The 107,805-nt window shown below is 34.4% G+C and overlaps 3 protein-coding genes across 3 annotated transcripts; 1 reads left to right on the plus strand and 2 right to left on the minus strand.

The window, feature by feature from the left end:
* The first annotated feature begins 28,476 nt into the window (after positions 1-28,476).
* LOC124371105 (aspartic proteinase A3-like) lies at positions 28,477-60,437 on the plus strand. The gene is made up of 9 exons (XM_046829417.1): positions 28,477-28,540; positions 29,893-30,022; positions 32,097-32,223; positions 34,341-34,459; positions 36,924-37,120; positions 48,470-48,610; positions 50,036-50,177; positions 59,256-59,348; positions 59,655-60,437. Exons 3-9 carry the CDS (start codon positions 32,097-32,099, stop codon positions 59,805-59,807), a joined length of 972 nt encoding a protein of 323 aa, XP_046685373.1. The 5' UTR covers positions 28,477-28,540; positions 29,893-30,022; the 3' UTR covers positions 59,808-60,437.
* Positions 60,438-68,522: 8,085 nt separating this feature from the next.
* LOC124371102 lies at positions 68,523-69,857 on the minus strand. Its single transcript, XM_046829415.1, has one exon. It carries the CDS (start codon positions 69,855-69,857, stop codon positions 68,523-68,525), a length of 1,335 nt encoding a protein of 444 aa, XP_046685371.1.
* Positions 69,858-75,531: 5,674 nt separating this feature from the next.
* On the minus strand, positions 75,532-104,430 carry LOC124371104 (cell division cycle and apoptosis regulator protein 1-like). The gene is made up of 14 exons (XM_046829416.1): positions 104,119-104,430; positions 103,330-103,540; positions 102,952-103,023; positions 96,378-96,584; positions 92,597-92,773; positions 91,608-91,736; positions 91,187-91,335; positions 90,515-90,521; positions 89,967-90,155; positions 86,652-86,787; positions 85,760-85,861; positions 85,319-85,438; positions 81,776-81,891; positions 75,532-76,475 (listed from the first exon to the last, which is right to left on the minus strand). The coding sequence occupies exons 1-14, from the start codon at positions 104,406-104,408 to the stop codon at positions 75,702-75,704; spliced, it is 2,679 nt and encodes an 892-aa protein (XP_046685372.1). The 5' UTR covers positions 104,409-104,430; the 3' UTR covers positions 75,532-75,701.
* Positions 104,431-107,805: the final 3,375 nt, after the last annotated feature.

A 107,805-nucleotide genomic window follows, 5' to 3' on the forward strand; every position in this document is an offset into this window, starting at 1 on the left:
GAAATTGTATTCTAATCAATTACTACATGTTAGAGACTCATAAAGCTAAAAATAAGTGGATGGAAGGATGTGTTACTAAAAAATTAGTCCAACAATGTCTTAGGTCTGTTGCAATCTGGTGTTGTGTATAAGCGACACATTGATCAGCTGATAGCTGTTGACAATCCCCCTATCCTTGCAGCAGACAAGGACGTTGCAGCATGGTGGCCATACCAAGGCCACACTAGAATCCCAGCCCAGGCCGCGCTGCTCATGTTGTGACGTCACAGTAAGGGGCGGGCGAGCAGCGCTCGTCTCGTAAGAATAGCATTGGCCGCCAGGACTCACCGTGAAACTTATCAATATTTCAGCATAACCGGTGAAGTTAGTTATCCTATCTCAGGAGTATCCCTTTAGCACAAATACTTCATCATAGTACATAAATATTTAATTCATTTGGAATTATTAGGTAAATGAAATAAGCAATAACAAAAGTTATTCTTATTATAAAAAGTTACTATTTATTGGCTTAACTTATTAACCTTTCTTTTTTTACATTTGCCACGCTCCTTTTTTACAATTTTTTACCTTGTTTGTTTGCTATAGTTATTTAAAAGAATATTAGTAAAGATATTTATGCACTTTTTAACATAAATCAAAGAACTAACAGAACAAGTTTTACATGGAAAAAATGTATGAGTCGCTAAGGTGATCTAACATTAAATTGCTTAAAACTTTTCTCTGTTGTTTTAACATTAGACACATTTTTTCATACCTGTCCGCTTACAACAAGTTTAAAGAGTTTTAAGACAATCAGTTTAAAATATTTTACAACTAAAACTAGATGGGTACTTCAAACTTCCCCTGTCAATGACCTGTAGATAAGAACTGTACACATTGTTGCTAGAGACTAGCTCTTTGTATTCTACAAAAGCATTTTTCAAATTGTTTACAAGTATTCGATTTTAGCATTTTGAAACATATGTACCCACCTATGCAGGGCTGTATTTCTAAATAGGCTAAGTAGGCTGCAGCCTAGAGCGGCAAAATTAAGGGGCGGCAGATTTGAAAAAAAATTAAAATATTAAAATGAAATATTTGTGAAATACAATATTATTTTCCTTATACGAGTTTAAGTTTGTGTTATATAAATAGAGCTTTTAGGAAACACATACACTTTAATTTCCTATTTCGTTGTATGTATTACTACAATAATATGTACGAACGCCTTGTTCCTTCGCGCAACGAGCGGCGATCTGCCGATTTACATTGGCAACACCCCCTGGCAGCCGGCAGCCCTGGGTGGCTGGCGCGACCAGCTCTCCGCTCCCCTGCCCCTCCCCACCTCTCCAACACTGGCGCTCAGCTGATAGTCACCTGACGCTGTCACGGACCGACAGACGCACCCTCTGACTCACGACTCACACATCCACAGATTACACTACACTACAGTCTACAGTGACTATACTGCGCTGTCAGTTGGTGGTTGATGTTAGTGTTGTGCACACGGCGACTTATATAAGTCGTTGACGTCGTTGTATTCAGCTAGTTCAATGTTAAAGTCAACAATCAATTGTAAGTATGATTGAATCTGAATGAGACTTAGATGTAAGAGTGGAGTGAATGGAAAATTTTAGCTAACAAGTAACCATTGCAATAACATGTGGGTCGTTGTCAAATCAACTGTCCTTTCGAGGTCCCAATATATACAATTTTTAATAACTTTAATTTTAAGGGGGCGATTCACCATTGCGGTTTTAGCAACCTTTGGCCGGTCGGCTCCCATAAGCGCAATGTTAATTTCACGCTTGCAGGCTTGTCGAATTCAAATGATCATATTCCAACAGTGCTCACAAAATGTGCTCATAAAAAGTAATATATTTTTTTACGGAAATCTATTGACAACTAATCAATCTAGGGTTCTCGATTTTTTAATTTCCTCTCAAAAAATCTGTTTAGCCTTCAACGGGCGGTTAAAAATCACTAATTTTTTGGACTTTTTGCCAAGTCCCCTACACTATATTATTTAATATTTTCAACATTTAAAAAACGGCAATCCTAGATCACCATTTGAGGAATACACCAATACTGTACTCTAAAATTTAGGATAACTTAATTCTGTGAGCAGTGATCATTTGAATTCCACGCCCTGTTTTCATGGTCAGCGGCGTGTTAGAGCACCCCCTTAATAAAATATACTCAATTGTCGTATGTGTTATCAATGAACCAATTAAAATTTAGGATAATTACTTTACTTGCTTATTACCGCTGCTCTTGTACTTATTACTCCTTATAAACCTCATGAGTGTTACTCTCTACATCATGGAATGTTAAGTAGGTACCCTAAATCATGAGTGTTACTTGGTAGTTTTAAGGGAAAATTGTTTAAACTACAGATATTTTGGCATATTTAACATATGTTTTAGATAAGTAAGAACAGAAGTACTCTAAAACTCATTATTAAGACAAAATAAAATTTTTTGGCGAGTGAAACTCAAAGAAATTGAAAAAATCTCATAAAAATTCATGTAAGTAATACAATGTATTTGCTTGCGTTCTCACAGAAAAAAGTCCAACATTTTTCCAGATCCCCTTTTGGCTGGTATATGTGTGCCCTCCAGACCTTCTTCCTTCTTCCCATATAAAAAGAGCTTTCAAATCTCGTTTTCTCCAGGACCCCTAGGATGGCAGTTACGCAGATTACGCTCCCAAATAACTGACTATTCGGTTCTAACGTAGAGTTTTATATTTTAGGCTACTACTCTAGGGAAGTTATAGCATGACCGGTGGGATGCGCGTGAGGAGTGGAGGAGTTGAGCGCGTGGGGGCACAATCTAAAGTAGGGGAGTGAATACGGTGCTACTAACCCTACTGAGAGTTTTCGGCTCCCGGCTCATAGTGGTGGCGGGAGCCGAATATTGTAATGTTTGCCAACATTTCTAGACCCTTATGTTCTTACCACGGTGGTCTTTTATGATGAGCAATTTAGTATAGGAGACCTTGAGAATATTTGAACATTTCTAGTCTCTTTTGAAGTTACGGCGACGGACTTTTATGATGGGGAATTCAATACAGGAAATGTTGGAAATATTGGGACCGGATGTACGTGATCTTAACAATGACTATGTTCTGCCGAAATTCACCCTGCTGCTGCTGTTGTTCATAGCTCACCCTTCTTAATAAGTTCGCAGTAGAGATACCTGGTGGTAAGAAAGGGTTCTCATAAATTGGGAAAGGGTAGGAATGTATATTATTCTTGATCTCCAACGACGACAACAGTTCAGAATTGTAATTGTTACGCTTTGTTAGCCATTAAAATTCAATTTTATCATATACTAACCGTGTAAGCTTCAGGATTTACGATAGTAGATACAATTATACACTACAAAATTTTCACCTGACATAGCCTAGCTGCTAAAATAAAAATTAATATAAAACTGGTTAAACTAATTTGTCAATATACACAGTAGAATAAGGAAAAACTCAGTTTTATCTACCAACTTGTATCAAGTTAATTTAATGATGAATACTTAAAATAACAATAACGCCAAAGATCCACACGCAATAGTTAACATAACAAAACCCCGTTGTCGATGAAAATTATTTATTGTTCTTCGAACTACACCCAAATCAAAATTGTCCAGATTACTTTTAGTATGTTTGCGTTTTCTTACTTTGTTAGGCGTACTAAAAGAATTGCCAATTGGACTTATTTTTTTCCTCCTTCAAAATTCGTACTTCCAGAAATTCCAGTTGCCTCTACGACACGCTGTTGAACTTTCTTCAAATTTACAAGTGTGTTGGTTTCTGCTTCCCGTTTCATAAAATGGGAAGCACTTCTCTTGCTTGGCCGTGTATAACCTTTCTACCTCCAATTTTACTTTTTACATTATGATCCATCTCAAACTCTTTACTTAAAACGTAATGAGCACAACGCAATTAATTCACAAATTGTATTACAACTCGTGAATTGGCACAAGCGAATGTTTTTAGGGCGGCACGTATAGAAGACTGGAGACCGAAGTTCACAAGGCTGAATACGGCAACAGACTGAGCAGCTCCACCCCCCACCACTTTAGTTCCGTCTTTGCCTACGGCGCATCTCGAAGTCACCGGTCATGCTATAAATTCTCTACTATACTAGCTTCTCTACAACTACAATGAGTGATGGACGGAAGAGGCTTAGCGGTGCGGAGTACAAGAAACGGGCGAAGAAGAAACTTGAAGAACAAGAACGTGTATTGAAACAAAACCAAAAGGCTAGATTTGTTCTTTAAGACGCCAGGAGAACAAGAGATTGCACCAGTACTTGAAGGACCTGCACTTGACGATTCCGTTGACGAGACGGCCGGCCAGCTGGACGACAATGTTTCAGCTGGGCCAAGCTGCTCAAATCCACCAGCTAATCTAGCAAGTTTAAACGAAGACATCATCATACCTCACGAGATCGCCACTGAAAGCCTTTCGTTGGAGCTGCTGTCACCCTGCTGTTCCAGCGAAGATCCAGCTTTCTGGGTTTTGAATGATGCAACTCGAGATTCAATCGCAAAAAATGGGTTCAAACAAAATATCGACCTGGATTTCTCAAACAGCATCAGAGAATACAAGGATCAAAAACGATATTTATCCAAATCTCTGTTTCAACGAACATTGAAAAATGGAGAGGTTCAGGACAGAAAGTGGATGGTATTCTCAAAAAGCAAGGGTTCTGTTTATTGTGGCCCTTGTTTGGCATTCAATTTCAAAGAGAAATCCCAGTTTGATTGTAAAGACGGATTCAAAGACTGGAAAAATGGTGAAAGTCGGGCCAGTCATCACGAAAACTCACCAATTCACAAGTCGGCAATCATTACTCTAAAATCACGAGAAATTGCTCTGAAACGTGTTGGCAGTATGTTAACTGAGCAGCTAGACAAAGAAACCAATTATTGGAAAAAGGTTTTGGCCAGGGTTATAGCGGCCGTTAAGGCCTTGACATCAAGAGGCCTTGCATTAAGAGGCGATGATGAAATCTTTGGATCAAACAGAAATGGAAATTTTCTTATGGCTTTAGAGCTTATCTCCGAATTCGACCCTTTTTTAGCTACTCACATTGAAAAATATGGTAATTGTGGAAGTGGTCATACAAACTATCTCTCTTCCCAAACGTGTGAAGAAGTCATTGAATTAATGGCTCAAAATGTAAGACAAGAAATTTGTGAAGAATTGAAACAGTCAAAATATTTTTCTCTCATAGTTGATTCAACCCCAGACATGTCTCATGTAGACCAATTGGTTCTTGCAGTCAGGTATGTTTTAAATGACGGTGTACCCTGTGAACGATTTCTTACCTTCATCCCGTCAGTTGGACATACCGCAGAGGGTATGTTTAAAAGTGTGATGAGAGAACTAGGAAATCTGGAAATAAACATTGATGACTGCCGAGGCCAATCGTACGATAATGCCTCAAATATGTCGGGGACTTACAATGGTCTTCAGGCAAAGATAAAGAGCAAAAGTCCTTTAGCTCTATTCATCCCGTGTGCGGCTCATTCTTTAAATCTGGTCGGATCATCTGCTGCTGAATCTTGTGAAGAAGCGTGCAGATTCTTCATGTTGCTTCAAGAACTTTATGTGTTTTTATGTGTTTTTTACATCTTCTACAAAACGATGGGAGTGCCTGATAGGTTGTAATGGAAGATTCTTATCAGAATAATAAGACTATAAAAAGGGTGTGTCCTACACGATGGTCGGCTAGGGATGATGCATGTCAGAGCTTGCGAGAGTCTTGGGACGAAGTGTACAAGGCTTTGACAACAATTTCAAAGGACCCAACAGAAAATGCTACAACCAGATGTGAGGCTCAAGGAATCGCTCGGAATCTAGAACGTTTTGAGACTGCATTTATGGTATGCTTCTGGAGCACTGCCCTCCATAGAATTCACAAAGTCAGTAAAACTATACAAAGTGGAACCGTTGACGTTTTGTTAGTCAGGGATTTGTATGGTTCTCTAGAGGAATATTTTGTGTCAGAAAGAAACAACTTTTCTTATTTCGAGGAATTGGGTATGAAGATAACCAAAACTGAAACATACGATTCATACGAAAAAGACACAAGCAGACAAACCAAGCGAAAAGTCTGGCCAGACGAAACCCGGAGTGAAGAAGTCAACCTGACTGGCAGAGATGACTTGAGAATTAACACATTTCTTCCAATTCTAGACTCCTTTATTTGTGAATTTAAGAGAAGAAAAGTGGCCTATAGTGACTTTGTAGATAAATTCTACTTCCTGACTCAATTGTGTGACAGCAAAACAGACATCAACATCACAGAAGAGGAACTAAGAAACAAGGCAACGAAACTTCATCAAATTTATCAAAATGACTTAGATTCCGATTTTATTGAAGAGTGCATTCACTTCCAAAAACACTGTGCGGTGGGAATGGACAATCCCTCAGATAAAACGTTGGAAGGAATTTCTACCTTTTTGAGAAAGAACTCGTTGCATGATGTTTACCCTAACTTGGACATAGCAGTACGAATTAGTTTGTGCATACCTGCAACTAATTGCGCGGGAGAACGTAGCTTTTCCTGCCTTCGAAGAGTTAAAAACTACTTACGGACAAGCATTTCTGAAAACAGGCTCAATTCACTTTCCCTCCTATGTATAGAAGCAAATTTAACAAAGAAGCTCTCTTATGAAGATTTAATTAAAGATTTCTCAATTAAAAAGGCTCGTAAGAAAGCTCTGTAAAATGTAAATAGCCTACTGTATATACAATAAATTAGTTCTGTTAATCACACAATGAACTTGTATTAGAATGTACAAACGTTATTTTTAAATATTTCAACTCATGCTTATAATAAACCAGTTATTCAAATAATTTTGTCAACTTTAATTTCACCTTGCAAAACCATTTGATTGATTTAAATTAAACAATTTTCTAAGATTTGAAAATATTTAACAACATTCCAAGTAAGTGTAAGTCTGCAAAAAATACACATTTTCTAAAATGTGTGTTATTTGGGCTGCAGTTCCATATAGTTCCACCGACACAATCGAATACGAACATATCGATTGTTGATCAAGCTAAAACATCGTGCCGCGGCGTTAGGTTAGGTTATTTCACGTTATTTTGTGTTTCTCGGTCGGTAAATAACGTGAAATAACCTAACCTAACCACCGCGTCGCGATATTTCCCCGTTATTTGACTAAACATTAAAAAAATTTATAATACATTAAAACTGTTACGAAATGCTTTAAAAACGCCATCCAAATTACTATTTTGTTCTTGAAAAATGCAAATTTTCCCGGGGGGGGGCCGGACCGCCGGACCCACTTTTGGCGGGGGGGGGGTGTGCTCCCCTTTTTGGGGCGACAAATTATCTTAAGCCTATAGGCGGCAAACTGGTAAATCCGGCCCTGCACCTATGTAAACTAAGGCTACTAAGTCATTCTCTGAGATGGCAACATCATTTAATGCTTTAATTACATCTTCAAAATCAATATCATTAAAATCAAAGCTATCACTTTCTTCAACAAGGTCTGATACAACCTTTATTAGGCTGACAGCTTTCAGTTTTTTTTCTGCCTCAAGAACTTGTACAACAAAAATATTGTAGCATCCTCCACACATTTGTCTGTACTGCCCAAACCTCGCTTCTAAGTTATATGTTTGAAATTTACCTATTAGTACATACAATACTTAAAACTATTTAATAAGTACTTAATTACGACTATTATAGTCTTTACACTGTGAACCAAGGCAGTTTGAGTGTCCAAAGTGAGTTTGCCATTTCGTTTCCTTCTATTACCTGTTTCCTCCCCTTGAACTGGCAAGCTGTCCCATGCTTCTAACCACTCAACAAACTTCATTAAATATAACACGCTTTCACCCGTCAACTTTTGCACTGGATTACAAAACTTATCATTAAACCTCACACCTTAGAAGGGGTTCTTTACGTTAACAATCTTCCACCACGTAAGAATTATATCTAAAAACATTGTTGTGCCAAAAAATGCATTACTGTTATTTTGAGTAGCATGGTGCTTTAGAGCAGCTATGTTCTTAACATCAAACAGTTTCACACATAAATCTACGTTTTGTCTCTCAATATTAGTTGGAAATAAAACTTTTTTTTAATGATGGAGCTGTTGTAACAACATTATTTTCTTCTAATTTTTGAATAATTTTTAGATGTGAAACACTTGCAAAATGAGTATTTTTACTATCATAAAAGTCAGGGAAGATAAATGATTGATTACTGTCTGATTGGTTCAGCCAGTTGTTTCTTATACATTTAAAAAGGTGAACAGTGTCAAACATAACAAAAATTTCCTGTTGTTTGTTACAAGGATTGAAAAAACTACTCTTAAGTGTTCCACCACAAAGCTTTGTAAACATAGCTCTGTTAACACCATTGTTGTCGAAAATAATTGTTAACACTATATACCCAACATCAGTTAACATTTTCAATACTTGTAAAATTAGACTATACAAATAATCACTGGTTAAATCTCTACAGGGAAATAACCCTACAACATCTTTATTGCGTGAAAGTAGTGAGCTTATCATAAATGACTGAATGGTTGTTGCTAATCCAATAGAGTTTTGGTTTTGATTATGAGCTAGTCCTTCCAATTTACCACCTGTACAGCTCATTTCTGGTTTTACATAAATTTCATCATTAAGTAAGCTACATACATTTTCATTTTCTTTCATACAGGATAACTTTTTTTTAGATATCTAATATGAGTAGTATCTATTCCAGAGCTACCAGTTCCTAAGTTTGAGGTAAAAGATTGCAAGTATCGTGGATGGGGCATAGTCAAAACTTTGGCATCTCTAATCTTTTTGTATGCAGCTGGAAAACAAAAGAATAACGTTGCAAACCAAATTAAGGAAGACGTACAATATGAAATTTTAACTGAAGCTGCTAATTTAATTTGTTCTTTAAAGAAAGTTAACTTTTCTTGTTTCTTCTAACATCCCATCCAACAAACTGCTTATACATTCTACTTTGTCTGATTTTGGTATGTCTATTACTTCAGAGGATAGCTTTTTAATTATATTTCTTAGCTTGGACCAACTGTCAATTTGTAAGTTCTGTGAAAACGTTCGCAAATAACTGCTATTCTTGATCAAGTTATTATTTTTAACTAAATAAAAGGACAAGTCGTCTTTAATGTTTAAGGACAATGTAACTGTAGGGTAAATATTGTCTTTAATGGAAACTAAAAATAAAAATAGTTGGTTGTTGTCCTGTTGATAATATATAAGTTACACATCTTACTGTAATTATTTGTGAGACAGCTGAATGAGTCAATTAATTGTGTCCCGCCGTTCTTCCTCTTGGGTTTGTTTTTGGTGTCGCTCTTCTGCTTCCCTTCTTCTTTCTTCTGGATCCTTCCTCTCAGCCGACAGATACTTTCCAATGTAGTTTGGCAAGTTTTCAAAAATCGTTGGAACCGCATCGTTCCTTAACTTTAGCCGACCCCGCTTAACTGTTAAAATGGTGCCGTCAGGTCGAGTTACAGTGTCTACCTTTATTATATATCGCTCGTCAAAATGTTTAATGCACACGCGGGAGTTGGACGTAACCTCATAACTATCTCTGTGAATCGCTCTTAGCCACGTACGGAATGTCTCAGGATCTTTCGGAAATGACAATTCCGACAATTCAACAAATGGCTTAACATAATTGGTTTTTACACTCTGGAACTCAACATTTACTCGGCATATTTAAACCAGGCTCCGACAAAATCCCCAACACACACACACAGTATCCCCAACAGATGTGTCCTGTAGTCAACAAACGTTCACAATAGACTGGTGTCAATGACAAGTGAAAGTAAGTAAAAGTATGAGGGTGCGAAACGCCGAGATGGTTGAGCCGGAGCCCGCCCCTTACCGTGACGTCACGCAGCCAGCGGCAGGGCAGCAGCGAGGCCTGGGATTCTAGTGTGGCCTTGGCCATACCCACTATGAGCCACAACTGAGGGATGCCAACATCACAAGGTCTAGGTCAGGTAACGGAACAGCCCCCTACCCCTCTGACATACGTCACAACAATCCACGCCTTGAACCCTCACCCCTCCAAAGTCACTCATTGTCTCCAACTGTCACAGTCACAGCTGTCTCTACACCGGTCAGGCGCTATCCTGAGACTATTCTGAGACGCTATCCTCATAGGGCTAGGAAACCAGTTGAACAATTAGATTTGTAATGTTGTTTTGTTTATTGTTTTATTTAAATTTGACTCGCATTATTTATTTCATGGCTTAAAATTTAACACATGGCGGTGCTAGGTACGGGAGTCACTGGCCGACTAACGTGGTTTCGGGTGGAACAGAAAAAAGGGACGTTCGAGCATAAATCTACGTAAGTGCATGATGGGAAACCACCAATCGGATTACACAGAGCAATATACATTACAACACTGATTGTACCAATACAAGATATGAATACAAGTACATTGCATAGCCCAAATTAAAAACATGACCATCGTTAAAGGCTGCTTAATTTTTTAAATATTTGAGAGAATATTTTACGGACTCTGCTACCTAACTAGAATTACTCAACCCATTTTTCATTAAAAACAATTCATGATATTCCTCAACCAGTTTAAAGTTAGTTGATTGATGTATTTTCTCATACGCTTTAAAATAAACCAAATTAAGTGTAACAGTTTAAGTTTTCAAACAGTTCTAACATACATTCTACACTTTCACACTTCCACTGAAAATGTTACCTACTTAAAAACTTTTGCACTAAAGTTAGAAATACAGACATATATTTAACAATTTGTTAACAGTGATTGTGACTGATTTTATTTATAACACAATTTTGAACGGAGTATATAATATCCAAGTTAAATTTATAAGCAATACAACAAATCTACGCAAAATAGGTTTTAATTCTCTCTGTGTGTGTGTGTGTGTGTGTGTGTGTGTGTGTGTGTGTGTGTGTGTGTGTGTGTGTGTGTGTGTGTGTGTGTGTGTGTTTTCAAGTTCAAGTTCAAATCATCTTTATTCAGGAATAACATGCAATACATTTTTCTATTGTTCCCATGCAACTCATAGGTTGCGTGTGGGATTGAAGTAATTATTATACATGTACTATATTAACTATTAATTTATACAATGTCCTTAAGACAGTAATTACGTGATTTATAACAGCTATAGCAAGATATACAAATAATTATTATATGATATAAAATATATAACATGGTAACAGCAATTATAAACTTCATAATCGATAACAAATAACAATAAGGTTTAACAACAAATATATATGTATCAATAGTGCAACAAATAACAACAACAACAATATACTTCCTCAAGTAGCCTACACAAAAATAAATATTATATACTCCATAAATATATCTATAATAAATAACAGTATAACAAATAACAAGGCCAAAGTGAACAACTCGAACAATGCAACAACTTTGACTAGAAACATGCAAAGAAAATAAGTCACATAAGTTTAAAAACAAAAAACAAATTTGCCCTCAAAAAACCCACATTCATATAATTAAATGTTGTTTACTACAAAAGATATTACTTTCATCTTCACCTTAGGCTTAGCTTCAAATATTATGCTGTTTCCATAATACTGCACTATTGAATTAAACATTGTAGGTCCCTGATAACATGGTTGTTTTCTACAAACCTCCTTTACAAAAAATGGTGTTTCAAGAAACATGTATTGTGTTCTGCGAGTAACTCTATTAATTTCTCTAAACTTATATTGTTGTAAAAATTTATAAACATGCATTACAGCGCTATAAACATAATAATAACTGTTCAAATTTCAAAATATTATGTTCAGAAAACAAATAACTCATGCTCTCCATCCGCCTTAACCCATAAACCGTGCGCAGTGCAAGTCTCTAACACATTATAATATTCCTGATTATGGTTGGGTAGGTTCAGCGATCACATAAGACCAATAGATGGAGCACTCCTATTCCTACAACATTACTGGTGTTGAAGCCAGCGGCGGCCATCTTGAGAGCATCTAGAAACGCCAAACGCCGTCCAGAGAAGCTTAAAAATTGCAGTGCGCGCGCATAAATAAATCGCCACCTAGCCCACTTAGGACTAAACCAAAATGTTCAAATTTGGTGTACGTATATCTCATAAAACACCGATTCCAATGGCGCAACTCAAATGACCAGTTTTGATCTCTATATAATTTTAATGAGCAAAAAAACTTTAAAAGTTCTATACACATTTGAAATTGTAACATGAAAAAGTCGGTCTGTGAGGAATTTTTTTATTTTTAGGACAGGCAAGTTTTGTAAGCGGGAAAGTTTAAGATAAAGAGTTGCATTATTTTTTTCATTCGAAACTTTTTTTCTAAGACCAGTCGTTTTCCTGATATTATCGGCAGAATATAGGCGAAAACCCTAACCGCATCGCCCGACCTAAAACAGCTCGCCTACACTCCAGGCCGCTCTCGGCTCTTAAATTAAAACTCAACATATCGTTAATTTAAAATTCATTTAAATGTAATTAATTATTTTTAATATGTTAAACATTTTTAAACCCCATTTATAAGACATTCGCTTATCATTTTATTTAAATAGAAACTGTCATTTAGTGCAATTAAATATTAACTAAACTTGAGGCAATATAAGGTACAATAAAGTAAACCACTAGACATAGACTTATTATGTTTATTAATAATGTATTTAATATAATGGAAATTACAATATGAAAATTAGAAACATAAATATCCAAAGCTTACAATAAAACGTACCTCTCTACTGTCCTAAATATGTTTTTAATAAATGACTGCGTATTCTGCTTTTGTGCAATGAGGCACTGACATTTTTGCAGTGGTGATGTAGTCGCACTTTGAAGTATTGTTTACAAATAGCTTTTTTAACTAATATAAGGTGATTTACCCCAGGATCTTGTTCAAAACAATGCCCTCCTGGGAACAGATTTACACCGATACACTTTCGTAACACTGAATTTACCATTCTGTCCATATAGTTTTTTCACAGTTGTCACGTCGCCTTTATTAATACGCAACTTTACTTCTGTTTCACATAACAAAGAAAGTTTCACAACACCTTCAGAAGGTTGTAAAAGTCCTCCTCGGTTTTTACAACTTATCAAACTGTTGCGGTATTGCGTTTCCTCATTTAGTCCGGTAAAATAAGGATGCAATAAATAAGGATTCTCAATACTATTATCATTGTTATTATTATTATTATTATTATTATTCAATTTTTATTATTATTTAATATACCATATTTATAGATATTAATTATAAATTATATATTCTCTAAATAATACTTATTTTATTTTTACCAAACATACAATATTAAAAGAAATACTTTTCGTCCATATTACTATATTACTATGAATATTATATCTCGAAATATAGATCTCTTGTTCGACGTTTGCTGTTTCTGCGAAGCTGTAGCAGATGTTCCATTGTTATATATGACCGGTTTTTTTACTTTCTACACACCGTAACGAATGAGTTTGGAATTTCTATGTATAAGTACAGTAGTGGTGGTGAGATAGTTTACTTGATGATGGGAATGGTAGGGTATTTCTCTGTGTTAGTATTTCTATACCGATAAAAATTTATTCTATCCGTTAGTTGAAAACGACATCTTAGCATTAACAGACGTACGATTTTGAGTGTATCTTTTAATTAAAATGGCTGATTGTTGTTTTATTTGTAATACATTAATATCAGAAAGTGCTTCTGTGAGTGTTGTGCGTGGCTTACAAACATTAAAAACTGCAAGTATTGACAGAAATAACGGTCATATAAATTATTTAAATACTTTGACTTCTGTGAAGGTGCATGTTGATTGTCGAAAAGTGTATATAAGTAAAAATTCAATTGCTGCATCGAAGCGACGTGCAGAATACGATGAAACTCCAACTGCAAAAAGTCCACCTCGTAAAAAACGAGAAGAGGTATTTGATTTTAAAACATCTTGCTTGTTTTGTGGTCAAGTAGCTGATGAAGTCGCAGAAAAAAAAGAAAAGTATAAACAAATATCTATAAATATGGTATATTAAATAATAAATAATAATAATAATTGAATAGTAATAATAACAATAATAATATTATTAAGTAATAATAATAATATTAAGTGAATAATTAACAATATAACTCATTTATTTATTGTATTCTACTGGCTGACCTCGCATTATCGTATATACAGGTAAGCGGTTCCCTACTCTTTGCGCTGTATCTCAAAAAGGGTTGAACGTACATAAAATTACTTCAGTCAAAAGTTGAAGAGAATGTTCCGTTCTACAATTTCTCTAACAACATTCAAAGTCATTTAGCGTAAGGGAAACGAGATATTTGCAAAAAACCGATTTTCGTCAAGTTTGACCTTAAATATCTTAAGTCGCGTACACGTGATTATATGAGACTTTTGAGGTAAGTTTTATACCATCAAAATAAAGTCGTATGCAAATTTTTAGCTTATTATCTTTTATTCCGAGGTTGCATCCTTATTTTGCCTTATTTTACTGAGTTAATTAGCCTGTAACAGCTGTAGGCACTCGCTACAGGCTATTTTATTTCTTAACGTTCTTACTATAAAACCAGAAAGGTACTCCACAATATGCGTCGTTACATTTGAAGTGTTTCCTACAATATCATAGAAATAGTCGAGATCTTCATCTTCCTTCTCATGTTCTAAAACCTGCCAGACAGCAGCGAACGCAGTCTGAGCGCTCGCCACTAGGGTGAATCATCCCAAGGTCGCCGCCATTGTTGTAGCATCGCGCGCCAGAGTCGGCTTCAACGGGCAACCCGGGGTCCACCCAAACGGTCCAAGGAACAAGCGATCCAATTTTTCTATTGGAAAACACTAAGTACAAATCAGAGGGCAGAATGGCGGTGGGGGCGTGGTTTACGCAACCTCAAAAGGGGGTTCACCCAAACGGTCCAAGAAACAACCGATCCAGCTCCGCCCATAACAAAAATATACCGATCCAGCTCCGCCCATTACAAAAAATATAGCCATTTAAGAACAGAGTTATGAATTTTTAACTAACCAATAGAAATTGAGCCAAGATAAGGCAGCGGTTCAATGTTTCACCTGTAACTGAGTATCAGGCGCGCAGAGATGGATAGAGGTTCAGGTAGCAGAACCTTGGCGATCACCGATTCCATCACAAACTGGCGATCGATTGAGGCGGGCAGTTTGAATGAGCCGCACTGTTTTTAACAAATATATATGTTAAATAAACCTGCACCGATATATTTATTTCTGAACATAACATTTCTAATTTCTACAGTCATTAACTGAATAAGTTGGTGCTTCTAACTGGGTGGATTTTTAACAATTACATATTTATTGTAATTTATTTTAGTGAATTAAAACTTATAATGTAACTTATATTGAACACCGTTAAAAACATAAAAAAGGAGTAAGCTAGGAACTTTTTTATTATTGGGCCAGGAAAACACTTCCTGCGGAAGAATGTTTTGGATTAAAGTACAATTGTAATCTGTATTTTAAACGTTTTTGATAGGAAGTCGTTTTGCACCGTTTATAAGCGATTACAAATAAGTATTCAAGCTATCATTATAGTTTGAATACTGGTTATACCCACTTATTAAAACAAACTTATTTCACAATCGTGTATCCAAACTACTTACTGCCAATGGCGCTGTGTAGCGGGTACAACGGTTATCGCAAGATAACTGGATCAAGCAACGTCGAGCGTGGCTGCTGCTTGGATGGGTGACCGCTGAGAGATCCAGTCCTTACAAGCAGCCCGCCTGCCCGACCATTGGTGGTGGTTCGGAAGTCACCTTTAAGCCGTTGGTCCCCAGTTTAAGTGTTAGAGAGGGCTTCACCTGGTAGAATACTTACTTACTTACTTCCAATTATGGATATCGTTGCTATATCATTAATTTAGAATTTTAAAACAATATACTCCTAAATATCCCAAGAGATGTCTCTTACAATTTCTGAATAAGATATTTTTATTGTCAATATTTTCTTGTTAATTGGTTAAAGTAGAGAGCGCTTAAAATTAAAAACACAAAACTGATCTTCTTTAGAAAAGCAGTCTATACTAAAGCTGCATAGAATTGGGCTGGTAATAGATAAAAGCAGTTTTTGAACTGCAAAAATATGATGTAATATGTGATCAAGAAATACAACAAACTTATGTGTATAGAGATAACTAAAATGCGGCTGCAATTTCATTGTCTTATCTAATACATCCGTCGTGAGTACGGTGGGCTCTCATCGCCCTCTTCCTAAGCAGCTGTGAGGGTAGCATCATCCAATTCTCTTGCCAACCTCTGTGCGCCTGATACTCTTTGCTTGTATTACTTTGGAGGTTGCGTAAACCACTGGGTAAACCACGCCCCCACCGCCATTCTGCCCTCTGATTTGTACTTAGTGTTTTCCAATAGAAAAATTGGATCGCTTGTCCCTTGGACCGTTTGTGCGCCCCCGGGCAACCCCACTGCTCCATCTATTGGTCTTATGTGATCGCTGGGTAGGTTCCTCCATAATGAATTAAACCATACCTCAGGGTACTCTCAAACCACGCCAAGTAGAGAGTTCTTAAATGATCACCACCAACAAAATTTTTCATGTGATACAGCCCGTAGTTAATCTTATTAAGTTTTTTTGACAGATAATTAGCGTGCTGATCCCATTTTAAATATTGGTTAACATGAAGCCCTAGATACTTAACAGATGCGACTATTTCAATATTTTCACATGTACAAGAGTACAAACATTGGTGTTTATGGCAAACCAAATCAAAGGTGTTTTTCAGAGTTTCCTTGGAAATATCACAGTCAAAGAACATTATGCACTTAGATTTTGATGAGTTAATGAGTAACTTATTTTGAATTAGCCAAGCAGAGATTTGTTCCAAATCTCTATGAATTTTGTATTTTAATGAGTCTCTGTTGTAAGCTGAGCACACCAAAGCTGTGCCGTCAGCATAAGCAAAGATTGATGAATTAAAATTCAGACTTAACATATCATTTATGTATACTAAAAACGTTATAGGCCCTAAAACCCCCCCTTGTGGTGTGCCGTAGCGCAAATACATTGCATCACTCAAAACCTTGTTCACCCTGACAACCTGTCTTCTATGATAGCAAAAGGATCCAAACCACTTTAGTGCGTTACCTCCTATACCATACAATCTTAATTTATTTATTAATATATTAATATCCAAAGCATCAAATGCCTTCTGCATATCCAAGTAAATTGCAAGTGTGTACTTATTTTTATTTATAGAGTTAGTAATGCAACTTATATGTTTATCTATGGCTATATCTGTACCTTTCTCCTTCAGAAAGCCAAACTGATTTCTGGAGAACAAGGACCTCTCAAAAAAGTAATCTAGTAAATTGGTTTTTATTACTAGTTCAAATACCTTAGCTATTGTGTTTATTACAGAGATCGGACGGTATGATGAAACACTAGAGACAACACCTGTCTTATAAATTGGTACTACAATAGCCACCTTAAAACTATCAGGAAAAATTCCTAAACTTAAAGATTCTTTAAAAATATGTAACAACAAAGGGGCAAAAATATCCATATTTTCCTTAAATGTTCTGCTACTTATACCATCAACCCCACTACTAACTTTATTTTTTAGTGATTTAATGGCATGTACCACTTCATCAAGGCTACAATCAAGGCCTTCAAGGTGCACATCACATTCTGAAATATTATCATTAAATAAATCACAACCAAAAGCTTCAGATCGCAGACTCGGAATAATACTTGTAAAATATGAGTTAAACTCATTAGCTACAATTTTTTCGTTACCATTAACATTCAACACCACATCTCCCACTTGGATATTATTTAAAGACTTTTTGTTCCACTTTACAACATTTTTTATTACATCCCAGTACTTTTTTGAGTCACCATTACAGTTGTTAATCAATTTTGAAAAGTAAGTAAGCTTGGCTCTTCTTATGTGCCTTGCTACATGTCTTGAATACCTTTTATATGAATCTCTTTTCTCTAAATTGCCCCTGTCTTTTTAAAAAATGTCAAATAATCGGTTCTTTTCATGTACTAAGTTAATAACGTAATCTGTAATCCATTCTTTTCTTTTCCTATTTATTTTGTTCAGAGTGCTCGATGCATTGACACAATCGCAATAGACTTTATAAAAGTTCGAGACAGTCAAATTTACATCATTATTACCAAAAATTGAACTCCAGTCAGCCAAATGCAATTGTCTTTTGAGCATTTTCTTATCCAAAACAGAACAAAATATTATTTTTGATCTTTGCTTGTCAACTCCCAACAACCTTAAATCTAAAGCGTAATGATCTGTTATATTCAGCTCCAAAACACAACTGTCAAATTCAATTTCTTTGAGTTTCTCACAAGTATATGATCTATACAGGATATACAGTTATTAAATATTCTAGTAGGTTTGCTTATTAAACTTTCAAAGCCATAAGACGAGATTAAGTTTAAATAATCCCTCCCAGAGCCTCTATCCTTCAATAAGCAAATATTAATATCACCTATTATAATAGTAGGATTACAAGATTTACTTAAAATAACCTCAAAATCATTTTTAAACTGATTAAAATTGAATTTACATTGCCTATATATTGCAAAAAGTGAAAACTGAACAAGATGATTATCAACAGAGAGATTAAAGGTAACGTTAACGAGCTCCGATGTAGCGAACAGATAACAGCTGTGTGTGTGGCGAAGGTCAACATCCACGTACACCACCACGCCGCCCGCCTGGTTGTCCGGCCTGGGTTGGAATATCATGTCGTATCCTGGCAGCTGATAACGATGTTCTTCGCCGCTCTTTATCCAAACCTCCGTTAACGATATAATGTTATATTAAAAAGGCAAACTGTTCAAGTAGACTATTAGTTCGTCAAAGTGTTTCCTTAATTTCTAATATTTAAATTAAATATTTTGAAATTATTCGCTGAAACAGGATAAACCATTTTATTTTACGATCACAGCACTTTCGCATTATTTAACACCCCCCAAATTGTCCCCAGACTGATGAGAGATACCGGTAATAAGCTTTTTCACATCATCCAGTGTGGTAATACGAATCTTGGGACAATTTTCAGCCTTTCGGACAAACACCTTGCCCGCTTCAGTCCAAACATATTTGTAACCCTGATCCCTAAGTTGCTTAGCTTGATAAAGTAGGTTTTTACGAAAAGGGGTCAGATGTTCATTTACATAGACGTTAGTACTAGCTCCAACGCCTTTAACGACATCAGCCGATTTAAGTTTAGCTTTTTTGCACTTTGATAAGAAGGAATCACGGATTTGCCGATTTGAAAATTGCAACTCAATTGGTTTTTGACTATCCCTCCTTCTAGTAGGAATTCTATGTACAGCTTGTACATCAGTTGCAAAGTTTATATTAACACCAGCTACACTAGCCACAGCTTCCACTATTTCCTTCATTTGCTCATTTGGCATTTCAGGGACCCCATCAATCTGGATATTTTTATTTCTATTATACTGCTCTAATTGTTCAATCCGATTGTGGTAGGCAAAGACGCTCTCCTTCAGCTGTTTATTTTCACACTGAAGTTTTTTCCTGTGATTCCTCAAGGGTTTTAATCTTTCCAGAAAATTCAGAAATCTTAATTTCATAATCATCAATTTTGTTAGAACAAAATTCAACTGAAGCTTTTAGATCTGCCAATTGGTTGTTTAATGTTTTTTCATACGAAACAAACTGCTCTTTGATGGTTCTCTCCATTTTACTAAGAAACTCCTCATGTAATTTATCCAAATATTTTTTTGTAACAGTGTCCTTAGTACCCTTACCCCTGCCGCTGCATGACCGGCATCGCCACGACTCTCGACGATCCCTTCCCATGCGGTTCCAAGTACTCTCCAATATGTCAGCACATTGAAAGTGATACCTAGAATCACACTCGGAACATACAGCGAACTCATTACCATCTGGCAACAAGTCACCACACAAAGCGCAATCACTCATAGTTGATAACGGAGCACAACGATAAGACGTCCGCACTGTACGACTGCACGATTACGATGACTGCACGATGTGTGTGTGTGTGTGTGTGTGTGTGTGTGTGTGTGTGTGTGTGTGTGTGTGTGTGTGTGTGGGCGCGCGCGTGTAATCACATAAAAATACATAACATGTGATAATATAAAAAGACTTCAATATTCTGTTATAAACCATGTTTTATCAAATGGTCCTAGTGGTTACCTAATACTCGCAGCACAGAGGAGGCCGATCAGCTGGACTGCTACAATGGTCGCTGTCCGGTACATGGTTTAGACTGTGATGGATCATCTATCTTACTGCGGTTATATATACAGCAGCTATCACATCACCTCGAGTGTGGGCATTACGCTCTTCAGTCACCGGTTATCAGTCTGATTATGAAAATGTACTTTGTAAACGTATCGAAGTAGGATTATTCCTGCTGCAAGGAATCCCATGTACCTTATAACGATGACACCCCATTTCTGGTTAAGATAACTTTTACGAACAATTTACTAGTTACTAGAAAAACTAATAGTTTTAACAATATATTCAACAACGTTTTTTATCATAGGTAATATATAACTTTACATTTCTGTAATACCTTTCCAATAAAACAAAGCACCTGAAAAACTATACAAAAATGAGAACTTAACTTCTAAATTAAAATTATCAACAACACCACGCGAAAGTTCTAATAATTAAACTACAGTACACACTCATTCATAAGCATTCATTAATGATATTATTATTCCCACAGTGTAATCGGTATTTAATTCAAACAATAATGTAACTTCAAAGCAAAACGGTTTCGTATTAGTCGGCCAGTTAATCAGTTTTTATTGTTCTTTAGAAGTAATGGTATTGTTCGAATGAATATTTGGCTTCATTTTTTTCTTATAACATTTTGAAGTTTCTTATTAACGTGGTATTATCGTGTATACTCCCTGCTTGCTACTAGGAATAAAACCAAATAACAATGGTTCTATTATTAACAAGGTTAATAATAAAGGGAGCACTAGGAGCCAAACTTACAGTCTCTTAGAATTAGAGGAGGTACGCAATTTCCTGTTCAAAAACAACTACATTACAATATTATTTTTTAATGGTATTCTTCTATACACTCCTGATATAAGTGATAAAGAATCTCTGAAAGATATTCCGATCTCCTGATCCATTTAGATCTAAGTTTCAAGAGCGGTTTTTGGTACCATTAAGTCAGATAGTGAAACAGTGTTTATAAGTGCCCGTGAAATAACTCAAATTATCTAAAACATTCCATGACTTTTAATTGAATAGCTCCAACTATTTCAGTAACAGTTGACCAGTTTGGAGTCATTACCATTTCAGTTAACGCACTCGTATTACATATTTTATCAGAGCTCATTATTAATAGCTTCAGATAATAAGCGAAATTGCCCAAGGCTCTTATTTTAGCCTTTACGCATGTATAAGCATTTATGGTTCAAATTATTTCTATTTTTGACGCTAAGGTTGAGCTTGTTTTGTTGCCCCGATTAACATAATTTGTTAAAAAGTGTATATTATTAACCATTGGAATTTCAATGCATTATTTGTAGCAATGTATGATTTATGGAAACTTTAGAGACTAGTGGAGCAGATTACAGTGGTCAGAGAGAAAGTCCTTCCGTAGTACGCCTATAGGGCACAAGATTAAAATATGTATCAGATTTCATTGTTTTTGCTAGGCATTCATGAATCAGAGAGTCACGAGATCTCCTTTTATATATACATAGATATAGACAATACTGATGCCTCCCAGTTTGTGGGAAACTCTAATTTGAGAATTTAAATATTGTAACTTCAGACAGGTAGGCCCTAGGTTCTAGAACCAAACTCTGAGCCTCTGGGAGCTTCCAGAATGTGGATTCTCCAGACCTGTAGTTGTTTACAGTATCTAGAATATATCGGCCTACGAGAACTCTCACAACCCGGAGTTTCCTGATCCTGGTAGAACCACGCATCAGAATATTTCGCAAACACGTTGTTCTTTAGAATCTTTTAGTATCCAGGAGCAGATTTATAGGGACTTTCGGCCTCTTAGCTCCGCCTATTCTGGGCGATGTTCAATACTAAAATATTTGGAGAAACTGTTATCTCGAAGTTCTCGACTTCTAATACCTCCAAGAGTAAGAGGCTCTAGTATGTCAGACCGGTTGGCTACCTTTTAGCTATTTTATTCAACCGCTAGAAGCTACATAAATTAAAAAATAATTGATTAAAATTGATATTGATAACTGGTAAGTGAAATTTATTAAATTCCATTAGTAATGCTTACGTATTTTGCGCTGGATAACATGTTTTGAACTTGCGCTCTACGCTTTTTCTTGTTTAAAAACCTCTTCAGATAACGTTTACGTTACTACTGGTTCATAGCTACGTATCTGTAAGAGAAATATAGTAGTTGTAAAAATACAAATTAAAATCCTTGACCTATGAGCTCCAACCTCTTGACCTTAAGGAATCTGGTTAATTAAGCGGAACTGGCATTTAATTCAAAGAAATCTTACTAGTTTTAGTTCAAATTTATAGACAGCTAAATTTCCGAGAGTTATGTTTGTACAATAAATATTGTTTTGTCTGGATCTCTTTTTCCTTGGCTCCAAAGGAATTAGAGATATATTCTCGACTACATTTGTTCCATAGAATCTTCTTGCCGATTTTGGTTTAAATCTATCCACCCATAGACATGCAAAATATTTTAAATAAATTATATTGTCCTTGAAACACCGTTATCTCGGCTGAAAGTAAAACATTGTTGATCTGACACTGGAACAAGACATATTTAATAGTGGTACATAAAATAGCTTGTACATTTCTCGTTTCGAAATGAAAGATGAGCAGTAGCAGCACTTTAACTGACATGTTTATCTGACATTATTATTTTACATGCTTTTATTTGATAAGATTTAATATGAAATAGCATTCTAAATAAATAGTAAACACTTATCAAAACTCAAAATTCATCTAAACTTAGGTTTCCTTTTTGCAAGTTCCCTTTTGAGTGGTTTCTCTTGTGTAAAAGTGTGCCCAATAAATGACTGAATGTAAGCATATAATTTACAAGTTCTGCAATTTAGAAGCTATCGATTGAGTTCAAGAAAGTTCGACGAAAACCAATGTTTGTCCGAACGAAGCTCGTTTCTCTGAGAACACTCTGTCAATCCACGCTATCAATAAGGACGTATTACCTCTCAAACTGTCAAGTGATTCTTTATAATTTAAACCACTGCTATCAAATTAAGTGCCAAGATTTAGTCTTGCATTACATTACAATTCGTGGGTTTTTTAGTAGTTTACATACATTTCTTCTGCTTACTGTTATTTATTAAAATTGATCATTGCTAGATATACATTGTGAGTCTTTTTAATGTTAGCAATGAAAATTTACATAACTTTCTTCAGCAGAGTCTTTACTTATTACTTTACTTATTATTTTTTTCCTACCAGATATCACACTTATTTTAGCCACAACGTTATTAACATAAGAAATAGCATCATTGCAATTCCAGTATTATTTTTATTATTATCATATCACTATTCACAAAGTTATATCGCAATATTTAATCAAAAAATTGGAGCCGCAATATTTATTGAAACAATTGTAAACACGACATGCACACTATTTATTGGAATTTTTAGATCGAGATGAAAACATCAAATTAGAAAATTATATTATAAAAATTATACATACACATAAACTTTGATAGAAAATAATTACCAACGTCATTTTTGCTAGTCCTTCTACAGTTTTCACACGATATAGTCCCTATGTTTAGTATTCTACAGTACAGTTGTCAACATTTACATTCATTCGGTATGTTAATACGATTTATTCGAGTCATTATGGCAATAAGAAGATATTTAGCATATTTTTATCACTTCCTTCAGAGTAGCATTTATTTAATTTTTTCTACCAACATATCACATACACATAACGCAGCCATGGCAGGAACGGTTGATTCAATTAGAACGCTGAATTCGGTTCCAGTTCATTTTAGGTTTATCATAGCGTCTGGTATCAGACGCTGTCTCAGACTTGACTACTGGAATCTGGAGTCATGTTTGTATGAAGAGATCGTAAGTAACATACTACTTCTCATACACAAGGAAATTAGGACAAAAAGCCATATTTCTTTTAATGTTTTCTGCACTTTTATTGTTTTGTAAAATAGTTTATCATTGTGGTATGAGAACTGTAATTAATTATATTAACAAAAGATTGCTCACTGTGAAATCTTATAACATTCTTTCATGCCTTTGTTTGATGAGAGCTACTGCTATATTGGTTAAGTTTTTCAATATATACGTTTGCCTGAAAAATTTATTGCACTAAATACTGTTACCTTACAGTATCATTCAGTTGTACAATTAAATGTGCTACTATTTATTCCACTTATAGTACAATCACTGATTGAGTAGTGCACTCATTCTTCTCGAGAATTATACCATGACGAGATAAGGTATTTTTTGTGATCATAAGTACTTTTGTCGTAAGAAAACAATGTTTTAATATTAGCTATTCCATGTTGTGTTATGGATTGAGTTATGGTTACACCACCGTAAGGTTTACAGATTTTCTTTGAATATTTTCTCTTTGTTTAAATATTTCAAATCCTCGAATTCCACTCACGTTTAGCTACTCCTAGATAAAATGAATCAATAGTGCATGTAAAATCTCACAATTCGTTATTAATTTTACAATAAAAATCACACGATGCTATGGAAAATAACGTACTACTATAAATATTATACATTAATTTTATAACAGAAAACCACTGTAGGTACCCAAATTTCGAATTTCATCAGTATCTTCCCAGCTTTTTATTAGGTGACGATGCTATTATCATATTTAAAAATCTCTTAAGGTATGCTTTATATTACTTAGCAAATTTGTTTAGGAATGATAAAGTGTGCAATCCAAAAAAATGTTCCAGTTGCGTAACCAAATCTGTTACCTCCTCAATCATCGTTGACTTCTTGAACATAGGGACTATATCGTGTGAAAACTGTAGAAGGACTAGCAAAAATGACGTTGGTAATTATTTTCTATCAAAGTTTATGTGTATGTATAATTTTTATAATATAATTTTCTAATTTGATGTTTTCATCTCGATCTAAAAATTCCAATAAATAGTGTGCATGTCGTGTTTACAATTGTTTCAATAAATATTGCGGCTCCAATTTTTTGATTAAATATTGCGATATAACTTTGTGAATAGTGATATGATAATAATAAAAATAATACTGGAATTGCAATGATGCTATTTCTTATGTTAATAACGTTGTGGCTAAAATAAGTGTGATATCTGGTAGGAAAAAAATAATAAGTAAAGTAATAAGTAAAGACTCTGCTGAAGAAAGTTATGTAAATTTTCATTGCTAACATTAAAAAGACTCACAATGTATATCTAGCAATGATCAATTTTAATAAATAACAGTAAGCAGAAGAAATGTATGTAAACTACTAAAAAACCCACGAATTGTAATGTAATGCAAGACTAAATCTTGGCACTTAATTTGATAGCAGTGGTTTAAATTATAAAGAATCACTTGACAGTTTGAGAGGTAATACGTCCTTATTGATAGCGTGGATTGACAGAGTGTTCTCAGAGAAACGAGCTTCGTTCGGACAAACATTGGTTTTCGTCGAACTTTCTTGAACTCAATCGATAGCTTCTAAATTGCAGAACTTGTAAATTATATGCTTACATTCAGTCATTTATTGGGCACACTTTTACACAAGAGAAACCACTCAAAAGGGAACTTGCAAAAAGGAAACCTAAGTTTAGATGAATTTTGAGTTTTGATAAGTGTTTACTATTTATTTAGAATGCTATTTCATATTAAATCTTATCAAATAAAAGCATGTAAAATAATAATGTCAGATAAACATGTCAGTTAAAGTGCTGCTACTGCTCATCTTTCATTTCGAAACGAGAAATGTACAAGCTATTTTATATACCACTATTAAATATGTCTTGTTCCAGTGTCAGATCAACAATGTTTTACTTTCAGCCGAGATAACGGTGTTTCAAGGACAATATAATTTATTTAAAATATTTTGCATGTCTATGGGTGGATAGATTTAAACCAAAATCGGCAAGAAGATTCTATGGAACAAATGTAGTCGAGAATATATCTCTAATTCCTTTGGAGCCAAGGAAAAAGAGATCCAGACAAAACAATATTTATTGTACAAACATAACTCTCGGAAATTTAGCTGTCTATAAATTTGAACTAAAACTAGTAAGATTTCTTTGAATTAAATGCCAGTTCCGCTTAATTAACCAGATTCCTTAAGGTCAAGAGGTTGGAGCTCATAGGTCAAGGATTTTAATTTGTATTTTTACAACTACTATATTTCTCTTACAGATACGTAGCTATGAACCAGTAGTAACGTAAACGTTATCTGAAGAGGTTTTTAAACAAGAAAAAGCGTAGAGCGCAAGTTCAAAACATGTTATCCAGCGCAAAATACGTAAGCATTACTAATGGAATTTAATAAATTTCACTTACCAGTTATCAATATCAATTTTAATCAATTATTTTTTAATTTATGTAGCTTCTAGCGGTTGAATAAAATAGCTAAAAGGTAGCCAACCGGTCTGACATACTAGAGCCTCTTACACTTGGAGGTATTAGAAGTCGAGAACTTCGAGATAACAGTTTCTCCAAATATTTTAGTATTGAACATCGCCCAGAATAGGCGGAGCTAAGAGGCCGAAAGTCCCTATAAATCTGCTCCTGGATACTAAAAGATTCTAAAGAACAACGTGTTTGCGAAATATTCTGATGCGTGGTTCTACCAGGATCAGGAAACTCCGGGTTGTGAGAGTTCTCGTAGGCCGATATATTCTAGATACTGTAAACAACTACAGGTCTGGAGAATCCACATTCTGGAAGCTCCCAGAGGCTCAGAGTTTGGTTCTAGAACCTAGGGCCTACCTGTCTGAAGTTACAATATTTAAATTCTCAAATTAGAGTTTCCCACAAACTGGGAGGCATCAGTATTGTCTATATCTATGTATATATAAAAGGAGATCTCGTGACTCTCTGATTCATGAATGCCTAGCAAAAACAATGAAATCTGATACATATTTTAATCTTGTGCCCTATAGGCGTACTACGGAAGGACTTTCTCTCTGACCACTGTAATCTGCTCCACTAGTCTCTAAAGTTTCCATAAATCATACATTGCTACAAATAATGCATTGAAATTCCAATGGTTAATAATATACACTTTTTAACAAATTATGTTAATCGGGGCAACAAAACAAGCTCAACCTTAGCGTCAAAAATAGAAATAATTTGAACCATAAATGCTTATACATGCGTAAAGGCTAAAATAAGAGCCTTGGGCAATTTCGCTTATTATCTGAAGCTATTAATAATGAGCTCTGATAAAATATGTAATACGAGTGCGTTAACTGAAATGGTAATGACTCCAAACTGGTCAACTGTTACTGAAATAGTTGGAGCTATTCAATTAAAAGTCATGGAATGTTTTAGATAATTTGAGTTATTTCACGGGCACTTATAAACACTGTTTCACTATCTGACTTAATGGTACCAAAAACCGCTCTTGAAACTTAGATCTAAATGGATCAGGAGATCGGAATATCTTTCAGAGATTCTTTATCACTTATATCAGGAGTGTATAGAAGAATACCATTAAAAAATAATATTGTAATGTAGTTGTTTTTGAACAGGAAATTGCGTACCTCCTCTAATTCTAAGAGACTGTAAGTTTGGCTCCTAGTGCTCCCTTTATTATTAACCTTGTTAATAATAGAACCATTGTTATTTGGTTTTATTCCTAGTAGCAAGCAGGGAGTATACACGATAATACCACGTTAATAAGAAACTTCAAAATGTTATAAGAAAAAAATGAAGCCAAATATTCATTCGAACAATACCATTACTTCTAAAGAACAATAAAAACTGATTAACTGGCCGACTAATACGAAACCGTTTTGCTTTGAAGTTACATTATTGTTTGAATTAAATACCGATTACACTGTGGGAATAATAATATCATTAATGAATGCTTATGAATGAGTGTGTACTGTAGTTTAATTATTAGAACTTTCGTGTGGTGTTGTTGATAATTTTAATTTAGAAGTTAAGTTCTCATTTTTGTATAGTTTTTCAGGTGCTTTGTTTTATTGGAAAGGTATTACAGAAATGTAAAGTTATATATTACCTATGATAAAAAACGTTGTTGAATATATTGTTAAAACTATTAGTTTTTCTAGTAACTAGTAAATTGTTCGTAAAAGTTATCTTAACCAGAAATGGGGTGTCATCGTTATAAGGTACATGGGATTCCTTGCAGCAGGAATAATCCTACTTCGATACGTTTACAAAGTACATTTTCATAATCAGACTGATAACCGGTGACTGAAGAGCGTAATGCCCACACTCGAGGTGATGTGATAGCTGCTGTATATATAACCGCAGTAAGATAGATGATCCATCACAGTCTAAACCATGTACCGGACAGCGACCATTGTAGCAGTCCAGCTGGTCGGCCTCCTCTGTGCTGCGAGTATTAGGTAACCACTAGGACCATTTGATAAAACATGGTTTATAACAGAATATTGAAGTCTTTTTATATTATCACATGTTATGTATTTTTATGTGATTACACGCGCGCGCCCACACACACACACACACACACACACACACACACACACACACACACACACACACACACACACATCGTGCAGTCATCGTAATCGTGCAGTCGTACAGTGCGGACGTCTTATCGTTGTGCTCCGTTATCAACTATGAGTGATTGCGCTTTGTGTGGTGACTTGTTGCCAGATGGTAATGAGTTCGCTGTATGTTCCGAGTGTGATTCTAGGTATCACTTTCAATGTGCTGACATATTGGAGAGTACTTGGAACCGCATGGGAAGGGATCGTCGAGAGTCGTGGCGATGCCGGTCATGCAGCGGCAGGGGTAAGGGTACTAAGGACACTGTTACAAAAAAATATTTAATTTGGATAAATTACATGAGGAGTTTCTTAGTAAAATGGAGAGAACCATCAAAGAGCAGTTTGTTTCGTATGAAAAAACATTAAACAACCAATTGGCAGATCTAAAAGCTTCAGTTGAATTTTGTTCTAACAAAATTGATGATTATGAAATTAAGATTTCTGAATTTTCTGGAAAGATTAAAACCCTTGAGGAATCACAGGAAAAACTTCAGTGTGAAAATAAACAGCTGAAGGAGAGCGTCTTTGCCTACCACAATCGGATTGAACAATTAGAGCAGTATAATAGAAATAAAAATATCCAGATTGATGGGGTCCCTGAAATGCCAAATGAGCAAATGAAGGAAATAGTGGAAGCTGTGGCTAGTGTAGCTGGTGTTAATATAAACTTTGCAACTGATGTACAAGCTGTACATAGAATTCCTACTAGAAGGAGGGATCCATCGCGCTGTACACTGACTACGAAACGAGCGGTCACGCACGTCAGAGAAGACTGTAAGGGAGCCAGATACAAAATGCATAGAGATCAACAAAAACCAAAATTTTAAACTGTCTCTTTTCGTTACCGTGTAAAATCTGTTTACTCTCGTTACTAATTAATTGAGTTAATTTAAAAGCAAACAAATACACTGATGTTTTATACACGTTATTTCATAGCGGTTTTCTAATTTTTCAAACTGTATTTAACTCGATCGGTAAAGTATTGATTTATACACAAACCCTCCAAAAAATAAAAGAATATTCAAATTTGATTCATATACTTTTTAAATTCCAACTAAGCACTGAACGAAAAGCCAATGCATGCACCATATTTAAGTATCATTAAATGCCTGTTATACCTGTGTTTTATGTATATATATGTATGTATGTATATATTCTCTGTCATAAATTTAATGTTTCAATTTCAGGAATCTGGACCAAGACGAGATTTTTAAAATTAACCTGGAAAAACACCCAGTCAGATTAAACCATTTGAAAACTCACGCCAGTGCCCTTAAGAAAAACAGAGGAGATGTAAAACTGAAAGATATCCAAGATGTAAGTACAATACATTAGATTACCACACTTCCAAGAACAATTACACCACTCTAAACTGAGTGAAAACATGGACTGAAAAGTTGTAATCGACCTTTCTGCAGTACAAAATTCAAACAGTACCTATCTTCCAATGCAATCAACAAATTTATTACACACAAAACACCACACCAGAAACATTAATTATTTCACTAATTATAAAAGAAGATCCAAATACAATTCCTGGTAAACACTAAAATATTAGTTCGGAATTCCAACTACCATAAACGAAAGTTGTATCATTCTTGATTGTTGAAAAATATAATCAAAGCACTAGAAATAATTAATATAATCTAAAAAAGATTACTTCCAAGAATTTTTTTGTAAAATAGTTTATATATCGTATAAGTTAATAAATAATTGTAAATGCATAATTTCTATATAATAATAAATACTAGTTAATTTCTGTGTATAATGCACGGACACATTAGTATTCAAATTAAGATTCTTAGAAAAAGCTTTTAGGTCAGGTTTAATACTAAATTTTAATATATTTTCTATTTATGCTGGGCTATTATATCTGTATATTTTAAATGGTGTATAAATCTTTACTGAGAAGATCTAGTACCTATTTTCCACCCAAAAATATATGTTATGTAATCCTATTAACTTATTTTAGTTAGTTTCTAATTTAGTGTATTTTCTGTAGTATAAATATAAAACTGTACTTATTGTATTTAACAATATGATACAGTTTTGATACTATAACTATTCATAAAAAATTTTCAGTATTAGGGTTGATTTTGCCTTGTATTATTTAAGCTTGTTTTGTTTTTTCTTTAATTATTTTTTCCATACACAGTGTAGGAGAAAGTATTTTAATGGTCATAACTATAATTAATTTTAGTTTCCATTGATAATATTTGAATGCACAATCATTGATTATAACGTAATTAAATACAGATATTTGTAAAATTTGGCATGTGGGCGTATTTGGTGGCTATAAACCACTATATGTATTTTTAGTTGAATACGTATTGCTTTTCATTTTTTGCTTAGTCGGAAACCGAAATACTGTATATTGTTTATGTATGTGTCTCTAACGACCTTGGAGTAGATATACTGAAGAATAGATACATCTGAGTTGATTTCCTTCAATTCACTGATTTTGAATGTCAGATTGGTTGTGACATAAAATGTGGTTCTGGTCTTTAGTGCTCATAACCATTGTTACCTTACCATTACAGAACTCACTTTGCTTGGATCAAACCCGACCTCTTACTTGTTCATCAATATTTACTGATATTTAATTATGCTATTGTCACTTATGAAAATGTAATGAATGTTATTATAATTATTAAGAGTAATTTTCAGATTAAAAACCCTAGACAATTTCGTATTTCTAATAACAAACAATTGCATGTTTTTTCATTCCAGTACTCCTACAATATCCTATGTTACTTCTATTTGTGGAAAAAATTATACCTTTCCCTATTGTCTATGAAGGAATTTTTGTACAAAGCTTTATCAACAGAGTTTTCACTACGTAAAAATCAGATCTTACTTTAAGTTATAATAAAAATTAAAGACATAGTGTTTAAATTATATTTGTAGTAACTTCAACTCTTCAATACTCTTTCATTTAAGTACAAAAGTGTGTTTTTTTATATTTTGGTATTATTGACTTCCCTTAATCATGGTAATATAACTTTAAAAAGTGATTATGGTTAATTAGAGCGTGTTTCTTCTAGACTTAATGCCTGATAACGACCCCATTTATATTTCCTACGTTACTTAAATAATTTTTTTATGTATAGCAAATTCTAAATAGATTGTTTTTTTATATAAATTATATTTCAGCATTTTTAATTTAAGGGCGCATTACGTGTTAAATTTAGCACGATAATCATAAATGAGTTTTTAGTAAATACAAAACGTAGTAAAATAGAAAGATGGTTTTTATCTCTTTATGATTAATCCTTGGACAGTTCATATAATTATTACTGTTACAGCATTCAAACAAAATCTCACCCCTCATTAAACCAAAGCTGTATTTTGTTCAACTTCTAATTGTTTTATAAACTGCGATATTTTCAAGATGTTTTACGTTGGGCCGATGACAGTTGGCACTCCACCACAGAGACTAACGGTACTTTATGACACTGGTTCTTCTGACCTCTGGGTGCCCTCCAGTCAGATGTGCAAGACCGAAGAGAAGTATTGTCGTAAGTAAACTTTCAGTAATTCGAATTTTCGCGAGCAAGGGCTGGATTCTCCAGTTTTCCATGAATAATCTATTTATCTTTTTTATATCTAAATAAGAAGATTTAGAAGAACATTCTTTTCCAAGAATGCGGAAAGGCATAGGAGTATTGAAAATAATTTTACTGGTATTTGGCATTTCCGAGTAATGCAAATGTCCCATATAATCCCCCACAATAGAACCAATTTGACATCTTGAAAAGCAACACAGGAATTCTATTATATCCATAACAACTCCTTCCATCTGACTTCTACGCGTTAGAAAGGTAAACGAAAGCCGCACAAAATCTTTATCTCTAGTGGTACCTTTCCTCTTCGTGAAGTTCACATGTGTACCTCATCAATTCTGGTGATTTCTCTAAGCAACCGATACACTAAGTCGAATATTTCATTTTTTTTTTCAATAATCGAAATCCATGCTTTGTTATATATAGTGCATGAGAGTAGACTATGACGACGATGGAGACAATGGGGTGGTTTTAAGACAGAGGTTCAATGGCTGTTAGCCTCCTATATTTATAGTTTCCTTGAGGAGATTTTAACTCAAAAGACTTCCACTTACTAAGTTTTAATGACAAATATAGTACATATCAATAGTTTCAGCAACCCTTATCAGTATCGAATTGTTTAATGATGAATGATATTATTGCACACAGCATGTGAATTATGTGGCAACCATAAATTAAATAAATATCAATTCCCGACGCATGTCAACTGGTGTGTTTGTGTGTGTGTGTGTGTGTGTGTGTGTGTGGTGTGTGTGTGTGTGTGTGTGTGTGTGTGTGTGTGTGTGTGTGTGTGTGTGTGTGTGTGTGTGTGTGTGTGTGTGTGTGTGTGTGTGTGTGTGTGTGTGTGTGTGTGTGTGTGTGTGTGTTGACTGATGTTTGCTAGCTAATATTTGTGATAAACGTGTGTTTTGAGCGAGGAACTTATGTTTTAGGTAAAGAAAACATTTATGTTGTAAACCTAAATATGTTTAAAAGATATCAGGATTTGTTCAACACTTAACTTTTTTTCAATATTCTACAATAAATGAGAATCACAGTTATTGCGAGGTTTAATTGAATGTCAAATTAATTTCTTCCTCAATTATTTGTGTTGTTGTGTTGTGGCTTAAGAGAATTTTTATTCTAAGAATACACTTTGTTGCCTTCTTGTGCTAAGCTATAGATTCTTCAACCACACATTTCAATATCAAAAGTAAACCATTTACGTTTCAATAAATAACAAACAGTTCAGCTACGAGTATTATTCCTCAGTTATAATACAACAGTTTATATGTATTATATTATATTATATTAGATACCAAGAAACATTTATCTGTCCGAAATAAGATATATTAAAATTTATATTAATGTAAGCATATATTATGAATACGATTTTTGTCCATGTAGCTCATAAAGCCGCTGCAGTGTGGAATGTTCCATGAGGAGTATTACGGAAATGTAAATAACATGCATATTATTTTACAGGTATTTATTATTGGAGTAGTGATTATATAACCATATAACATTGTACAAAGTTTGCACATTTTATCTGCTATGGTTACAAAAAATGTTAAAGTGTTTCAGACATTTTACTCATACTGTATACAATAGTTATAATGCGTTACTCTATAATCGATACCGCAACATTTCACTCTGGTACGTGAGATTGGAATTCCCGTTGTACTAACCAGTTAGATATTTCGAGTAGATTTTCTCAATATGAACTCAATTTCTCTGTTGAATTGTTTTTAAATTTAATAAACGATCCTAAATACGTCACACTTACTCAAATAACAATACAGCATTAACATTTCATGAATGGTGTCTTATTCCAGTCTAATGTGTCAGGTTTTAAATTTGGATTGCGATAGTTTTAAGAAATAAAATCCGATATCATATTAAAATATGTTACTTTACAAATTAAGTTAGTGTTTTTAATCTACCAGTAATTTTTTAAATATTTACAAATCGTATTGCTACTAGAGTTTTTCTTGGATGAGTACTGGAAATTTCAAATTTTCAGTTATTTTCCTAAACGGCGAGTTTTCTTTGGTAATATCTTTTCTTTACTGAACTTTACTATTTATTTCTAGACCACCACAAAACGTACAATGACATGAAGAGCAAGACGTACAAAAAGGATGGCAAGCCTTTTCATATTCTGCATGGCCCTGGTTCTGTCTCCGGCTTTGTGTCAGACGACGACATTAGGGTGAGTTTAGCATCTTACAACTCTTTCAGCCACAACTATTTATCTCTTGATCATTTTGTAATGAATGTATTTGTTTATTTTTTCACTATTTGCATATTTTTAAATGAAAGCCAAAAAGAATAGTTATTATGTATGTCTTTAAGTGCAAGAGCAAGTGATTACAGGCCGCTTCACACTGCAGTCCATCCGTCCACTGGACAGGTGAATTGGATGTTAGGTAAAGATCGTTCGCCTGTGTACCTGGAACATCGGACACCGGCGGCGGCCGTCCAACCCCTGGAAGAAATTTACGTCCAGCGTATGAATATTTCGGAGTCGCTCGCCTAGCGATTTTTACAGGAGTCCGCGTAGACGTTACCAGCTGCGTATGCGCATGCGCATTCAACAGACGCCGTCCCGCTAGAGATATTCCAAAAGACACCTAATGGATTTTGCAGGTGCTGGACTGCCGGAACACCGGGACTAGGTGCGCCCCCTAGCGTTGAATTTTTTGGTACCCTCCTGTTTTGAAACTGACAAATTTTACAGTCATAATACCAACATGAGCAGTTAACTTGATTTCAATGCTGTCTCATTTACCAGCATAATTAAATCCGTCTTGAGTAAACAAAATAATAATGTAAATTAATATAATTCAATCTGGATCATTCTAAGACGAGGTTTATCGTCGATATTGCCGAGCGGCCGGGTTGTGTGTTGCGACCTAAGCACCTCCTGAACATCGATATAAACAATAGGAGTTGTTCGCACTTGTGCTAAAGGGATGCCTCGACACGGCCCGCTCCTCGCGTTTTGCCCGCTCACTCAACGGCCGCGCGACCTACCTGGTGTACTGTTACACACTGTTCACTCTTTTCTATTCATGCTACCTACAAATTGGTTTGTTGTACATCCATCATGGGTTGCTTGCATGATTTGAGGTTAAATAAAGTATTATACAAATAATGAGAATCAAGTGAAGTTCATTGGTTATGTCAGTTTTGGAAATTACTCAAAGTTTGATTAGTGTGAAAATGTCTATAAATCAATTAAATGTGTATTACAAAATTGTTTGAATCAGGCATTCGTGTACATAATGTTACTTTTGATGGTATCTCTAATCTCTACAAACACCGGGTAGTTAAAAATCTTCCCCATAACTATTTTTTATTTGAAAGTAAGCAGTGTAAATAAAAATGTTTGTACCATTATCGATACTTGTCTTATGCTTAAATTGGCTCGCGTATACTATAACCAGTAGATGGTATTGATGATTTTAAATACATGTGGTGACATAGATTTAAATCATCAATACCGGTGGTGACCGATGCCAGAAGTGTCAATTCGGAAAGGCGGAAATTTGCCGTTTACCACATTAGCTAGATATCCAGCAACCATTACCTGTAAAATTAAAAGGCTATAATCCAATTGTATCATCAAATTACCTTCAATAATGTATAGCCTAATACATATACTTTCACTCATCTAATGTATTAAAATGGTTTATTTTGACCTTCCTGCACTCCAGCTTACCAATTTCACCAAGAGGTCGACTACGACCATACAATTTCCCTGGAGTGATTTATGCCTATGTGCAATCGATAGTTACACTAGTACAGCGATTGTTAGGTAATACCAATCCAGAGAACAATTAGTGTGAGATTATTTTTAAGCAGGATAATAATTCTGTGCAATCCTGTCTTTGACTTAACCCACCTACTTTGCCATTTGTGATATTTAGCCGTTGTCCCACTGTGTCTGCAAAACAAGGATGGGTACAGTTCTGGAAGTGTTATAAACTGTTTCTTTATAGAGATTTGATTAAACCAAAATCCACGCGATAAGTTTTAGTTTCAGAAACATATTTCCTGACGATACGTTTATTAAATTTTGTTAGTATTTTGATCTCTGATAATATTTTGTGACATTATTTTTCTTGGAAAATAACGCTTTTTGTAATATTGTTATTTTATTTTTGTAAGAAATTAAATAAATAACACATTATGAATGAAAATTGTTATTCCAGATGTGACATTTGCATTTAAACAGTTTGCTGCAATTCATGCAGAAAAAAGCTATGCGACTTACACTTAATTTTTCGAAAGTACTGAGACAAGTATCTATTTAAAAACATTTCAATTGAATTTATATGTTTTTTTTTATAAGAGCTAAGCAAAACACCCGATACAAAGAAGTGCAGATGAGGTCGAACAGAACGTAACTTCTTCATGGCATTGCTTTATGAGAATACTTGCAATTTTGCTACCCTTTTACCTTTGGACTCAATAGGGTTCCTACTTTCACAAGGAGTTACTTTGTACCAAGTTTCAAGCCTCTAGAACACTTCTATGAAGACTTATTGCATATATGGACAGACTGGCATCGACACGATTTTAAGAAGGATCTGTCAAGCCGTAATTAATTTATGAATTTAATTTAATAAATATGAAATGTCAACATCCAATAAAGCTCAACACTAATGCAGGTTGGAAGACTCAAGGTGACTCAGCAAGTCTTTGGAGAGGCCACTAGCATCGATAACTACACTTCATCCCTGAAGTTCGATGGCATCCTCGGAATGGCTTACCCTGCTCTCTCTAGCATCGGAACTGATCCTCCATTCGTCAACATGATCAAGCAAAATGTAGTCAGCAATCCAGTCTTTGCTTTCTACCTTAACAAGTGAGAAAATCTAAAATTTTAAAATTGCCAAAAAATATGCATTTCTTGGAAAGACATAACTCTTCTATTGTGCATGCAATGGCTTTTTTGATAGGTTTTTTCATAATCGCATCTCTTTTCTTAACCTTCCCTAAAAACCGGAAAAAATCTGTTAAACATCCCTAAAGTAAAATAAAATTTTCAAGGTTTTTAAAGAACTTTGCTTTTGGTATAAAGTAATGTACTGTACTTAAAAACATGTAATTGTATATTATTATCTTTTCTCTCTCAGCTGTAGTTTGCATTTCAAAACTCCTGTTGAAGTACTACAATGTGAGTATGGTTTCTTGTCAATCCCCCGTAAAAAGTAATCCGTGAGTCGGAAGGTGGACCTGAGGCCGTGACCGTCGGACACTGAGGAGGTCGTAAATAAATGGCCACGACAGTTTTACGACGAGTATTAGTAGGCAGGCAGGCAGCGGGTAGGCCGGGACTCTTGTCCCTTCTGAGGTAGCGTCTCTGCAACAAGTAGAATGGCTACTGGTCATTTGTACGTCCAGCCCCAAGTGGGGCTATTGTTGCGTTGGGTCGTGAGGAAAATTGTTAAATGTGTGGTTTTAATTTCGGTCGGTTAAAAGTAGTCTAGTTGGTTGGGAAGTGAAGTGGAGAGTCGTTGGTTTTTGTTGTTGTCCGTTCATTCTTCTAGGGTGGGTCATCTATTATAACCTTTAGTTGTGGATTTTCCACGGATGGACGGCGTCCCTGGTTACCCACTCACGGATGTGACCCCACTTTGATTCAGCTTCTGCTGCATACATGGCTCTCGCCTGGCCTGTGATGAAATCATGCAGGCTGGGTAGTCCTGCAGACCGTAGGACGACCGTGTTCCTGACGAACCATGGTGTGATCGTCAGTTGGCGGAGCGTCCTGTTCTCTAGTGCCTTCCTGGTCGTCTTGGAGGTGTGTGGATACCAGGCTGGAGCCGCGTATGAGTCCTTTAACTCCCTTCTCAAAATGACTTTATTCAGCTATAGCTTGAGGGAACTGTTGTAATGATTTTTCTGATTGCCTTTAAATTTCCCATCACTTATTGCTTGTTACAGTGTATTAACATCTTCACGGAGACTATGTATTACTCGATCTTCAGTAATTCTAACCTACAGCGCACATTATGACGTTAAGTACAGTCAATGTATTAAGATACACAGTTCAAACAATACTAACTAAGACTACAGCAGCACTGGTGCTAAGGTTTTTTATTATCAAATATTTTCATTAAATCATTAAATCATTTTCAGCCTATTCTAAGATACCTGACTAATTCAATTTTTTTTCACGCTGCTACTTGGGTGCAAATTATTCGCATTCTCTTTCATTGTTTTGTAGAAACTGATGACCCAGTGAGACTATTTTCCTCTCTCAACTTTCTCTAAGTTATGAGCGACTGACATGAGAGACGAATATAATTAAAAATTAATACCGATATGTAAAGGTATCAAGTATGAGGTGTGAGAATCTGTTGCATATAATATGTGTGTCTGTGTTTAGTAAGGGAGGAACGGTAAACAAAATCGTTTCTTCATTTCAGCTACCTGTATCTAACACGTATTTTCTCAGTAGTGATTTCTTTTTAACTAACATCTTTACAGGAAAATGATTACTATAAATTTCTTTCCGTGTGAAACTTGTTTTAATATTATTCAAATCTCAAATATATTGAATTATAAACCGACAGAACAGAGGATATAATGCCTGAACCATTCATGAGCAAATCAGTCACTCATATCATCTTTAATTTTTAATAACAGCTAATGACTATCCTTGTCTTTGTCAAAGATTTGTCTAATGTCCAAGAACAAACCTTCTGGTTTGGAAGTTTTTGGATTGTTGATATTTAATTGGCTTTATTCTACACATTTTGGCAGGACTATCGGTTAATTTCGTTGCTAAATTCAAATTGAGTTGAAGCTGTAACAGTGTAACATCTAAAACTTACATATTTTGCAGCTTTTTTATAACTGAAAGCAATGATATTGGTCTGTAGTTTTTACGAATGCACTTTGCTCCTTTTCAAGAACAATTACATCTTAAATATTTTAAACAAAGGCAAAACTCTCACTCACTCACTCACCACTATTCCCAATATCTCTATCAAATTTGGCACATGTATGCATAGTGACTTAAATAGAAATATTAAAACATTTTATAAAGATCAACCATAAGGGTTTAAATGGAATTGCACCCCTAGAAGAACTGTATTTTGTCTTTCAACATATTGTTCAAGAAAGATGACATTTCACACACGCGTTCCTCTTCACACAAACAGAAAAACAAACATTTTCATGAAGATCGAATACTTACAGTGGTTGCAACGACTTGAAAAACTATATTTTTGTATTTTAACTTTCCGCTCTCCTATAAAGGATAAATTTAAAACACATATTTATTATGTTCTTAAACAAACTACCGGCACCGGAAATAATTTAAACCGGAATTAGATTACAACGCTGGAAGTAATCGCTCTTTGACAATAGTGGACATTTCAGCTAACTTATCGATGTAATATGATACAAACACCAACTTTCTTCATCAGGTAAACAAGGCAAACACTGATATAGCGCCGTAAATTATACCTCAGACCGAAAATCGATTTATTTGAGTGTAAGTGTACGATTTTAGACCGAAGAATATTTCTGGGATTTATATACTTTCTTGATTGGGTTAATAAAACAAAAGCTACTACTGCCTCTTTAATACCATAGACCGAAAGTAGATTTCTATGAATGGGAGTGCACAAAGAAGGCTTTTCAGAACTATGTACGTATAATTTTCCTAATTAGGGCAACAATGCAGTCTTCTAAGAAACTACAATATGTTTGACCGTAAGTAAATTAATTAAATAATTTGAAGTAGATGCTTTTATTATTATTATAAATTACTACCAGTTATCCGCGGCTTCGCATGCAAATTCGTAGGCTTTGCACATGTATTGCACTGCTGGGTTGATTTAATTATATTTCTGACGCCAATGTTGAATTTGCTTTGTTGTCTCAACCAATACAATCTGTCAAAAACTGTATGTTTATGGTCATTGTTATTTACTGTGGTTTTCGTATTATTTTGTTCCACAGAGTACAATAAAGCCTTTCTCGTGCTCAGTCTGACCTTAAGACAAAACACACATAGCAATATATAAAATATTATACTGTAACAAAGTATAAACAATAATAACATAAACTTTAACTTTCTTTAAGAAAAATACAGGGCCTCCAAAGAAGATCTTGTAATGAGGTCCCATCCTTGAGTTTAAAATAAATATTGTATTATTTTACTTTCTCGATTAAAAGGAAAAAAAAATCTTTTTTTGAGAGTGGGATGAAATTGAATTGTCCCTCTCATGATGAAGCAACACCTTTCACCACAAACTGTAAAATATTTTTGTGTGTGCTTTGGATATGATTATTTACAATAAAATAATATATTAACTGAAAAGTGACTTTACACTTGTAGTAGTGTAACCAAATTTTTCAAAACCTGCTCTTTGTTTCTTCTTGCTACTTGGGAAATAATATTCCTATAATCGAAAAATAATATGTATTGGAATAATAGGAACAGGCCTTTGCAGTCACACTTTACTAGGTCCACTGTTCTTTGCTCCATATGAGAAGTGTTATTGTGTAGCAGCGACTGACATAGATTAACTGTTTTTGTTATTGACGTACAATACAAGATAGATGAAAGTTTTCTGAAGTAAACGATATGTTGTTGCAGCAATAGGCCACATGTGAATACTTAATTTGTGTATTTACACGCATAATTTCTAGCTTATTGTAACCAAGCTTAGCATTAGTGTTTTAATATGCCCTGTTTATATTCATTCAGTTCTGAGTTTCAGTATAATTTTATTACGGTACATATTTATTGTGAGGATAAAATTAACTAAACCAGATATCAAGAACAACTCTGTCCAATAATTCAACAAAAGTTGGTAGGTGCTAATATTTGTTTATTGATCTCTTCATTATTTAATTGTTATTGGTTTTTATTTTCAATCTAACATAGCACTAAATTTTTTAGTTAATTTCCAGTATATTTGTAAAATAACGCTGTCCAAATTTAATAGAAGAGCGAAATTAAGAACTATATATGGGAGAAGATTAAGGTTTGAAAAAGTACAAAACCTTACTACTTTTAGGCTAGACAAGAAAGTATGAAAAGGTCGATAAGGCAGATTGTATACAGGCCGTCCACGTTACAAAACCATCACATATGTTTTTAAAACTATTCGATATCCTCCAGTGCTTACTCAATTTATATAAATCATCTGAATATACATTTAACGTAACTTGGGTAATAATACTTATTATTATTGATGACCGCCACAAAAGTAAGTTCTCGGTGGAGTGCGTGCGGGCATAGCTGGAGTTATATACCGCACGAGCACACGTGTCCACAGGGTTCAGTTGAGTTTGCCTATCGGAGCAACCGACAGAGTGCTCGTCACTCGCCGCTCTGAGGAAGTTCCCCGGACCGCCGACAGAGAGTGTCGTGGTGTAAGACCGCAGCCTGGCCCGGCGCGCCCGCTTGGTGGGACTCGGGACCTGGGTGCGGGTCCAGTGTATTGGTCATAGCAAAGTAATGGCAAATTAACAGAACGGGGGCTACTACAACTGAACCTTCATTTTTTGTTTGTTTTTTTTTAATAAAATTTTAGTATTTAAGAAAATTCAGTTTTATTACGATTATATATTTTTAACCAGAAAGCGTAGCAAAAACATTTATTAATCAGTAACAGCAATAAGCCAGATATAAATAGTAACGGTGTTAATGATGAATTATTTTCTAATATATTCGTGTGGTCTGGTATCCTTCCGGATCCATCATTGACTTTATTTTCTTATAACCAAATCTTTGAATAATTTGTTATATGACAACAACAACGTGTATTTAATGTAATACGCCTAATATACATTATAGCAGGACATACAGGTTTGTACCGTTATTAATTAACTCAACGCATGAGTGAATTCAGAAATATGTATGTGGAAAAAAGTAAATATATGATGTACCGTACTATAGAGATAAATGTTAATGGATGGAATGTAACTGTTTAAACTGTTATTATTGACTTAGGTTATTGAAGAAGCTGTACTGAAACATTTTGAGGTTTATTTGAAAAGGATGATTGTTATTACTATTATTATTCCGTTACGGATTATACGTATCTAACTGTTTTCTCTTTGTGAGTAGTAGGTACAAACTGATACAGCGGTGTAATAGTTTATTAATGTATAAATTCAACTAATATGTTACCGACGAGATGCCAATCTACGAAAAGTTAATCCATTATCTTTAAATACCACACTTGTATCAGTGTTCATTTGTTATCTTATCAATTTACAATTGGCTCGAGATGACAATACCTAATTTACTAGAAAATGTAGGCTAAAAAAAACACAGGAAGAATAACTTTTTGCCTTGGATTGTTTTATGTATAAATATTAATAATTACTATAAATAATTATATTGATAGATGTGTAAAGATTCTTGGCAGTTTTGGTTTCGCCGATACTTTGGTAACGGAAACTACTTCAATTGTATGAATCACATTTTGTTAAGCGGCCAAGGTCTAGCTGGGTAAGCAGAACATTTTGGCTGTCATAGATTCGTCAATAATTTAGGGACCATCGAACTGTCTTTCTGATCGTCTGTATTGGTGAAAACAAGTTTATTTGATGTACGTAGATGTAATAATGACGTAAACATGTGGAACGTAGTTTAAAGTTTGAATTTGCTGCGGACAAAGATTCAACGAGAATTATATGGATTTATGTAAATAGTGTGTCTAATATGTTTATTAATATAATGAATAATGCAGTTGCCCTTTTAAAAATTGAAAAAAGTCATTAAAAGTAATTAGAATTGAATATGTATGTATTGGAACACGATTTATTATTAAATAACAGGTACCAGTGGCGTAGCAGGGGGTCCGGACCCCCTTCCGAAATTTTAAGACATATTAAAAAAATAAAGCATGGAGCAGGAGAAAAAAGGAGAGTTATCATTACTCTTGTCTACAAACATTAAATTGATTGATTTAATTGATTGAAGTGACCGTTGTTAAAAATATTATTGTCCTTTCGATAAATCATAAATTATCAAACGATACTTTTGGACTCGGCCTTTCGGATAGTGTAGTGTAATCACGGTATTTGTATGGGCGCGGTCACGTGACGTCGCAAAGTCACCTGAACCGTAACACGACGAACAGTTTAAATTAGCGACCACTTCGTTCAAATTCGTCTTGGGGACGTAAAATGACTGCTTAGAATTAAGTTACGACGTTGATTTTAGATGTCATTAAACTGTAAACGTGTACATAATTATCGAAAAAAATATAAAAAATCACTTTCGGTCGGAAAATACACTTTAAAAACTCTACTGATTAGAACTTCAACTAATTTGGACTTCAGTGATTGAGGTAAACGTGGTGTTTTCGATTTTTGTTATCATTAAACTGTACACTGTACCTATATAATTATCGAGAAAAAAATCACTTTTGGTCGGTAAATACGGAAGTGATTCAAGTTTTGACGATTTTGGATTTCACTGGTTGAGTGGTTGAGGTGAAAGTGGTACTTAGAATTATGTTAGGACGGTGATTTTAGGTATTAATTCAACCCCGACTAATACCTATATAATTATAGAAGAAAAATTGAAAAAATCGCTTCCGGTCGGATATTACAACGGAAACCGATTACTGATAAAAGCTTATACTGATAAAAGTTCCGGCTACTTTGGATTTCACTGACTGAGGTATTATTTTATTTATCTTAGTATATTCCGATCGGAAGTGATTATTTTTGTTTTTTTTTTTCGATAATTATATATTTATTAGTCGGTATATATTTATTGAATTAATACCTAAAATCAATGTCCTAACATAATTATAAGTACTAATTTTACCTCATCCACTCAACCAGTGAAATCCAAAATCGTCAAAACTTGAACCGGTAGATAGCTTTTCTTCGCTATTTACCGACCGGAAGTGATTTTTTTCTCGATAATTATATATTAGTCGAGTACAGTTTAATGATAATAAAAATAGGCCGTCCTAACTCAATCAAAAATATCACGTTTACCTCAATAGCCGTAGTCCAAAGTAGTTGAAGTTCTAATCATTAGAGTTTTTCAGGTGTATTTTATTTCTGACATAAAATGATTTTTTTTTCCAATAATTATATACTCGGCTACAGTGTAATGATAGTTTACAAAAAATCGTCATTATAACTCATTCATAAATACCTCAATCAGTGAAATCCAAAGTAGATGAACTTCTAATTAGTAGAGTTTTTGCAGTGCATTTTCCGACCGTTAGTTTCATCTGTACCCGGGCAACGCTCGAAAATTGCCCTCCTTTTATAAATGGTTTTCGGCCGTCAGTAGCCCAATGTCCCTGAAGGGGTATTTTATTTTCTCCACAGAATATACAGTAGTTGTGTCAATTATACGCTTGAGTGAAGCTCTGTTTTGTTCTTTTTCTTTCTTATCTAGAGAATCCAACATCACGTTGGTGCCTTCTACTAGAGTTGCTGTGAGAGTTTAATTTGCCTATTACATCTTTCCACTTTCTATAAGGCGTAGTTACTAAAGCTCCATATTTTTGGTATTTACCTTTTACCAGCGAATTCATTGGCAAATAACACACAAAACGTCCCCCGGATCCCCCGGTTTCGGACCCCCCCCCCGAACGAAAATTCTGGCTACGCTACTGACAAGTACCTATTATAGCCATGCCCTGTTTCAATAGCTTAATAAATACTCCTAAAAATCAGCAATGGTCACTGAAAGGTATTTTCGAGGAGTATTAGCATTTGCGTTGTTGTTCCGATCAAGGAAATAAATACATGTTTAGGTCTGAAAAGTCTTCTTTGTTAAAAAATCGTATACATACATTCAAAAAATGTGTTTATATATATATACACACACACACATATATATATATATACACACACACACACACACACACACACACACACACACACACACACACACACATATATACGCGCGCGCGCGCGCGCGCGCGCGTGTGTGTGTGTGTGTGTGTGTGTGTGTGTGTGTGTGTGTGTGTGTGTGCGTGCGTGCGTGTGTGTGTATAAACACATTTTTTTAATGTATGTATACGATTTTTTAACAAAGAAGACTTTTCAGACCTAAACATGTATTTATTTCCTTGATCGGAACAACAACGCAAATACTACTACTCCTCGAAAATACCTTTCAGTGACCATTGCTGATTTTTAGGAGTATTTATTAAGCTATTGAAACAGGGCATGGCTATAATAGGTACCTGTTATTTAATAATAAATCGTGTTCCAATACATACATATTCAATTCTAATTACTTTTAATGACTTTTTTCAATTTTTAAAAAGGCAACTGCATTATTCATTATATTAATAAACATATTAGACACACTATTTACATAAATCCATATAATTCTCGTTGAATCTTTGTCCCCAGCAGATTCAAACTTTAAACTACGTTCCACATGTTACGTCATTATTACATCTACTTACATCAAATAAACTTGTTTTCACCAATACAGACGATCAGAAAGACAGTTCGATGGTCCCTAAATTATTGACGAGTCTATGACAGCCAAAATGTTCTGCTTACCCAGCTAGACCTTGGCCGCTTAACAAAATGTGATTCATACAATTGAAGTAGTTTCCGTTACCAAAGTATCGGCGAAACCAAAACTGCCAAGAATCTTTACATATCTATCAATATAATTATTTATAGTAATTATCAATATTTATACATAAAACAATCCAAGGCAAAAAGTTATTCTTCCTGTGTTTTTTTAGCCTACATTTTCTAGTAAATTAGGTAATGTCATCTCGAGCCAATTGTAAATTGATAAGATAACAAATGAAAACTGATACAAGTGTGGTATTTAAAGATAATGGATTAACTTTTCGTAGATTGGCATCTCGTCGGTAACATATTAGTTGAATTTATACATTAATAAACTATTACACCGCTGTATCAGTTTGTACCTACTACTCACAAAGAGAAAACAGTTAGATACGTATGATTCGTAACGGAATAATAATAGTAATAACAATCATCCTTTTCAAATAAACCTCAAAATGTTTCAGTACAGCTTCTTCAATAACCTAAGTCAATAATAACAGTTTAAACAGTTAAATTCCATCCATTAACATTTATCTCTATAGTACGGTACATCATATATTTACTTTTTTCCACATACATATTTCTGAATTCACTCATGCGTTGAGTTAATTAATAACTGTACAAACCTGTATGTCCTGCTATAATGTATATTAGGCGTATTACATTAAATACACGTTGTTTTTGTCATATAACAAATTATTGAAAGATTTGGTTATAAGAAAATAAAGTCAATGATGGATCCGGAAGTATACCAGAACCACACGAATATATTAGAAAATAATTCATCATTAACACCGTTACTATTTATATCTGGCTTATTGCTGTTACTGATTAATAAATGTTTTTGCTACGCTTTCTGGTTAAAAATATATAATCGTAATAAAACTGAATTTTCTTAAATACTACAATTTTATTTTAAAACAAAAAAAAACAAAAAATGAAGGTTCAGTTGTAGTAGCCCCCGTTCTGTTAATTTGCCATTACTTTGCTATGACCAATACACTGGACCCGCACCCAGGTCCCGAGTCCCACCAAGCGGGCGCGCCGGGCCAGGCTGCGGTCTTACACCACGACACTCTCTGTCGGCGGTCCGGGGAACTTCCTCAGAGCGGCGAGTGACGAGCACTCTGTCGGTTGCTCCGATAGGCAAACTCAACTGAACCCTGTGGACACGTGTGCTCGTGCAGTATATAACTCCAGCTATGCCCGCACGCACTCCACCGAGAACTTACTTTCGTGGCGGTCATCAATAATAATAAGTATTATTACCCAAGTTACGTTAAATGTATATTCAGATGATTTATATAAATTGAGTAAGCACTGGAGGATATCGAATCGTTTTAAAAACATATGTGATGGTTTTGTAACGTGGACGGCCTGTATACAATCTGCCTTATCGACCTTTTCATACTTTCTTGTCTAGCCTAAAAGTAGTAAGGTTTTGTACTTTTTCAAACCTTAATCTTCTCCCATATATAGTTCTTAATTTCGCTCTTCTATTAAATTTGGACAGCGTTATTTTACAAACATACTGGAAATTAACTAAAAAATGTAGTGCTATGTTAGAAAGAAAATAAAAATCAATAACAATTAAATAATGAAGAGATCAATAAACAAATATTAGCACCTACCAACTTTTGCTGAATTATTGGACAGAGTTGTTCTTGATATCTGGTTTAGTTAATTTTATCCTCACAATAAATATGTAATAAAATTATACTGAAACTCAGAACTGAATGAATATTAAAACCTGCAGCGCATATTAAAACACTAATGCTAAGTTTGGTTACAATAAGCTAGAAATTATGTGTGTAAATACACAAATTACGTATTCACATGTGGCCTATTGCTGCAACAACATATTGTTTACTTCAGAAAACTTTCATCTATCTTGTATTGTACGTCAATAACAAAAAACCGTTAATCTATGTCAGTCGCTGCTACACTATAACACTTCTCATATGGAGCAAAGAACAGTGGACCTAGTAAAGTGTGACTGCAAAGGCCTGTTCCTATTATTCCAATACATATTATTTTTCAATTATAGGAATATTATTTCCCAAGTAGCAAGAAGAAACAAAGAGCAGGTTTTGAAAAATTTGGTTACACTACTACAAGTGTAAAGTCACTTTTCAGTTAATATATATGTTATTGTAAATAATCATATCCAAAGCACACACAAAAATATTTTACAGTTTGTGGTGAAAGGTGTTGCTTCATCATGAGAGGGACAATTCAATTTCATCCCACTCTCAAAAAAAAGATTTTTTTTCTTTTAATCGAGAAACTAAAATAATACAATATTTAATTTAAATTCAAGGATGGGACCTCATTACAAGATCTTCTTTGGAGGCCCTGTATTTTTCTTAAAGAAAGTTAAAGTTTATGTTATTAGTATAAATGTTATTATTGTTTATATTTTGTTACAGTATATATGTTATATTTTAAATATTGCTATGTGTGTTTTGTCTTAAGGTCAGACTGAGCACGAGAAAGGCTTTATTGTACTCTGTTTTGTTTTCAACATCTTTGTTTTTGTACTTTGTTCAAATTTGAAAAGAATATTTTCAAGGGGATTATTCTTTGGTTTGACTGTCAAACAAGAAAAAAATCAAATGTGTTACTTTCTTTAAGAAATCAATTTCTTTCTTTCTTTCTCTTTATTGCACAGGGAGATACAGGACCAGTTAGAACTCAGCAAGAAAACAGGTGCAGAGTTGGTTCTGGGAGGTGTAGATTCTAAGCACTACCAGGGTCAGTTTACCTTTGCTCCCGTCAATTCTCAGGTGTACTGGCAATTTCAACTCGATGGGTAAGATTTTATCAGAATCCATTTTAATGTGATTTATTTGTAGTTTTGTTTAATTTTGAAGCACTTTTGCCTATCACTCACATGTTAATGGACTGTTTGGTGTAGTAATACTTGCAACAGTCAACAGTGGCATTCCCACAATAAAAACCCCCGATGTTTCAAATTGACGTTGTCAACTCTAGGTTTTGTTCATAGCTTTATTTACAATCTATTCAATACAATTGAACAACAAGTAAATGTGAGGGTTAATTAGAAAAACATGGGTAAGCAGCGGTTCACAGCTAACAACACTGCTTAGCAAACACTCAAATAAATCTTAGTAGTAGATCAAGAACACTGTGTCTATTTAGTCTGTAAACACTGCCACTATCATCAAGTAAGTTGGCAAGATGGATTAGGATGGTTATTCAACTTTTATTTGTAATTTGGTGTTTAAATTTGTCATTTTCTCCTTGACAAATAAAATACTTAAGTCTTGATGGATTATGTTATTCACATACCAAGGAGCTTTGTGCATGTTTTGTAGGATTTTTATCTATATTGGATTATATCTATATTGTCATTTGAGTCAAACCCCCATAGTGAGAGTCATAAGTCCAAACAAGTTTCAAAATGGCTTTGTAAAGGGAATTTTATTTTCCAAAGACAGAGCGTTTACCAGTTTCAATATTTATTATTTAACTGAAGTCTTTTGAGCTATATGTTGGAATGCCATTCCAACCTTCTATCAATCTGCATTCCCAGGTATGGAATAAGATAGTGTAATTTGGGGCTTTCAATAGTGTAATCAACTCAAAAGTGGATGTGAAAGGTTCTCCAGAACTTTCTCAATATCTTTGCAAACATTAACTGAGTGTTTGTTACCCGGATAAAAGAATCAAACAAAGTCCTACAGTGAATGTTTAGTTCTTAATTCATTTTTGTGCAACTTTCTTTTTGTACCTCTTAAGAACTTCTGTACCCAAAAAACTTGCCTAATGGGAAGCACTTATATCACAACTACAACCATATATGTAAATATTACATATCATAGTTATAGTGCCATATCTGACAACATCAATAAGAATGTTTTTATGACAATTGATTGTATTTTTGCTATACATTGCAATTAACAGGAGGCAAATACATGTCATCGTTATACATAATCACTGCTTAATTATACAAACATATATCATTATTTCCATTTTGCTGATCATTAAAGATACTAATTTATTACAAATATAAAAAATAATGACAATAATAGCTCAGCATTATAATTAATTATCTATAAAACTTTGGTACAGTATTTGCTGAAAATGTTATTTAATGTATAGGAGTCTGTTCATTTTCAATATTTATTAATTTCTAAAACTTTTTTATAAAACTGTTTAAACCCATATGATGATAAGCAATATTTAACACACATATTTTATATATTTCCTCCAGCGTTGTTCTGCAGCAGCAACAAATCAGCCAGTCGTACCCTGCCATCGTAGACTCAGGAACCAGCCTCATCTGGGGGCCTTCTTCTGTCATAGACCTCATCAATGAAGCTCTCGATGGGCATGAAGAACACGGTATATATATTGTAAGTATTTTTAACAGATAATGTACATAATTATTTAAGGCCAAAATACAAGCCTCATTATGATGTTAGAGCTGCATACTAACCGTATAAAGCAATAAAAAAAATAAATATTATGGTTTAAAATGTTAAAGTAACTATTTCTAAAAAGAAACAATATTTCATAAACTCCTCTGAAAAATTAAGGATGTTTTAACTCGAACTTCAGAAATGCATAAAAACACTTTTACACACCTCATATTTAAAAAATTATCCAGAAAACGGCTCTCGAATTGAACCGTATTATCCGTGTTATTTGAACCTAAATATCAGTTTTTGATAGCTAATTCCTTAGTTTAAAGCTCCTTGTCGGATTGTCGACTCTTTTCCTTGCATATTTCTTAGCATATGCAGCAGCATTTTTGTTGTTGGTAACAACGTTTAAAAAAGGTTTTCAATCCATTCAATGTTTAATTTTTAGTGCATGGTGAAAAATATATAAGAAATAACAATAAAAAACATATATAATAATACATTTCTTGTCTTTTATTCTAGAAACCAAAGTATAAATTTTGAGTTTAAATGAATGTACAAAATTATGGTTTTACTACTATTAACCAAAAAATATTTTGGTTAGTAAAAAAGCCTACCTTAAGCTTACAGCTAGCCATTCTCTGCTTGTATTTGATTTACCGTAATTCGTGACTTCCCTCTTTATATAATTCTCTATAAATGTCATAACCTCTTTGAATTTTTCTTTACTTAGTCTAAAATACTGTTTGAATCCCTCTTCGTCCCCCTAAAAGTCTGCTATCAAATCATAGAATTCAACAAACACTTTTCTTTTTCTATTAATGGGGTGCACCCAATGTTTTTGTGTACCAACTGAATTTATTCAGTAGGACTGTATTTTCATCATCACTGCTGGAACTGTTACACTTCTCACAAAATCACTGTTACACCAAGGTAATTTTTAAATATGACAAAACATATTATTCCATAACAAAGTCTTGAAAATCCATGAACAATTCTTATTTGTGAAAGCATAAGTAAAATATACCTATTTCCTCACTCCACTATAGTTACAATTCTATTTACTAATTTTGTCAAAATCAGTGTGATGTTCAAATTCAGGCATTTTTGTAGTAGAATATCACAACTCTAAAACTGAAGCTTTTTAACTATCTGATAAGTGATATTAATAGTTGAAAAATAATCAAATTTCTGGTTAAATTCCTTTTTTAATTTTTAGAAAGCTACACTAATGTTCTATAAACACTTAGTATGCAATAATTAAGCACTTAAAAGTATGATTACATTTCTGAGTAAAGTGTGTGCTTTTCTAAATGTTTAAGCTAAAATTAATTTTCTATCCATATTCTAATATGTAGAATGTTACCATGTTATTGTACTCTAACTGTACAATATAACAAACAAAATGAAATATAAAATATATTGAAAATCGAAAAAGTTATGTTATTCAGTAAACTCTTCTCTTCAATTTGTTGAATAAATTAAATTTTTTCTTTAAAATGACACCTTTTCATGCTTCCACAAAATTTGGTTCATGTCTCGTGAGGTATCAGTGCCAAAATAAGTGTTTCAGGAAACTTCTTAGCAAATAAACTATTATGTTCTCACAATTCTAATATTGGCTCCAAAAATTTCTGAACTACTATACAAGTGGGCCGTGGTTTTAAAACATATGGTTAGTTGTGTATTTTTTCTATTTGGAAAATCTAAATTGTGAACTTTCAGCATCACTTTTCTTGAGGGATTATCGACTGAGTTTAGCATGTCAATCACGATTTTTATAAACACTTGTTGTGGTGAAAACATTGTATAAGTACATTCCTGATTTTACCCAGAAAAAGTTTAAGTACAAAATCATTCCTGTAAATCAACCAAATTTGTTTTGGTCTTTAGATTTATATATTGGTTTTTTTAATGTTGAAGTGAAGACTCCTTATAAGACTAATCAGCTTGTTGAACTTGAACCTAGAATCAAGAAGTTTATTAGCCATTGGTCACAACAATATGAAATAGGCATCGTCAAAATATACAGCACTGATATTTACAACAACAAAATTAGTTATTACAATATTGTACTATAATTATACTAATTTTATGACCAAGTAACAGGTTTAATATAATCTATGAAGAGTGTGCACATGGTTTGTTAATTACGTTATAGCTAATACAGTATAGAAAATCAGAAATCTACAAATCAAACTAATCAAAAAATGATATTTATGTCAGAATCTAAAAATTCTTTTAAAGAGTAGAATGGATTGCATATGAGCCAGTTACTTATCTTTAGTTTAAAAATATTGAAAGGAGTCATTGTAGCAGATGCAGGCAGCTTATTATAAAAAGTTATGCAATTGAATTTAAAAGAGTTGCCGGTTTTGACTAGCCTGTGCTGAGGGAGATCTAATTTGTTTTTACCCCTGGTATTGTGTTGATGAAAATCTTGTCTGGTATTGAAATCTGTAATTTGTAATTTTGTATAGACTAGTATATGAAAAATGTAAAGGTTAATAACTGTCATGAATTTGAGATTGATAAAAAGTGGTTTGCAATGTTCTAGAGAGCTGCTTCCACTGATGGTTCTAACTACTTTTTTTTGAATGAGAAGAATATCATTCACAGCATTGGAGTGACCCCACAAAACAATGCCATAGGAAATGTGTGATTGAAAAAAGGCAAAATATGCCACTCTCAAATATTCACAGCTAACAAAATCCCTCAGTTTCCACATTAGATACAAGACTCTAGATATTTTTCTACATACATGGTCAATGTGTGATTTCCAATTAAGCTTGCTGTCAAGATGAAAACCCAACAATTTTACAGATTGATCTTCATAATTTTCAGATAAGCTGAGAAGCAGATTTTGCGTTTTCTCCTGATTACATATCAGTCTATTAGAAGTGAACCAATTTAAAGCCAAGCTGTGAGATGCATCCATGTTTTCTTTCAGAGTATTCAACTGCTTATTAGATGAAAAAAGAGTGGTGTCATCAGCATAAATAACAATGTTAGACAACACATTAGAGGGCAGATCATTTATAAAAATGATGAATAAGAATGGTCCTAAAACTGAACCCTGTGGTACACCTGTGGCCACAGAAAGAGTGGTAGACTGCTGAGCTTGAACAGAAACATATTGTACTCTATTCGATAGATATGACTGCAATATATTAATGGAATTTTCTGATATACCATAGATCTTAAGTTTGTCGAGGAGGATGCCATGATTCACGCAATCGAACGCCTTACTTAAATCAATGAGTGTTAAAGCAACTGACTCCTTTTGTTCAAAAGCATGAAGTGCTTTAACGACTATTTCTGTAACGGCAGAAGTTGTAGATTTATTGGTACGAAAGCCATGTTGGTTATTACTGATTATATTATTGGACTCAAAATGTTGATTAAGTTGATGATACATTATAGATTCAAAAACTTTTGATAAGATGGGGACTATAGAAATTGGGCGATAGCTTTGGGGCAGAGATCTGTCCCCTTTTTTGTAGACTGGCAATACCTTGGAAATTTTTAGAAGATCAGGAAAATATCCATGTAATAAGCATTGATTGAAGATGAAAGCTAATGGTGAACTGATGTGTTTTATTGTGTTCTTGACAATATAATTAGATATACCATAAAAGTCGGAAGTTTTAGAGTTTGACAATTTAGCAGCTACCTTAGTTACATCAGTTGGGGTGATTAATGACCAAGTAAATTGAGGTACACAGTTAGTTAAAGTGTTAGCCAGTAGGTTGGTTGCCAATATGTCAGTGTTATCAATGTTAGTTTGAATGTCTGCCACCGACTGTATGAAATACTGGTTAGTTAGGTGTGGATCAAGTGTTGTTGGTGTCACACCTGTGTTGTTTTGTGTTTCTGAGGAAATTACCTCCCAGGCAGCCTTACATTTATTACTAGCTCCCTCTATATGATTTTCAAAACAAGCCCTTTTTGCTAGGTTGAGCTTTTTTCTATACTCTTTTTTGAAGAATTTATAAAGGTTATATGCAGCTTCCATATGCTGAGACCCAGTTTTTCTAAGATTCTTAAAAACATCAAAATAACCTAGCATTATTTCTCTACCTCTTTTTAAATCTTCATTGTACCACAAAAGTTTCTTTGTCTGCTTGCTTTTAACACCAATTTTAACTAATGGAGATGATAGATACCAAATATTGTTATATGTTTTTAGAAAACTGTTAAATAAAGTTTCAATGTCAATCTCTTTTCTTTTATAGGTATCAATTATTTTCCACCTTTCACTCTCCAAACTTTCTGCAAACAATTTAATTTGTGTCTCATTTTGCTTACGCATACATTTTTTTGAGGATGTGACTGTCTCATTTGGTCTACATGATCTATCAAGTTTTAGATTTAATAGAAGAGGATTATGATCGGAAATGCAGTCATTCAAAACTTTTAATTCATAACAATCCCTTGAAAAATTTACGAGGATGTTATCGAGACACGAATCATTTCTTGTAGGAGCCTTATTTATAGCTACCAAGTTAAGAGAGCGTAAGATGTTTACAAAGGTGGTTGTCACTGTGTCAGTGGTTTTATGGAATGGTATGTTGAAGTCACCTCCAATGACTAACTTAGAGGTATGTTGCAAAACCTTTTTAATAGCTTGTTCAAAGTTATCAAAAAATAAGTCCATATTACCACAAGGTGATCTATACAGAGAAACTATTGCTACTTCTAAATTGGCCAATTTTATTCCTGAAATTTCTAAATTTTGCTCTAGATTAAATTTGCTTAGGTCTAGTTCACTATATTCAAGCGAATCTCTTATAAAAATACCAGCACCCCCATTTTTTGAGGCTTTGCGACACACCATACTTGCAGCTTTGTAGCCCTGAGGTGTAAATAAAGATATCTGCTCTTCTAGTAACCAGTGCTCACAAATGCTTATAATATCTATATGCTTAAGTTTAGACAAGTGTTCTAATTCTAATAATTTATTACGGAGACATTGGATATTAATTTGTAAAATGTTAAGACCGATGTGCAAGTTTGATTCAATGAGTGAACTAGATTCATTGTTAAAGGTTGTTAAATTTTGATACAGACAAGGGGTTTTTCCATTATTTTCAACTAAGGTTTTTTTACATTTTGTACTTTTTTTCTTAAAAAATAACTATTTCTACCTTGGGGTTCTACTGTAATATTTCTTTTACATTCATCCACTAATTGTTGAGACACCACTCTTTTGTCTGTTTTGGGCGTTTCAAAACCCTGAAAAGGTGAAGAAATAGAAAAAGAGCTATGCTTCACTAGAGTTGGAGACTGTAGACAAGTCCCATTGTCTCCCGACAGGTGAGGGCTGGTGGAGTGTCCAGGTGGTGGTGTCTGTAGGGACTCAGTCACTGTAGGGTCAGTAGTCAGCTTCACTGGTGATGTCTGTTGAAATACTGCTGAGATGGACTGCTCCTCCAGAGTTGACTCCAAGCTTATCCTTGGGCTGACCTCTATCACAGATGGGCTGGTGGTTTGCTCTTGAGTAGGTATTTTTCCGCAGAGGTCAGGATCAGACTTTGATGTCGCTGAAGTTCTACCAATAGCCTGGACTATCTTCCTGCCAAGCAATTTTTTTCCCATCTTGTTCAGATGCATTCCATGGCGAGTAAAATGCTGTCCTCTCAGTTCAGTCCCATCAATAACATTGAAGCTCTCCATTTCCTCCAGTTTACCGTTTAAAATTGCAATTTCTTTGTTAATGAAATGTTTTTTCTCCAGGTCGTGTCTTTGAAACAATGGTACAAAAATAAAGTTGGTATGGTTATTTTGCTGACAAAACCGATGTATTTGACCTGGAATTACTTGTGCAGCTCGACGGTTTCTGTAGGTAACACGGCTCATATCATTAGCCCCTCCGATTATTACAACCACGTCCTGGTCTGTGAGGTCTGTACACATTGCGTTAGTGTTCTGCAGTATGTGGGTTATTGGGGCTCCAGGACAGGCATTGACAAAAACCTCAGAATCTGGTACTAGTGGTTGCACTGCGTCATACAGATTTTTACCATGACTGTCAGCAAAAATTTGGATTTTTTTGGGTATAAAACTGTTTTTAATTGTTTCTTGTTTTGTGTATGTTTTAGATTTAATAATAGGCCTTTTCTGCTTTAATTTACTTTCATTCTTGTAGTCACTGTTTAGTGTGTTGATTTCAGTCTGGTTTTGCAAAGGTTCATCTGTTATCAGCCCTGATAAAATGTCATACTTGTTTGAAAGTGTGATAGAAGTATTTGGGAGGGTTGGCCACTCATTCAAAGACTTTGTATTAATATGTTTACCTTTTCTGATTACTTCACAGAATGTTTTCCCTGATTCGTCCAGATGATTTTCTTTATGGGTATTAGAGAGGGTTTTTAAGTCCTCTTCAAGTAGTTTGGTTACTTCAATTAGATTCCTATGATCTAGCATTAATTCTGAATAAAGGTGTTCAAGATTTTGGCATTTCATTTCTTTTAATTTATTTTTTAATTTATTTTCTTCTAATATATTTTCAAGTTTCTTCTTTTCTTGTATAAGTTGTTCTTCTGCATTTGCTCTTTGTTTAGATATCCGTTCTATTTCGTTCTTCCAAATTTTCTCTTTAGAGTCCAGCCTTAATATGTCAACTTCTTCCTGTAATTTCCAAATTTTTTCATCTTTTCTATTTCATTTTTTCCAAAATTCTTTTCTCCTAGGCCATAGGAGACCTTACGAGAGGACTCTGTATCCCAGCAGATATGAGTTAAGCCGTTTACTTCACAAACTACCATTATATAATCACAATATATGTTTCTACTACTCCTAAAAATTACCAAAAATATTTTACTATGCTTTGTTTTACAATTTACATAAATGTGTAAATATTATTGAAGAGCCTCTTGGACATATTTTAAAAATATAAATTACACGTTTTTATTCAGATCTTCGGAACAACTCTTCTTGACAGTCCCAGGAAACAGTTATAAGTTCTGCAGAATTACCTTCACTAATGCATAGTTTTTTAATACACTTTTGATCCTTTATAAGGGCAATGCCCTCAGGCCACTCAAAAGGAAGAGAGAGAAAGTAGCATCTGGACATAATTGTCTCAATTACCCTAGAAATAACTTGATTGAAGGTCTATTAATCTCAAAGTTGGTACAAAAAACCCTAGACTCTCTTTATGGAGGATGTAGTAAAGCAGCTACTAAATGTTTCTCTAGTGATGTCATACACCCAATCACAAGATGCAATAATCCCACTGAACTCTGAATACTGCCTTTTTGTCATTAGTTGAGTGACTGTACAAGTAATCCTTCCATTTATTATGAGAAGCTCGTGAGGTGAAAGATGTGATTACATTATTACGAAGGGAGTGCTTAATCCTTCATGTCCTCTCCAATCTGGGAACACTTTTTCTTCTTCATTGGTTGGCTACCAAGAGGTGATTCCACTATTTCAGAGCTTGATAATATTAACCAAAAGCAATAAATACATATTTTTAATAAATAATTTATAGACAATAGACAAATATTTATTGTAAAATACAATTTCTGGTATCAAAATGTAATAAAAACTGGTACATAGTCAATGATTAAAAACTACATAACTAATCTTATTTTAAAACATTACTTTCATACTTATAAAAAATCACTTTTGATACATTGATCTATAAAACATAAATAAAAACATTGATTAAATCCAAGGCTAAACCCATTGTACATATTTTTACTATTTGTTTTCATCATAAACTATCTTCAAAGAATTAATTTACACTATATGTTTTTTGACAAAGTGCTTCTTTTATTTATTTTATTTTTTTTGTAAATGTAGATAAGGGAAGTTTTTTATATGCCTGTGGAATATTATTATATAATTTCAAACCTAGATAAAAAGGACTAGTTTCAAATTGTTTAGTTTATGTGCCGAATATTGAAACAAATTACAATTTCATGTGTGATATATATGATTAAATTTGTTATTTTTCAAATTGATCAGGATTATTAAGTACTAATTTAAGTATTTCAAAAATGTATATACATGCCAAAGTAAGGATGTTAAATTTTTTAAATAACGGTTTACATGTTGTTCTTGAGTTGCAATGACCTATTGTTCTAATAATTGACTTTTTACTAATAGAGTTTTTGCACATCTGAGCAATTACCCCACAAAGTAATACCATAACTCAACATCGAGTATACATGGGCATAATATACAGCTAAACCAACTTCCAAAGATGTTATTCAAACTAGTATACTCAAAGCATACCTGGTTGAATTAAGTTTCTTATTTAACATATTGATATAGTTGGAAAAATTTAATTTAGTGTCTAAATGTATGCCTAAAAATTTTACTACGTGTGTATTATTATTAAACCCTTTACAAAAATGATCATTTCTGAATTTAAAGCGTAATGTATTAGTCCTGTCTCGATTTAACAACAGACCGTGAGTAAGGAAAATTTTGTGAAGTTTGTTAATGACATCTTTGGTGTCAAGTTCTAAGTCACTTAACAATAATTAACACACTTATATGAATAATTAACAAAAAAACTAATATGTGTTTTATTCATATGCTCTACTCATGTAAATATTGAATGTAGCTCCAGTTCACATTCCTCTTAGTACAGCGCCTATAATCTGACGCTGTCACAGACCTGACTCCTGGAATCTTAAGTTATGATCATCTGAAGAGATCCAAAAAAAAAGAGTCACAAAGAAGCTTTTTATGGTTTTGACATCAGAGACCCTGGACTGGAGCTACACTCAACATTTAAATTGAATCAAACCGTCCCATCATAGCTACTTTATATGTTCCATCCATTTTTCATATTTATACAAAAACTATATAAATACAGTCTTTTAGAAACAAAAAAGTAGAAAATAACAAATGTATTAGTTTAGCAACAATGTTTTACCAAATTTCTGTCCTCCTAATAAAATTTTCCAAATCTGAAAAAAAAGGAGTTTCTAGCCTCAGAAAAATGTTCAGGTTACTTCAATATTAAAATACTATGAAGATAAACTTTTATTGTTAACCATACTGTATGTGACAAAGATAATTCTACAATTAATTATTACATGCTGGTTTCAGGTTGACTGTTCAAAAATCAAATCATTTCCTGATATATATTTCTCAATCAGCAACACAAAATTTGTTCTTCATCCAAAGGACTATGTTGTGAAGGTATAATATATACATATAATGTTAAACAATTTAAATGTATGTGACAATTAATAATTTTGTAAATAATGTGTATGCTTCATGTCACAGTAAATGATTTATCTATTCGTTCTCATTTTAAGAATAAAAGCTCTTAATTGTTTTGAAGTAAGTTGCAAATTATGAAAGTCATAAAAAGTAAGAGAGATAAGAATTCAAATATTTTATTAGCAAGGCATTTACTTTACTGTACAATTAATTAAAAAATAATGTAATATTTAGCTTTATCTAGAGGATCTTGATTTAAATGAAAATAATAAACCATTTCAGATTAGAAATGAAGAAGACAGTATCATCTGCATCAGTGGTTTCATTGGAAAGAATGGTCTGCCTTTCTTCTTCCTTGGAGATGTGTTTATGCGCAAATACTACACTCAGTTCGATATGGGTCAAAACAGAGTTGGATTTGCCATTGCTAAGTAAACAACAGTTTGTTTAAATAAACTATCATAGGCATTTATGTACAAGATTTTAATGTTTTGTTTTCATGATATTCAAACCCAAATATTAAGTGATGGCTGTTGTGAAACAACTAAATTTTACCCCACAAGACCAATGTTAAACCTCAAATACTTCTAATTATTAGTAGTAGAGTCCATGAGACATGTCCATTTTAAAGGTGTCATTAATGTCCAAACACTTTTTAGATTTATTTTAAATTGTATTTTTTTAAATATTTAAATGATAAAGTACATAAAAGTTTTAGATATTTTTCTGGATGCACATTCATAGCTTTAAAATTAGTAACATTTCTTCACCCGATGACCATTTTTAAATTATTCTTATGGAGTTAAAATCAAAATGGCCTCTAGTATTGTCAACTCTTGTAATAATACAAGTAACAAAATACTATACTCAACCTTGAAATATTTATATGATTTTATTTCTTATATGAAATAGTTTTTATTTTCCAGCAGATAGTGGTGGACTTTCATTATCACACTGTATACTATACCATGTAATTGTTAATATATCTTTTAATGTTCTTTTTCTTCTATATATGACTACAAATAATTTTGTTCAAAATAATAAAAATAATACTGCTGTATTGTACATTAATGTTCTCCTTTTCCAAACTAATTAAGACATTTAATTAAAGCAACAGTCCTTTTAGCTACCATCATGTACCTATTAGATTTGGAATTTGAATATTATTATATAATCTATATATTCCAAAATGTTTGTGCAACCTATATAAACGAATATACAATAGCAGAACACAAGTGGAATTGTTCTAAGGAGATTGCTGTTTCACCTGCTAAAGTAAATTATTAATATGGATCTCTATATTTTGGCAGGGCTTAGAATAGTATTGCAAGATTGGTCATAAACTCAGTGCCATGATTAAATCCTGGAGGTGATTACTGAAGATATCAGCTTAGCTATTCCAAGGTCCACACTTTTTTATGATGACAAGACGAAACATAACATGGAATCACAAATCAGAAGATTCTCACTGATTTCAATAATCTACGCCTAATGCCTCATCAGTAATAACCAAATTATTCCATAGGACATTAAAAAGCTAAAATGATTCAGACAAATATTAAACACATTCCTGAATAATTTTTAATAATATTACACAAAAATATCTGTTGGCTATGAAAAAAAGTTAGGACATAAATGCATGGTCCTTCAGAACGTGGTCTAAAAAGACAAAAGTTTAAGGTTTAAAGTAGTTTACTATAGGCAAGGCAGAATGGCGTATATGTAAACTATGAACTAGTGCCTAACTTTAAAACAAATTACATATTCCACCTCAGTCGAGAGCTTTCTTGTAATAGAGAACTTGCTGGATAATATTGTAAATATTTTTGGAATATATAGATCACCAAGTTAAAATGTATGATCAAGTATAAACAAATCATCACATTTTCTGGAGCACACAACAAACAACTGGTATTGATTGGCAACGTCAACATCTAGACATTATAAAGACTTTATCGTACTATCACTAGTATAAACAAATTCAACATTTTCCAATATATAATTTTTATTTTGTGCAAGGCCTTTCTGAATCAAAGATTCCATCATCAGGCACTTCACAAATTATCAAATGTTTACATTTTTAAATAATAATTAATTTTATAATAACATATGGTTAACAATTTGGATGTATGGTTAGCCAGTATAAAATATTTAATCAGAATTACATTTTTAATTTCTTTATAAATTGAGATGAGAGTAAAACTGAATTTTGAATAGTACGATAAACCTTTTTTCCAATGCTCCAAGATTCTACATTATAAAGACTGTAACAGATAGCATCATCAGAGAAGATGATTTTTTTTTTTTTATTATTATTTATAAGGGCATAAAACACGGAGGTTATCAATGCCCGTAGGGTTAACGGACACCTACACTTTAAAATATGGTGTCACGTTATCAGTACAAAGAATAGACAGCGGATCGCTGTGTCAAAGAAGATTATCACATTAAGACAATAAGAAAAACAACAGCAGTGAACAGAGGACTAAAACTAAATAACAAAAATAGCCGAGAGGCTGTAAAGGGGCCCAATAGTTAAAATATGTCAGATAAATAATAACGATAATAAATATAACAACAATATAATGCTAAAACCAGGTAAGTTAGTGAAGGTAAGGTTGTAAAGGGACCCACCCTCACTAATAACAAATAATAAATAGAAGGACAAAGTTTATATAACTTAACAGGTACTCGCTCAGATCAAATCTTTGAGATAAGACTCGTTCTTCTTAAGAATTCAAAAAGCTTTACAATGACTGACTCATCATCCCCCAACAGATCGAATAGACTTGCTGGGAGCTGACAAGATCGTCTTAGCGTTGCATAATTACGGCATTCGACCAAAATATGCTCAACACTCAAAGCCACTCCACAACGCGCACACTCCGGGGGATCCCCGCGACTCATGAGGTACCCGTGAGTCAGCAGCGCGTGACCGATTCGCAACCGACACAGCACTACTTCCTCTCTGCGGTTCTCGCGGATGGCTGTCCCCCAGGGAGCTACTGTGTGTTTTATGGCTCTCAGCTTGTTGCACACCGTCCGAGACCAAGAATCACCCCAAACTCGTCTTAACTTCTCCTTCACCATTGGCTTTAGGTCTGACCCTGTCACCATAGCAGTAAAAGGAGGAAGCTCATGAGCACTCCCAGCAGCCCTGTCGGCAAGCTCATTTCCGGGAATTCCCGCGTGACCGGGCACCCACACCAGAACAACCTGTATATTTGGACTTGAAGTCTGTGAATGGCACATCGGATGTCGCGCACAAGGACATGTTTTGGATACATGTCCTTGATTGCTTGCAGACTACTAAGCGAGTCGGAGCAGATGACCAGCCTTCTGGTCCTGGGGCAGACGATGTTCAATGCTTTCAAAATAGCGGTCAGTTCTGCCGTGTAGACTGACGCTACAGAGGGCAGACAGAATCTATACTCACGACTCGCCGTTATGAACGCACATCCGGTGCCATTCTCAGACCTAGATCCATCAGTGTAAATTATGTCGCAAGGTGCCCGAGCACTCAGGAGTTCCCGGAAAGCCTGCGTGAACACTAAATTAGAAGTGTTTTCTTTCTTGTACTTGTGAAGTGACAGGACAACTTCGGGACTTAATACTAACCAGGGAGGGATATCACTCTGGTAGCATTGGCTTACTTGGTACTCCTCGATACCAAGGTCCGAGAGAAGCGCTTTAGCCCTTAGTCCAAATGGAGCTAAGATGTTAAGGCGATTAGCATAGACTTCGATCAAGTAATTTTCAAATACGTGTTCATATGCCGGATTTTCGGGCTTGGCTTTAAGGGAGTGAAAATAATTTATGGCAAGTTGCTTGCGTCTCATAACCAGCATTGGTTCACTAGCCTCCGCTAATAAGCTAGGTGTAGGGCTTGAACGAAAAGCTCCAGTAGCCAACCTGATCGCAGAGTGGTGAATCGAGTCAAGCATTCCTAACGCGTTTGGCCGGGCAGAAGAATAAACCTGAGAACCATAGTCAAGGCACGAACGCACAAAAGCTTTGTAGAAACGTAGCACACATGTCCTGTCCGCGCCCCACTTGGTCCCAGTAAGAACTCGAAGCATATTTAGCCTTTGTAGACATTTTGCCTTAAGGGGGGTCTGTTCGCCTATCTCCGTAATGTTAATTATATGTAATTTTTATAGAGTTGTGTTGAACCTACACTGAAATGTTTTATTTTATTTTATTAATCATGTAATACTCTAGTCACTGACACAAGGATTTTTGTTTATTTTGTATTTTAATTTTTCTACAAATTTTTTAAAAACGTGTTAAATTTCAAGTTTTTAATTCAAAAATTTAATTTTTATAAGCCCAAAAATTAAAATTTTACAAAATCCTTGTGTTAGTGACTAGTAAATACTAAAACAAACACACAGTGAAAATTTCATAAAGATATCTTTAACAGGTCCTGAGAAAACTTACATCAAAGTTAGAAAATACAAATTTTGGGAAAACGCGATTGAAAAAATCGTTGTACTAACCTACAGTGAACTTGGTAACATCAGTAGCTGCCAGTGCTGTAGGCTGGTTTGTCTGCTTCATCCTGCTCAAATTGGTCCTCTAACTTTCTTTTCTTCAATGCCTTAGCCTTCCTGATTTTCTTCTCAAGCTCATTTGCAGCTAATTCGGCTTTCTTGAGTCGCTTATTCTCAAGGCTTTTCATTGCAGCAACCAAATTTTTACCAGAAGAAAGTTTAAGCTCATCCATTATTTGTACTCTACTTATCAGGCCATTATTAAATGTGCTTATAGCTAAATAAGTCCCATATTTTAGCACTGGTAGGCTAACAAAAACCCTTTTTGGTATTACAGACCAAATCACATTGTTCAATGATTCGTTTGGGTTTTGTGTTTTGCCCTTCACACATTTTTGCAAAAGCTCAGGATCAGCCAAATCCCTAAATATTGGCTTGATAGCAAGCATAACAGCTTTTGGCAAATGAAAGTGTTTGTTATGATCATACTCAGTATTATCAAGTAAGCTCTGGTTGAACTTACACCACGTTCCGTCTCCTTTTGGGCAAAGCTCGTGTTGGGGTTGTTCGTTAGTCGATAAGACGTGGAAAAATTCAGCCCAAACTGCTTGCTTCATTTCCCTTACACTTGATGTGTTCCGACGTATAGCCAGTCCATAATAACTTTGCAGTTGATGAACAGCAGCAGTAGTAAGTCGACCTTTTCCGGACATAGATTTGTTATCTTCAAGGAGGGTTTTACCCGACGTACTTTTTATTTTGAGTAAACGTGTTCCCATTCTCTTTTGCACGTGGCCTATGCATTCAAGTTTGTTTATTTTTATTTCTTCTCCATAAATTTGAGCTTCATTCACTGATGCATAGGCCTTTGAGTCTCCATCTCCCAAGTAGTTGAGGTAGCGAACATTATATTCCGGCTCTGACCTCCGAAAAACCTCTAAAGCGCCAGCGACCTCCATTCCTCCGCTGCTACCCTGATAGTTTGCTTTACAGCTGACTACATGAACATTTTCACACTTATTTGGGTATTTACAAAACTTTGAAAGGATAGATACATCTAGTACTTTCCCTGTATCTACTGATGTTAGAGAAAGAATGCCATTTTGAGAGACATGGCCTCTCTTTTGCCATGAACCGTCTAGTGCAACGCATAAGTTATGTCGGTCCCCATCATTACTGCTCACTGCTTCTTCTACGGCGTTTCTCATACTTTTTTTTACACATATTTTCTGCTACTGTGCCTAAAACTTGTTCATGTTTTCTATAATGAACTGGAGGAGGAGGAAGATTTAGAGTGCCACACAAGATTTGGGCTGCTGTGTGGCCTTTGCCAATGCTGCGCATACCGTGCACAAGACGTAGGTTCAAGTCGTAAAGAGTTACAGATTTTCCATTGATATTTTCAGTGATTTTATTACAATTGTCAATAGACCTTTTTTTGTCTGTACAGTTTGGACAATACACTGAGAATTTTACTGCAAGTCCTTCAACAGACCGCCTTTCAAAAATCAATTTGTGCTTGCAACGACTGCATCCTGCGATTTCATTTATGGCTTCGGCAAGCGAATTCAAATCAAATATGTCATATGCTAAAACCTCATTCTTCTGATTATAGTATTCAAAATTACCTTGAACTTTCATTTTTCTAACAGAAGAACTAGGGGTGGTAGGATTATCAGAAGTGTCAGTGCTGGTGGTAGGCCTGGGCAAAGTTTCAGTATTGAGGTTATACATAGCCTCAGAAGATCTATCAAGGCTATATTTAGTCTTTCCAACATGCTTTCTCTTGGAATAACACTTGAAACGATTCCCGATTTTCTGTTTATTTCCCATGTTAACTTGAAACAACAACTAATATTCACAAAACTCGAATAAGTAAACTGTCACTTTGTAAACAACACAAATTGAGAAACACTCTCACTGACATCACATAAACAAAGATCACATGACAAATAGTACACCTGACAGAGACAAAAATATACATCAAAAGCAGGGTAGCCAACATAACATAACAATAAGGAAACAAGAATAGTAGTAGTATGTATGAATATGATTAAAGCGGTGGGCCACCAGCGGGGCTGCCTCTTTCACCATAAATTGGTTGCAATGCTTTCGAAAAACTTTCTTTTCAATAACTTCTAATAAAGATAGAAAGAAAATAAGCACATCCTTGAAAAGGTGAGGTTCTGAAGAATATAAAACTAAAAAAACCAAAAAACTCAAAAAAATGAAATTTTTGGTACGGACCCCCCTTAAGGGATTTTAAGTGAGGGATCCATGTAAGTCGGGAATCAAATGTAAGACCCAAGAATCTCACAGTCCGACTTGATGTTATTCGGGATCTGTTCAAGGTAAGTGACGGTTCTAAATAGTTTCTTAGTCTGGAGAATGTTATACATTGGGTTTTGGAAGTAGAGAACGAAAATCCCGTCCGCCTACTCCATTCCTCTAGTCGCTTTATGGTTAGCTGCAGGGAACGCTCCGCCGTAACAAGTCTTCTTGCAGAGACGTAAACGGCGAAGTCGTCCACAAACAAAGAACAGCGTACAGGATGGCGGACACAAGCCGTTATGCCGTTTATGGCGACGGCGAATAACGTGCAGCTCAAAACGCTTCCCTGTGGTACCCCGTTCTCCAGATTGGTTGTGCTGGATAGGTTTGTCCCTAGTCTAACCTGAAATGTACGGTCAGACATGAACCCCTGAATGAAAGCCAGCATATTACCACTCACTCCCCATGCCTGGAAAGTGTTAATGATGCCTCTCCGCCACGCTGTGTCATATGCCTTTTTCAGGTCAAAAAATACAACGACTACTTGCTTTCCCTCAAGGAATGCGTCACGTATGGTTGTCTCAAGGGAAACCATGAGGTCCAACGTCGATCGTCCTTGGCGAAAGCCGCATTGCTCTCTCGAAAGGAGATTGTTCTTTTCGAGGAACCAGATTAGCCTACGGTTTACCATCCGCTCCAACACCTTAGAAAGGTAGCTGGTAAGCGAGATGGGCCGGTAACTAGACGGAGATAGTTTGTCCTGTCCCGGTTTGTATAAGGGGATAACGTGGGATTTACGCCATGCTAGTGGGAAAGTTTGTTCCTCAAACACTCTATTGTAGAGCGCTAAGAGGGCCCCCTTACCCTCTGAGGGTAAATGTCTAAGCATGGCATAGTGCACGTCATCCGGACCAGGAGCAGAGTTGGAAGTACATGACAGTGCGGAGTCCAACTCCTGCATAGAAAAACTTATATTTAAGGAACATGGATTTGGATTGTTGAGTAGTATGTCTATTTGTTCAGAATATTGCTTATATATCAAAAACTCAGGACAGTAAGACGAACTTTTTGAAACCTCCGATATAGAGGAGGCCAACAGGTCGGCAACATCCCGGGGATCAGTCACAACGTCTCCGCCCGACTTGAGTCCCAAAATTGGCAAAGGTTGGGATTTGCCGCACACCGACCTTAACCTTCTCCATACTTCGGCCTTTGGAGTTGTTCGAGATATTGTGGTCACGAAATTTTGCCATGAGGTTCTTCGGGAATTTCTGAAGACTCGTCGCGTTTTTGCCCTATGGAACCGGTAGGTTTCAAGATTTTCTTGGGTTGGGCGTTTGTTGAATCTTCGCAGGGCGCGTCTTCGCTCTCGCAATGCTCTCGAACACTCCTCTGTCCACCAAGGAACATTTTTTCGTCTTGGTTCGGGTGATGTCTTCGGAATGCTATCCTGAGCTGCTGTTATTATAGAGTTTGTAAAAAGTTCTACTACAGTATTTATGTCCAATGGAGTATTTATATCAAGTAATGTAAATTGTTTTTGGAATTTATCCCAGTCACCTTTATCGATGATCCATTTTGGTCTTCTAGTGATATTCAACGAAGAATCAGGTATTTTGATCTGAATTGGGAAGTGATCACTCACGAATGTGTCGGAGAGGACCTCCCAGTCGAATCTATGAGCAAGTTCTGGACTGCATATAGATAAATCTATAGCAGACCGACCTCCCGTCCTTGGACACAGGTAAGTTGGGGATCCGTCATTAAGGACGAAGATGTTTTGATCTCCGAGGACTCTTGCGACCAAGTTTCCTCTTGGTGTGGAATGGTCTGACCCCCAAATGTTGTGGTGGGCATTGAAGTCGCCTAGGAGAAGAAAAGGCTTCGGTAACTGGCCGATCAGTGCCTCGAGATCACCTTGACAGAGGGTGACTGGGATTGGTGGAAAGTAGACAGTACATATATACAGTTTAAACGGAACTTGGATTGACACACAAACACATTGGAGATTGGATTGGAGGGGCACCTCAGAGGCACCTAGGGATTCATCCACGAATAGAGCAACACCACCACAGGCATGCCCGTCGTGAGGGAAATCTTCACGAAAGATGTCAAATCCCCTCAAGGGGGTTTGGCATCCCGGGTGGAGTTTAGTCTCTTGGATGCTAATTACATGAGGTGTTTTGGTTTGTAAAAGATGTTTTACATCTTCCAAATGTCCGCGATAACCATTAATATTCCATTGGATAATTTTAAATTCGTTCATGTTTTATTTAACTGTATGTAATTTTCTGTCTGTTTTTATTTTTATTAAGTTTAAATGTACCTTGAGTTGTTTGAAATTCCGATCGAAGCAGAAGGTCATCTCCCATTTCATCCTCATCAACTATGGAAAGTTGAGAAGAGCTGGGAGTGGGGGTGAAACAGTGCTTCCCTTTGTTCTCGCCTGAGCTTTCGATCGGATTTGGGTTTTAAGTCTCTCTTGGAGAGACTTCCTTTCCTCCACCGTTTTGGAATGGTTAGATGGTCGTTCTTTACCTTTAGCGGGTGCCACGGACACAGAAACTGGCCTGGGAATGGCTCCTGTTTGTTTCGGGGGTCCCTGTGCTACGGGGACAGAAGTAGTATGACTACTCGCTTGTGTTTGCGGCAAGGCCTTGGCATTTAACTGCTGCACCAAGGCAGCGACCTGTTTAGTGAGTTCTCGCACCATGCCCTCCAGAGCGGAGCAGGAGGAGCACTGTGCGGGCTGGGCTGGAGGAGCAGAAGCGGCCTGAGAGTAGGAGATGTCTTTTCTTGGAGTTTGTCCAAGTCGTCTCCTATACTCCCTACGGGCGTCGCCAAAAGACAGTTTTTCTAGTGTAACTAACTTCAATATCTCTTTCTCCTCCAAATAAATCTTGCAACTGCGAGAGCTTGAAGAATGCTTGCCCTTACAGTTCACACAGTGCTCTTCTCCGCTTGTGCAATCTTTGTCATTGTGGCCACTTTGACCACATCTGCTACATGTCTCTAAGCCGCTGCATGTTTTGCTCGAATGTCCGAAACGCTGGCATCTGAAACATCTTTGGGGATTTCTGAAGTAAGGTTTAACTTGAAGAGAAAGGTATCCTGCTCTAATCGTGGCTGGTGGGTGAGGGAGGGCGAAGGTCAAAATGTGACCTGGTGTGGGTGTTGGTACACCATTCTCGACCCTCGTTATTCTCACCACATCAGTGACGAGAGAATCCTTTAACTCTTCCTTCAGTTCCGCTTCTGAGCAACACAGCATCTCGCGACTGAAAACTATTCCCTTACTGCAATTTAGAGATTCATGAGGCTGTACAGTGATTTCTACCTGATCGTAAAAAGTCTTCATGGAGAGGAACTTCTGAGCTTGTAGAGCGTTTACCGCCTCAACCAGGATAGTTCCGTTACGAAGTTTCCTGACCGATGACGGCGAACCGCCTGCTCCGACTAATGCCTTGTTGATCACAAAGGGACTCACTTTGGACAGATTGTCGCTCTCGTATTTGTGTTTAAACACAAGGAAAAGTGGCGTAGGAAGATACTGTTTGTTTGAGTTACTTGTATTACTTAGTCTTATCTGTTTACTTATTTCTTCCCCATCTTCGGATTCTGAAGAGTGGGGACGTTTTTTATCTAAATCATTACTCGATTCTCTTGTTACTACTCGTTGTGTGTTTTGCCCGTAAGGTAAGGGTTCATTGCCCACATCCATAATTTGTAGTTTACCAGCGCATCGTGAGTAAAGGTGCAGGCCGAGACACCGGGAACGGGTATACCCTAGGGTACCTGTCAGCCGTAGCTTGGCAGGCAGCCCCACCCCAGTTCCCCGGGGCCCGGTGTTATCTCGTTTAACCGAGCCGGGAATTCACGCACGGCTCGGGCTCGCACGTGGCAACAGAAATCTCCGACATATCTGTCCATTACTCACTTCCTGACCAGGGACCGAAGTGGCTGGCACCAGGGTTCATGTATATTGTTATGCCTCGGCAGAGCTAGCTCACATCAGCCTTCCGCTACCACACAGCCCCGAACACGGGCATGCTCGAGGATCTGTGTAGCAGTTCCGGCACTCCCAGCAAACAACAACACGACCCAGTCGGGGCAGGATTAGGAGTTTTCGGTTAGATAGGGTGAGGTGCCAGGTTCGGACAATAGTCTGGCACCAGCTCAGGGGTACGAAAGGTCGCCAACCTTAAAGCAGGCGGGCAGGGCGCTCCCCTACGGAGAAAAATGGAAAAAGAAGGTAGAACATGGATAGGAAAGAAGTAAGAAAAAACGAGGGCTGCACAAATAAGGAAGAAATGCAGACCATAGAATAGACCCTGGTGCGAAGAGAAGGGACACAGGGTAGGCAGTTTAAGGGATTGGGTAGGAATTGGGGGAATGGTTTGGTGGGGGTGGGCAGTTTAACGTCATACCCAGGATGCAGAAAAGATGAACAGTTTCTCACATGCAGTTCTGTTAATGCAGATGCATTAGCAGTTTCAGTCAAAGTGTGACCTTCATTACCAGCTGAAAATGTTTCATAATGTCGTCAAAGTGATTAATAGAACCCAAAACATAATGGGATATAATAAAACACACAATAAGCCCACTTAAAACCAACCACAAGAACATTTTGGTGGTTAATAAACTTAAACTTTAGTGTTTTGTTGGTCGCTCCATCGTCGAAATCCTGTAGGTTTTTTAATTACTTTTGACATCATGATGACTGAGTAACCTTGTACAACACTGTGATCAAAACCGGTGATACACTGGCATTTAGAGTTTAAGACAGATTGCTGAGTAAACCGTTTTTACTTTATGAACCAGCTCAGGAGGCTCAATCCATTATATATAAATATTTCTAACCATATCAAGTCTGTCGACACCACCCATATCTAAGTGAAGGGAAACTATAACATTTATATAAATTAGAAAGTTACGTTATAATTAAATAACAAACTCAATAGTATTAAATAAGATTTTAAAATGGCTTGTTACAAAATAATTTATAAAAAATATTTTGTAGTGACAATAATTTTATGATTGTTTCAATTAGGTAAACTAAATTTTCAGATATTTCACACGGTCTCCAAAAAATAATGCCAGGATTTTGAACTGCCATTACAACTGCTAAAGATAATTTTAATAGTTATTAAAGATTTAAATGTTAAATTGTAGAGTAAAGAACAAATTTTGTTTTCATACCTAAATACGTATTGATGTAAGCTCCATTTGTTGCTCATGTTTGCGCAAATGTTCCTACACAATGTTAGGCTGTTGTGAATCCCATATCTGACAATTGAGATTAACAACAGCACTTGTGTGAAATAAAAGCTTTGTCTGAGAACAGCTCTCTTTCATAAAATTGTAATTGTCATCAATCTTATTGAGCATAAAACTGGTGAAGTCTGTACACTTAGGGCGATAGATGGGTTTAATCTGGTCTTAACTGAATTTTGTAGACATAAAGACTCAAATGTTTTACGAATAACATCGTGGATTTAGGGATGTTTAACTGAAGACTTTGTTAGACAATAGATGTTTTCGGGCTTCTGATGCAAGATTGTCAGGTTTCTTTGATTTTCTCACCACTTTTTTTTGACCGGCCAGTTGAATGTCCCTTCATCACACTTCCTATGCCATTAAACCAGCGACAAATACTTTATCATTTGGCGAATTTTAACCTCGAATGTAACTGGAAACCAACGCTATTGCCAAGCTCATTGTCAAGGAAAAAATAGTTGAGGACTTTGGTGCATCAGAATACATAGTTTAAAGTTAACTAGGCAGCTAGTAAATGATCAAGGTACCTTACCACATTTTCAAAAAGACTCCACAAAACATATTTAAATACTGTCGGGACATCACTGGAACAATATATATATATATATATATATATATATTTTGTTACAACAAACAATATATACCAAATGTTTTGTTACTTCCAAAGGCTCGAGCTTGGATCAGACTTCAATCTATTTACAAATGTGTCATCTTTCACAAATAATGACTTTGTTGCCTGTATACAGGGTGCATTATGAAAGTAATGAACATGGTTTTATTGTGACTTGACTGTTTATCATATTGCGCTCGGACTGGTCGTATAATGTGGTGGTCCAAATGCGCCCAATCTCAGTTTGTTCCAAGCAGTAAGAGTGGGAAAAGAGGATAAGACACAATAATTGGAGTAGAGCCTCAGGATTAAGACTATCCAAATTGTTTATCTCTCCTTGCGCTAAAGGGTGGACAGCTCTCTTAGACCAGAATAAGGAGGATATAAGACTAATATTAGGAATGTTGACAGGACATGGCCCACTAAGGAAGCATCTTATGAAGGTAGGCCTCAGCCAGACTAACGAGTGTAGACTCTGTGGAGAGGAGGAGGAGTCAGCAGAGCACATTTGGTTAGAATGTCCTGCCATCGTAGAAACTCGGAAAAGATACCTAGGAGCATATCTCCTCAGCCCCAAGGATATCAGAGAACAGGAGCCCACAAATCTGATTAGTTTTTGCAAAAGCCTCGGACTTTGAAGGCACAAAATTAAAGTAAGGGAGGCGCAAAGGTCCTTTTAGGACTAAGCGCGGGGACAAACTGTTCTTTTCCCTCAGGAAGGAAAAAAAAGGCAGTAAGAGTGGTAGGATGTGTCTTTGTATGAAGTTTGTTTTTTTATTTTGTCACGCCACGATAAAGCACTTGCTGTAACTGCGGTACGCGGTCATGTTTTATGTGCGGTTTGAGAAGAATGCAACAGAAACTTATCAAATGCTTCAAAAGACCTTTGAGGAGGAATGTATTTTAAGATCTCAATACGGAATCATACAAAATCTTCTCCCAAACCCAAAAAAGGCGTGCATGAGCAAATCTTGCATCAAAACCATGCTGATTGTCTTCTTTTACGACCGAGAAATCATCAATTTTGAGTTTGTACCATAACGACAAACTGGCAATGCAGCCTTTTACTTGGAGGTGCTCAAGATATTGAAACGCTAGGTCATGCATGTCCGTCTTGAAATTAAAAACGTCTTTAAGCTCCAACACAATAATGCAGCCACATGGCCTTCATCATTATCCACTACCTGGCCCAGAACAAGACCCTTGTGTGCCCCAGCCTCTTTACAGTCCTGACTTGGGTCCATATGAATTTTTTTGTTCCCCAGATTGCAGAGAGAGATTAAGGAAACGCACTGGGAGTCAGTGGAGAACATCCAAGGTCATGTTACAAGGTTCCTGAGAGGCATTCCAGTTGAGGAGTTCCAAGGTGCTTTCCAGACATGGCAGAACTGTCTAAATATATTTTTCTTAAAAGATGAGCATACTTTCATAATGCGCCCTGTATACAATGAGAAGTGGTGGCTTCAAAAAGTTGAAGTGATGATAACAATGATGTTTTGGTAAATTTCTTTCATCCTTCTGAACCAAAAGTTGCCTTTCATCTGTCAAAAAAAGATATTGCTTGGATACTTGCAAAGAAAATAATATTGGAAATTGGAATTCACAACAGTATCTAAATTCTTTGTTTTTTGAAGGAAACAGGATTTTTCAAAAAATTTGTCATCCTTCAGTGAAACAAACAAAAAATCAGTAACACAAGTTTCGAGATCTGCAATCTGATCTCTTCTTCAGGTAAATTACTGGCAAGTGTCTGGAAGAACACACAACGTAGCTGATAAAGCTGTACAATGAAATATCATGTTAGTTCAAATCCTTTAAAAAATTTAAATAACAACTGGTAAGTAGTTACAAGTAAAGTTTGACATAAAACTATTAAGAAAAACATTAATGTGAGTATACTTTACGCCAATGCAGTATATAAAACAAAAGGGTAAGTTACGTTAAAAGCATTTTACCTGCTGTACTATTATTACTGTCCATTCTTGTAATAAAGTGTATTGTTAATTTAGTAATTTAAACATCATTTAACTTTGTCAGTTAAGATCATTTTAAGGTAGTGTTTTTACTGAAACTCACAGCTCTATAACTTAATAAGTGTAAAATGAGTCTGTCATAATTTTTTCTGAGACATTTTTATTAGTATAAAGAAAATTTTATAAAATGTTCACATGTTTCCACTCAGTCCCTTTTCAGATACTGACCCATGAAAATTGACAAAAACGTGTTTTTGGCCAATTTTGAAAGGTTGTAGCATAAAAATGAGTTTATTCTCAAGACTAAAACTTTATGCTGCTGGTAGTATTATGACTACTTAACACAGAAATAAAATGTTATTAGTGAGTCACTTTTCCTTCTGTAGTTATTAGAGAAAGAGTTTGACTGATTTTCTTGCATTAGTCATTTCCTGCTGAATACACTAGTTTTTAAATTATTCTGATCTCTTTATAAATGGCAGCAATACATTTTCTGCAAACCCCATTTTTTATTAAATCTGCCATATTAAAATGTTAAAGTAGCTGCCTAATAAAAATATGGCTTTTACGTTTTTTTCCAATTGGAGTTTTGTTAACATCTACTCATAGAGAATCCTTGATTAAGGAATCAGGAAAATTTAAAATATAGAGCAATACTGACTGGGTAATGAAATGGATTGACCCCTGTATGATAGAAGCTTTGTTGACAAATGAATTTACCAATAAATCAATTCCAATAAATATTTATTAAACACATTTTGTTATTCAATAGTAATTAATGTTGAAGGTGGAGCTTGTATTGGCTACTGTTAACTTAATTACATTTAAAACACATAAACCAATACTTAAAACTTGTATTTTTGTAAGACCTTTCGATAGCAAGGCTATCCGTCAGACACATCACAAAAGTATAAAAACACTTTTGTGATGTGTCTGACGGATAGCCTTGCTATCGAAAGGCCTCACAAAAATAAAAGTTTTAAGTATTGGTTTATGTGTTTTGAATGTAATTTAATGACCGACTATAACATTCTATAACCTGTCCATATATGCAAAGAGACTACCTGACGATAAGACTAGATATTAGAATCAAATATAATTAAAATATTTGAATACTTTTATGCTTACTTAAAAAGCAAATACTACACAATACAGATTCCCCCTTAAGAAAATTTTTTCTCTCAGGCAATTAATAGTGTTCACTGTAATGTGGAAAAATCAAATACTAATATTCTTAGATTTAAAGTTTAGGGCACAAACACAAATCTTATATTAGTTTTTGTTTGCATCTGAAAATCTTCCTCTTGTGTGAGGAAACGTTACTAAAATATGAGTCTCTTGTCTGCACTACTATAAAACGTCTAGTTGTTATAGTACCTGAATTTTTAAATAATTTTTGAAGAAATGAAGGTAAAATTTCAAAATGTAAAAGTTACTTTTGCACAAACAAATTGATGTTTAGTTTTAGAAGTTGAAAATAAAAATGTATTGAGTTTTCCACTTTTACAATAGGTTGATCACAAGGAAGAACATAATTTTTAGGTTTTTTTACCAGCATTTAATACAAAATAACTTATAACACATAAGTTTACTAAATATAACTCATCATTCCTTAATCATAGAAATAAATGTCCAATCTTTCTAACATGTCCTATTAAAATTAAATTAGTACACATATTTATGATAACATTTTCTAAACACAGCATTACTTTTTAACTGGCGTTTTCTTATCTTCCACCTTAATTTCTCGAGACCTTGTATTCCGTACCGATGGAGATGGCTTTTCTTCTAGTTTAGGTTCTAACGTTGTTCCTGATGAACATTTTTCATCTACTTTGGTTTCTGCAGGTTGTTCTTTGGAATCAGATGACAACTCTTTGCCCGTCTGAGATGATTCATTTGGAGATGCAACTGTTGTCTGGCTCTCTGCTTTCATACCTAATTGTCTAGGAGAAGATCTACTAGGCTGTGCTGTTACTTTTGTCTCTATTTTCGGTTCTGGAGTAGAAGGTGGGTTTTCTACAGCAACTTCAGCTTTTGACTCAGGTTGATTTGGTTTTTCTTCAGTTTCCCCATCTACAGGTTTTTTGTTCTTGTCTTCCTGGTTAGATTCTTTTACACTTGTATTTTCTTTAACTAAATCAGTTTCAGTTTTCTCTGTTACCACATTTTCTTTCTTATGATTTACTTCAGTTTTACTTTCTATTTTCTGTGCCTCAACATTTGAATTGTTTGTGTTTTCTTGAGATAATAATTTAGTTTCTACATCCTTTTCTACCTTACGGGTACTTTTTTCAAAAATCTCCTTTTTCATTTCCAATTTTGCTGCTTGCTTATTTTCAGCATTTGCATTTTCCATAGCATCCTCCATTTCGACATCTTCAATGATTTCCTCTTTAACGACTGGTTTTTGAGCAAGAATCGGGCCCAGCTTTTCATAAATTTCAGTCATTGCTGCGAAGTATAACTTGGTTTTACTCTGTAAAAGAAATTCAACACTATAATATTATGTCTTTTAAAATATTTATAACTAAACTTCCTTATAAAATTAATAAATTCCATGCTCTTGATGAAAGTAAAACAACCAAATTTGAACCAACCACATTTTTACATGTGTTACTACAGTTTTTATATGGTTAATGAAAAAGGTTCACAAATATCACAAAACTAAAAGTTTATAACTGTTTGTTTTACAACTATAAAATTATTGTTCTTAAAATTTCAACTGGAAACCTATATCGGGTGTTTTTGTTACAATTTAAATAGCAGCCCTGATATTAAGGGTTTTTTGTCTCTTTTTGTTATTATGTACTGAAAATATGACCAAACAGTATCAGTTTTACAAAGATAAATACAAATTAAGAATACAGAGCTTTCTGTCTCAACACAGTAAAAATTGCAACTCATTGAAATTAATTAAAAATTAATTGAGGCAAAACATGAACATCCACATTAAGTAGGTAAATAACTTCAATAGATAACCACTTTCCTTATAAAATCAAACCTGTTTTACAGTTATTTCCTACTGCAAGGAAGGTCTCTCTTCGCTTATCAGTTTTGAGGAAGTCCAGTGTCATGTTCAGTTTATGATGGAAACAAAGTTAAGACATATTTTTGCGATACTTTACATTGAAATGGAGTGTTTAATGATAATGATGATGCGAGGCTACGGAAACCGAGTGAGATCTTATGATTAAGTAAGGAATTTATTAAATGACACTTATCCCAATCGAAACCCTGTATCTATATCAGGAGTTCAAAAAACAATCCAACATTTCCAGGAAACATGCAGTGTTAAAGACTGTTTCAAACCTAGCCAACCAAAATCGGCTAAAATGAAAGATTGTCTGAATGACTTGATGTTTTACAGTCTGTTTTAGAATATCTTCATGCCTCCACAAGAAATGTTTCTCAAATATTAGGTATGTCTCAAACATTAGTTTGTAAAGTTTTACATGACAGTGGTTATAAAGCATACAAAATTTGTTTAGTTCATGAGCTAAGCGAGGGCGATTTTCATCGTCAGTAGAATGTTGTTTTTATTTATGCTGTAAATGCAGAACTTTGATAATAGTACAATTATAGGAAACAAAATTGCTTTCTCAGATAGAGCAACTTTCATGTTAAATGGTAAAGTTAACAGATACAATGTTCGTTATTGGGCTGATATTAACCCTCACTGGATGAGAGAACAGTTTGTTGGGCCATTTTTTATTGATGGAAACCTTAATTCTGAGGTATACCAGGAAATGTTACAAAATCAGGTTTATCCATCTATCCAAGTAGCAACCAACAACTGTAATGAAGTTTGGTTCCAGCAGGATGGAGCACCTCCACACTATGGCCTGCGTGTCCGCGAGTATTTAAACAATATTTTTCCAAATCACTGGATAGGCAGAAGAGGAAATATAGAGTGGCCACTAAGATTGCCAGATCTATCTCCACTTAACTTCTTTGTGTGGGGTCACATTAAAAACAATGTCTAACTCAGGGACAGAATAGTATCCAAAATTCAAAAGATCCGACGTAAATCCATACAGCGTGCCACTTCAAGTTACTTGGACATTGTCAAACTGTCCTGGGGCAGCAGTTTGAACTTCTAGTATAAAAAAAACAGGTTAGTAAGTTTCAGCCGTTTTATTGTTTAACGTAATTGTAATTACTAGTACTAATGTAACTTTACATTTAAAAATTTTTAATTCTCCCCCAAAAAGCCAATTTTGGGAAAACAGTTCACTTTTGTTTCTTAGAGGGGTGTCCTCAGTTTCATTTTTCTATCTCTGTCCATCATTTTAACTTAATTAATTTCAATGAGCTTCCGTTTTAGACTGGGTTGAGATAGAAAGATCTAGTTTCTACCATTATTTCTTTATCAAGACCTTTCAGTTGATATAGGTATATTTATAAATACATCACTGTATTTTATACATTTTTAGTTAACTTTACACCTGGACCACTAAATTGTAATTTGAAATTAGGCCTAGGCATATTAAACAAAATATTCACTGTTTTGACAATGTCTTGTAAAATGACAAAAACTTGACTCTTGAATATAGGAAAATGTATTTGTACTTAATAATTATAGGCTAATGTGGATTATTTTTATCCTTTAACTGATGAAATTGTTGTACACTTTGTGTTCTGAAATTTAAAAATGTATAGTCACAAAAATTCCCATTTTAGGGAAATGGGCAAAGTTGTAACAGTGACTAAAAAGTTTACTTCTATTTCCTAGAAAGATGTCCCGAGATCCATCCCTCCATCTTTATCCATCAAAAACTAAACAGAGTGTACCCATACTTTTATCTCACATTGTATATTCATGATGATGTTGTACAGTATATACATATACATAAGAAAACTTGTCTAATTTGATATTTGACTGTTTTAATAATTCCAAGTTAATTGAAACAGTTACAAATTTAGACAATTATAATTGAAGAAGAGATATTACTTTTATATTAAGTTGTGGTTTTAAATATATCTTCAATGTTTAGTTTTTATTTATATTTAATTTGTAAATATTTTAACCTTTAAAATAGGAACTTTTATGGATCTTTATAATAAATTTATATAAGACAATATACAAGATACAAAAACACTCCGCCACTGCTCTAAGTCCAGAAATTTTCCAGGTCCAAGGTTAATCCTCTATCTGGCCATCAAAATACTGGCCCAGCCAGTTTCGTTTACACTGATTGTTTTGTACAGCTTAAAATGAAGAATATACATAACGTTATATATTTTACTGTTTGTAATGAAAGAACTTTGTAATGTACAGTACAACCCCGATAAGTTGGCCCCCGCTAACCCGGAAGTCCGGCTAATCCGGACCGATTTTCAGTTAAAAACTAAAAAATCAGACAAATATTTCAATAATAAAAACGTAATATTTTTTAGTGGTATAGTATCCGTGAATCGATGTTGCATCAGTATTTGATGGGACTGTACGACTGTGAGTGTGTGACTCATGGCACATGGCGGCCGAGTGGCGGTCATTGTCCCGGATTCTCGGAAACAATAACAGACGCTTATTTCCCCAAATCCTCTCCCACGCTACCGCCACGCCTGGCCCCTCAGTACCGTTCCTACCTCGCTCCGCTCGCTTGTGCCCGTGTTTTGTGTGTAGTGTATTGTATTGTTTGCTTCTGTTCTGCAATAGTGCTTCAGATAGTGTGCTTCATTTGTGTTGTGCGTTTGTTTTTATCTACGCGATGGCAACAAAACGTAAAAATGTTGTAGTGACACCGGAAAAGAGACTAGAGGCATTAGGTAGGATTGATAAAGGCGAATCTTTAAAAACAATTGCAGCATCTTATGGTGTCGGTACATCTACAGTATCGGATTGGACAAAAGATAGGACAAAAATCGAAGAATTTTGTTTCAAAATGATAACAAAAAACAGTTTGGGCAATCGGTGCAAAGCAAAGAAAGCTAAAAACGAGACTCTTGATGACGCTTTGTATGTTTGGTTTTATGCGGAAAGGGAACGTGGTTTGCCATTGTCTGGGCCTATCATTCAAGAAAAGGCAATCAAGCTGAATAAACAGTTGCCTGATTGTGAACCAAATTTTACTGCGAGCCAAGGATGGTTGGATAGGTGGAAAAAACGGCATGGTATTCGCCAACTATCTATCACAGAAGAAAGTCTATTTGGGGACAACAGCACTGCTGATGACTATAAAAACAAGTTTTTGGATTTTGTTAAAGAATAAAATTTAACGGCAGATCAAATATATATCGCATATGAGATGGGTCTGTTTTACAGAATGTTGCCGAGCAAAACTTTGGCCTCAAAAACTGAAAAAGACACAAAGGGATACAAAAAAAAGCAAAGACTGATTGACAATAATGGCCTGCAGCAATGCTTCGGGGAAGCATAAATTTCCTCTACTCTACCTTTAGGAAAAGCGAAAAATCCGCGAGCACTGAAAAACGTAAATCGGGATTATCTACCAGTTGTCTACAAGTCTCAAAGAAGTGCATGGATGGACAGCAACACTTTTAAAAACTGGTTTTTTGATTGTTTTGTGCCAGGTGTGACGAAATATTTAAAAGATTGTGGGTTGCCAATTAAAGCTTTCCTACTAATTGATAATGCTCCTTCACATCCGTCTGCAGATGTGCTGGTCAGTGGGGACATTACCGTCAAGTTTTTGCCGCCTAATGTAACAGCGCTATTACAGTCCATGGACCAAGGGGTTCTCAAGAAAATCAAGAAGGTTTACAGAAGACAGATGCTAAGCACAATCATTGACAATGAAGGAGAACACGGTGTAGTTGAGATTCTCAAAACATTTAATGTGAAAATTGTAATGTACATGATTGCAGAATCTTGGGAAGAAGTGACTAGAATCAGCTTAATTAAATCTTGGAAAAAACTGTGGAAGGGTGTATGCGACTTGCCTGAAAATATACAATTCAACCAGTGGGGAACTGTAATATAGAAAATGACTCCCCAGACGATGTCCAGCCCCAAGAACTTTTGGATATGTTCCAAAATATTGTTGGCTGCTCTGAAGTCAATGAAAATGACATTACTCTGTGGTTAGGGGCAGACAATAACAGAGGCTATGAGCCACTTACTGACGAGGAAGTGATCGCGTCGTTTTTACCTGATGCTAATGAATCAGACGCTGAGGAGGCAGACGGGGACATTGAAGATCCAGTGATGAGTCATGGAGATGCAGTGACCAAACTAAACGAACTATTGGTTTTTTTCGAGCGGCAGGCAGAAACATCATCGGCTGAATTGCTCATGTTGAAGAGACTGCAGGATCGCACAGCACGCAAGCGGCAGACGACATTGGCACAACCAAAGCTGACTGAGTTTTTTACCAGGAAATGAACAGTTATAAATGTACTGTTAGGATTAATAATAATTAAATGTGCATATGTTTGATGTTTTTACAATCAAGTTTTTTGGAGTTTATCTGTAAGTATACCGTATTTTATTAATTTTTACCTAATTCTCCGGCTAACCCGGATGTTCGTTAACCCGGATCGGCCACGGTCCTGATTAATCCGACTTATCGAGGTTCCACTGTAATTGTAAAAAGCATGTACTGTATAATTTTGACAAAAACCCTAAGTGTCAACGAAGTTCTCATTATTAAAAAAATTCTAGAGTAAACTATTCACAATTTAAGTTAAACCCCATCAATTCTCACTACACAAAAACGTTTACACAACAGTGTAAAAGGCAGTATAAAAAGTGAATCAGTCAGTACAAAGTTTACTTTCAGTACAAACAAAAAACATACAGAATTTTGAACTTACATCCATAGTGCACAATTCAGAGTTCGTATTTGTGAGTCTTTCTTTGAAATCCTTCAGTTCAGAACTAAGTTTCTTGATTGTGGCCACATTTCGGTTGGTTGTCTCCTTCAGATTTGCTGAAAACAAGTGTTTTGGTTAGAATAATAACCTATAGAAACCAACAAAGACATTCTTGACTGTTACATATTAATTTAATTCATATCTTTTCCTGAACAAACCATTCTCACTGACTATAAACAAACATCCGCTATCTCATATTATGCTAACTAATCTTCTGATCATACACTTCCGATAGTCATCAAATAATCTTCGACCCTAGAATGTCACGTTTTGCAGACTCTTTATTTCCTTGCACATTAACCACCATGTGCATGATTTTACAAACCATTATAAGATTATTGGAATTTCTTGATCTTTTATTACAATCACCAATCATAGGCGTGGTCAAGGAGTCTATATGATGATACTGGATGATGTGGAAAAGGTCATACTACTGGAATTTCTTCAAATAGTGCGTGTCAGAAGTAAAGGGGCTTAAACAGTTGTGTTGTTGGCTCAAACAGTTTAGTGCGATGTGATTCAAGAGTGTAAAAATTTTTATATTTATAATTATCATCAATACTATGTAAGCTCTATTTAGTCATAATTATGTAATTAGTGAATTATTTACTAAGTATACTTAAAATGATGAGATTAGCAAGTAGATATAAATTTCATTTCCTTCACAAAATTAAACTTAACATTTTTAAATTGCATACATAATCTTTAATACATTAATGATCATTTATTAATATAACAGCAGAAATTTGTGATTTAAAACAATATTGTATAATATTGTGAATCCTTTCTTTCTTATTTATTCTAAATAATTATTTTAACTTTTCTAAACCTTTGCTTCTTTAAGGTTACTCAATATAATATAAAACTCAAATATACACTACATTTTAATATTGCTGCCAAATTAAATAGTAATTGTTGTCTGGTGTAAATTTTAAGGTATGTTTCTTGTTAGCATTAATTTAGCACGAAAAACAATTATAAATTGTTAATATCTTACATACCATATATTGTGAATTTTCTACTATTATTCTTTAACTAAACATGAGCTGTACTTAAGTTTGTTATGTAGTAGAAGAAACAAAACTATTAAGAAGAGGATAATTAATATTTATAATTAATTTAATTTACATTGCTTATTATAGCAAATTCAATTCTTTGTTAAACTGTATCTGAACCAATTAATCTGTATACAAAAAACCACAAGAGATTGCAGTTGAGGGAGGAGCCTATTTTGCCCGTGACCTTGGAGCGGCCAACGAGAACTGATCGACGTTGCCAAACTTGTTCCCCGCTGTAACCACAAGCCGCGCGAGTCCAGCGTTCTTAAAATACTTAACCGTTACACTCGAAAGAAATGTTAGAGCTGTCTTGAATTAATTAACTACGTATTACAAAATGTAATTTTACGGTCATTTAAAAAAAAAGTACATCTCTGTAGCTTATTTCCATGTTGAGTTAAATGGATTGAAATAAATTATTGTATTATATTACTCATATACGAAGATCGTAGGATTAAAATCTTTAGCCGAAATATAAATTAAAAAGAAAACATAAAAATACCGCAAAAACGTTAATTTCCCGTTAATATTCCGTGAAAATGAAGTAGACTCCGAGGTTTTGGCTACGATATTGCCGCCTGAGAGCGAATAAATAATATACAAGTGCAAAGGTAAGAATATTATTAAGTCAATCATGCTTTTTAACGTATTTCATTTTAAAATAGTAGGCCCTAAAAGCTATTTAGTGGAAAATTGGATTATTTCAAATTTTAAAAATATAATTGTTCCATAATTTTAAAATTGATTATATTGTTACATTTTTTTAATTATTTTTAATCAAGCAACACGTCATGCAATGTCCAATATAAGCAACATGTATATTAATTTTGTGTGTGTTTAGTAATCGTTTAAAATCACTGAAAAGATTGTTGTATCGTATGGAAATAAGCAAGTACTTTACTCTGACTAACTGACGGGACGATTTGTTTGTTTTAATCGATAGTTAGTTTGTAATAACATTAATAAACTATACAAGTAATTTAAATATAATATAGCTGTCAACACATTTTAAATATTGTTTTTCAATTATACTGATAAGTTTTAAATGTTCAGTATCAGTGTTAGTTGTGACAGCGCAGCGGTTTATCAGCCACAATGCGCCAGCCGTGCCGGGCGGCAGCGGCAGTTGTGTGGCAACGTCGCGCAGGCTAGTCCATTCTATTGGTCGCCGCCAACTCTCTGGTGGTTCCTTGTATAATTTATATTTTGGCTAAGAAATTAATTAAATTCTTAATTATAACTTATCCAAGTCTTTCGTTTCACTTTTCACGTTTTCATAGTTTTCAAGGAATACCTCTCCTAGTTTTATATTAAGTAGATAATTTTAGACCTTTATCACAGTGTTACACTGAGTAAATTTGGAAACTTTTTTAGATAGTGAAATAACCTATGGAAAGGTAATTATTAAAAATATCTTGTGTGTTTTAAGATAAATTGTTGCATAAAACTTTATATCGCTCAATAACAAAAATGGACATGTTTACAGAATAGTCAAATTGGATAGCTAACTAATAAACATATATTGTGGGATAGTAACTGTTATGTTTGTCTCTTTCATAGTAAATCAACCAACTCAACTGGATTTAGCTAAGTCTCTTAGTTGATATTATTTTTGCAATAAATTCCCTATGATTATAATGCACAGTGTAGTGACATTAATTCCAAGCTGGTGGAACTGATGTGCAAGGATAAGGGCCAAGCACGCAATAAAACTCACGTGGCCAGTCCTGTTTGTCATCCGAGCGCAAATGGTTAAAGTTCACAATTGATTTCTATATTGCACTATCCTCAGCAATAAAACTATAAACATTACAGTTTATCTACCATAATTTTGTTTGTAACCTCCGAAATAAAAGCATTATATTGAGCTTTTACAACAAAAAGTCTACACAAACTAAATATAAACACGTGAAAATGACACTAATGAATAAACCCCTTTTACAAAATAAACTGTAATTAATATTTGACTTATGATTAAAAAACTACTTAGACAGTAGCAAACTTAACTATCATCTAAATTTTCCAGTTCACATTGTGTCAAAACATTATTTGCAGAGTTAAATTATTGAAATATTTCAGCCTTACTGAGGAAAAACTTCAGTCAACAGATGCTAAACCAAAATTGCCAATAATGAATACAAAAATTCAACTGACTTGATTAACTTACAATAAAAGTGACAAAAATATTATTACTTGTGTAAAATACTTCTGTCCAATAATTAATGATACAGCAAATTTCAGCAGTTTTGATACTCTGAATCTTTTAGAAGATAGAATTGAAATTCAGCTTTGACACAATCACTATTTTTACCAACAACCTGCCCTCTCTCATAAATATATTTAACTATCATCCCTTGCCTCATGCAGTACATTCTTGCTTTTTCTGTTTAACTATTACGAGAATGTTTCAAATGTTTAGACTTACCATTGTCAGATCGAAGCTTCTCCAGCAATTTTTCAGTCTTAACACGAGTCTCTTCACTGCGTTTAAACTGTGATTGTAGCTTATTAATATCCAGCAATGATCCATTGAACATCACAAAACCTAAAAAATTAAGAATAAATTAACTAAGCACTAATTTAAACTCATCTTTGATTGTTGCAATTAAGTGCTTTTGGAGTATGCTAACAACATGATTTATGGAAGTTCAAACAATTAAGTTATAATTTTTAAACATCAGCTACTCTACTGGCACAATGTTACAAAGAGAGTTACTTACGTTAACCGATTATTTCACTGTTATTTGTGAAAATTACTGACTGACAGTAGCTTAAATAGTTTTGAAACAGCTATTCAGTTAAATTTTGACTTGTAATATTTGACTGATAATAGAGAATTTTTGGCAAGACAGAAAAATAAACTAACCACTTGGAAGTTCTGGGGTTTCAGCTTTCTTGTCAGAGCCTTTCTTGCTACGTTTGCTGGGAGTAGCAGCTTCTTCAAAGATGGGGAACAGACGCTTGTTGCCTGGAACATTTACAGGAATATTCAGTACCTAAGAGAACATATGTTTTAACTTATTTACAGTACAAAGTTCTATATTAAAGAATACATAAGATTTCAGAGTTGGTAAGAGATAGCAGGCTTGGTTGTAATAAACATCAGTCCAACTTTGTTCTTTGAATTTCTTATAAGCTCATAATATAATATTATTTAAACTCACTAAAAACCAGTGTAAAACGATGTTTAAGATTTCCTTTCAAAACAATTTAAATGCCTAGTTTACTCTGTATTTCAAAATAAAAAGAGAATGTAAACTTAAAAGAAATTATTACATTATTTGTATTAATGCTAAAAACACTCCAAATTAAGAGAAAAGTGCTTTTTTATTGATAGGAGAAATTTAATTTTGACTATTTGATCTAACTCCATCCATTTAACCTTTATTAACCCTTTGCGAAAGCCACATTAAGATCAGAATGTCCACTCGTAAAAAACTCATTTGTTAATATTTTTAGACCAATACTCATACAGTTCAAAAAAATATTTGTATTTTTAAAGACAAATTAAATTTCAACTTTACAGTTGCTAAATATAAAACACTAACACTGATTACTTCAAATTGAATCTCTATGTGGTCGACAAACGTCCGTAAGCAGTAAATGTCCCATGTTAAAGAGAATTAAATAGTAAAGAGGATTATCCTTCAAATCTGATGTAAAGGTAAGCCTGCTCTTCTTTCTTATTTCATAAAAACTCTAAAATATTATAAGTAAAGTAATTCTAATTTCCATATATGATCACATTATTGACTTACCAAGAGCTAAAGTCATGAGATCCTCAGTTGTCTGGGCTCCATTTTGTTTTGCAGTAGGATCATCCTTAGGCTTATCTGTAAGTTTCCTGTAGTGTAACGAGTCCCTGGATATGACTTTCTGGACTAGTTTCTTGATCTGAAGACATTAAAAAGATATAAAAATACTATTGTATAAAGATCAAACAATTCTGGATACCAAGAAAATCTTAAAGGTAATATTATTATGCTTCTTTGTTTACATTTATTTCTTTATGTAATTTGAAAGGATAACAGGATTTTTATATTCTTTAATTGTAACAAAAATAACTTAAACACTTTTTTCCTTCAAAAACTATTGTTTAACCATTTGAGTAACTATTTTTGTTACTCTTAAAAATGGCAGATGTTAGCATTCCTGTGTTTCTTCCTTAAATGATATAACTAACTTTAAACACATTATCTAAACAGATTGTGCCATTATCTATAATCATGTTATTATTACAGTACATGTATAATGATTCTGTTATAGAAAAAAAATATAAAAATACATTTACAACAAAGAATCATTAACAACTGTTTATTTTAAACATATTCCAGCACATAAATTAACTGTTATACAAAATGATGCAGCACTAAATGAAAACGTTTTATAAATAAAATGTATCAATGTTTGTATTTCCACTTTCAAAATTTCGATTCTCAAAACATTTTCAAAATTTGCATTTCCTAAATTAAATTTATTAAACCACTTTGATTTATTTATCTTGGTACATTTACTATGGTACAAGACATGTAGAACTTTACCTCAGGATTGTGGCTAGTTAAATAGTCAATGTGTTAAACTATGATACCTCTCAGGCTATTATGTTGTTTACACCTTAACTGCAGCACAAAATATGAACCATTCATTTTTTAGATTTTTAAAATTCTTTTTATAAAAAATTAAGTTTGAACCTAACTTTAGTATATACAGTATTTTTTAAAGATTTGTTGTAGTTCCATGTGAAATAATGCCATGAAAATCTGAAAAAATTTCATATATTACACATTTTTTACTGACTAAAAAAACATACAAGTTGACCCAACCGAAAGTAACATTTCACTTCAAATTTCAAGTATTTAAGAAAAACGTGATTGCAAAATTCATTTTATTACAAAGTTCATTTGATTTTCATGATTTTTAAAATAAACTGTTAGGAATAAAATGAAAAAAAGTGAGAGAGAGATTTTCATGGATTTTCATTTATATATATATATAATTTCAATAAATATTTAATCACAAAAAGTACTTGCAATAAACATTGAATCATATATATATATATATATATATATATATATACAGGGTTTGGTCAATAAGTATCCGGACTGTTTCCAAAACTCAAAATTGATTGCAGGTATCATTACAATTACTTAATAATCTTCAAATACATTCCTCCTGCATCAATAAACTAAGTTAGGCACATCTGCTACTCGTCAAATGCCTGCTGGGAGTTTCCGTGTTGAGAACCTCTGACGTCACCTCTTGAAACACATCAATGGAGTCGAAGCGATGTCCTTTGAGCACATTGTCATAGAGAAGTTTCCAATTTTTTGCAATGGCTGGTCGCACATGTTACGTGATTTTACAGGCCTGTCAATACTTGTTGTAAAATGCAGTATTTATGGTCGTTTCAGTAGGCACAAACTCCCTGTAAACAATGCTACATCGGTTGAAAAAAACAATCAGCATGGTTTTGATATCCAAGCTTTTTTTGGATGCGCAGACCCCTGCATGTGCCATTCTGTATTTTGACGTTTTGTTTCTGGATCTTACTGGAACACCCATGATTCATCACCATTAATACCATTGTCAAGAAAATCTTCAACTTCCTGGATGCAGTTCAAAATTTCTGGAGATATTTCCCCCCGTGATAGTTTTTGTTCTTTGCTCAAGACATTCGGCACCAGCTTCACGCAAACTTTTCTCATCGCAAGATCCCCTGTTACAATGGTATGGACGGTTTCCGACTGAAAGTCCGGTCTCCTCAATAATAAGGATGGTTAAACACTGTCAGAGTCCAAAACTGTTTTCAATTTGGCCACCTAAGCACCAGTCTAATGCAGTGACTGTTTTTTTGACGAGCTCTGGCTTTCCTTAAACATTTTATGCCACTCAAAAACTCTTATGGGGCTAAAGGCATCATCCCCATAAGCCTGTTAGCGGTGTTGAACACAGATTTCCTGACTTTAAAGCAAAACTTCACAGAGTAGCGTTGCTCAACGGACCCCTCTATGCTGGCGTTATGAAACCATATAAAAATTCACCATACAAAAGGCATGCCCGCAGGCAACTAAATTAAAGTGCGTCTGAGCGGTGGGGAGACCCCTCTAACTAGGCCGACTGGTCCAACCCCCCTCCACTGTTCCATTGAGAATACAGCGAGCAAACCAGTCCCGATACCTATTGGACACTATTGTATATAAAAAAAAAATCCTTGTATACGAACAATAATTCTTGTTGTTTTCAGTGTTGGTTTGTGATGTTTGTTATGACTTGTAAATCTCAATAAAGGTTAAATAAATTCTTCTCTTTTTAATACTGTAATTTATTTTGGTCTTCAATAAGGAAAACTTGTCCAAAACTAGTAGCCTCTGGAAAATATCAAAGTACCCAAACTACATATGTTTCACAGATCAAAGAATATGGGAAACAATGTAAAATTCGTATTTATTGATAGTTTGGAAACTATTGAATGCAGTTATCCGGTTATCTGGCCGAAATAACTTTGTATTATATAAAATATTACCGAAATACAAAACATCAAAATTAACAACACCAGCACTCTGCGCACTTTTGCTACTGTCAAAATTAGCAATTCTGTGTCACTCAAAGGGTCCAAGCATTTTTATGCTAAAAATAGAGATTTGATTAAATAATTTAATTTCCACATGATCGTTTCTTTTCCAACCTGGGACAGGAAAGCAAGTTTATTACATCAGTGAAATTGAATGAAGAGTAGGTAGTTTTTTACCAATAATTTCTCATGAAGCACTGTTTCATATATGTACTGAATATAAAAAGTTAATATTTCCAGTTCTGAAGAGTATGGAACTTAAATAGTTATATTTGATTTCTTCTTTGCTGAATACTGGACAATTACATCATTAACAAAAAGACTACAGAAGTTTACAGGCCTCAACTTTTGGCAACTCATTTAATTTGAAAAAGAGCAAAATGGAGTCAAGTGGAACACCATACTTTACTATTCAGTATTTTTCAATTAATGACTTTTTAATAATATTTGTATTGTAATGTGGTGACAGTTAATGTGTTAATATCATTGTATGTTTACTGACCTGAGCACGAGACAAACTGAGTCCAAGAGTGAAAAGCAGCTCTTCGATGTCCTTGTCGAATATGTAACCACAATGTGTCTGGTCAAAGTAGACAAAAGACAAAAGTAAGTAAGGGTCCACTGTCACAACCTTCACCCTCTCTTTCTTCTTTCTATCTGAATCTCTCCTATCCTTTTTACTATCTTCTTCCTGTGAATCAATTACAATACATTAAATATGTAAAATGTATTTTACCCTACTTCATTACGATAGATATCAGAATCTAAACAAAAATAAAAAATACAAGAGTCTTTTGATAATCCAGTTCCGTTTAATTGAAAAATACCTTGAAAGATTCTTTACATTATGAGGTATTGTACTTAAAGAGGTTATGTCAAATCATTTAACCTTAGAAGTGGCGTGGTCAGGATTTTTATCACAAAACCGTAGTCATTTAAGTTGCACTGCTGGATATCTGGCATGCATGTATGTGGTTGTATATACAACTTTTGAAAGAATAAACATTCTCTGATTATTTTTAAATGATGTAGTTGTTATTATTAACACACTTCATACCTGATGTGTTTCAAATATTGTAAACACAAGTTATATAAATTTGTTTATAATACATTATTATGTTTTTAACTTTTAAACAGAATGATAGACAATTTGTTATAGATTCTTGCTTTGAGAATTATTCTCTTGTTATAGAGAGTTAAAATTGTTTATTGCTTGTTTGTTCCTTAAAAGTAGGAAAAAATAACTGCACATAATATTTAAATAAACATATTATTTTTTGAAAATGAAGTGCTACAAACTAGTATGAATATTTCTGAAAAAATATTTTTAAGAAAGTAAATATTTTGTTATAAACTCTTAAATTTACTTATGGGATAAAATTTAGAAACAAAGTTTTTGAAAAATAACAAATTTGTAAATAATGATTGCAAAATTGATAAGTTTTAGTTTCCCTACAAGTTGTTCTGGAAAAATTATGTACAATACGTTACATTTATGCCATTGATAAAAAAGTTTACATAATTATTCATAAAGATACTGCCACGCCAAACAAATAAACAATCTGACATTCTAACCAAACATATAAAGTGTTTAGGTATATTCAACCAAAAGAATGTGACAGTAACACTTAGATTTCCTCATGTTCATTAAAAAAAAACTAATATAATATAAGAAATTTGTTTGTTTCCTTACATCACCACTGCCATCATCATCCTCGATACTGTTTTTTATCATCCCTCTTATCATCTTTTCTGTCCTCCTTTTTCTCGCTGTGAGCACTCTTGTCTCTGTCTGATTTCTTATCTTTTTCTTTTTCTCTTTCTTTATCTTTGTCTTTTTCTTTTTCCTTGTCCTTGTCCTTGTTCTTGTCCTATAACACATTTCATATTCATAAATATATACTAATACACAATTGCTTTATGTAGCCAGTTTAGTCCTTATGTTAAATAATGATTCACTACAATTTGCTTAAATACCAAATATTCATTTATTACAACTTTATTAGTACATTCATTCACTATTCTAATCACAGGTTTATTAGAACAGAGCCCAGGTGACTACAACACTAAGGGTTCACCACTGAGCCACTACAACAGACAAATATATTTTATGCTCCATCACAAAATAAACTGATAGACTTACTTTGTCTTCCTTTTCTTCCTTTGGCTTTTCAGGAACTTCTACTAGGGCCTTGTAAATTTGAAAACCAAAATCTCTCATGAGCATTTCATTGAAAAGTTCTGCAAATAACGACACTTCAAAGGAATGTTCCTGAAAAAACATACAGAAATACAATATTAAATCACAGTTTGCATAATCATAAAAACAATTAATATAGCCCAAGGGACACCCTGAAATATCTTTTAAATTAATTTTGTACTTCAGAGAATTACATATGCATACCACTTTAACATTATTTAAAACATGGTACAACACAGTTTGAATACAGATGTTGCATATAACAAGAGCTAAACATGGGACAAAGGACACTACTGTATTACAGGATTATTCATGAAGATACAGTGAAACTGTGCGAGCTCATTCTACATGTAAAAGGTTTACATAAACATGGGTCAGGAATGCTTCATTAGTGAATTATGGCTAGCAAAAGATTTTAGCTCACCATGTAAAATGAGGTCTTCCTGAAATTTTGGTAAGGTAGATTAAAGAACGAATTCAATCACTTCTTATGATTTTTGACCTGATAAATTGAATAAATGAAAAAAATGGAGTGAAAGACACATTTTTTTATCTATGGGCAGCAATAACTTTGTTATGTCACCAAGAAACATATAAAAACTTTGAATAAACTTGTATAAAATTTTATTCTGAACAAAACTGTGTAAATAAAATTCACAAAAAGCTAATAGATATTTTATTAAATGAATTCTTATTCATAACAGTACAAGGTAAAATTAATCGGAAAACATTAATCTAACTAAACCTATTCAACCAAATTACAGTAAATTTTCAAAAGTGTCTCTGCTGACCTCAATGCATTTTTCTGCTCATTTAGAGATGGCTATGGTTGCTTTCCGTATAAATCAACAGGACTTTCTCTAACTGTGTAAAAGCTAAAACATAAAACATTTGCAGGTTGTTTAAAACATAGAAAATAAAGGAATTATTACCTTGGAATCCTCAGGTCTGTAGTCTAGAAGCAAGGACAGAGACATGACAGTACAGTCGAATTTTCCAGACTTAGCTATCCGAGAGGGGTGTGCCAGGATGTGGCTCTTCTCTGGCAAAGTGTATCGCTTCTCTAACAACTGTTTCTCTTTCTCATCAAGCTTCTTTTTCTCTTCCTCCTGCAAAATAATCAGTGGATATTCTAGTGGATAAAAACTAATAAGTCAGCGCAATATTGCAGTATCTAAAGTGTTGGAAGCTGTACTTCTCAACAAATGTAACAGTTAAAGAAAATTAATGTTTGCATCCTTTGCAACTTGTGTTTAGAAAGAGAAGAGACGCCTTTTTCAATGCTAATCATGAAATGATCTTTATAATAGTGAGTGATTTGTCAAAGGCATTTGATATTTAATAGTATCTGAGGTGTATGGATCTTACTATTCCTTAAAATGGTAAGTTAGGAAATTTAGTATGCAATTTATTTATTCATTTCAACAAATTTTCTTACGATTATCATTTACTATTTCTCACTTTACTGCTATAATTTATAATTTTGGACAAAAAACTATATATCGGAAAGCACCTATATTATTTGGGCAAAGCATACATTTTTGGCAATTAAAAAAAGGATTGCAAAAAGTGCTGAAAATAGGGTGACAATTTCAAATTTTTACTGTGGCATCAGATCATGGGGTAAAAGTAAAAATAATATACTCTACTATTTTATTTTATAAGCCTGTAACTTCACCACTGTGTGATTTTTTTTGGATGTGACATCCACATAGGAACTACACTGCTCTATAGCTATCCAGAGCTGATGCAGTATGCTGTAATATCGCACAGAAAAGCATCAAGCAGGTTGTTGGCAGATCCGACAACAAACTGGTTCAAATGAAACATGCTTCACAAGTGTAGCTGTACCACTCTGATACACTGTTCTGTCAAATGAGGATGGAAGCACAAAAATAATTACTTAACACGTTGACTGCGACAGACACCCTAGTGCTGTCTTATTAGATTATGTACGACAACTCAGGATAGAGCGACAGTGAAGGTGTTCACGGCATAACTATAGGGTTGTAACGTTGTGATACTGAGAAAACTTGATCCAAGAAACCTTAAAAGAATTGGAATTTTGTATTGAGTTTCTAGTTCATTAATAATAACATATTGGACACCAAATTTCATTACACCATATAAGAAAAATCCTATTTTATCCTGGAGAGAAACAGCCGGAATATAATTTGTGAGAAGGCATGAGTGGAAATAGGTTGAAACCTACTTTCACAGACTAGGGAGAAGTGGATCTAAAGATGAATGAGAGAGGTAAGATACAAATGTGTTCTATTTTACTGCTGGAGCGCTTGCAATATGAGTTGAAGCTGTGTAAAAGTGGCATTTCTTGTGATTCTATCCTACCAATGGTGAATTTCAAGTACATGTTTGTGACATAACATTTTTATTGTAAAGGGTTTCAGGATTAATGAAGGCAAATAGCCAGGTTTTAACCTAAGGGTTTTGATAGGATATAAAGAATAGGCTTAATTTTAACAGATTGAAAAGTTGTTCTACTTCTCATTAATGTTTATTTTAATCCTTCTAGCACGGCTAGTGCCTACAAACACAGAACTGACGATAATTTAAACGAGGTAGCATCTATAAACGCAATAATCATTATTGAAATGACGAAGAATTAGTTCTAAAAACATCTGTTAAGAGAGCTGGTTGTTCCTTTCGACTGCCAGAACCAGATAAAGCACTGTTTTGATACGTAGAATGGTCAACAGTCGGTTGGAAAGACGCGGTACGCAAATATAGATTAGTTTGTTTTATTCAACGGCAAGATCATGTGTGTTTTGGTAAACAAATATTTGTTGCTTCTGACGTAAACTGTTGTTATTTAATGGTGTTTTAGTTTGTTTTTATGAAGTTGTAATATGGTTGTTTTGTTATAATGGCTAATCCAGACAATCCAACTATTGATCAATTTGTAAGTAATATTATGAACATTTCATTGTCAAGTGCGATTGATTTTGATGCTGTGGACAATGAAGAGGGTGAAAATATAATTCTTCATAATCCAAGTGAAAGTGTGGATTAATGATGGATCCGTTTTACTAAAAGTAATAAACCATAATTAGTCTAATTTTCCAAATGTTTACTACGAACAACATAGTTTGAGTGCATTTTATTGTATTTTATGTGCTATTTTACCTTTTGTATGTTATAACAATTTTATAATACAAATCTATTTAGAAACCTTATGTCTCACACAGGAGTCAGATTTTATAACAAATTGCTGGAATATATTAAATTAGAAACCAATGACAAATAATTAAAATATATCCTAACAAACTTTTTATTTTCTAGGACATTCCACACAGTGGATAAATTTATGGATCATAACATTATATATAAATAACTAAATTCAAAATTTAAGAGTAATATTTTAAAATTCTGAACATGTTTATCTTTAATTATTTTGATATCTTCAAGATTACACTCATTTAAATTTTATTTATTTATTTTGTAATAGTAATATATGAGTAGGAAAAACATTAGTTAAAAAATGGTTGTATTCAATTGACATTGATAACACAACTTAATGTTGATAAATATCAATAAAATATTTGTTACTGTTATCTATATATATAAAAATGAATGTTTGTGTGTTTGTCCTTTATGGAATCGTGAACTATTGGACCGATCATGATGAAAATTTGTACGTATATGTATTTTTCCACGGAGAAGGTTTATAAGCTATGCCCATCCCTTTCCCGATTCAGGATTCCGCCCCACTGGTTACAGAAATACCCATAAGAAATGCATTGCAGCAAACATATGTTAACGTCTTTTCAAATTTTTAATCAGCTGTTCTTTGTAAACATATATTACACTTATAGTTTTAAAGCATAGAGTAAGCTTAAGAGAAACGACAAATTTTGTTTAAACTGTTTTTGCAATCACTGTTAAACATAGACTTTACTATCCAGATAATACAATTCAAATTTGACGTAAAAATTCACCTTTAACTGCAATATTTATTTAATATAAACCATGCTCATGCTTGATCAGAAGAGTAATGCAGATATCATAATTACTATCTTACGTTGGCTACAAATATAAAGAATGTTATAAAATCAACCTTAGTTGTTTTTTTTGACAGAAGTATGGTTCTCAAAACTCTGTGTGTACATATTCTCTCGATCGAGACAACAAAGCAAGCTCAATCGTGGCATCGGAGATATAACTAATTTAATCTAAAATTTATTATAGTAAAAAAAAAAATTTACTAAGTAATATAAGGACTTCGGTTCTTAAGATTTGCGTGCGAAGCCGTGGGTAACAGCTAGATAGAGGCAGGAATATGGTACATACCTTCATAATACGCCCAAGAGGCTCACGATGGAACGACTATCAATTATCTCAGCAATGTTTAGAATGTGATAGAAAAAGAATAAGTGAATATAGTGTACTGTTTTCAACGGGAAATTGCGTGCGAAGCCGCGGGCAACTTTTGCAAAAAATTATTGAAATGCGCAGCAAAGCGCGCCGGGCCCGCTAGTTGTTTTATAATTACAATATTTCAGTTTTTCCTTTAAATGCTATTGAACGAATCTTTTTATACATGTAAGCATTTAAATTTGTAATGGTGGCAAATATGTGTAACCCTGTTACATAATAGTTTGATAATAATGTATTTATCATATTCAAACACGACTTTCAAAGAGAATGATCACATACTTAATTTGACATTAATAAAGGATTAATGTGGACACAAACCTCTTTTTTGTTCTTCTCTTCATCCTTTTCATCTTTTCCATTTTTACTATCAGATTTGTCTGATTTACCGTCACTCTTTGTACCATTAGCCTCTTCTTCTTTTTCTTGTTCAGTCTTCAAAGCCTTTGTCAACCGAGCAGATAGTTGAGATTTCAATCCTTTAGTCGACAGTGAACGAGCCTCCAACTCTTCACGAAGATCATGCACCTAAAGAATAAGTTCACCAAAATGACTAACTTGCTGTTTTGGTGTAAAACTTAAGTAATTTTGATAGATTTATTCTACCACACAGTTTATACTAAGAACATTAAATTGGATACAATAAGATATGTCTGAAACTGCACATGTATTATTGAATAACGTGGTTATTGATTGTAATTACTGATTGTACGATCTCTTTTTTTGCTATTTACTTAGACAAAAAATCTTTTTTAATTAATATCATTGTTTCTACTTGTTTAAGAGAGCACTCTAGTTAGCTGTCTGCCATGCATCTGAGGCTCTACTTTTAATATGGTTATAAATAGAAACTCGTCTCAAATCCATAAACATGGAACTTAGATTCTAATATTTCACAAATTCTAACAAATTATAAAAAGTACAATTATCTGTTAATAATGGGTTATAATTTTCGCCGGTAATTTTGTCATCTGCAGTGAATGTGTTAAACTTGATTTCTTGTACAGTAGAACCCCTCATATCCGGCCACCACGGGACCGAGCCCCTGGCCGGATAACGATTCGGCCGGATAAACCAACCTACAGTACACAGCACTTGACGAAACAAAACAATTGTACTGTACTGTACTAACCGCACTGGAAATAATCAACGAACTGTTTACAGGTTAAACCTATTAGCTCAACTGAGGACAACACAGGAAAATGTAAACAAATAGATACACAAAAATAACGCAAGAGTCGTGGGAGACTAGTGCGTGCAACTGCGCGTCTGCAAGCCGTGGTAAATAAATTTCGATATTGGCTTCCGGGAAGTGGCCGGATAAACCGAGGTGCAGTAAAACCGAGGCCGGATATGAGGGGTTCTACTGTAGTACTATACCTGAAGATTCCAAAATATAAATAAACATTGATAAAATAAAAAAAAAGATTTTTACAACTTAAGCATTTAGTCACAATATAGACTAACGCTTTAAGGGTTGTTTTATACCTGAGGAAGAGGGTAGTTTTCAATCCTCGGACTGTAGTTTTATACAAATTTTGTAACATACATTGATAACAAATATCTGAAATCCTATTATCCTTTCAAACCATCTATCATCTATATATATAAAAATGAATGTTTGTGTGTTAGTCCTTTATGGAATCATAAACTATTTGACCGATCATTACGAAAATTTGTATGTATATGTATTTTTCCACGAAGAAGGTTTCTATGCTGTCTATTGATGTAACTCGCCTCCAGGTGGCGTTGCCAAAGATAATAGTTTTCAAAGCGTCTGCACATTATAAACTGCAATTACGAGACAGTTACGAATATTTAATAGCCAAACACTATTTGAAGGCGCTAAGTTATGATGTATATTTTGTCTTGAAGATAAATTTCTGGTTAAACTTAAAGCTTGAGTGTTAGACCACTTTATAATAAAACACGTGTACAATGGCTATAAACATATAAAGATTTTCTTGATCGTGGCAACAAAGCAAACTCTACATCGGCGTTGGAAATGTAATTTACTCGAGCCAGAAGAGCACATACACGGGTAACACTTACGAAAAGCGTGCGAAGCCGCGGGAAACAGCTAGTTAATTAAAACAATTTTCATTTCTAAAGTGAAATTTATGGATTTAAGACAAGTTTCTATTTCAAACACTGCTTTAAACTTTAGCTCCATGTTAAAGGCAAAGCATCTGATGTACATCTAGGGAGCCTCTTAATTTGTAAGCTTTTCTTCTATCTTAAATGTTGAAAATATGACTTTTAATTTATTTATACAATATTTTATTATAAGCAACTTTAATGTCAATTCTAATTCTATTTTTACACTAGAATAAAGTTGATAGGAATAGTTATTTTAACTGCATTTATTTCAGGGACACATGAATATGTGTTATATATATACACCAAAAAGTTTAAATTTTAAGCCAAAATTGTAGCCTTGATTCTCGATTCTGAATTCATTACGAATTCCGATGTTATTTGTAACTAAAAATATAGGCTAATTCTAAAAGTGTTATCACTATTTCAAATATGAGTAGGTCCACAATAGCTATGCATTGAGAAATATATATTGTGAATTTGGAGTGGTGACAAATTATATGAGACAGAAAATTGACAAATTTATATCCATTTGAATGGAATATGCCTTTTATGAAAACAGTGCTGCTGTAATTAGCCCTGTCACAAGCAGTGCTACAAAATTCTTGGTTTTAACAATACAGAGTTTGTCTAGAAAATAATGTCAGTGATATTTTCCTTTGAAGTTGTATGTAACAGCATACTTAGATTGGTTGTAAATGGTATAGGAAGAAGTCAGCCAACAAATGCTGGCTCAATCAACCTTCTCCTGCCAGCCTGAGAATAAGGACAGAGGTTTCTTTGGAAGCTGTTTAGTGTCCTTGTACCAGTAAAAATGCAGAACTCAATAGTAGTAATAATTTTCATATCAAAAATTTTGTAAATATGCTGAAATCCTACGACTGTTTCTGCCTGAACTCTGAACCCACCCGGTTGCACTCGTGTTTGGACAATTTTATCTCTAACTTTCAGCCTGGTACTGTGGCGTGTGAAATAACTCAGCCTCACCTATCGGACCATTTGGGACTTCTTCTCAGAATCAATTCACAATACCTAACATTGAACAATGAAGGAGTTTCTCATAATAGCAGACCTAGAACTATTACATACAGATTGACAAACAACTTCTGCATCAATAAGTTAAAACATAGATTAAGTAGGATTAACTGGAGTAATGAGTTCTCATTAGCTTGTAATGTTGATGAAGCCTTTAAATCATTCATGCAAATTTTATCTGAAAATTTTAATGAGTTATGTCCGATAAAAACTAAGATTTTAAAAAACAGTGGTGATAGAAGCTCTAGGTCAGTTATAAAACAAAATTGGTACACACTCTACCTTGGTAAAATTAGGTTACTGTTGGACATTAGTTATGATAAAGTTAAAGCAAACCCTAGCCTTATCCTAGCACATAATAGACTTAAGAAATTTTATAGAATGCAAATAGATTTGGCAAAAAAAGCTGCAAATGATAAATTTATACTAGAATCTAATAATCAATGTAGAGCAGCGTGGAAAGTTATAAATTCTGTAACAGGCCGTGTAGCAGATAAGAGTGTAAATGCCAGTATACCCATTACAGCAAATCAGTTTAATAATTTCTTTGTAAATATTAGTAATAGTTTAAGTAATTTGCCTAGCCAAAATGTAACTAGTTCCTTGGATATTTTAAGCTCATCTTCTATCAAAACTCCTGTTTTACCTTTCAAATGGCAGGAGATTAACAATATTGATATTCATAATACTGTAAAAGAATTTAGCAACTCTAAAGCTGAAGATGTTTTTGGTATGTCCAATTTTTTGATCAAAAATATTATTGAAGATATCTCCTTTCCTTTATCATACCTTATCAATTGGATGTTTACTGTAGGCACCTTCCCACAATGTTTGAAAATTACAATTACTGTTCCAGTTTTTAAAAAGGGAGATAAGTCCTGTATAAATAACTACCGCCCTATTTCCTTAATTGCTGTAGTCTCTAAAATAATTGAAAGGTTACTAAAAAAACAGATGGAATATTTTTTTGAAAATAATCGGATACTGAATCCTGCTCAATATGGCTTCAGAAGTAAATTATCTACCATTAAGGCTCTTGAAAATGTCATATCTACTGTTCTCGAAAGTTTTGAAAACAAGGAGGAAGTTGCAACCTTGTTGTTAGACTTAAGTAAAGCGTTTGATTTGGTACCACACAGTGAGCTAATTGATAAATTAAAGTATTATGGTGTAGAGGGGCGTGAGCTGTCTCTTCTCACCTCTTACTTGTCTGATCGTTATCAGTTTGTAAAGGTTGGTGACCAGAGGTCAGACCTTCAGTGTGTGAGAAATGGAGTCCCTCAGGGCTCTGTTCTGGGTCCTTTCTTATTTGTTATCTTTGTTAATGATTTGCCTGATTTTGTACCAAATAAAAGTATTCTTTACGCCGATGACACCACTCTATTGTCATCAAACAAGAATAGCATGGTAAATAAAGTGATAATTAATTACATGAAAGAAAGATCCTTCCTCTGGTTTGATGCCAACAAATTAAGCGTAAACGATGAAAAAACTGAGGAGATTGTCTTTAGTCTGAGCTCAAAGGTGGACAGTAAATCTGTAAAACTGCTGGGCATAAACCTGGATTCGAAGCTGAATTGGTGGGTTCACATAAACTCTCTTTGCTCTCGCTTATCGAGGGTTATTTTTCTATTGAAAAAATTAAAGTCCTGTACAAGCAAAAATCTAGTTATGAACGCTTACTTTGCTTTTTTTAATGCTCACATTACTTATGGCACTCTCTTGTGGGGCAACTCTGCTGGTGCAAAATTAGTTTTTAAGACTCAAAGAAGGGCATTACGAGTTATTGCAGGTATTGGTGAGAGAGATTCTTGTAGGCCTGTCTTTGTTGATCTAGGTATTCTTACCCTTCCATGTATATTTATTTTGCAAAGCCTAATTTTCCTTAAAGAAAATCTTAATTTATATAAATTTAGAAGTTATGTCCATAACTATAGTACTAGATCTCAGAACTTGATAGACCTCAAATACTTTAGATTAAGTAAAACCCAGAACAGCCACATGTACATTAGTGTAAAACTTTTTAACCTCCTACCACCAGATGCAGTTACCACTACTTTAAGGAATTTCAGAAGTTGTCTTGTGAAATGGCTGAAGCAGAAGGCTTTCTATTCAGTAGAAGAAATACTTTTACATGATTTAAGTGACCTTAAATTTTAATAATGCTATGTTTTAATTTTTAACATTTATTATTTATTGTTTTTATTGTTATCTGTTGTTTGTTAATTCTATTATTAATTTATTATTATTTATTTTAGCATTAAGTTTTAATTAATAATATATTTTGACTATTTTTTAATTGTATATTTATTTGCATTTCTCTATAGAGATGGTGTTCTTGACTGTTGATGTAATAGTACATTATTGTAAACCTTATCTGACTTTGTCAATGCATACAACATTATGTGGGACGACAATAAATGATTCTTGATTCTTGAACCTTTGGATGGCAATTAAATTTTGCATTAACTGAAAAATCGTGGCAGAAACTGTTCCAATGATCAAAGCAGCTTTAAGGAAGATTCCTTGTTGGACTGACAAGTGTTGGAGTTGAAAAAGGTTTTTTTACGAAAGACAGGAAGAGGTAAATAAAGAAGCTTATGCTAGAAAACCCATTGATGAGCTTTACAGGTGACAATATGTTTAACACAGTAGTAATTTCCAGTTATTCATTTTCTCAATGCATAGCTATTGTTTGGAGTAACTCATATTTCAAATAGTGATAACATTTTTTAGAACCAGTCTATATTTTTAGTTACAAATAACATAGGAAACCGTAATGAATTCAGAATTGAGAATCAACACTACAATTTTGGTATCTTTGATATCAAATTCAAACTTTTTTAATATTGGCCCATCCCCCTAAACTATATTTTTCCCAAAGCTTTCTTATTTCTCAAATGTAAAACTAAATCTTAAAATTGTTTATATATAACAAAACACTAAATTATAAATTTCCTTAAGATAACTAAACCATTTAAACATCAAATTGAAGTTGAAATAACTAACTTTTGTTTTCTATGCAGTATGGGAGGAACATTGACCTTGGCATGCTGACAGAACCGCTGCGCGGTGACAGTCTACTACTGCGACTGATGAGCCAGCCATCAGTATGATGTTTACAATGCATCAGATGACAAAGTTTGTTCTGTGGTACATAGAATTGAAATTATAGCTTGTTAGTGTGCAGTGCCAGTTTCTAGTTAGGTCCAAATTCGCCAGATGATCAAACAATTAGTCACTGGTTTAACAAGTTTCGTGAAATAGAAAGTGTGCTGAAAGGATATTCGACTGGGCGGCCAAAAGAAAGTGATGACAAAATCTACATTGTTAACCCCATATCCCAACAACTGTGACAATTAACAACACCACTTGTGTGAAATGCCGTAAACATTGTACTCCCAACTGGCACCAGGCACGTCAGTCGCAGTAGCAGACTGCTACCGCAAGGTCAACGTTTCCTTGCATGCTACATGAAAAACAAAACATAGATACTTCAACTTCAAATTAAATCGTTTACTTATTTTTAATATTTGTTAAGTAACTGCCATTCAAAATTCTGGCATTTTTTTTGTATAGATGATCAAAATTCAAGTACTTCCCAAGAGAACCCTCTTGTGCCCTGGAGGGATATGCCAGATAACTGGTTTCTAATCTCAGATTAACCACCTTTATAATCTTTTGTACCTACCCAGATATATATATAAGAAAAATCAAAGTAGCTCAGGTAATTACAAAATTGAAGTAATTCCTCCAATCTTACCTTCATAATCTTAGGATCTAATTGAGAATAGTGACTCGGTTCTCTCTTTTGAATCTCTCCAACACTGGTGTCCTACAACGAAATCAAGCACAAAACACAATTAATATATACACTGTTATAAGGTAAGCAGCTCAATATATCGTACAATCAACACTGTTAAATTAAGACACCCAAAAACGTGAATGCATCACTGAATAACCACAGAAAAATATTTGAAGTCCTTTGAAAGTCTGTCAAAAATTGCTAAAGTTGTAAAATTGTAGATCTGAACTATGATTGAAGCTCTTCGGTGAAGATATCCGGATCAACCACGGACACATTACAGCTACACCCCTAATCTAACATCTAAAATTACAAATAAGCTGCAGATTGCAGTGCCTTATCATCTCCCTCTGCCTCGTCGTCCGGGTTGAGGAGACGCTCCAGCTGTTTCTTATAGTCGAGGAGGAGACCATCCCACTCCAGACGAGTCGGCAGGCAGTTCCACACATCTGGCAGATAAAGTACCACGGTTTCAACACGAGCAGGCACCGTCTTCCCCTTATGAATGGTCTCAGCCCGATGGTAGTAAATCTCCACAAAGCGGTACCTGAAAATAGAAATCAGTAGGAAACCCTCAGTAGTTCAATGTACAGTGGCAATGGTTGAAGAAGGGTGAAGTCCACCTGTGTCAGCTCTCGTGACAAAGTGTTCTAGCCCTCACAAAATTCTTTTTTTTTTACTTAAATGGACCAAAGTCAACAACTAACCAACTTCCCGATTGCTGCAGTCAACAGACAAAGACCTCTCCAACATTCCTGTTACATCTCGGCTTACCGAAGACGTCTCCAAATTTCTTGAGGAACCTGCACAACTGACTTCCACCACTAGTTGTGTTGTCCCGAGAGGTTGTAAACTTATTCAGAGAAAAAATTTCAATAGTAAAATTTCATTTTCTTCATGAAAATCAAGAATATAAAATTAAAATTAAATTGTTGCAACAAACAGAATAATTTTGAGTTATGTTTCATGTCATACTTTTCATGATTTCATCATGAACCATTTAAGTTTCTTAAACATTTTTATGTTTTGTTTTGTTTTTTTTTTTATTTGACAAACTATTATTTTTTTATTTCCTTGAGTATCAAGATAATTACAACTATGTTATATTTAAAAGAATTCACATACCACTGAGAACAGTTGGTTAAATCAATTCCGGTTAGAGCTTTGCAATTACGAATTGCCGTTTTGATAAGAACTGTAGGATCTTTCTCTGGATTTGGCCCATCCAGGGAAGGACTCCAGGGACCACCGATGGCCATGGTCTCATTCTTTCCTCGCAGACCCACGAGGAAGTTGACAAGACGAGTGGGATGTACAAAACCTCTGTCACGGTCATCATAACTTCCTTCCTTCTCATCGGCTAGTAGACAACACTTCTGGTAGATCTCATCCAATTCAGGCATACTCAGCAACATAACCTGAAATTATTCAATGTAATAATTAATCTAGGAAATGTATAGATTTCTCGTTTATTTTTCACACAAATTCATGAGAATTATTTTGCCTAAAGAGGCATCACTGAATAAATCAATGGATATAGGTTTCTTTTGATCATACTTCTTTCAAGAGATGTAATTTTCTTTTAACCCTTTGACGGCCACGGGCCGATAATACTGGCTCTCGAATTTTCTTTTCCGAAACGCGGCCGTGAGCCAAGATATCGGCATAGAAAAATCAGTTCGAAAACGGCATCGCGCCGAGAAATCGGCACCCTTCATTTGATTAAATTAATTCCCTTACCTCTTTATTTTCGGTTTGTAATATAATATTCAAACGAAACGTAAACATATATCCTTTCAAATTATTATAATTATTATAAAATGTTTTTTACTTTTTTTTGTTCAGTAGAAAGATGCAATTCAGAAGGCAGTGACGTGTCAAACAAGATGTTCGGGTTCTCTTTGGTAGCAGCTTGTTTGTTCGTTGTGGCCTTTGTACACTTGGTTTTTTGTTCTTAGACGTTGTAATGTGAGGTTATGTTACATTTGCTGTGAAGTTTAGTAATGTTTCTTTTCTGGTTTACATTTAGCAATGAGTAACAAAAGGACGTCGTGAAGCATCGCCTGTAAGTGAGGACACATTGTTTTCCTGTCTTCAAAATGCTAATGTAAGGACTATTAGTAATGACACTTCCAATTATGATCTCTTTTCTTCTGAAAGACAGCACTAGTGACTTGGACCGATACGGACGATGATCCTACGTTCGATCCTGCCAATTTAGGGCCGTCTACATCACAAACCAGATTTGGTCTGCCCCTACAAACTAGGCCTAGATTTTTTGATGTGAGGTTCTAGTTCTGATTCTGAGCAAAATGTTAGCTTAGGCCCTAGTGTAACAAATATTCCAAGGGCCTAGAGGTAGGCCTAAGGGTAGTACTAATGCTACTCCTAATGATAGTGACTTAGCCTATTCTCCAGAAAGAATATGGGTTCCTGGTCAGTGAAAATGATGATTCATCTATTAGGCCTAAACATGATTTTTCATTCAATGAGATTCCTGGTCCAAGACATTGCCCACCTCCCAGACTCAGCTCCCATTATGTATGTGCTGCTTTTTCTCACTAATAACCTTATTGAAAATTTTTGTTACCGAGACCAACCGCTATGCTCAAGATGCCATAAATAGTAGTGGAATGAACAGGGTATGGGAAAAAGTTTCTTTTGCGGAAATGAAAGCTTTCATAGACAGCAAATTTGAAATATGGGACTGAATAAAAAACCTTCTATAGATATGTAACTGGAGCTTCTTCTTTGCTTTCTCAGGTTACACCATGGTATTCTCGATTGTTCAGACAGAAATTAGATTTGAAGATATTTTTAAGAATTTTATTTTCCCATTATGGTTGACAAATAAAAAATTGTGCAAAACACGGTACCCCGACGCCAACCACCATATTAATGACCCTCACCACAAGCAAAATTTTCATGCCACTTGTAGACCATGCTAATAGAGTTTTTCCGTCAATATTATATCCCTATACCAGCATTCTAAGCATTGACTAGTCCTCTTAGTTCGGAACCAAAAATCATATCCCAACTATTGCAGTATATGCCTAAACAAAAAGCACCCACAAATGGCGGGATTCAAACTTTGGGTGCTGTGTGATTACCGTCTCAAATTAATTTGCTTATCATTCTTTTGTTCAATAGAAGGAGCTAAAAGGCAATGAAAGAACCAGGAAAACAGTAATGAAAAAAGAGAGTCTAGCTTTTACTGTAGTTTACAAAATTATTGGTACATGGGAGAACTATCTGAACAAGGAGCTTATCACTTGTATACTGATGAACTTTTTTCACGTCCATCCTCGCTCTAATTATTGAATTATTTATATTCAAAAATGACGCAATTTTGTAACAGGATATCACAAATCTAGGGAAGAATAGGAAGAAGGAATCCCTGATTGAATTGTCTAGGAAAAAATACAAGGGTTAGGTGGATAAAAGATACATGAGGAGTAAAGGAAATTTTTAGGTTTAGCTTATAGAGAAGGAAGTCCATCTCAAAAAAAGTCAGGTGATTCTTGTGTCTTCTGATGAGCAAAAGCTGCTAACGTACAAGTAAGCAAGAATAACGGGAAACAAAAGATGGTAAGTAAAAACAACAACCATGACATGATCCACCAAGAATATAATGAAATTTTATGGGTGGGATCAGACACCTACGGTAACCAGAAAATGTTAGTATTCGATATCTGAGACGAGAGGCGTACCGTAAAATATTGGCGTAAGATCACATTCAATATTTTTATGTCCCTAGAATGAATTTTTGGAATTTCTTATCATTTCCTACTACAATAATGAAACTGCAAAGACAAACCTGGAAGTCACGTTTGACATTTCACCAATAAATGTTATTGTGAAGACACTTGCCTCCACAAGCACTGGCTTAATTTGAGCCATAAGAACATTTCCAAGCTAATTTTAGGAGGAGGTGATGGCCAAATATGCCCCTTATGTCGGTGATTGGAGACATGGATTAAGATTGCCCCTCGAAAAGAAAGAAAAGAATTATCTGCTTGATGTCTGACGAGTATCAAAAAAATCAGAAGAAGGAGAACAAGACATGCATTGTTTAAAATGTACCAAAGGAGTTACATGCAGAGTGTTTCCATAAACACAAATTAGTGCATAAAGGAAGCTCAAAAGACCGTGTAAATATTGTTATTTAGATGAAATTTGTTAACTATAAATTTATTATTTACTAATACATTTTTAAATGTTCAATTGTATAACAAGTGTTATTGTAACGACAAACTTGTGGTAAACAAAGGAGGAACAAAACTATAAGTGGTGACGCATTGCTACAGTAATTCCACAATGGCTCCTACTGGACAAACAAGAAGTTACAAGGTGAAAACATCGTTGTTTATAAAACCAAACTTTCATGTTGATTTCGCATGGATGTGTCTGTGTTGTAGATTTTCTATAAAAAATATTTCTAAAAACTTTATTTCTGAAGAATATCCATAATGAGTTTTTCTAGTACTTGTATTGAAAATATGCGTATAACCTTTCTTATAATAATAATGGTTTCCTTGAAATAATTTTTTTTATCCTATGTTTGTGTCATCAAATTAAACACAAACAAAATAAAAAAAACATCCTAAAAAAAAATTTTTTGAAAAAAAATAAATAAAAATAATTAATCAATAAAAAAGTTTCATATTGTATTACCAACAAATAATATTTTTGAATGACTTTTTTTATATATACTCACTAAATAAAAACACCCAACAAACAATCACTAAGATACTGACTATTTTATAGAAGAGTTACACACCAAGTGTTATTGTAGGTAGTTGAATGTCAAAA

Source organism: Homalodisca vitripennis, unplaced genomic scaffold, assembly GCF_021130785.1.
Source record: "Homalodisca vitripennis isolate AUS2020 unplaced genomic scaffold, UT_GWSS_2.1 ScUCBcl_935;HRSCAF=3906, whole genome shotgun sequence".
Classification (NCBI taxonomy): Eukaryota; Metazoa; Arthropoda; class Insecta; order Hemiptera; family Cicadellidae; genus Homalodisca; species Homalodisca vitripennis.

Bases quoted from the DNA above. Each gene is read 5' to 3' on its own strand.
- LOC124371105 (XM_046829417.1), top strand. From the start codon at position 32,097: ATGTTTTACGTTGGGCCGATGACAGTTGGCACTCCACCACAGAGACTA. The intron at 37,121-48,469 runs GTGAGAAAATCT...TTTATTGCACAG, and splicing joins TTTGCTTTCTACCTTAACAA to GGAGATACAGGACCAGTTAG. The intron at 50,178-59,255 runs GTAAGTATTTTT...TGCTGGTTTCAG, and splicing joins AAGAACACGGTATATATATT to GTTGACTGTTCAAAAATCAA.
- LOC124371104 (XM_046829416.1), bottom strand. From the start codon at position 104,408: ATGTTGCTGAGTATGCCTGAATTGGATGAGATCTACCAGAAGTGTTGT. The intron at 91,336-91,607 runs GTAAGTCTATCA...AATGTGTTATAG, and splicing joins AGGAAGAAAAGGAAGACAAA to GACAAGAACAAGGACAAGGA. The intron at 85,439-85,759 runs GTTAGTTTATTT...TTAATTTTTTAG, and splicing joins AACCCCAGAACTTCCAAGTG to GTTTTGTGATGTTCAATGGA.
- LOC124371102 (XM_046829415.1), bottom strand. From the start codon at position 69,857: ATGGATGTGGGCAATGAACCCTTACCTTACGGGCAAAACACACAACGA.